We start from the raw sequence: 144,179 nt of genomic DNA on the forward strand, positions 1-144,179 counted from the left end.
TGCTGTAATCCTTTCAGAAGTTTAATAAAGAAAGTGATGGAATTTCTCGGATTTCTGAGGTGTTGAATGCGTTCTGGTGTTTGTTGAAAACTGCTGGATTCCTGTGTATCACACAATACAATAAGTCTCCGTAACTCTCTCTGTTATGTATTTTTGATCCATATATGTTTCTAATTTTGAATATTTAGCAACAAGGAAAAAGAATAACTTTCAGGATTTATTCAATGAATACCCTGAGTTCAATCTGTGTTGTTAATGAATGTTTTCTTCAGCGGTACTCTTGATAAGTGTAATTCTTAATTGCTGCACTTTCAGAATGCATCTTTCACAGTGACCTTCGCCACAGGAATTCAAGTTTGCTCCTGTGCGACGTGTTTCACTTTCACCTCACCAGCTTAATAGAAAATTCTTAATTGCTTTCTGTTGGCTGACATGCTTCACCATTCAAGTTAAATTTGTTTGTCTGAGATACACAATCGGCCCTCTAGTTTGAACACCACCAATCCTGCATTTCAAAGCATTTCTCAACTCCAGACTCCATTGCCCAATGATATATTACTCTCTAAACACTACATCTTAAGCCCTGAAAGAAATCCTTCAACCAAAACATAAACCAAAACCTGAGCATAATACCTAGCCTAAAACACCATCATAACAGAGACAAATCACAAAGAGAGAGCCCTCTCTGATTATAGTTTGGCTAGAAACTGTGATCCAAAGATTGGTTAGTGGTTACCCCGGCCGTATTCCCTTGGGAGTCATAGGGAACAACCTGGGTGTTAACATAATTGGCGACTCCACTGGGGAGTGCTTGAGTTTTTTCAATTACCATATATTTTCATAGCTACTATCAAGCCTGAAATCAGCCAAGAGGCCTTTAATCTGTTTCTGTATCACATTAACAGCTTTAGGGAGGAGCTTGTTTAGGGAATCTTCATCTTAGCTCTGAGAATATATAGCCATTCTAAAATCTTCATCCAGTCCTTTCAGATATAAAAATTTCCTGCAAAATTCCAAAAAAAAAAAAAAAAAAAAAAAAACAGTTAGAAGCTGGCTCCTAAGAAAAATCCACGGCACACTAGGGCAAATCCTGACCCTAATCCACCCATCATTGTTGATAATCCAAATACCATCCCTAGAAACATTAGGAGGCAGCAAAGGCAGGAGCAACCTGCTGATTTGACTACAGAGTCAGATCATCCCAGCCTCATCCCTACTCCATGCAAGGTCCTTTTCCGGTCTACCCCTAGTTCCCCTAGCTCACCGTCCACGTCTCAAACTCCTCCTCTCACATCCTCATCCACTGCTCATATCCCCTTGACCAACACTCTAGGTTCACCCTCACTTGTCACCCCTGTCGTACCCGCTGTTCCTATTATCCCAGCTGCCCCTGTTAATCCTCTAAATCCTGTAAATATGGCTAACAGATATGCACCCTTGCAGATACCAGCTAATGCTGCAGCTTTACCTCAAGACTACCAAAGCAAAATCTCATATTTTGACTCCAATGGCCCTCTGACAGCTGTCCAGCATGCGAAGAAGATGCAAGACCATTTTGAGACCTATGAAATAGATGATGACAGTGTCAGAATGAGGATGTTTGTTCAAAGCCTAACCGGGGATGTAAGAACTTGGTTCAGATCCCTGAATGCAAACTCCATTACAACTCCTGATGAACTGTATCAAGCCTTTACTACTAGATGGGAAAAGAAGAAAGATCCCCTACACATACTTGGTGAATATGAAACAATCAAGAGAGGTCCTCAAGAGACCGTTCTGGAGTATTGTGCTAGATTCAACAATGTGTACAATGCAATACCACAAAACCTAAGACCTCCTCCTGATTTGGCCTTGTACAAATTCCCTGATGGATTTGATCCTGACATGGCATATCAGTTGAAGGAAAGAGAACCTGAAACCCTTGAAGACGCTCAAAAGGCTGCTGTCACAGTGGAGGCAAACCTGATTGCCAAAAGAAACAGGGCAAGGTTGGAAAAGAGAAGCATATACAAAGAAGAACCTACAGCCCTTGATCAAAAACTTGATGCAATACTTAATGGTATGAAGAGATTGGGTGATAGGGTAGAATCAGTTGAGAGAAAAGCATCATGGGAAGCACCACAAAACAATCCTCCTAGGAATCCAAATTTTAGGAGAAATCCAAACCCAAACATTGGCAAGGCCAGTGCTGACCAAGACATAAGACCCCCTTTCCAAGAAAATTATGCAGAAACTTCCACGTCAACAGAGCCCAATGAAGATCCTGAGATTAATTTAATGGGTCTAGACGGTGAAAGTCAAGTTTTCTTAACACAAGAAGATCATGATGATGATGAAATCAAACTGTTCCAAACTAAATCAGGTGAATCCTTTGACTTTAAACAAGGCTATGACACTGCTGTTTATGAAGTCCATAAACAATACAAGCTGAGGAGCAGAACTGTGAATGTTAACCAACCTGAAAAGAAAAAGGATAATCGGTAGCCTGAAGGAATCACAGGCACAGAACCTAATGACAAAATAAATTCACATACACAAGAAGTGATTGTGGAGGAGATCACCGAACCACTGTCCATAAAACAGCAGCCTATGGTCACTCCCCCTTCTCATCCTTATTCAACTATTTCTCCTCAAGAGATGAGTAAAAAGGATAAGTCCCAAAATCAAGATAAAAATCAAGAAGAAGATTTAATGAATAAGGAGAGGACTGTCACCTATAACCCCAGGACCCAATCTGAAAAATCCTTTGATCTAGAAACTGAAATTGGAAAAATAAAGATAGCTATTCCTCTCTTGGAACTAGCCAAGCATGACATCTATAAGCTACAGATCAAAAAGTCCCTTCAACTCACTAGCAACAAAGATGATGTCAATGTGCTGGATGACACTCCAGAATTGTTATTTGGCCCAGAAGTGGATGGAAAAACAATAGTCACAGGGGTACTACCTTTTTATGTCAGCCTACATATTCATGACAAAATACTACACAATGCAATGTTTGATTCAGGTGCTTCTCACAACCTCATGCCAAAAGCAGTCATGGAAAGACTGAATTTGGATATAACAAGACCATACAAGGACCTGTTTTCCTTTGACTCCAGCCAAGTCAAGTGCCTAGGTCTCATAAAAGATTTATGTGTGTCTTTGGTTCAATACCCAAACAAGACAATCCTAATGGATGTGGTAGTTGCTGATATCCCACCTAAGTATGGGATGCTGTTATCAAGATCATGGGGAGCTAAACTCCAAGGTTCCCTGCAATTAGACATGTCATATGCCACCATCTCTGTTTTTGGGCAACCAAAAAGACTGTACAGAGAAACACTAATGAAATACATGGTCAGCAGTGAGGAAAAGCCTCAAAACTTTCCCATATATGCTGTCCATTCAGACATAGACTCATACATTCTCTTCAATGACACCACAACTCCCTCAAAAGGTGAGGTTGAAACCAAGATATTCATACAAGAGAAAGACTCAAAGGAAAGTATCACCACCCATGAAACAGCAGTCAATCAAACACTAGATACTGCTGCTGTTCTAAATCTCAAGCATACCCAATCAAATGATGAAACTGTCCTAGAAGACGAGCTAAAGGAAAAACCACAACTTCTACTCACATTGCCAGCCCATGAAAAGATCATTAAAACTCCTTCCCAACAGGACATTCTATGGTTCCTTGAATTTGATGGCTCAGTCAACAAATTAGGGGCGGGAGCTGGAGTTTGGGTACACAATAAGGAAAACAGTCATGCAGAAGGCAGAGCCTATAGATTAAATTTCAGATGCACCAACAACATGGCTGAATATGAGGCTCTCTTACTAGGTCTCAAGTTAGTAAAATCCCTACAAGCTATAAAAGTGTCAATCCTAGGAGATTCAGACCTAGTGATCCAACAAGTGAAGGGAAATTTTGTCACCAATGATAAAAGATTGAGGTCTTATAGGTCTGCTGTTGTTGATGTACTAAACTCCTTCTTTGAATTCCAAATCACCAAAATTTCTAGGACCCAGAACCTTCATGCCCATAGCTTGGCCACATTTGCAAGTACCTGCAAGTTACCTTTTGAGCCCCATCATTGTTTTACAGCTGAGGTAAAACACAGACCATCTGTCCCAAACAATGTCAATGATTGGCAAGTGTTTGATGATGACAAGCAAATAAACAATTTCTTGACGTTGCAGCAAGAATTTTTAGGACTAAATATTGACAATGACAGAGCAAGTCAATCACAAATACTTGACAAAGCAAGTCAATCACAAATACAGTTTCAGAAGATTACTCACCCAATATCACCCAGAACAGCAAAGCAAATACTAAATCCAACTATTTTCAACATAGACAACATTCAGCAAATTCAATCAAACAATTGTGAGAGAGTAGCCAATGCTGAAACTGAAATCATAGAGTTGAAAGACAATTTCCTACCAACAGGCCTAACTCCCCTAGAAGACATCTTTGACTCGAATGATATTCCCAGAAAACCAAAAATGCAGCCCTTGAATGCAGCCATTGAAGAATGCAACATAGGTACAATTGACAAACCCAAAATAATTAAATTGTCTGCATCTTTGCCGCCTGATCAAAAGCCCAAATACATTGACCTCTTTAAAGAGTTCCAGGATGTCTTTGCATGGAGTTATGAGGACCTAAAGTCCTATGACACCTCTGTCATCCAGCATACTATCCCTCTCAAGCCTGATCAAAAGCCCTTTAAACAAAAATTGAGGAGAATCAATCCTATGCTTCTCCCAGCAATGGAACAAGAAGTACAAAAAATGTTTAAGGCAGGCATCATAGCACCAATCAGATTCTCTGAATGGATCTCCAATTTAGTCCCTACAAGAAAGAAGACCGGTGAAATTAGGCTGTGTGTGGACTTAAGGAATCTGAACCAAGTATCCCTCAAAGACAACTATCCCTTACCTAAGATGGATCATATTCTCCAAAGAGTGGTAGGGGCCTCGAGGATCTCATTACTTGATGGATTCTCGGGTTTCAACCAAATCCTAGTACACCCTGATGATCAAGACAAAACTGCATTTACAACCCCATGGGGAACTTTCAAGTATGTTAAAATGCCTTTTGGGTTGAAGAATGCCGGGGCAACATTTCAAAGAGCAATGGATATTGCTTTCGCGAAGGAGATTCATGATTTCCTTGTCATTTATTTAGATGACCTCACACCTTTTTCCAAATCTGACCAAGAACATTTGAAACATTTGAGACAGATCTTCCTAACATGTAGGAAATATGGAATTTCCTTGAATCCCAAAAAATCCCTGTTTGGTTTAGAGGAAGGTAAACTATTGGGCCACATCATCTCTAAAGATGGCATAAGAATTGATCCAGATAGGATACAAGCTATCCTACAAATGCCCCACCCAAGAAATATAAAAGAATTGCAAGGATTCTTGGGAAAAATCAACTTTTTAAGGAGATTTATCCCAAATCTGGCCGAGTTGATCAGATTGCTAAATAATATGCTAAAGAAAGATTCAAAGGTGAAATGGATAGTTGAAGCAAATCAAGCCTTTGAAAGTATAAAGCTGGCCCTTACCCAGACCCCAATCTTGACCAATCCTCAATTTGACAGGGAATTCATTATCTTCTCTTTTGCCTCCCAGCATACTATTGCTGCTGTTTTATTACAGAAAGATGACTAAGGAAATGAGAAGCCTATTGCCTTCTTCAGCAGAGCTCTTAGAGATGCACCTCTAAAATATCAAATCATGGAGAAACAAGCCTATGCTTTGGTCAAGGCCATTAAAGACTTTAGGATTTATATCCTTTATTCCCATGTTGTGGCTTATGTACCAAGTCCTATTGTCAAAGACATTCTCACCCAAGAAAACTTAGAGGGCAGAAGAGGAAAGTGGATTGCCAACATATTGGAATTTGATATTGAGATAAAACCAACTAAACTAATAAAAGGGCAAGGTCTGGGCAAGTTAATGACAGAAGCAAATTTCCAAGCCCTAGATATCAATCAGCTGGACAGTGAAACAGAGCTGGCGACTCCAAAGATCAATGTAGCCTTTGAACAATCTCCTTGGTACTCTGATATCTGTTATGTCTTACAAAACCTGTGTGCTCCCCCAGGACTGTCCAGAACTAAGTGTAGGTTCTTAAAAATGAAAACATCAAGATTTTGTGTAATGGATGGCAATTTGTTTTGGAAAAACCATGAAGGTATATTGCTGCACTGTTTAATTGAAAATGAAACTAACAAAATCATGGAAGAATTTCATGCAGGTGACTGTGGTGGACATTTGTACTGGAAGTCCACTGTGGATAAGATACTAAGGGCCGGTTATTACTGGCCCACCATGTTCTCTGATGTCAAGAAATTCACAACCTCATGTCATAAATGCCAAGTGTTTGAGGGGAAAAGAAAGCTACTGCCTCTTCCCTTAAAACCTATTGCAACAGAGAGACCGTTTCAACAATGGGGCTTGGATTTCATTGGGGAAATTCATCCCTCATCTTCAGGACAGCACAGATGGATTTTAACCGCAACAGACTATTTCACCAAGTGGATTGAAGCTGCCCCATGTAGATAAGCAAATGATTCAATAATCATTCAGTTTTTGGAAAACAATATACTGGCTAGATTTGGCTGTCCTGATAAGATAATAACAGACAATGCTGCTACTTTCAAATCCAAGAAAATGGTAAATTTCTGCCACAAATTTCACATCACTTTGGGCCATTCTACTGCATACTATCCCCAAGGAAATGGCCTTGCTGAATCATCAAACAAAAGCCTGGTGAACATCATAAAGAAGGTGTTGGAAGAAAATAAAAAGAATTGGCATAAGAAACTAGTCAATGCCTTATGGGCAGATAGACTAACAACCAAAAGATCAATTGGGACCAGCCCTTATGAGTTGGTTTATGGACTAGAAGCCAAATTTCCCTCATCACTAGGAGTGCCTGTTATGAAACTTCTCCAAGAAAGCCAAGCTGAACCAAATGATATGCAAAGAAGGATTAATCAGATCATATGTCTGCAGCAAACCAGAGATCAAGTTTTCAGCAGAGTTCAAGTATTACAAGAAAAATTGAAGAAGGCCTTTGACAGAAGAACCAAAGCAGAAGATTTTAATGTTGGTGACAAAGTCCTCAAGTGGGATGCAAGAAGAGAAGACAAAGGAAAACATGGAAAATTTGATTCCTTATGGAGAGGACCATTTGCTGTCCAAGCAGTGCAAGGTAACAACACTTACTTCCTAAAAAGTCTTAGTGAAACTGACTTGGATGAAGGTCCTGTCAATGGCAGGATGATGAAGCACTATTTTGACTATTTCCCATGAGTGCAGCCTGAGGTTCCCTTGTATATATGCAGATGTATATATTATTTTCTGTTTAGATTGTAAAAATGCAGTTTTTTGAAGATTATTGACTATCAGCAGAAGGCACATAGAATCAGAGATAAACCAAGAAGGAAAAGCAAAATTTTGGCATTTCAAAGCAGCATACGACAAGTTTTGGATAAAACATATCAAGGGCCAAGGCAATCTGACCTGCTGTTCTTGGTCTTTCAAATGAAAAACCATCCCCATGTGGAGCCACTGTTAGCTACCTATACCAATAGGTTTCATATTTCATGATGGACAAGGGAAATTCCAAATATGCTCTGCTTTGATTATGCAAAGATCCCATATTTCCTAGAGAATACAAGGTGTGTAAATAGCTTAATGTGTCCCAATTTTGATGGATGGTCCAACAGTCTAATCTGGATCATTCCATGGTTTAAATTTCCAGTTGTAGAATAGAGAAAGAAGTCTGTCCAAACTGTTTAATCTTGGCAGACAAGTAGTTCAGGTAGAGAAGAAAAGGTTCCAACAGCTTAATCTGGGACCTTGGAAGCAATAAGGGTAGAAGTAGATAGGAAAAACAAGAGAAAAAAGCCAGAGAAAAGAAAAGGCAAGTAAGGGTCTGCAAGTCCAAGTGCACCCTCCAAGAAGAAATAAAAAATGCTAGGCAAAGTAGCTGGGTAAGTAGTTGGGGTTGCAGGAAGGTTATCTTTACCATTGCAGGTATGTTAACTTTGTTTACTAAAGCAAAGTCAAAACAATTGAGAAGGTGTTCCTCTTCATCAAGTTGCAGCGAGCAGGAAAGCATGTCTAACCTCCCTTCTTCCCCTTTCCATTTCATCACTAACACTCCCTCATCAGTTGAGATTCATGGAAGTATATTATGGTTTCATGGTGGTTCTTAATCTTTTAGAAGCCACATTTTTTGTCTAAACTCTTTTCATTTTGATCTACTCCCTAAACTAAGTAAGTTTCAAATAAACTTAGTGATTTTCCCCCCTCATTCACATCTCCCCCCATATTAACTCTAACTTTACTATGTAAATCCCCTATATTACCTTTCCCCTACTAGTATTAACACCATGGTGTATAAACCCCAAATTTTGTATAAATATCCCCTCCCCTTGGCATTATAGCCAATAAGTCCTATGTCAGGGATCAAATGACACCTGGTCATCTTGATAAACCTAAGCCAAACCCTCTTCCCCCTTTCCAAATCCGCTTTTTAACTCATTACCCCCCGTTTGCACATAAACTTTGTAAAAACCTTGTTCTACCCTTACCCGCTCCAAATTGCCAAGTAATGCATCAAAACCCATTTTTTTTCCTTTATCCAAAGTCTGAAGGCCGGGTGCATTTTTGCAAATTATTCATGAAAAACCCATAATCTAATGTTTTTTTTGCCAAAGCGCATACCCCGATATACATTAAACTCAACCCTGCCCCCTTCCATATTGACCGATCGTTTTATTGACCCCGACAGCCGTCCGATTGGAGCTTGAACATTCAACTGCTCTTATCACATCGGAGCGGCTCCGACGTCCGCTGTTTACCCGCTATATCCGCCGATCACATCACTCCCCCGACAGCCGTTGGATCGGGTCCCCCAGATCCGACGGTCATCGTTGATATCAGAGCGGGTCTCACATCCGACGGATATCTTCCGATGTCCGTAAAAGGGTTACGTCACTCGGCAGCCACGCGTCCCCACCGCAGCTCATCGGAGGTACACCTGACAGATACCTCCCCCGTACCATGAGTGGTGCGATATGAAACCGCTGGCTATTTCCGGTTTCGGTATCCCGCCTATACTACGTCACCTCCACATCATCCCACGTCACTGCCACCATGCCGTCACGTCAACCGTTGCGCCCGACCGTCTGCCGATCTGTCCTGCCACTTCACCATCCCCGTGGACCAATCAGAGCCCGCCACCTCACCTATGACGTCAGCCGGCCCTGACCCCACCTATGACATCATGCTGACGTCACCAGAAAAGCGCGCCAAAAGTCCAAAAAACCAATATTATGGTGAAATTTCGTGTTTTTTCCCATTTTCTTACAAAAGACTTTGTTGCGCCTGCATGCGATTTTCACGTCCAAAGTCCACCAACCTGCAGAACCTGACCAGGAGACTGGCGGAGCGCCATTTCCACAATCATCTGTGACCATTGCCTACTCCTCACCAGGTATTCTCCGCTATAAATCCTTCACGTACCTGCTTTGTCTGTTATTTCCCTCAAAAGAGCTTATAACAGAAAAAATTCTTGAATTCACCGGCAGAAATCCTTGCACCTGGCCCTTTGACAGTTGTGAACTCGAAGAACACTAGCCGAGCCTTGTTGGCCTGCATTTTCATTGAGAAATCAAGCTCTGTTCGCGCAAACGCGACAGAATCATTTAAACTGAGTTTAACCACTGAGAGAGGCAGAGTGATGGCCAAGCATTGGTCTTATTTTACACTCTAAACAGTATTTCAATTGCTGTTTATTAGAAATACTCTCTGTTCCTTATAAATTCACCTCCCTGGCAAAGAGACATTCCTTTATACTGTCCTGCTCAATTGAAACCACTTTGCACTCAATTCAGAATCCTCTTTTGCAATGGAGACACCTGTAGTACTAAATGTTCAGCCTCTGAATGCCCCTCAAAGGAATTTGGAATGGCAAGCCTTGGCAGATATGGATTACCAAATTATAGAAGAAATGTTTATGAGCAGCAAATTCCACATTCATTTGTTGAAAGAATTGAAAGCCAAGCATGAAAATGGGACAGATATATTGGGCATATGGGACTCTTTCCTCCCTATGTTTAAGCTCCCTCAGGTCAACCAGTTCCCTGAACTAATCCACCTGTGTGCTGCACATTATGATGCTTCTCAGAGGGCTGTTGTTGACCCATCTGGTTCAGTACTTTTCTATGTTACCCCTCAAGCTATCAGAGACATGCTTTGCTTCAACACTCAGAAGAAGTTGGTCCCTTTGTCACTAATGAACCTGATAAAACAAGGGGCTAAACTGACAGATGCTCAAATTATCAAACTTAATCAATTATACATTAACTCTGACATTGTGATGTACCCTCCAATTGGTCATGTATATCTCAATGGGCTGGGCAGAGACCTTGCAGATATGATTTGTCCCATCTTGGGATATAATTCAATTGAGCATATTGATGCAACTGTGCTGGTAATGATGCTTATGTTTACTCCTGGCAAGTCACCAATCTGCTATGACTATGCCACCTACATATCAGACAAGATTCATGAGCAATTGATGAATTTGGCGAGAGAAAGGATGTTCAGATACACCTCCTACATTTACCATTTGATCTTGTACCATCAACATGAGAAATTTTATTTTTCAATCAAAAGAGTGGATGCCCAAGGCAATCCAGATCAGTGGTCTATTGGTCCTCTGTCTTCCACACTACACCTGAGTCTCCATACACTTACTGTGAATTCATAGATCTGTTTGTCCATCCAGCTATGGCAATGCTGATGAGCTCGCCTCCTCCAAGACTCACTGATGACATGCAGAGAATTCTTCAGCTGTCCAAATCTTACAGCATTGGGGATTGGTACTTCTACCAAAACCACACCGTCATCAGGATATATGGGTGTGATTTGCCTCCATTCAGATTACCTAAGTATGTGCCTATGAGGCTATTTGCCCTAGAGTACTTTAGGCAATTTGGCCAGGTTGATGTGCTTCACTTTTCAGGAAAAGGCAAAAAAGCACAGTTGAAGGTGAAAAGCCAACTTGGCCATTTTATCTATAACGAGAGGGAGCAAGGATGGAAGGAAGCAGATAGAATGCTTGAGTCCCTTGGCCTTCAAACCAGTTTCCCATGGACACCCTATGACCCTAATCATTTTATAACAATGAGGAGGCTCAAATATAAGTTGTCTGCTTATGATCATCATAATATCCCTCACATTGAAAAATATGCTAACCAAGACAAATGGAGGAGAGGGACCTTAGAAGAGCCCATGTCACAAGAGGAGCTAAATCAGAGGGCAGTAAGGAATCTAAGGAAGATCGCTGACCTTGAACTTTGTCCACAGGGATTCGCACTTTCGAGCACACAAGTGGGAGCAGCTGCATCCTCCTCAACTGCCAAACAGCAAACTACCAAGGCCACAGAAAATATATCTAGCAAAGGCAAAGAAAAGGAAATGGAGACAGAGCAACCACATCAAGAGAAGGAGCAGTCACCTCTAGTGACTCAAGAGCAGGCAGATAAAGAAAGGCAGCAGCAGGCAGAGCAACAACAGCAACAAGAATTGCAGCAAGAAGAAGGGAAACATGACAGACAACAACCCTTACAGCAGGAAAGAGTAGTTGATAGTCCAACTTCCACTGAGCAACAGGCTCAGAACATAGTGCCTCCTAGGCCAGAAGTCACCATTGACGCCTCGGTCCTACAAACTCCACAGAAGGAGGACTTAAGCAGAAAAAGGGATAGAGAAACTCCTCTGACTTCATCTATCAACCAGGGAGAGAAAAGACAAAGATTGAATGACTTTTCTGAGGATGACATAGCAATCAGACAAGCATTGGGCATGGGCCCACCCAGCAGAGAAGCCTCAGCCAGTTCCTTCCAGCAGGAACAGGACAAAACTATGGGAGGAGAGGTTAGCTCCTCCAGCCAGCAAAGAGAAGGAGAAAAGAGCATCAAGCAGCAGTTTATAGACATCAAAAGGAGGAGTGACCCTATCAAGATACAGCTGTACAACCATTTATTGAAAATGGCTCCCACCAATCAACAAAGACTGATGTCTGCATTTGATGTACAGGAAGGCAAAATGATCATGAGCCATTTTAGGCCAACAGCACTGCAGCCCCAATCTACCTCAGATTACTCAAAACCAATCTGGAAGTCTTGGCCAAGGACATACACCCAATGGATAAAGTTGAACTGCACAAACAGACTGGTGAGATGGTGTATGCCGCCTTGGTAGACAAAACATTGGAAAATTACAAGCTAGAAAGCAGCCTCAATAATACAGCCTCTCAACTGGAGTTGGAGAGGGCATCATCCCAGGCGAAGGACAACAGAATAAGGTCCTTGGAAGACATAATCATTGAGATTGGGCATGATCCCAAAGACATCAAAGGAATACAAGAGATATTGAAGTTGAGGGATGCTGACATGGCTGCCTTAAGGAAAAAGATCAAACTCCCAACTACCATGCACCCTCAAACAGATGAAGTGGCTCAGCAGAGACATGAGCGGGATGCCACAGATCTGCTCATATCTCTCTACAAGCAGCTCCTCCAAACACAAGAAAAGCTGGGAGAATCAGAGGCTGCACAAGCAACATTGCAGACAGCACTGAAACAAAGAGAAGAGGGTCAGACCTCTCAGCCTCCTCTGATCATCAATCTTGAGGAAACTGCTCCTATCACTGCTCCTCCTCCTCAATAGACCGAGCAGACAGCAACATCTACTTCAGCAGCGCCAATAACTACAGAGCAAGCCCAAAGCCTGGATATGAAAAAGCTGAAGAATGAAATCCAAATCCTGGAAGCTCAAATGACAGAGTTAAATGAGACCAGGGAAAAGTTAGCCAAGGTAAATGACAGGCATGATAAATCAAGGAGAGAAGTGGCAGAAAAGGACAGGGAAATCAAAGCCCTTAAAGACAAGATCAAAGAGCTGGAAAATGAGCTCAAACTAGACAAAATTGTAGCTGAAATTAGAGCAATACTATGGTCCAATATTAGCCAATCAATTACCAATCAATGGCAATATATCGAGACAATCCATAAGCAACTGGAGCTCATCCCAAAGGCACAGAAGGAGGTTCACAGATCAAGAGCTTTATTGAGCAATATGCCTGAAGTGGCCACCAGAATGATCAACGTACTTAACCATAAAACAAGTTCTCAGTTAGCTACCATGGGAATTACAAACAGAACTGAGACTATCCAAATGGTTAGGAGGGTTCTTACTCTGAGAAATCTGGTGCAGACATTGGAAAGACGAACCCAGGATATGCAAACTCAGGTGAACAGGTTCATGGAAAGATTTCAGGTATTACAGAGCAGAGGACTCCCTAGCCTACTGAACAGCGGAGGGAAACTATTCACCCATGAACAGTATGTCAAAAGAGTGAACGTTTTTGCTTCAACCCAGATCAATGAGAAGGCTAGTACTTCAGATGATACAGGGCCTATTACAGGACAGATTTTCTACAGTAAGATAGAAAATCTATTTTTTATATATAATGAAATCACGCACTTGTTTGATGTGGCCCCGAATTTTTATAAATATACAGAAGCAGAGGAGACTATGGATGCAATTCTCAGGCATCAACTCCCTACACAAGACTGGTGGACAGATGCAATACAGAGAATTTTATAGACAGTGAGCAGTTCACCAAATTTTGTTTTTGAAAATTTAAATTGTTGAGCAAAGGACAGCTTAAAAAAGATCAGCATACATTCAAGATTAAAGCTGAGCCAACTCAGCAGAAATTTCGGCCAAAAAAGCAAAGTATAAAGCTACAGGTGTCCAGGCCGAGAAGCTACAGCAGCGCAGCTCCAAAAGCGCATTTATCAGCATTAAAGCAAAGCGTTTCAACCGACTCAGTGACCTCCAAAGGTCAAAATATCCTCTGACAGACTTAAAGAGCATTTATGTTGCATTCAAAGCTGTAATAACTTCTTTTCTACTTTCTGAACAAAGTAATGAAGATATTTCTCCCTCAGATGACTCAATGCCTGAGATATTTTGTGTAAGTTTTCCTATAAAGTCCCCTTCACATGAGTTTGCAAGGGTTGTTGTTGATTTCTCCTGAAGAAGTTCTTATGCTGTAATCCTTTCAGAAGTTTAATAAAGAAAGTGATGGAATTTCTCGGATTTCTGAGGTGTTGAATGCGTTCTGGTGTTTGTTGAAAACTGCTGGATTCCTGTGTATCACACAATATAATAAGTTTCCGTAACTCTCTCTGTTATGTATTTTTGATCCATATATGTTTCTAATTTTGAATATTTAGCAACAAGGAAAAAGAATAACTTTCAGGATTTATTCAATGAATACCCTGAGTTCAATCTGTGTTGTTAATGAATGTTTTCTTCAGCTGTACTCTTGATAAGTGTAATTCTTAATTGCTGCACTTTCAGAATGCATCTTTCACAGTGACCTTCGTCACAGGAATTCAAGTTTGCTCCTGTGCGACGTGTTTCACTTTCACCTCACCAGCTTAATAGAAAATTCTTAATTGCTTTCTGTTGGCTGACATGCTTCACCATTCAAGTTAAATTTGTTTGTCTGAGATACACAATCGGCCCTCCAGTTTGAACACCACCAATCCTGCATTTCAAAGCATTTCTCAACTCCAGACTCCATTGCCCAATGATATATTACTCTCTAAACACTACATCTTAAGCCCTGAAAGAAATCCTTCAACCAAAACATAAACCAAAACCTGAGCATAATACCTAGCCTAAAACACCATCATAACAGAGACAAATCACAAAGAGAGAGCCCTCTCTGATTACAGTTTGGCTAGAAACTGTGATCCAAAGATTGGTTAGTGGTTACCCCGGCCGTATTCCCTTGGGAGTCATAGGGAACAACCTGGGTGTTAACAGAGAGTACACCCTTGGAGAGTTTGTTGACTATTGTGCGGAGGCAGGCATTAGGAGGGAGTTCACTGTTCCTTACAACCCCCAGCAGAACGGGGTTGCAGAGAGGAAGAACAGATCCATCGTAGGGGCTACCAAAGCCATGTTACATGATCAGGGGTTGCCATTGTTCTTGTGGGCAGAGGCCTTCAACACAACTGTTTACTTGCAGAACAGGAGTCCGCATCGTGCCTTGGGGCACATGACTCCGGAGGAGGCTTTCTCTGGGAAGAAGCTTGATATTGGTCATCTTCATATCTTTGGATGCATTACATACTCCTATATACCCAAGGAGAAGAGGACCAAACTAGAGCCCACCGCAGAGAAGGGTATCTTTGTGGGCTACAGTGAGACCTCAAAGGCCTTTCAGATTTACATTCCTGCACAGAGGAGAGTTGTTGTCAGACGGGATGTGAAGTTCGAGGAGGACAGGGCCTTTTGGAGGTCACGAGAGTTAGAGTATCTGGATCAGCCAGACCCTCAGCAGCAGTTGAGTCAGTCGCAGGGATCCAGTGGGCAGGGATCAGGAGGATCCGGAGGTACATCTATGAGGATGTCAGGTCCGTCAGTGAGCAGTGGCTCGCCGAGCCAGAGGGGTGGTGCTCCGGGCAGCATGCAAAGCAGTTCACTAGGGAGTCCATTGATGGACAGTTCACACGGTGCCTCAGCTTCTACAGGTTCAGGGGCAGGCAGGAGGACAACAGACAGACAGTCAGGAGTTCAGGCTACTGATGGTGATGAGGAGGAGTTTCATTCTCCTATGGGAGAAGCATGCTCAGGGAAGAGAAAGCCCAAGTGGCTTCAGGACACCTTGATAGATGCCACATCTGTTGCTGAGCCGAAGAGGTCGGTCAGAGAGAGTAGACCACCTGAGAGGTTTTGTAGCTATATGGCGATGGTTACCAACATCCTTGACTCTGAGCCTTCTAGCTATGAGGAGGCAGCAAGCCAGCAGGTCTGGAGAGAGGCCATGCAGGAGGAGTATTCTTCTATCATGAAGAATGATGTTTGGGAGGTGGTGCCGAGGCCTGAGGGCAAATCTGTGGTTACTTCCAGATGGATTTACAAGGTAAAGCATGCTGCAGATGGCAGCATTGAGAAATTCAAAGCGAGGTTTGTGGCTAGAGGGTTCTCCCAGGTAGAGGGAGTTGATTATGAGGAGACCTTCGCTCCCGTGGCTCGATATACTTCGATCCACTCCATTATATCGATAGCAGCAGAGATGGGTTGGAAGATCCACCAGATGGATGTGAAGACCGCATTTCTCAATGGCTTCATACAGGAGGAGGTGTACATTGAGCAGCCACAGGGCTTTGAGGTGCATGGGAAGGAGTCCCATGTGTGCAGACTGAAGAAGGCCCTTTATGGCCTGAAGCAAGCTCCCAGAGTTTGGTACTCCAGGATAGATACATATTTGCAGGGGATGGGTTTCACAAAGAGTGAGGCAGATCCGAACCTTTACTTTATTGTGATTGGTGAGGAGCCTCTCATTCTGGTGCTGTATGTGGATGACTTGATCATTACAGGTGCAGAGAGACTCATAGAGCACTGCAAGAGAGATCTTGCGACGGAGTTTGAGATGAAGGACATCGGCTTGATGCATTACTTTTTGGGTTTGGAGGTGTGGCAGGAGGAGGGGCATTTCTTCCTGGGGCAAGGGAAGTATATTGTGGACATCCTTAGTAGATTCCACATGGAGGATTGTAGACCCATGTCGACACCAATGATCACCCACTGGAAGAAGCTTCATGCTTCGGATTCCGAGTTGGTGGATCCCACATTGTACAGGCAGCTGATTGGTTCCTTGATGTATTTGGTCAACACTAGACCAGATATCTGTTTTGCAGTCAACACGATGAATCAGTTTATGTGTGAGCCTAGGAAGGTTCACTGGGTGGCTGCAAAACACATTTTGCGATACTTGCAGGGGACAATGGATTATGGTCTGGACTACAGGCAGGGAGATGGAGTGAGATTGGCAGGATACACTGATTCTGATTGGGCAGGTTGTGCTTCTGATAAGAAGAGCACTTCAGGGTGCTGTTTTGGGTTGGGTTCAGCAGTAGTGTCATGGTTCAGCCGGAAGCAGCAGTCAGTAGCACTGAGTTCAGCGGAAGCAGAGTATATGGCAGCCAGTCTAGCTAGTTGTGAGGCTATCTGGCTTCGCAAAATGTTGTTTGGCTTATTTGGTCAGCCGTTGAGACCTTCAGTGATTTACCGTGATAATCAGAGTTGCATTAAACTCACAGAGAATCCAATATTTCATGACAGGTCAAAGCATATCGGGATCAGATATCATTTCATCAGAGACTATGTTCAGAAGGGAGTTGTGAAGCTTGAGTATATTTCCACTAATGAGCAGGTTGCAGATATTCTTACCAAAGCCTTACCACGGGGCAAGCATGTCTACTTCAAAGACAAGATGGGTGTGGTGAGGAACACCTTCCTCGGTAAGAGGGAGTGTTGAAATTTGGTACCGGAGGACAGGTGGTTCCCTTAGGCTTTGATTTTTGGCCTAGGGAAAAGTGTCCAAAAGAATTTAATTTTTCTCCTAAAGTGACTTTATAATTTTATAAAGTTAAATCTAATTTAAAAGTGACTTTAAGTGATAAAGTTACTAAGTCTAATTTTAAAGTGACTTTTATAAAGTCAATGAAAAATTAGAAAGGAAAAGTGACTTTGGAAATAAATGACTAAGTGGGTCTTTATTAAAGTGGGGTGAATTAAAAAATAAAAAGTGAGATTTAAATGAGCATTTAATCTCAGCCATTGATCTAAATCTATTTCAGCCATTGGATTTAGAGATCACTCAAAAGTCACTTGGGTCACCCAAAAGTCATTTGGAGTTATATTAAGGGAGGAAAAGGAGGAAAATATTACATTCGATTCAATTCTTTCATGAGCAGATTGGGAGAAGGATAGCAAGAGAGCAAGAGAGATTTCTGAGCAGGGAGGAGAAGGAGACAGCAGCTTGGCACACATTCCAAGGCAGCAGTTGAGCAGATTTGTACAGCTGATTCAACACACAGTGAAAGGCAGATTTTGGCATGATTTTCGAGGCGAGGTTTGCACAAAAATCGAGGAGAAGTTTGCTGGTTTTTCTGCACGCAAAACAAGGGCCATACAGCAGCATTTAATGCTGAAAGTGGGCACGAAAATCGAGGAGACCGTACAACATTTATTGCTGTCCTGTTTGCTGTAATTTCCAGTTTGCTGTGAAGCATGGGAAAAGAGACAAGTTGTAAATTTGCTTGCTGATTTTTTGCTGAAAATTTCTCACTGTAAAAGGAAATTTTCAGAAATAAAGAAGAGCTCTCAAACTGGTTTTCCCCAAGAGTTGTAGGGGGTTTTTCCAGGGTCACATTGACAAAAAATCTCAGTGTTTAAATGTGTTTTAATGGTTGTTTATTACTGCTGATTTTTATTTCTGCAATTTCCAACATTCTGTAAAATTTCCAGAATTTGTGTTTTCAGCAAATTTATTTTTTTCAGCTTGTTAAATGTATGGTTATGGGAAATGGCATTTAACTATATGGGATAAATAAGGAGAAACTGAAAACCGGGGTGGGAAAACAAAAATTTCTACACATAAAGTAATTCATAAGCCCCATGTACTTCATCTCAAACTCTCTTGCAATTCTTGATGAGATGATCATCACCTGTCAAAATAAAATCGTCGATATATAACACAATGATCAACAATTTACTTTCAACCACTATGTGGTACATGGTCGCATCTACTTCAATCTTGGTGAAGCCCAACCCGGTGAAGTAGTTATTGATCCTAGTGTACCAAGCATGGGGTTCTTGCTTCAACCCATACAATGCTCTCTTGAGTCAGCACACATGTGACTCACAGTCAAAGGTCTCAAAACCTTCAGGCTGCTCTATGTACACCTCTTTCTCAATCGTGCCATTAAGGAAGGTTATATTTACATCCATATGATGTATCTTCCAACCCACCTACGCTGATAGTGCCAATATAGATATGATATATGAGTACCTTGCAATATGAGCAAAGGTCTCATCATAGTCAATCCCCTCTACCTATGAAAAGGCATGGGCCACAATCCTGGCCTTATGCTTCTCCACACTACCATTTGCAGCTTGCTTTACCTTGTAAAGCCATCAAGATCTCACCACTGACTTGTCCTCTGGTCTCGGGACCACATCCCAAACACTGTTACGAACTATGGATTCATACTCCTCCACCATGGTATCAATCCAAGCCGACTGTTGCACAACTTCCTCAAAGGAAGATGGCTCTGTCTCAATGCATTCTCTCATAAGATCCATGTATACACTGTACCTCTCAGGTGAACCCCTCTTCTTGCACTAAGATGTGGGTGCTCCCACATTCTCTCGTGCATAATGCAATAACCTATTAGCCTCTATGGTGTGCTTTCTCCCATCTCTGGAAGACTCTTCCTAAGTGGTTACCTCCAATCCCGGATCCTCTACATGTGGCTGCAACACATCAATCTGAGGCTCCTCAACCTTAGGAGCTAAAATCTCCTCAACCACATGTATCTCAAGATCCCTCTCAAGGGAAACTCACATGGCCTTCTCCTCATCAAATATGACATCCATGCGAACCACTGTCACCTTGCTAGTCAAAAAGTACACCCGATAGTTGTGAGGTGTATCAATGTACTCCACAAATATCCTCAACTCAACTTTCAGCTCAAGATTCTTCTATGCATCTTTGGTCAGATGGAAATATACGGATGACCCAAAAATCTTGAAGTGACCAACATCTGGTCTCTTACCGGAATAAGCCTCCTCCCGTGTCTTCATCCCAAATATCCGATGCAGGCTACGATTATGCAAATAAACAACTGTGTTACATGCATCAACCCACAATTGTAGTGGTAGGCTCTGATCATGCAACATTGCCCGTGTTGTCCCTACAATGCTTCTATTCTTCCTTTCAGCCACCCCATTCTGATGTGGGTTATGGGGTCTTGTCAACTCCCGTTTAATCCCTTCTATTGCACAAAAGTTCTTAAACTCATTTGAGACATACTCACCATCGTTATGACTCCTTAGAGATTTAACCTTCTTTCTAGACTCTTTCTTGAACAATACTTAAAATTCACAAAAAATGTGAAAGTTTGATCCTTCTTCTACATGAAAAATATCCAACATTTACGAGAAAATCCGTAAAAAAATATAACATAATACTTGCATTTTCTCGTGGATGTTGTCGAGAATGGTCCACACACATCTGAATTGACTCACTCTAGAATCGATTCTACTCGAATGTCTCTATCGTGAAAGGAAGCTTTGGTGTATTTTCCAAAAATACACCCCTTACATGTATCAACTTGCTCTAGCGTACCTTTGGGAAGACCAGTAGAGATTTGTTGCATGATTTTCAAAGCTCCATGATGCAAGTGACCCAATTGCCTGTGCTACAACTCGCCAACGTCTCGACTATGCACAATCTCTTCTTTCGTGCTTAAAGTAACACAATCCTCTACCTCTAACTTATAGAGATTCTTAACTCAAATCCCTATCTTCTTTACTTGACCCGTGGTTATGTGTCAAAGGAACACCTTTCCTTTCGAGAAAATCACATCATAACCTCTATCCTCAAGCATGGCGACCGATACTAAGTTTTTATTCAATCCGAGAACATACCTAACATCTCTCAAGGTGAGAGGAGCACCTTGGAGATCCTTCTCCTCCAGGTCATTGAACAACTCCTTGTCACTAGTCATATGGAATGAAGCTCTATTGTCAAGGTACCATACACTACCCATCATTGATGACACCATGCATGAAATGAGAGTAAAGTCCAATTCAAATTGAGAGGCCAAAGCTTCACCCGCCGCTCCTCCTGAGGACTTCTTCTTGGACTTCTTGAGCGAACAATTTGTAGAAAAATGGCTCAACTCGTGACAATGAACATACTTAACTTTCTTCAGGTATTTCTTCTTACCTCCATGGCAAGAATCCGATTTGGAATGGGACACCTTCCCTTTCCCTTTCTGTGCCTTACTCGCTAAGGCACAATTTTCCTCATCATCAGTGCTTGATGAGGAACCATCTCTGGTGTTCCCTCTGATCTCCTCGTGCATCAAATCCGACCATTTTCGTTCTCAACCTGGTAGCTTCTCCCTCCCATTGACAGAGTCTTGATAGCTTTTCCAACTCTTGGGAAGGCCTAGGAGAGCTAGGATCACCATATCATCCTCAAAAATGATTATTCCAACACTTCCAAGCTCATCACGAAAGTGAGTGAACTGGGTCAAGTATTTTGGAATGGTCTCGCCTTTCTCCATCTTGATTTTTCGAATTTTGTCTTTCAATGCCGACTTCCTATGGTTGCTGTTGTTTTGGAATAGGTCTGTCAATTCTTTCCACATAGCATACAAAGTTTCCTTCCCATGGAGACTCAAGACAATGTGGTCTCAAACTTCCTCAAGGATTATCCACCTCGCCTTTGCCACATACTTTAACTGTTGATCCAGATCTTTTGCATCCGACGTTGGTGGCTTAGGAATGTCTTGATCAATGAATTCCTTCAAGACATTATCCTCCAACACGACCTCCATCATATCCTTCAATGCTATATAATTCGAGTTGCCTTTCAAAGCATACTCGAGCCTCAAACCGTAGAAAGCCATTTGTCGATCCTGAAGTATGTATTGCAAATTCGAATTTCACATGTAACCCAAAACTCAAAACTTTGAAACCTCCTCTAGTATATTGTCTTCAACTTTGATACCATGTAGATATTCCTGTACGTTCATAGCTCATGTAATGTACTAAAACACAAGAAAAGAATCTACTCTACTCTTTAAACGATGGAAACCAATAGATCGATGAAAACAATAATCGAGAAGAGGAAGATAATCAAAGACACATAAAGCAATTGTTTCTTTGGGGAAGTCCACTGCTCAAAACCCCGACTATATATTACATTAATAAAAAATGTGAGCGATAATACAGAGCTTGTTCTCACTAGAACAATTCCTACATAGGTATGATCATTTCTCTGCCTCACAAGTCCGCAATGACCAACACTTAATCAATTTTTGCTACCCGTTGAGCCCTTATTTCCTTGCGCAATTCCTGAGAGGAATAACCCATATTTAATTGGGAATTCCTTCTTCCATAACTGCGCAATCCAAATCTAGGTCCTCTTTTGATTCCATGCATGATTTGTACAACTCAGATCAGTCTACAACTGATAATACACTGTCCCTGCACTATAGTCTCAACTAGGTCTTTCTATGAATTGACATGCATGATTTTCTCACGAGGGAATATTCAGTTAGCCGAAGTAGTACTAAGGATGCACCAATGCACCAACTCACTACTAGACCTCTACTAGTTCCACAAACCGTTATAACTAGTTTAATTGACCATAACTCAGTCAACTTGAGTTATCTAATTACAACTTAAATAAAATCATCCCGGACCCCTAAAATTTAGGGAGAACATATACATGAATACATAAATACTTCCAACTCCAAATTCCTAAGCTAATTAAACTTAATTAACTATTTACAAGTTGCTATGAGAATAAAATTCGATTTTAGTTCCCACTTTAATTCAAGGACAAATTAAACTTGAATTTCTTGTTGCCATTTCTCAACATATTGTGGATTTCTACCATAGGAACCTTGCCATCCTTGTGACCAAGATGAATCTTGAGGTTGGGGTGCCTAGTTTTCTATAGTAGGGGTGTGTTCTAATTATTCTGAGGTTGTGCATACGATTGAAATTTTCTATTAGGATCTTGTGCCATACTTGGTTGATGAGGTTGCGAAGGCCTTCTAAGAGCAACATAACAAAGTTTTTATGGTGTTTGACTTGCTCCAACTTCTTGGTAAATAAATTTTAATCATTGTATTGAAGGAAAATCCTTTGTAGGATGAGTCTTTGCACAAATATCACAAATTTAAATATTTTCAAGAGGACATTCTTATAATGCATGTTTCTTTCTACATCTAGGACAAAATGTAGACAAAGCAACATTTTCATATTTTTGATTGTTTTGCATTATCAACATATTAATTTGTTCACAAAGATTACCAAGAATGTCAGTTTTAAAGTTATCAAGCAAATTACTGAGTTCTGCTTGACTTACCTTTCTTGATGCAAATTTACTTACTCTCGTCATAACTAGATCTCTAAGATTCCTACCATATTTTGTCTTCCCTCTTGAGATATGTTTGCACATTTCACAAATATCTTGAAATGATTGTTGAGACACATATCCTTTACCCATAAGGTTAATAATATCAATCCATTCATCTCTCATAGCTCTAAGTAGGAGAGTTTTTAATGTATCGAGTCTTAAATTATGCAATTTTTCTCTTTTAACATTATATGCAAATCTATCTACTAAATCGTTAAGTCTCTCATATTCTTTTTGAGTCATTTTAAAAACTTCCTCTCTAAGGTCATAATGTATAGAATAATCCTTATATTTTTCTAAGAATAATATTTTCATGTCATCCACTGTCCTTATAGAATTAGTTCCTAAACCCATAAACCCTTGGGAGCCCCATCTTTTAATGTGGCTGGAAACAATTTCAACTTTTGAGCATAAAGCAAATAATCATAACATCTACATAATACTTCAAAGTCAAAGAGAAATTTTTCCAAATCCTCTGTCCTTAGACCATATAAGTTAGGAAGAACAAATGGAGAGATTCTTTCATAGCAACAATAGTGTCAATATCTTGAATAGGAAATCTAGAGGGATCTTCTTATTCGTTGTTATCTCCATCATTTCCTCTTCCACCTCTACAACATCTACCACCTCCAGGAGGAGGCCTTATTCTTGTTTTTTCACCACTGAATGGTGGTATTTCTCCTCCTCCTCCTATGAATGCGTGTCCATCATGTATTTCTCCTTCTCCTTCTGCCACCACCGAATGGTGGTATTTCTCCTCCTCCTCCTATCAATGTGTGTCCATCATGTATTTCTCCTTATTCTTCTGCCATTACTGATTTTTTAGAGCTTATGTAAGGTTCCTCAACTATATTTTCTTCCTTTGGCCTCTCTACCAATGGTTCTTCAAGAAAAGTTTCTTCTTCTTCCTTTCCTCTCCTTCACTAGGTACTTCTAATTCTTGTCCAATAAGTTGTTCACTTGTTGAAGAAAGGAAGATGACTCCCTCAATGGAAGATGTAGGTTCTTCTACCACTGCTTTTGTAGATGAATTAGGTCATTATCTAGGTAAAGTATTTGATCTTTGTACCTCAGGAAGTATTATTCTACCTGCGAGAGATGGAACACGTGATATGGATGGTGATGTGGCTCTTACTGCACCACATGGTCTAGTGGGGGTGTTTGGTGATGATGGAATTGAAGTACGTCCTCTAACAAATCTACCCCTAGTGTCTCTTTCCATATACATGCATCTTAAATGAATTTTAATATGAGTTTTAACTATGCATCTAAAAAAGAATGCAACTAAGAATGATATGTAGATGAAACAACTCTGGTTAGGAAGAACCCCACAATTCTGATGCACATGTTATTACCTCTTGTCTTACCGCTCATCCTAATCAAAGTTGTGTGAAATAAAAATATATTCTAAATTGAAAGTAAATGCCTATGTATAATTCCCCGACAACGACATCAAAAAGTTGGGTAATTTAATTGTGAGTTAAATTACTTAGCATTAAATTATCAATTTAGGTTCGTACACTTGTGAAACACACTTGCACAATATTTGCTAGGAAATTAAATTTCAATTTTAAGAGGAAATCTAATCTATTGAAAGAAATTGCAAGAATGAAATTTAGAATAAAATCCTACTCATGAAATGATATCCAAAATGAGCACACAAACTTTCTTATGAAAATAATAAATTCATTTTATGAAATCAAAGCGCAATTTATTCTATGAATGCAATAAAAATTAATCTAAAGGAAGCAATAGATTCTAAACTAGAAATCAATGAAATTTTAGCCTACGTGAAATGAAAGCACAATTCTAATCTATGAAGAATAAATGCAATTCTATTCTATGAAACCAACTCTATGCTATGAAAGACAACTAGATTCTTATGCTATAAAAGCAATCAAACTTCTACTCTATGAAAGTATTTAAACCTCTTATTCTAAAACTATTTCACGAAAACATTTAAAATATATTCTTAAGCCTATTTTATGAAAGCTTGAATTCTATTCTAATGAATATGAAGACATCTGTTCTATGAAAGTACACATAATCTATTTTATGAGAACTTAATTGAAAACTTCGTGCTAGGAAGGTATTTAAACTCTGTTTCTAAAGAAGTATTTGATCTCCATTTTAAGGAAAATAAAGACAACTTATCCTATGAAAATGAGTAGATGCTATTCTAAAATATTGAATTGAAATAACATCTATATATGATATCAAAGTAAAATTAAATTAGTTGGTGTGTGTGTACAAAGTTTAGAAATATATCTATGTAATATCTGTAAATATGAGACTAAATTAAATGCAAAGGTAAAAGACTAATAGAAAGAAGTGATTAGGTTTCAAGGAGTTGAGGGAGCGGAGCAGGGATGACAGAACCCTAACTTCCTCCCTCTAGCTTGTACCTCCATTGATCCGTGAGGCCATGATCTTCTTCAAAGCTGGTGTCAATGTCATTGCAGATCCTGATTTCTCTGTGCGACGTGGTGTATTTCGAGGCTCATTTTTTGCCAAGGTTTGTTGGTGTTGCTGTTGGCATTGCCTTGCTTTTGCACTGTTGCTCCAGAGTCTTGGAATCTCTTTGGTTTTATGTCGCCACCGCTTGGGGCCTTATTTTGCTGTGTTCATGGGTACGAGTTTTGAGGCAGAAGAGTGCTTCGTTGGGCTTCTTTGGTCCTGTTTTTTGATGCCTATTCTTTGGGATTTATATTAAGGCCACTAGGGTTGCTTGGTGCCTCTTTTTTTTGCTGCCATGGATATGGGAGTTGAGGGGGTGGGGTCATGGTGGCTCCTCTATTGCTTTGGCCTAGTTTTGTCCCTCTTTTTATTCATTTGAGGATGCTCTCGACGTTGTTATCGTGATGCCTGGTGTTTTTCTGCAGTTTCTATAGGGTTTTTGGCCAACATTTTTTGGTAGGGCTTCTTGTTATTTCTGATCCACCCTTTGGGCTTCTTGGCAGGCTTGTGTTCCCTGCTTTCTTATTGGCCTTTTGGCCATGTTTTTATTATTATCCATGAGGCGTTTAATGTTTGAATGCATTCAACATATGCAAAATGTAACTTTGTTCCTCTTTCAGATGAATAAATTTATGGGTTTCTTTTCTCAAGAACAAAATAGAAAGAAGTGATTAACACATGTTTTTGTTGTTTTTAGAGGTTTATTCAAGTTCTTGTATCTATAGAAGAATACAAATTAAATGAGTAAAAGGCAATGCATAAATGAACGAAGAAAAACAAAGAATTAAATGAAATACTTAAAAGAAATCTTGCAAAAAATAAACATAGATGAAACTAATCTACACTCGTACTCAATAGGGGGCCCTCCTAAGGTGCATGAGAGATGGAAAACTCAGATAATTTACTGATCAAGCACCAATTCTTTTTATGAAGGCGCAATTGTAAAAGCGAACTGTATTAACAAAGCAATTTGTGTATAGTCAAAATAACTTTTTAAAATAATAACAACATTTGAGCATACTGATCATATTGAACATATCGTTCGCTTCTGAGTGAAGCATTTTATAGTGTTTTAAAATAACTACCCTGAGAAACTAATTGCTCAAAGATAGATCTATGACTCGACATCTGAGACTTTGATTTCTATGAGAACTACGGTTCGCATGATTTACTATCAAGGAAGTAAATCATGTGAACAAACACATTATCATCCTTCAAATCCTTCGTTCCTTCATGAACGCGTTCGCTTGATATGGTATCAAGCTCACTTGATACTTTCTTCTGATGCCAAACATATTTTGAATGTTCCATGTCACAGTTTGATCGAAGGTTTGAATTTGATGTCTTGGTCAACTAGGATTCTTCTGTTTGTGACCAATACGTGGAAATCCATGTAGACACCATTTGGCATCTTCCCATGTGCTTTGGATGATCTATCTTCCATGGGATTTATTTAAATCTTGGATTCCACTGCAGAATATTAGTGAGGTTGCAAAATGTGTCAAATTTTGTAACTCATGTAAATTAAACCAAGTTTACCAGGCAAAACATATAGAGTGAGAAAATACTAGACCTTTACCGTATTTCTTACTTATGTATCTCTGATGGATTTTTATTTCAAAATAGTAGTGTAGTGGTTTGAGGATAAGTATAAAAAATGTGTGAAAGAGTAGGGTAACAAACTGCAAAAATGATGCAATTCTTGTGGCCCAACAATACCCTAAGACGAGTGAATTAGAAAAGAGGACGAGTCCTAGGTTGTGGAAAGGGGTAGTACACTATCGTGGAAAGAGGTTGTGCTTTGGGTTGTACCAAGTAGAAGGGAAGGACCGACTTTGGGGCTGTTGATTGGCTATGATATCTCTGGTGCTACTGTTGTAATATTTTCATGAAACCTAGTAAAATCCCTCTTTGTTGGTTTTTCCCCACATTAGGGCTTTCCAAGGTAAATAGATTTATGAAATTGAGTGTTTGAATTTATGTTTATGGAATGCATTAATTGTTAAAACCTTAGCTTTATTAACAATGCGTAGATTTCAAATTTAAATTTTCTGAGTTTTTACTGAAAATAAAAATCAGGGTATACAAAAGTTACTGGTACATTAATTTGATTATTTGGCTTTGAGAATTTAACAATATCATCGTCTATTTATTTGGCCAAGATGTAGTCGTCAACCATGGTTTCCATGCTTATCATCCAAATTTGGTTTGCACTAACATTCAAAACTTGGTAATGAATTTGAATTTTGGTCTTACCATAGTGGTAGATTGGAGAGAGTTTACTACAAATTAACAAGCTTAGGTTTGGTTCTCACTAAACCTATGAATCAACATTTGTTTTGAGTTCTAGAAAGCATGAAACAAATGCCCATATTTCTCTTTAACAACATTGACGACTGCATATGGATGAATGCCATGGAGGTGAATGAAAAAGATCCTTTGGATTTAATGTACACTGTGCTTGTTGAGAATATTGTTGTTGTTGATCTCAAAGTAATGGGAGACTACAAATGTCTAAAATAAATATTGCAAGATGATTGTTTTTTGGAAAACCAATAATTTTGATGCCCAATTTGGATACCCTATATTTGAAGGCATTTTTACTCTAAATATCTAGCTCAATTGAGAGCATATGTTATATGGTTTAAAATATTATTCTGAGACCTTTCGAACGATATATGGTACTCCCTATAACTCCACAAGATGAAGATATATGAAGGATTATGTCAAGTTAGCTAAGCCAAAAAGTATAGGTCAACCAACTAGTTTTACAAATTGGCCCCATAAGTGAACACAAAAGCACTATAAATAAATGATAGATTAGTACATTTGAATATCATCCAAGGAAAAAAGAGATCTAAGGTGCACAAGAGAACCTGGGAGTATTCTTGGGGTTTTAAAGGTGGGGAAATGTGATTTGTGGAGTGAACGAGTCATCCTGGCATATTTTCTATAACTTTTCTGGGTTGTTTCAGATTGTTAAATTTTGAGAGATAGAGGTAAGATACTCGTGTACATCATGTAAAAATTTAAGGCATTGGTTCCCCATACTTTTGGAGATATGATCCGAGGAAGTTAGGGTTTCTGAATGTTGCTTCAAAAGGGAAGTTTGACATTTTTGATATAACTTATTTTCTGAGATGTTTTAGATTGTGAAATATTGAGGAGATAGAGGCGAGACTTCTAGTTACTCTTGCTGAAACTTTCAAACTTTGATTTCCTATAATTTCAGAGATATTCTTTGTGGAAATTAGGGTTTATAAATAGTTATGAAATTAACTTCAAACATGTCAGTTTGACATTTTCACTATAACTTATTTTCTAAGATGTTTCATAGTGTGAAATATTGAGAAGGCAACGTCAAAATCTCTAAATGTTGGTAGTAAAAAAAAAAAGACATTGGTTTTCTATAATTCCAAATATATGCCCTATGGAATTTAGCATTTGTGCATAATCCTAAAATCCACTTCAAACAAGTAACTTTGGAATTTTTGCTATATCTTATTTTTAATGATGTTTTAGACTATGAAATTTTAAGAGACCTATGTAGACATATAACAATACCCTAGGTAAAAATTTTAGACTTTTTGTTTGCTATAATTTCAGAGACATGCCTTATGATCCTAAAATTAGTTTCAAACAAGTCAGCTTGGAATTTTTGTTGTAACTTTGTTTATGAGACTTTTTAGACTATAAAATTTTCAGATATTCAAGGAGACTTAAAGAAGTGTCTAAGGTAAAAGTTCCATAATAATATTTTCAAAATTAGTTATGTGGCATGCTTTACAATTTCATTGTTGCAAATAAGCCAAAAAAAACAAGCTTTAGGAGAAGTAGACCTGGTGAAGGTAGAAGGAACAAGTAGACATAGTGAAGGCAGAAGTAGCAATTAAACTTGGTGAAGAACACTGGTGCCTATGAGTATTTGCAACATTATGAATTGTTGTCTCTAGTAGGTTAGTGCCGATGAATATTTGGAGCAGTGAGGATTGGTGTCTCTAGTAGGTTGGTGCCTACAAATATTTGTAGCAGTTGGTATTGGTGTCTCTAGTAGGTTGGGGCCTACAAATATTTTAACAGTAGGTTGGTGCTTACAAAGAATTATAAAGGGATTTTTTGTGGTTTTCTCCCGAAATGGTTTCCATGTAAATATTGTGTTCCATGTTTTGCATTTGATAGATATCATATGTGATTGTTTTCTTATAGTTCATGAATATTTAAATAAGTAGAAAATGTCTTACATTGATTCACCCTCCTCTCTTAGTATAAAAGTGTGCTCAACAATTGGAATAAGAGTAGGTTCCTTAAAAAAAATCTAATCATTCGAAGATAGATTTTGTGAGCACACATGGCCAGTCAAGAATGTTTCTCCACAAATAGATCCCCATTGTTTGATGAAACAAACTATTCATTATGGAGTATAAGGATGTAAAATTATCTAATGGCTCTTGGGTTTGATATTCGGGAATTAGTTGTGAAAGGCTATACAACCCCAAAAACTCCTCCAATAGATATGACTGGGAAGAAGGCTAGTGAACATAATGCAAAATCCATGAATGTTGTTTTGTGTGGTCTATCCGATCATAGTTTGTCAAGGTGATGCATTGTGAATTGGAAAAATAAAAATGGGAAAAACTTCAAAAAATATATGAAGACAATGACAAGGTGAAGAGGGTAAAGCTTCAATATCATAAAAGACAATTTGGGAGTTTGAAAATGAAAGATAAAGAAAATGTTGTAGCTTATTTCCTTTGTGTGGATGTAATTATCAACATCATAAAATAACTTGGTGAACAAGTTTAGAAACCAATGACTGTGCACAAGTTTTTAAGGTCACCCCCCTTAAGATTTGATGCCAACGTCTTTGCCATTGAAGAAATGTTCTAGAGAAATCAACTGTGGATGAGTTTCATGGGATTCTCACTGCATATGAAATGAGGACAAAAAATGAAAATCTAGCATAAAGGGAAACAACTTTCAAATCATAAAAAGAAGAAAAAAGGACACAAATATTGTGATTTTTTCTATCCATGAATTAGATACCTAAGAAGCACAATTTATGAGAAAACTAAAAAGAGTATCTAGAAAATATAAAGCTAAACTACCCTTCAATTTTTTGTTGTTGTGTTAGAGTAAGACATTTTGTTGCTAAATGTCCATATGAAAAAAGGGAAGACAATGATGATGAAGAAGGAAATAATAATAAAAGAAAACTTTATAGACACAAAAGAGGAAAATATACTAAGAAAAATAGTTTTTACTCTAAAGAGGACAATAGCTTGTCCAAAGAAATTGATGAATATATTTGTGATATTGACAAAGAATAATTCCTCTTCATAGCCATGGATACAAATTCTACTGATAAATAAAATGAAGACAATCAGAAAGGAAAATCAGATCCAAAAGAATAAGACAGTGATGGGGAAGTGAATCTTGAAGCTAAACTCATTAGTGCTTTAGATGAAATAGACATGTTATGGAAAATAATAAAAATAAGGATAAATTGTAGGAATATGAAAATAAGGATCTTGATCTTGATGAAATAGAAAAATGGTTATCATCATGAAGACAACTAGAAGAGGCAAAAAGGATAGAAGAAATAGCGAGAGCCAACTAAAAGAAAAGGAAGAAAATTGTGAGAAGCTAAAAGCTGAAATTGTTTCCTTAAGAAAGGAACTAGTGAAAACATGATCAATTGAAAAGAAGATTGAATTTTAAAAAGAGGGTTGAAATATTAGATAATGTTCTCAGTTTCCAAAGGTCATCATCCTCAAGACAGTTATTGGCTATGACGAAAAAAAAGACCCCCGAGGGGGATTAAGGTTACAAAGTCATTAGAAAAGGAAATGAAGAAAAGCCTAAAAGCTATGCTAATATTCTCAAAGATTCCATCAACAATGAAAGTAGTAGCAAGAAAAGAAATGAGGACCAACAAAAAAATTACTCTTCTCACAAGAACAACAAGAATGAGTTCAGAAGAGCTGTTCCACAAATAAGGCCTTTCACAACTCGATACCAAAATCTCTTCCTTGGATTTTTTATTTCTTGCAGTAATCATAAAGCAATAGATTGTAAAGCTTATGAAAGAAGTGATCATGTGAGAGATAGAAATAAAGGATCTTATAAGACCTCAAAGAATGATCATGTGAGTAACAAGACAAGAAGTTTTGATGGTTTTTTAAATAGAAAATACAATTCATTTTCTCCCCTACTTGATTACAATATTGAATGTTGTAAGTGAAATAACTATGAGTACATAACATGTGACTATAGAAGTAGCTTAATAAAGTTTCCTAAACAAAACAAGAATATGTTCTTACTAGGCATAGAGAAGAATACACAAAGGTATGGAAAAAGATGCAAGAAGAACAAAAGAAGGGAGAATGTCGACTTGCATTATATGCTCAAAACAAAGGAAACAAATGGTACATTGATAGTGGATGTTTAAAACACATGACAGGGGATTAGAAAAAATTTCTCACCTTAAAGGAAGAAAACATAGACATCATTACCTTTGGGGATAATGCTTTTGCAAAGATAGTTGGAAAACTACATTTAGTCGAATGCGTGATAAAGTTTATGACCTAAAATTTCATTCTAAAGGATGTGAGATAAGGAAAGCAAGTTCATGAAGATTAATGGAAAATGCAATCAAAGCCTCAAATTCAAAGGAGAAAAATATTGTGTGAGACAAGTAAACCAAACTCAATTATAGATATATATATATATCTAAAAATTATGGATTAATAATTGGTCCAAGAATCTCTTCCCTTTGTTTCCTATTCAATGCTTATTTCATTTCTTCCAACAAATAACCCTTATTAGTGCTTTACTTCTCACCGCTGAGTTCATCTCCTTCGAGCTTTTCTAAAGTGTGTTTATCCCCATTTCGTCCTATTACAATTCTCCTACCAACTAGCATATCACTCACATTACAATCCATGTACATTGAAAAATGCCTTACTCATCTTGGATTACATTAGCTCAAATGTATCCACCTACCTCTAAATCAATAAGGAACAACATTAATATTGGGAGGGAATCTTCTAAGGCTAAGCCTCAACATCTCTTAAGATAGGAACACCATTCTTTCAATAATGGTCATGCTTCAGAGTGCCTTCAATGACACGGTCTCACTATGGGGTTTCATGGCCAAAGGTTTCTTGGAGTGGTTGGATTCAATCTCATAACTTTGCTTGCCAGCTTACTTTCTTCCCAGACAAACTGACAAACACAGAAGCCATTGAATTGCATAAGTAACATTTTCTCTGCGAAACGGTGGCCGTCAATATATCTTTCGAACTCATGGGCAGTCAAAACATATTGTTTTGTAACAACTATCCACTCCTTGGTTTGTATGTTGAGTAAGTGGCAAGCATGATATACTTTTCAATTATTAACATGTTTTACTTGTAAATATATTGCTTTTTAAGTTCAAGTTTCGTTTGTCATGGATGCAATTATTAACATGTTTTGACATGGATGCTTTATTAAACTATTTTAATTTAAATTGATTACATTTTAAGTTAATTTTTTGTAAAACAAATATATAATTTTGACAGGCATACAAGAAAATTTGCGAATGAGATATTATTAAGTCTAGAGGTTTATTTTACAACCAAGTATGATGTGTAACATTGTCCGTTCATCATTAAAGTTGAAAATTTGTTCATGTATGCTAAAATAAAAATTAATTAATTAATTATTATTATTATTTTTTTTTTTTAAATAACTATGCAAAATATTTAAATAATATCTGCTGATAAGAAAATTTACATGTGAAGAAATTAGATCCCTCTCGACTCATGTTAAATCTGTATTTAAAATGAATCTATACTGGAATATCCATTACCCCTCTTACTTTCAAACAATTAGTTTTCATATTCCAAATAAAACTTTAGATATTCACACAGGATGAGCTCCTCTCCGAGCTCTTCTCTGACGAGTGACCAAAAGCAAATTGAAGTAAGGGTAAACTAGAATAATTGATCATTTCATTATGATGAAGATGCAATATCGCTCACTATTAGTTATGAAATCTAAAAGCAAGCCGAGGACTTATTTAGAAGCATGATGAAGTAAAATTCCATACGGAGAAATTGTTAAGTCCACAGTAAGCAAGATTCAATATCAACATGTCTTTATAAAGATTTGAAAACTTAGCTTTTTGATATTCTATACTAATGTTATTGTCTCACCATAATCAATAACCATAAAAATTGTCCTTATTTTGTTTTGACATATCTATTTGCATTGGTTAGGCTAACATGTTCAATGAGTCAGAGAATAACTGTTTTGCAACTATCTCCTCTATTTATGGTATGGTTAATGCATGTGATAAATAATTTAGAAATTCTTTTTTAAATTATATTTGGAAATTGTTATAAATATATTTACTAAAAGTCTTTTTATATTTTAATTTTAAATACATTAAATGTGATGTATTGTATTAGTTAAATAATAGAAGAATGATTTCTCTGAAATGATGATAATAAATTCTAGGAATATGATGTCATGAATAATTTCTCTTCTACAACATTAGTAGTAATTATTTTGGACTACTAAGTCCACTTTGCAGCTACTCTATAGGTCTTAGAGTGAAAGTTTTTGCTTTTTGTAAACGGTCTTATAAATATTTTTGCAAACACTTGTCTTTAGAAGGAATATATGTAATTGGGTACAAAATATAGTTTTGGTAGGATGAGTAAACAAGAAGATTTAGTTGTCAACAACTATAGTTGTGGTGAATTTTAGTTTAGCTATGGGTAGATGGTAGTTTTTTGAAAATATTTTTTGAGAATACTGAAACAAAATCTTGAAACAATTAAAGATTTACCAAGTCATTTGGAAATGTTATGAATATTTGTTTTCGCAAAGCTTGCCATGTTAAATGTTATTGTGATAATTAATAAACATCAATAGAAAAATTTACAAAAAAAAACAACAAATTTTAGAGATATTCCTAAATTAATATACATTGATAAATGTGAACCAATATAAATAAAGTCACTATGAGTAAATTCTTATTTTTTAATTTTCATCCATATAACTAAATTCAAATGGTTTATTCTTTAAAATCTAAAAATGAAACTTTGAATGTTTATAAATTTTAAAATTATATTATTGAAAAAATAAAAAAATACTTAATAAAAGTCTTCTCATTTTTCAATTTTAAACACAGTTAAATAAAAAATTACTTAAAAATCTTTCAATTTTAAATGAATTTAAATAAAAAAATACTTAATAAAAGATTTGTTTTTCAATTTTAAACACATTTAAATAAAAAATACTAAAAAATCTTTCAATTTTAAATGAATTTAAATAAAAAATACCTAATAAAAGATTTCTCATCATTCAATTTTAAACACCTTAAATGTTACGCATTGAAGAATGATTTCTCTGAAATCAAGATAATAAATTCTAGGGATTTTTTAAAATTAGTATACATTCATGAATGTGAACCAATGTAGATAAAGTCAATATGAGTAAGTTTTTATTTTTTAATTAATAAAATATTTAAATGGGATGAAATGATATTTTTACGACATTTATTTTTAGTTAATTTTAATTACAAATTCATCAGAGATTTTTAAAAATTTGAGTTTAAGTTGTTTAATTTGTACATTTATTTTTGGTTAATTTTAATCAAAATTCATCAGAGATTTTTAAAAACTTAAGTTGTTTAATTTGTAGAATTCAAGTGATCTAGGGGTTTTTCAGGGTGCTGAATCCATTTATGTATTCAAAAATGCATTTTAAACAACAAAAAATCACATCCTTTCTTTAAATTGTTTTTCCGAATTCCAGTGAAAAGTCTGTTTCGTCTACAAGTTAGACTATGCCTGTAAAAAAATATAACAAAATAGTTATATTGGAGTGTGAAAAAAAGTATCAAGAAATATTAAAAAGAAAATCAAGTTTCAAAATAAAAATATTATTCCATATTCTCATTAACAAAATGGAATGGATGAGAAGGAGAGTGAAATTATAGTAGAGCATAATCGAAATATATTGAAAATTAAAAATTTTCCTCAATAATTTATGGGATTAAGTTGAAATTATCATTTTTTGCTTATAAAATAGGACTTAAATTAATATTTTAATATACAGAGCACATTTTATAACTTTTATTGGGATGGAAAGAGTGAGAGGGGTGATCTTTAGCCTCGATGAAAAAATTAAGATTTAATACTTCTGAGGGTTGGGCATTGCCACCAACAATCAAGCTAAATTTTTGGCTCTATAGAAATGATTGGAATTAGAGATTGAAAACAAATTTCAAATCTCATGATTTTTGGTGATTCACTAATTGTAATTAGGCAAGTATGGAAAACAAAAGGATCCCAAAATAGCAATCTCCCTCCTCTATTGCATAGGATCGTCATTTGACATTAAAAATTTGAAAATATTAAATTCTTCCACGTTCTTTGACATCTAAACTCTTCAACGAATTCATTGGCAAATAAAGGCACAAGTATGGATTAGGGTCATTGGATATGAATAATCGAATTTACAGAAACATTTCATTTCCATGACCCCTTGTATTAGAAAATATAGAATAACTAAGGGCCTTATTAGTCTTTCAAGCATAAGGACATATGGGGAAACTAGAATTTGGGAGCACTCATGGTTGTTTAAATATTCAGGTTGTTGTTCGTCAGATGCAAATGAAAATGGACTGCTTCCAAAATGAAATTCAAATTGAGATTGAAGTAATGAATTGTTAAATGGTTTAATTGGATGAATATTATGCGATAAGAGTTCACATAGCGACAACAAAGGCCGAAGCTAGCGGAAGCTTCATGCGAAAAAAGGAAAGCATGCCCATGACCTGAGCACATCCTTTGATTGATGGAATGTTTGAGAAAGAATATGGAGCAACAAATTAATCATAGGTCAGCTGAATCCTTTGTTTGGTTTTATTTGATGCTATGTAAATTTTGTTTGTTTCAAGGAGTCTTCTATAGAGAATATAATAGACATCTCTTTAGTATCGCAGGTAAAAAATGTCACAAGAATAGACTCCTTTTGTTTTGGACTTTTGAAGGTAGAGTTATTATGGATCTGGATGATGTATGTAAGGGTTCTATCCCAGAAACCAATTTATATTTTTAATATAAAATTTATCACTGTTTCTTTGAAAAAATAAATTTTACTAGATATAATAATACTATTAACCATTTAATAAATTTTATGTATAAGATTTTTTCATTCATTCCAAAAAATTGACAGAAAGATACTGATGTAGAGTTAACAAAATGTGTTTTCATTGGACCTTGAATGAAGGGATTATAATATGTATAGCCTTACTATTCATGAAATTTTCACATGCCTAGATGTTATATTTCATGAATGAATAGGTGGGAATCATGTTGAAAATATTCGATTTACTTGGAAATTGTTCAATGAATGTGTTAAAGAAGATGAAATAAATAAAATGTTTTAAGATAGAAACAATATGAGGTCTGATCTCTAGGTAATTGTGAATTACACGAAGAAAATAATAAGGTAAATAAGGATACCAATTAAGTACACATATTATTGTTGGCTTGGTTTCGGTTGACCCAAGTTCAATCTATATTGCGCACCAACAAAATCCTCAATCACTGGCCCTTTCAATGACGACTTGCAAGCAGATTGTAGTCTCACCCGAAGTGGCTATGTGATGAGCCTCTAAATTGACATAAATTAAGGCTCATGCCTCTAAATTAAACAATAATTTAAGGCCTATGACCATCCTTTAGCACATTAAACTTTTCTTTTTGCATTAGATAATTTATTTTTAACTTTAATATATTCATTAGGAAGGTTTATGAATAATTGAATATTTGTGCCTAATATTATTTATTTTTGTGGAATATTATGAGAATATTGGGCAAATTATGGAGATTTGGAGGAGGATATAATTTAGGGACTTGTTCCCTACTACAGGAGGATCAATAATAAATAATAAATCAACAAGATATCATGGAATTATGACACAAATTGTGGAACTCCAATGATTGAAAAAATCTAGGAATGTGTTCCTTGCCATTTAATGCAGATTCCTAGTATTGGGGACAAGATCCACTAATCAAGGAATTTTGGTGGGAAAAGCTTTCTCCATTCATGGGGAATTATTTCTAATAATTTTTTTATAAGTACCAAGTCGAATTTGCCTCGAGGGAATGATTAAGAAAATCTAGGAATGTGTTCCTTGCCATTTAATGTAGATTCTTAGTATTGGGGACCAGATCCATTGATCAAGGAATTTTGGTGGGGAAAGCTTCCTCCATTCATGGGGAATGATTCTTATTCATTTTGTATAAGTACCAAGTCGAATTTGCCTCTAGGGAGAGATTTTCATTAGTGTTCTTGTGGAGAGAACTCATATTTTTGCAGCTCCATTGTATTTTCTTGCAGGGACGTAATTCTATTAATGAAAATAATGAAGATTTGTGTCATGTTAAACTTCTAAATCTTGTTCTCCTCCATAGGTCTCCGAGTTTCCTTGGGCTTGGCCATCCCAAGAGCCTCAGAGCCCTTTTGTATCATTTTTTTCCTTCTTTTCACTGCTTATTCACATGCATCTCTAGTTTTTATTTCTTTTTACTTCTGCATTTAGTATTAATGATTTCTTATTGTAGGATTGAGTTAAATGGTTAATGAAAGTTCTTTTGCAGGATATCAAGCATTATTTAATCCTTGGAAAAGATTTGGAAGTTCATAGTAATCATTGAGCTGCTTGGATTAGTCTTCTTATTCCCAAATCTAGATTGTTGGACCTCTTTTTTAGTAAAGAATAGTAAATTTCTTCTATTTTTAGAGTATGCTAACGAGCTTCAATCGAGCTGGTTCCACTTGCATTAGATCACAAAAACATTATAGTTCATAACAAAAATTACCCCATTGCATTTTCACTTGATTTGGTTAGGCATTTTTTAGATTTACTAGCTCACTAGTTCTCGAATTTCTAGATTTTCGACTAGTAATGTTTTTCTATTTTTTAGCATGGGTCAACAGAGGTATTTTTGAGTGATTCCACTTGGAATGAGGACCTAAGACATCCTAGTTAATAAAAAAAAATTCCCCATCCAATTTGTATTTGATTTTCTTGGTTATTCGATGAATTACAGTAAATCTGTACATCCTGTAGTAAATCACTGTAACATGCTGTAGGAAAGCCTGTTTTGAGCCGAAATTGAGAAAAATCATCATTGAAGCTGGGATTAGGCCTCTACTTGATGCAGGAGCATCTAACCCCCCCAATCAAACAAAGGAATCCAAAGTGGACGTGGACCATCGAGCTAAACAAGGGGACTTTCTATTAAAACTAGAGCTTAAAGGATTGAATGGATAAGTCTCTAGAAGACTTAATTAAATGAAATCTTCCATGTGTATATGTATAGCGAGTTTAAGGGTTTGTTGAGAAAATCAAGGAGAGGATTGATCAGATCCTTCATAGTGATCCGATCCAATATTCCTGTAACGATGAACCTGCGTGTTCTATAAATATATGTGATGAGACAGATAGAGATGGACAGAGTGATAGAGATAGAATTTGTGAAAACAGAGTGTTGAAATGTAGTCAAGGGAGAACTCGTTCTAAGGTTGCGATGCCTTAGTTCTGTAATCTTATACATATAATGAATAAGTTGTGTATTTGTGGATTCCGTGTGTCTATGTTGTGCCTTTGGGTTATCTGTATATTTACTCGTTGAATGACTTAAATTCCGTTGGTAGGAAATGTTAATCGACCATCGATCACTTAAGGATCGATGGCAATCCATTTGTAAACGAGTTAACTGTGTGTCGTGTGTCTAAAGTGGAGTATGGTAGAAACTGTGGCTTTAACGCAGAAATCCATCAATCGAAAGATATTAAGTCCAAGAGGAGGCTGGAGAAACGATACACAGGATCCGTTAGATCTGTGAGATCAACGGTCCTGATCATATCGCATCGGTGGAGGCCTTAGGGTGTTATCGGACCTGACCATCATCGCAGAGCGATCAACGATAAAGCGATGGATCTTGGACCATCGGGTCAAAAGCCTAGATCGACGGCTCAGATACGATCGACGATCGCATATCGGTGAGGCAAAGGACGAACGATAATGGAATAGCAAGGGCCAATACGCTGATAGCGATCATGCACTGATCGACGATCAGAGGTGTCGGTAGTCGGAGGTCGGCATCGAATCAGTGCTAAGGAAAGCGAAAGAGCAGAACCGATAATCCTTATAGATGCGGGTGTATGTTTTTGAAGTCTGACATATATGTTCGGAGCGGGATTTACTTGGTTTTCCTCTGTATTTCATAATATGTGTTGCCGAAGGGTTAAGGCTTGGACCCAATATGTTATGCTTTCGATAGTAATAAAAGCCCCGATAAAGTTATATGGTTCCGGTCCAATGTAAGTCCACGGTTTAAAGGCTCAAGGCCTAAAGAAACGCTTCCGATAGGCTTAGTGGGCCATAACCCACAGGCCTCAAGATCGATTTTTGTAAAGCAAAGGGATTTTGGTTAACCCCCAATATCTCTCTGCATCACTACTTGACCTCCATGCCATCAAGACCATTTTAACCCTCTTGCTCCTCACTTAGGTCATCATTTTGCTAGTTTTCGAGGGTAGGATTTGATTTCCATTTCTTCTATTTTCAGTCTTACATTAGATCTCATCAATGTTTTATATCATTCTACAAAGTTTTCCTCATGCATGAAGTAGACAACTAGCTCATGAAATTCTGTTTCCTTTAGATAATTGAAATTCTTCTTGTTTGCATGATTTTTGAGTAAATGTGAATGTTTGATGTAGTGCAGGTGTTTCAGGAGTACAAAGAGATTTCATAGTCAGAAACCTCATCCCAACTTCATCCCCTGATGGTCTTCACTTTATTTCACTAAATCCTCACCAATTTCATCATTTCACAAGGAAACTTATCCAAGCTTTTTGAGCAAATCCAACCATCTCCCAAATTTGGTTATGAGTTCTGAAGTGGTCCTAGGCACTCCTTTGCCTCATTCCATCCACCAACAACCTTCCCTAAGCTTTCCATCACCTTCAACATCCATCCTTTTGCTCTCGGCTGTATCCTATAGGTTTTCCTATAGTGGCCTGTTTTGAGGCTGAATTGAGGAAAAAACCTCTAGGAAGCTAGCAAAGGGTCCCTACTTGTCTCCCAAGCCTTCTGACCATTCACCATCATCTCCAAGCCACTTGCCACATCACCAAAAGAGATTAGCTTTCACACTCTCACAGGAAAAAAGACAAAAAGAAAAACAGATTTATTTTATTCAATTACATGCACAACAGTAGAAGGTTTGATGGTTTGAATCTGCATGCTTAAGACAGTAGTATTGCATATATGTTAACTTAGCATTCTTTTGAAGCAAAGCCTCTTATTAGTTAGTTAGAAAATGGTGTGTTTTAGCATTTGATTTAAGTCTCTTTTCTTGTACTTTCTTTCTTGCAATAGGTTAAGGTTCCATTTCGAACATTTCATTTTCTGCAATTAGTTTAGGATTTGGCTTCAGTACATGCACTCCATTACATCATGACAGCAAAGGAAGGACACATTGTATGCCGCACATATAGTGTCGAAACCTCTTAAGTTTGTATGAACCCCAGGTTGATAATTAAAGTCGGTAGTCTTGGGAGTTGCAACATTCTTGTTGCAATACCGAGGCTCATCCCTTTTTGGCACAGGTGACGGGGAGGTGTCAAAGTATGCATTGTTTTATTTCCTAGTTGATTCATTTCTTTTTACTTTTTGAAAAAACAAAAAATAATAATTCCATTAGGCATATTTCATTTCAAAAATAGAAAAATGCATTGCATTAGTGTTTTCATTCAATCATAAAAACAAAAAATCTCCAACACCAACCCACCCCCCATTTGATCATGTGGTGTAGTTAGAGCCACATCGCCATTCACTCTTGTAGGTAGAAGAAGAAGATGGCAAAGAATGTAGAAGAAATTGATAGAGATGATGACAATGAGGAAGATCCTCTCGGGTTTCCCATTAAAGATATTGATGGTAGTGTGCATATGAAGAACATACCTCCATCTTTTCTTCCAAAATTTCATGGTCTAAGGTTAGAGGATCCGAAAACCTTTCTCTTTGAATTTGAAATTCTTTGTAGATCTTATGGTTACTTATTAAAAACTCAAAAACTGAGATTCTTTCCAGCAACATTGAAGGATAGAGCTCTTAAATGGTTCATGGGTTTAGGGACTAATTCAATAAGGTCATGGAATGATATGCAAAAGATATTTCTAGAAAAATATAAAGATCATGATTTTAAAGAAGAAATATTTAGAATGAATCAAAGAGAATACGAGAGTCTAGAGGATCTAATAGAGAGGTTCATGTATAATGTTAATAGGGGAAACTACATCATCTAGGATCCGACACACTAAAAACCCTCTTACTTAGAAGAATTAGGGATGAGTGGATTGATATTCTTGATCTTATGAGTAGAGGTGATGTATATCAATTATAAATTGAGGAAATTTGTGAAACATGCAAACACATGTCAAGAGGAAAAGCAAGAGTAGGTAAATCAGCATCAAGATCGGTAAGTCAAGCTAAACTTGGAAATTTGTTTAATGATTTTAAAACAAAAATTCCTAGCAATCTAACAAAACAAGTAGAAGTGTTAAGAATGCAAGATGAAGGAAAATAAAACGCTGATATTTGTGTTGCAGAATCACATGATATTAAACATTGTCCATCATTACCAAGGTTGAAGGAAGTTTACCAAGAGGACAATGGAGCAAGTCAATTTCCAATGCATTTATGTTATGTAGCTCTAAGAGGACCATGGCAGCTTATTCAGCCTGATATGATGTAAGAGCCTAATTCGCAATTTCAAGCTTATGCACATCCACTTCAAAGTAATTGGAACACACTCTCTCCTTGACAACATTGGCCATCTCAACCCCAAAACCAATCTGGCAACAAGGTTGGCAAGGAACTTATGGGAGCCATCTGCACCATCCTTAGTATCTTCCTCAATATCCTCCATACCAAATTCCATGTTATCCTTACCATTCATTTCCACCACAACCACAACCCCATCCACATCCATCTCAAATTTACACTCCCACTAAACTACCTGTACCACCATTTCCAAACCCACACGTTGAAGTAGCTCAACCCACTTACAATGCTGAAGTACAACACTTCCAAACATCTCCTCTTGAGCTCAATGGTATTCACCATGGCTCAGGAAGAGTATTGCAAAAAATATATTCTCTTAATATCATTGAAGGACTACATCCAAAAGAAGAAGATTTGAAAGAGAAGATCAAAGAACCATGGGCTGTGTTGTAGCATCTATTGTTATTTAAAATTCATTCTTTAATTTTATAAAAAATGATAAAAATAAAAATAAAATATTTTATTCTAAAAATTAAATAAAAGTGAAAAAGTCCAAAGCAGTGATTTATTGATGATGACATTCAAAGCCGAGATAAGGTGGGCCCCGACCCATATTAAAGAATGAGCGGTATCATAAAATATAAGTGAGCATGGGATCAGGAGGCAGATAAAGTGCTCTGCGGGGGAGCAACAAGCATGAGTTTTAACTCAGGCTCAACCCCTGCAGTTGACCATGACATCAAGCTGGTTGACCGAGATCTATGACCCAAGATTACTGCGAGGGTTTAAGCCCGATGAATATCCTGTACACTCCCTACCCCCGCAGCGGCCCACCCTCATCGCTTCACTCCGTCTTATCCCCTCCACATCGTCCGCCACCCTCATTCATTATCAATCGCTTCATCCATTGTTCCCCGTCACTTCACCTGTCATTCCATTAATTAAGTTCATTAATTATAGTTTTTGTTTCCCCTATTCCATTATTTTATATATAAGAGATTAGCAAAACCCTGTTGTTTAAGACTTGTTTTAATATTAAGCAGTCTTGCAGTCAGTTCATCGAATCCAAGTCAGCAACCGGGCCAGTAACTGTCATCAGTATCTATCACCTACAGTCACCATGGCCCAACAAGTAAGTTCCTCATTAGTTATTCATAGCCCCTTAATGGATGTTGAAAGAGATATTTCCGATACCCTCAATACAATTAAACATCTTTCATTATATTAAGAGGTCATTTTGAATCATAAGAAGTCTCCTATATTCATGGAAATGGTTAGGTCAGGTGTTCTAGCCGCTTTTGTTCCCAGAACTCATTTATTTCCTGAATTTATTCAATGGCTAGCCTCACCAATGTACGCCAAGAAATGTTTTGTAATGAATCATTCTGGAGAAAATGTTTTTCAAGTGACTTCATAGTTAATACATCAAGCTTTGAACTATCCTGTGTTAGGAACTTACACCACCTTTACTGAGGAATCCCTGATTTTTTATTATGATAGCATGTATCCTCAAGAGCTTTCTGATGTCACTTATTTCTTAGCTCCTAAATCTAGCCAATTCTCCTTAGATGGAAATCTTTTCTCTTTAGAAATGTTTGTAGTGGATATAAGACCTGTGTTGTAAGTAATTGCTAAGATTCTAGGGAAAGAAGACTCCAAGCAGGTAGATAAAGTTGTTCTGGGATTTTTCTCCTTAATGATGAAGCCTGAGGTAGTACTAGACATCCCAACATTCTGGGTAGATGCTATCAATACTCAATTTATGACTTTGCCTCTCACTCGTTCTTTCAAATTTCCTTTAGTCATTACTTATTAATTTTTGTACTAGAATGCTGAACATTTCTTTGGTTTGGGGTTAAATGTTGTTGATATCAATAAAAAGAAGCAATCAGTGGTTTTATGGATAGACCTAATAAGGATGATCTAGGAGATAGTGGTTTATTTGAGTTTACATCCTTATTTCTCCCAGTGGTTTATAAAATTCTAAATGGAAGCCTGCCCCTAACTTTCTTTCCTAAAGATCAAGAGTGTCTTCAATTGAGTAAGGATGTGAGACGTGGGGGCTGGTTCATATTTGAAGAGAACGCAGAGATTAGGCTTTATGGAGCTTCTGTCAAGCCTTATAGATTACATAAGTTTGTGCCAATGAGGCTATTTTCCCTGGAATTTATAAGGAAAAGCTTAAATGTTGATCAAGTTCATTTTGTCCCTATGAAGAAAGGCTTCTTCTTCAAGCTACCTAAATCAGTGGGACCCTTCATTGTAAATACCAGACAGGCTGCCCAGGAAGTTGAAAGATTATTGAATGATATGTGTCTTTTACAGGAGGTTGAGTGGGCTTATGACCCTCACCAAATTATTTCAAAGAGAAGAGTGGAGAATGGCTATTCAACCTTTGTGCATGAAAGTAGACCTGAAGCAGAAAAATTGGCAAATGGAGGCTTGCAAAGCACTCAGGAAACAGAGATTGAAACCCCTAGCATTACTGAAAAAGGGGTCAAGAGGGTTAGAGAGGAAATTATTGATCTAGATGAGGAAGAATTTGAAGCAACAAAAAGAATCAAGCTTTAGGATGCAATGTCTTTGGCCCAACCTGGTTTGATTATTCAGTTAGGAGAGATAGAGGGTGCCCCTGCTTCACCATCCTCTAGAGAACTTGTTCATGATCAGGTTCCTTTAATTCAAAGTATGTTTGCTCAAATAGTTGAGAAAAATCAGAAGATGAAGTTAAATATGGAAGCTTAGGCCGAGTCTTAGGTAACCCATGAACAAACAAGATTACTATCTGCCATGGATTTGGAGAAGAGTCAACTCAAAATTTCTTTTTCTCATCCTACAGAAATATCAGTGGGATCTTCTAGCAATTTCAAGACTATAAATTTGACTGTTGACACTCACAAGATTCCAATGCTTGACAAGGTCAATATACATATGCAAACTGGGCAGTTGATTATAAATGATCGATATAAGACAAATGTAGTAGCTGCCAAGGCCAAGAAAATGCTAAACAAAGTGATTCAATAACTGAAGTTGGAGAAAGCTAAGTCCAGAGCTTTGAATGCTCAAGTTGACGAGCTAAAGAAGATTATCATTAAAATAGGGGTCAATCCTGATGACCAACTTGCTGTTCAAAAGTTGTTGCAATCTGCTAAATCAGAGATTGAAGCTTTGAAAAAGAAGTTGAATCTACTTACATATGAGCATCCCTTAGCTGCAGGGGTAGCTAAAGTAGAAAATGAAAAAGAAAAGCTCCTACAAGAAGTGTTGCAAAATACTGAAGAAGTTTCTTTACTTAAAGAAACTTTGGACAAGCTACAAAGACAGGTAGACACTCATGTTTGTACAATGGTAATGCCAGCCAACACAGATGATCCAACAGCACAAGTTCTACAATTGGGAACAGAGATTAAGATGGCTGAGCATGATGTGAAGAAAGCTTAAAGAGAGTTAGAAACAACTTGTAAATTATTGAATTTAAGTGAACAAGAAATAATAAGAGAGAGAAAATGCCAAGAAATACAGGGAAGATCTCCTGAGGGCTGAAGATGAAATCAAAAGGCTAAAGGAGAAAATGAAGGGCAACATGTCCTTAATTCAAGCGAGAGAAATCTTATGGGATGAAGTTATTGAGGTAGTCACAGGTATTTGGGAGTTTTTGGAGATTATATCTGAAGAAAAAACACTAGTTAGGGATATGGAGGGGGTGGTTATTAAAAATAAGAAATAAGATCTAGATAGATCAAAGTTTGCAAAGAGGATGATAAACTTCATTAAATCTAAGTCTACTGCAGAGTTGAAGAAGCATGACATTCCAAATAGAATAACATGTGCAATTGATTTCCATAAAATGATTGTTAGAAACATCTACAGGATTACTGCTGAGAAGAAGATAAAGGAGATAAAGGAAGCAATTTCAAAGTTTAACATCTTGTTTGACAAAAGGGTTAGGGATGGACTTCCTTCTTGCTGGGATCTTCAGGGAAACTTGCTGCCATGGAAAACATATGAGACTTTGCTGGTTGAGGCAAAAAGAAAAGTTGATAACACTCATGAAAGGACAACAGTATTAAAAGGAGCCACCATTGTGAATTTCCTGAACAAAGATTTCAAACTTCTCTGGATGGTGAAGACTCTATTTTCTGACAAACCTACTTATGGTAGGATTACAGCTTGCAGAATAACACTCGACAAGTTAGAGGAAGCACCAAAGTCAAATGTACCACTATGGAGGAAGTGTAAGGAATGGATGGTACAATAGAACAAAGATGCAATAGCAGGACCACATACTCAGGCCACAGATCCGAACAGCGAGTAACAATCATGAATCATACTCCGATTTTTGTCACTTCTTATTTTCTTGTTTTCTTAAGAAGAATGAGCTGTCTTTTACCCTCCATGTAATATTTTGTAATGACCCTTTACTTTAAGATAGTTAGGAAGATAGTTAAATAGTTTGGCAGTTTTGATGGTCACCCACTGTTTCATGATGTATAAAGAGGCAAAATTATAGAAAAAGGGTTCGAATTTTGAAGGACCTGGCATATACTATTGTATTTTTGATATGAATTGATGATTAATGAAAGAATCAGGGGTTTTCCACACATTGTTGGGTATGATTTTGTAATTTCTCTTTTATGTGTCATCACGTATCTTCCTTTATTTAAATATGGTAATGAAGCTGCAGGTCTTTATTTACTTATGTGAATGAAGTTAAAATCCCTTAAAAGAGCACTTCTATATTTAAAGTTCTTACTTCTACATTTCCTCTAAGTTACATATAATAGTTTCTGTGAAAAGCAACATATTGTCTCTAACTTAAATCATTTTTCATTTAGCGTTTATATTCGATAATCAAATGGAATTCTAAGACTTTCATGTCACCTAAGTATTGAGGATTAAAAATCAGGTGTTTCAGGTTCTTCATTTGAAAGTATAACATACAATTAAGTGACCACTAAGTGACATAAACAATAAACATTAATGTCTTAAGCACAATTTCTACACAACCAGGAAATTGGTTTCTTAAGGGACAACATTAATTGGTGCCATTGCCGGGGAGAGAAGACAAGAACACTTTTCCCTGGGTTTTCAATATTTTCCTCTGGTTGTTCAGTGAGGAGGAAATTTTTGGCTGCAGTGAAAACAAAATTAATAATTCTAGCTCCAAAAAGGCCTCATACAAGGTCAGACACCTCACAACAGAAACTCCAAGCCCTTTTAGACCCTGAGAGGCTAGTTTCCAAGAGGGTTGGAAGGCCAAAAACTCTACTTACACCAAGTCCTACACTGTCTGCACCTGGAAGCAGTTCGACCCATTTTCCATTCAAACACTCATATTCTATTGACTAGGAGTCATCTTTTACAGTCAACTTATGTCAAGAACAGTCTCTAGAGTCAGTTTATTTTTTAGTACTTGCTATAATTATTCAACCTGAACCTATAACTACATTGCCACCTTCTCATACTCCATTTACCCCTCAGTCAGTTTCCACATCTGCTGGAAATCAGGGTTCAGTAAGTTCAGGAGAAAATATGGTAGCACCTGCATTCTTGATGAATAGGTATGCACCTATTCAATTTCCACCACAGTTGAATCAAATGCCACAAGAATATTTGAAGATTCTTCCTCGTTTCACAGGAGAGGATGAACAAACAACAGAGAATCATATAGCAGTTTTTTGTAATTTTGCAGAAAACCTAAATGTTGAACATTTGGATGTTGTTCTAAGACTTTTTGTGCAATCCTTGGATGGCGAAGCAAGAAAATGGTTTAAAGGACTTCCTAATAACTCTATTCCTACATGGGAAGAGATGGAGCGCTTGTTCATTCAGAGATGGGGGGAGAAAAGAGACCATGGGTATTCACTCACAGAGTTCAATGCAATTAAGAAGAAGCCTGATGAAAGTGTTGTAGAATTCATCAGAAGGTTTAATAAATTGTACAATAGTCTTCCAGTAGAAATTAAACCCCCTCCTGCTGGTGCAAAAATAACTTTTGCAGGGGCTTTTGAGTCAGATTTTGGATTTACATTGAGGGAGAGAAGATCCCCAACCCTTGATCAGATCCAAACTGATGCCTTAGAGATAGAAGAAAATCTGGTGGCTGTTGGTAAGACACCAGAGACACAACCTATCCAAGATAAGGGAAAGTCTAAAGTGGAATCCTCTCAAAGCCAAACATTAGAAGGGATGAGTAATGTGATTAAAACTTTGTCAAATAAATTGATTAAATTAGAGTTGGAAAGTAAGAATTCTCAGAGGCAAGCTCAACAGAATAGGAACTTTAATCCTCAGTATAGAAGACAACCTCTGCAAATCCTGCAGAAGGAGAGAAAAGATCAAGATCAGATTCAAGCACCACTCTATATAGAGGTATATCCTGATGAAGTACCAGAGCATTCCAGGGACCATGATGATCAGATTTCCATGTTGTATGCAGTAGATGAAGATGAAATAGGTGTTGAGGGAGAAGAATATGAATATGCTGAAACAAATGTAATTTATGATGAAAATGAAATTGATGAGTATTGGAAACCGTTTACTGATTTTATGCACATAGAATTACATAAGAAATATGAATTCAGATCAAGGAAAAGATATAGAAGTCAAGAAGAGGAAGGTGAGCAACAAGTCCCAACTCCCTTACCAAAGGCGACTCCACAAGAAACCCAGCCTGCAAAACAAATAAATAAAGGAAAGCAACATCAGAATACAAATAGAAAGACTCAAATACTTCAAGGTGAGTCTTCTCAAGACAAAAGTGAAAAAATTCCTTTAGAAAAAAGTGTTTCCATTCCACAAGAGATTTCAGTCATAAAGAGAGGTGAAGATAAAAATTGAAATAATACTAAGCAGGGTCATGTGTTTAGTCTTACCAAAGAATTGGAAAAAATCAAAATTCAAGTTCCCCTCACAGAGTTGGTCAAAACACCAGTCTATCAAAGAGAGATTGCTGAGTTTGTTAATCTAAAAGAAAATGTGAATGTAAATGACACTGTGAATCTGTAGGATGATAAACCAATAGTGGTTTTTGGTCCACACGTGGAGGAGGTAGATCCTTCAACACCTCCTTTCTATATTTCCTTATTGATCCATGATTTCCTCTTTTATAATTGTATGTTTGATTTAGGAGCTTCACATAACCTCATGCCATTGTCAGTAATGAAACAACTAAACCTAAAAGTTACTAAACCCTATAGAGACCTGTAATCTTTTGATTCAAATAAATTTAAGTGTCTAGGGGTCATTAAAGATATGGCAGTGTCACTAGCCCATATCCCATATAGGAGCTTGGTAATGGATGTAGTGGTAGCATATATCCCTGCCAGGTTTGGAATCTTATTATCTAGGTCATGGGGGGCTAAATTAGGTGGTGTTTTGAAGCTAGATTTTACATATGCTATCATACCAACTTTTGGTGGGGAAGAAAGGAGGTCGTACAGAGAGACTAGGTTTGTAAAAACAATTACAAAAAATGGAGCAAGCAATTCACCTGTATATAGCTAGGAGAAAGATGACCTTGCTTGCTTCATGCTGCATGATAATGCAGAATTGGCTCACGATAATTAGAAGCAGCTTACTTCAGCTAGTGTAAATATAGAGCTGCAAGAAGAAGGGATGTGGAAGTGCTTCTTTGATGGAGCTATTCCAAGGAATGAATAGGTGCTGGTTTCCTTCTAATTGCACCTGGAGGTAATATGTTCCCTTTTTATTTTAAATTGGAGTTCGAATCAATAAAAAATGTGGCAGAATATGAATCCTTGATCATTGCTCTGCAAAAAACTAAACAAATGGGAGTCAAGTCAATTTCTATTTTTGGAGATTCAGAGCTGATTATAAAACAAATTAAAAGCCATTGCCAGACAAAAAACCCTAGGCTTAGGGCATACAGGAATGAAGTGTGGGATTTGGTTGAGAACTTCTTTGAAGCTTTCAACATTCAGTTCCTTCCAAGGGATGGAAACATATTAGCAGACTCAATAGCTGTGGTTGCTAGCACTTTTAGGCCTCCTATTAATCCAAAGCTAAGATATGAAGTTGAAATGAGGCATAGGCCTTCTGTCCCTGATAATATAAAGCATTGGAAGATATTTGAAGATGATCAACAGATTAAGGAATTTTTGGCTATGATTGAAGATTTTCAGGATACCGAGATTGATCAAGATGAAGATGAAGCAACAGAAGGTGCAGAAGTAAGTGGTTTGAAAAATTCTATTGTTAATAAATTTTTTTTTCAATTTAAAAATAATATTATGCCAAGGGGATTTGTCCCTCTTGAAAGACTTTTTAACTCTAATGATGTAGCTGTCAGTTCAGAAAAAATTCCACAGGATGAGCACATTCAAGATTATAATATTGGAACTCAGGAGGAGCCTAGGTTAATCAAATTATTTGACGGAGTTCCACTTAATTATAAGGAAAGATATCTTAAGCTTTTTAAGGACTATATTGATGTTTTTGCTTGGTCCTATGAGGATCTCAAAACATATGATACAAGTATTATTCAACACAAGATTCCCTTGAAAGAGGGGATAAAACCATTTAAGCAGAAATTAGACAGATAAAACCACTGCTTTTACCATCAATTGCGAAAGATGTCAAAAAGTTGCTTGATGCCAGAATAATAGTTCCACTCAGGTACTCTGACTGGGTGGCCAATTTAGTGCCTGTAAGGAAGAAAAATGGAGAGATAAGGCTATGTGTGGACTTTAGAAATCTCAATAGGGCTTCCTTAAAAGATAACTACCCGTTACCTAAAATGGATCATGTATTGCAGAAGGTAACAAGATCATTCAGGATGTCAATGCTGGATGGGTTCTCTGGGTATAATCAGGTTGCTGTGGATAAAGAAGATCAGAAAAAAAAAACTGCATTCACAACTCCTTAGGGAACTTTTATGTACGCTCAAATGCCTTTTGGGCTGATGAATGTAGGTGCTACATTTCAGAGGGCTATGGACATTGCTTTTGTGGGTGACAAGTTTGTAGTGATATATTTGGATGACATTACTGTTTTCTCCAAGTCTGATGAGGAGCACCTAAACCATCTTAAGAATACTTTTGAGAAATGTAGAAAGTTTGGGCTTTCCTTGAATCCTAAGAAGTCTATTTTTGCTCTTGAAGAGGGCAAATTGCTGGGGCACATTGTTTCTAGGGATGGAGTGAAGATAGATCCAACAAGAGTGCAAGCTGTGCAGAAAATACCCCTGCCCAGGAGTAAGAAAGACATTCAAAGATTTCTGGGAAAAATATTTTTTTTAAGGAGGTTCGTGTCCAACTATGCAGAAATTGTAAAGGAAATTACAAATATGCTGAAGAAGGAGAATGAAGTACATTGGACTAAGGGAGCCAGAGAGTCATTCTCCAGGATTAAAGAAGCATTACAAGCAACTCCAGTCCTAATCAGCCCTGATTATCAAAAGCCTTTCCAAGTTTTTTCATTCGCATCACCTAATTCAATAGCTACTGTCTTGTTGCAGAAAAATGATGAAGAGAAGGAGCAGCCAATTGCTTTCTTTAGAAATATTCTCAGGGATGCTGAACTAAAGTATAATATTCTTGAAAAATAGGTATATGCTTTGGTAAAAGCCCTAAAGGCCTTCAGAACTTCCATGCTGCAGTCACAGATCATTGCTTATGTGCCAAATATTGTAGTAAAGGATGTATTAGTACAAAGTGAGGTAGAGGGAAAACGAGGAAAATGGATAGCCAAGATCCAAGAGTATGACTTGGACATAAAGCCCACAAAGTTGGTGAGAGGACAAGGATTGGAAAAGATGTTGACATAGTTAAACTTTCAGGCATTGGGAATCAACTTGCTAACACCTGTGAATGAAGGAACAATTGAAGAAGGTGAAGAAAAACCAGATCCAGGTATGAAGATCAGGTATAAATTTTTATGTTCAAAATGGTACAAGCATATAGTTCATTATTTGTGTTTTCTTTCTTGTCCTCAATCCTTGGATAAAACAAAGTATAGGGCATTAAAGATCAAAGCACATCCATATGCGATTGTTGAGGGCATATTGTATTGGAAGGATCCTGTAGGAATTTTGTTGTTACGTTTAACAGAGGATGAATTCATAGGAACCATCAAAGATTATTATGAGAAGTTATGTGGAGGACATTATAGTTGGAAGGCTACTGCACATAAAATCCTCTAGGCAGGGTTTTATTGGCCCACTCTATTTGGTGATACATATAAGTTTGTCAAAAGCTGTTAGAAGTGTCAACTTTTTGTTGAGAAGAAGAGGCTAGCTCCCTTGCCTTTGATCCCAATTTTCATAAAAGAACCATTTAGACAATGGGGATTAGATTTTGTTGGAGAGATTAACCCACCTTCAAGTGGGCAACACAAGTGGGTTCTTACAACCACTGATTATTTTACCAAGTGGGCAGAAGCTATACCTAGTAAAAGGGCAAATGACCAGGTGGTGATGAAGTTCTTAGAGGATAATATTTTTCAGCAGATTTGGATGCCCTATCAAAATTATAACAGACAATGCTCAAGTCTTCAGTTCAAGTAAGTTTAGTGCTTTTTTTCAAAAGTATAATGTTATTATATTCCATTCAACAGCCTATCATCCACAGGGAAATGAATTGGCTGAATCCACGAACAGAATATTGATGAAGATCCTTAAGAAAACTATTAAAGAGAAGTAGAAAGACTGAGATTCCAAGTTAAAGTTTTCTCTATGGGCTGATAGAGTAACTACAAGAAGGTCTATAGGTAAATCACCATTTGAGTTAGTGTATGGGACCCAAGCTCTGTTCCCAAGTCAGCGAGTGAAGCCTATCATTGTAATGATTCAGGAGGCAAAAGAAGAACCCAATGTCCTGATGAGAAGAATGAATAAGGCAGTAGAGTTAAGTGAAAATAGGGATAAGGTAAGAGACAACTTGATTATGTATCAATCAAAGATGAAGAGTATTTTTGACAGAAAAGCTAGGGAGATTGATTTTAAAGTTGGAGACCTGGTATTAAGATGGGATGCTAGAAGAGAAGATAAAGGTAAAAATGGTAAGTTTGATCCTCTATGGTATGGCCCATTCAAAATTATAGAAGCCAGGGCAAATAATACATTCTTCCTGGAGAATCTTGATGGTGAATCTTTACCGCTGCCTGTTAATGGGCAGTACCTCAAACATTATTTTCAGTTTTGAAGCACAAACATCCTATCATTGTAGATACCAGAGTGATTTCATTGTACAAATTCCATAGAATTTTAATTGGATAACAAATATGTGACTCCATGCCCGAGGTGAAGGCACTGATCTGCAGTTCTTAGTGCTTCTATGGCAAAAGCACTATCTCTAGGTGGAGCTAGATGTTGTAGCATCTATTGTTATTTAAAATTCATTCTTTAATTTTATAAAAAATGAACAAAAATAAAAATCAAATATTATATTCTAAAAATTAAATAAAAGTGAAAAAGTCCAAAGAAGTTATTTATTGATGACGACATTCAAAGCCGATGTAAGGTGGGCCCCGACCCATATTAAAGTACGAGCAGTATCATAAAATCTAAGTGAGCATGGGATCGGGAGGCAGATAAAGTGCTCTGCGAGGGAGCAACAAGCATGAGTTTTAACTCAGGCTCAACCCCCGCAGTTGACCATGACATCAAGCTGGTTGACCAAGATCTACGACCTAAGATTACTGTGGGGGTTCAAGCCTAATGAATATCCCTTACACTCCCTACCCCCACAGCGGGCCACCCTCATCGCTTCACTCCATCTCATCCCCTCCATGTCATCTGCCACCCTCATTCATTATCAACCACTTCATCCACTATTCCCCGTCACTTCACCTGTCATTCCATTAATTAAGTTCATTAATTACAGTTTTTGTTTTCCCCGTTCGATTATTTTATATATAAGAGATCAACAAAACCCTGTTGTTTTAGCCTTGTTTTAATATTAAGCAGTCTTGCAGCTAGTTCAACGAATCCAAGTTAGCAACCATGCCAGTAATTGTCATCAGTATCTATAACCTACAGTCACCATGGCCCAACAAGTAAGTTCCTCATCAATTATTCATACCTCCTTAATGGATGTTGAAAGAGATATTTCCGATACCCTCCATACAATTAAACATCATTCATTATATCAGGAGGTCATTCTAAATCATAAGAAATCTCCTATATTCATGGCAATGGTTAGGTCAGGTGTTCTAGTCACTTTTGTTCCTAGAACTCATTTATTTCCTGAATTTATTCAATGAATAGCCTCACCAATGTACCCCAAGAAATGTTTCGTAATGAATCAGTCTAGAGAAAATGTTTTTCAAGTGACTTCACAATTAATACATCAAGCTTTGAACTATCCTGTGTCAGGAACTTACACCACCTTTATTGAGGAATCCCTGATTTCTTATTATGATAGCATGTCTCCTCAGGAGCTTTCTCATTTCACTTCTTTCTTAGCTCCTAAATCTATCCAATTATCCTTAGATGGCAATATTTTCTCTTTAGAAATGTTTGCAGTGGATATAAGACCTGTGTTGCAAGTAATTGCTAAGATTCTAGGGAAAGAAGACTCCAAGCAGGTAGATAAATTTGTTCTGGGATTTTTCTCCTTAATGATGAAGCCTGAGGTTGTACTAGACATCCCAACATTCTGGGTAGATGCCATCAATACTCAATTTATGACTTTTCCTCTCACTGGTTATTTCAAGTTTCCTTCAGTCATTACTTATTTATTTTTGTACCAAAATGCTAAACATTTCTCTGGTTTGGGGTTAAATGTTGTTGATATCAATAAAAAGAAGCAATCAATGGTTTTCTGGACAGACCTAATAAGGAATGATCTAGGAGATAATGGTTTATTTGAGTTTACATCCTTATTTCTCCCAGTGGCTTATAAAATTCTAAATGGAAGGCTACCCCCAACTTTCTTTCCTAAAGCTCAAGAGCGTCTTCAATTGAGTAAGATGTGAGACGTGGGGGTTGGTTCATCTTTGAAGAGAATGTAGAGATTAGGCTTTATGGAGCTTCTGTCGAGCCTTATAGATTACCTAAGTTTGTGCCAATGAGGCTATTTTCCCTGGAATTTATAAGGCAAAGCTTAAATGTTGATCAAGTTCATTTTGTCCCTATGAAGAAAGGCTTCTTCTTCAAGCTGCCTAAAGCAGTGGGACCCTTCATTGTAAATACCAGACAGGCTGCCCAGGAAGTTGAAAGATTATTGAATGATATGTGTCTTTTACAGGAGGTTGAGTGGGCTTATGACCCTCACCAAATTATTTCAAAGAGAAGAGTGGAGAATGACTATTCATCCTTTGTGCATGAAAGTAGACTTGAAGCGAAAAAATTGGCAAATGGAGGCTTGCAAAGCACTCAGGAAACAAATATTGAAACCCTTAGCATTATTGAAAAAGGGGTCAAGAGGGTTAGAGAGGAAATTATTGATCTAGATGAGGAAGAATCTGAAGCAGCAAAAAGAATCAAGCTTCAGGATGCAATGTCTTTGGCCCAACCTGGTTTGATTATTCAGTTAGGAGAGACAGAGGGTGCCCCTACTTCACCATCCTCTAGAGAACCTGTTCATGATCAGGTTCCTTTAATTCAAAGTATGTTTGCTCAAATAATTGAGAAAAATCAGAAGATGAAGTTAAATATGGAAGCTCGGGCTGAGTCTCAGGTAACCCCTGAACAAATAAGATTACTATCTGCCTTGGATTTGGAGAAGATTCAACTCAAAATTGCTTTTTCTCATCCTATAGAAATATCAGTGGATCTTCCAACAATTTCAAGACTGTAAATTTGACTGTTGACACTCACAAGCTTCCAATGCTTGATAAGGTCAATCTACATATGCAAACTGGGCAGTTGATTGTAAATGATCTATATAAGACAAATGTAGTAGCTGCCAAGGCCGAGAAAATGCTAAACTAAGTGATTCAGCAATTGAAGTTGGAGAAAGATAACTCTAGAGCTTTGAATGCTCAAGTTGACGAGCTAAAGAAGATTATCATTAAAATAGGGGTCAATCCTGATGACCAACCTGCTGTTCAAAATTTGTTGCAATCTGCTAAATCAGAGATTGGAGCTTTGAAAAAGAAGTTGAATCTACCTACAGGTGAGCATCCCTTAGCTGCAGGGATAACTGAAGTAGAAAATGAAAAAGAAAAGCTCCTACAAGATGTGTTGCAGAAGATTGAAGAAGTTTCTTTACTTAAAGAAACTTTGGACAAGCTACAAAGACAGGTAGACACTCATGTTTGTACAGTGGTAATGCTAGCCAACACAGATGATCCAACAACACAGGTTCTACAATTGGGAACAGAGCTTAAAATGGCTGAGCATGATGTGAAGAAAGCTCAAAGAGAGTTAGAAACAACTTGTAAATTATTGAAGTTAAGTGAACAAGAAACAATAAGAGAAAGAGACAATGCCAAGAAATACAGGGAAGATCTCCTGAGGGCTGAAGATGAAATCAAAAGGCTAAAAGAGAAAATGAAGGGCAACATGTCCTTAATTCAAGCCAGAGAAATCCTATGGGATGAATTTATTGAGGATGTCAGAGGTATTTGGGAGTTTTTGGTGATTATATCAGAAGAAAAAACACTAGTTAGGGATATGGAGGAGGAGATTATTAAAAATAAGAAAAAAGATCTAGACAGATCAATGTTTGCAAAGAGGATGATAGACTTCATTAACTCTAAGTCTACTGCAGAGTTGAAGGAGCATGACATGCCAGATAGAATAACATGTGCAATTGATTTCAATAAAATGATTGTCAGAAACATCTACAGGATTACTGCTGAGAAAAGATAAAGGAGATAAAGGAAGCAATTTCAAAGTTTAACATCTTGTTTGAAAAAAGGGTTAGGGCTGGACTTCCTTCTTGCTGGGATCTTCAGGGAAACTTGCTGCCATGGAAAACATATGAGACTTTGCTGGTTGAGGCAAAAAGCAAAGTTGATAACACTCATGAAAGGACAATAGTATTAAAAGGAGCCACCATTGTGAATTTCCTGAACAAAGATTTTAAACTTCTCTGGATGGTGAAGACTCTATTTTCTGACAAACCTACTTATGGTAGGATTACAACTTGCAGAATAGCACTCGACAAGTTAGAGGAAGCACTAAATTCAAATGTACCACTATGGAGGAAGTGTAAGGAATGGATGATAGAGAAGAACAAAGATGCAATAGCTAGACCACATACTAAGGCCACAAATCCGAATGAGAAACAATCACCAATCATACTCTGATTTATGTCACTTCTTATTTTCTTGTTTTCTTAAGAAGAATGAGGTGTCTTTTACCCTCCATGTAATATTTTGTAATGACCGTTTACCTTAAGACAGTTAGGAAGATAGTTAAACAATTTGGCACTTTTGATGGTTACCAACTGTTTCATGATGTATAAAAAGAGGCAAAATTATGGAAAAGGGTTCGAATTTTGAAGGAACTGGGATATATTATTGTATTTTTGATATGAATTAATGGTTAATGAAAGAATCAGGAGTTTTCCACACATTGTTGGGTATGATTTTGTAATTTCTCTATTATGTGCCATCATGTGTATTCCTTTCTTTAAATATGGTAATGAAGTTGCATGTCTTTATTTACTTATGTGAATGAAGTTAAAATCCCTTAAAAGAGTGCTCCTATATTTAAAGTTCTTACTTCTACATTTCCTCTAAGTTACAGATAATAGTTTATGTGAAAAGAAGCATATTGTCTCTAAATTCTCAAAGCATTCTTCATTCAACATTTATATTCAGCAATCAAATGGCATTCTGAGACTTTCATGTCACCTAAGTATTGAGGATTAAAAATCAGGTGTTTCAGGTTCTTCATTTGAAAGTATAACATACAATTAAGTGACCACTAAGTGACAAGCTTGTAGTGATATATTTGGATGAGATTACCGTTTTCTACAAGTCTGATGAGGAGAACCTAAACCATCTTAAGAAGACTTTTGAGAAATGTAGAAAGTTTGGGCTTTCCTTGAATCCTAAGAAGTCTATTTTTTCACTTGAAGAGGACAAATTGCTGGGGCACATTGTTTCTAGGGATGGAGTGAAGAAAGATCCAACAAGAGTGCAAGCTATGCAGAAAACACCCCTGCCCAGGAGTAAGAAAGACATTCAAATATTTCTGGGAAAAATATTTTTTTTAAGGAGGTTTGTGTCCAACTATGCAGAAATTGTAAAGGAAATACAAATATGCCGAAGAAGGAAAATGAACTACATTGGACAAAGGGAGCCAGAGAGTCATTCTCCAGGATTAAAGAAGCATTACAAGCAGCTCCAGTCCTAATGAGCCCTGATTATCAAAAGTCTTTCCAAGTTTTTTCATTCGCATCACCTAATTCAATAGCTGCTGTCTTGTTGCAGAAAAATGATGAAGAGAAGGAGCGACCAGTTGCTTTATTTAGAAAGAGTCTCAGGGATGCTGAACTAAAGTATAATATTCTTGAAAAATAGTTATATGCTTTGGTAAAATCCCTAAAGGCCTTCAGAAATTCTGTGCTGTAGTCACAGATCATTGCTTATGTGCCAAATGTTGCAGTAAAGGATGTATTAGTACAAAGTGATGTAGAGGGAAAAAGAGGAAAATGGATAGCCAAGATCCAAGAGTATGACTTGGACATAAAGCCAAAAAAGTTGGTGAAAGGACAAGGATTGGAAAATATGTTGACAGAGTTTAACTTTCAGGCATTGGGAATCAACTTGCTGACACCCGTGAATGAAGGAAAAATTGAAGAAGGTGAAGAAAAACCAGATCCAGGTATGAAGATTAGGTATAAATTTTTATGTTAAGAATGGTACAAGCTTATAGTTCATTATTTGTGTTTTATTTCTTGTCCTCAATACTTGGATAAAACAAAGTATAGAGCATTAAAGATCAAAGCACAACCATATGTGATTGTTGAGGGCAGATTGTATTGGAAGGATCCTGTAAGAATTTTGTTGTTATGTTTAACAGAGGATGAATTCACAGAAACCATCAAATATTATCATGAGAAGTTATGTGGAGGACATTATAGTTGGAAGGCTACTGCACATAAAATCTTCCAAGCAGGGTTTTATTGGCCCACTCTATTTGGTGATACATATAAGTTTGTCAGAAGCTGTTAGAAGTGTCAACTTTTTGTTGAGAAGAAGAGGCTAGCTCCCTTGCCTTTGATCCCAGTCTTCATAGAAGAACCATTTAGACAATGGGGATTAGATTTTGTTGGAGATATTAACCCACCTTCAAGTGGGCAGCACAAGTGGGTTCTTACAGCTACTGATTATTTCACCAAGTGGGTAGAAGTTATACCTACTAAAAGGGCAAATGACCAGGTGGTGATGAAGTTCTTAGACGAGAATATTTTCAGCAGATTTGGATGCCCTGTCAAAATTATAACAAACAATGTTCAAGTCTTTAGTTCAAGTAAGTTTAGTGATTTTTGTCAAAAGTATAATGTTATTATATCCCACTCAACAACCTATCATCCACGGGGAAATGGATTGGCTGAATCCACAAACAAAACATTGATGAATATCCTTAAGAAAACTATTAAAGAGAACTAGAAAGACTGGTATTCCAAGTTAAAGTTTGCTCTATGGCTTGTTAGAGTAACTACAAGAAGGTCTACAGGTAAATCACCATTTGAGTTAGTGTATGGGACCCAAGCTCTGTTCCCAAGTCAGCTAATGAAGCCTGTGATTACAATGATTCAGGAGGCAAAAGAAGAACCCAATGCCCTGATGAGAAGAATGAATAAGGTAGTAGAGTTTAGTGAAAACAGGGATAAGGTAAGAGACAACTTGATTATGTATCAATCAAAGATGAAGAGTATTTTTGACAGAAAAGCTAGGGAGATTGATTTTAAAGTTTGAGACCTGGTATTAAGATGGGATGCTAGAAGAGAAGATAAAGTTAAACATGGTAAGTTTGATCCTCTCTGGTATGGCCCATTTAGGGGATGATGCATATGGAGGATGGTAACATGCTCAAGTAATTTTAGCAAATTCCAGTGTACAATTTTCGAGAAATCAACCTCCATCACCTATATCAATTTTTGCATTTTCTCAGTATCCGTGCATCCATTTAAAAAGATGTTTCATGGGGAGATGCATATGAATGATGGTAACATTCCCAAACAATTTCAGAAAATTCCAGTGCACGATTTCCAAGAAATCAACCTCCATCACCTTCAGCCATTTTTAGTTTTCTCGAGATCCATGCATCCATTGACCAAATTTTGTTTATGGGGAGGTGCATAGTGATGATGGAAACATGATCAGAAAGTTTCAGGTCAATCCATTCTACCATTTGGGAGATATGGAAAAAACAAGTCACTGTCCTGAAAACCTACAGGATTCCCTAAGATTCTACAGGATTCCCTGAGATCCTACATGATACAGAACAACACCTACAGGATTCCCTAAGATCCTACAGGATACATAACAACACCTACAGGATTCCCTGAGATCCTATAGGATATAGAACAACACCTACAGGATTTGTACTGAGCAGTTTTAAAAGGGAAAAATAGAGGTTGGCTTCATCAAGCAGTGTTAAGGAGGTAGGCTCTAAATTTCCCCACATTTTACCAAGTGAAAGAAGCATAAAAAACCCTTCTAGTTTGTTGAAAGTGATTGCAACATAAGGGAATTGTATACACAAAATTTTGAAATTTGTTATCAGACATATACAAACCTCCATCCAGCAGAGAAAAATGATAGGGGGAACCCATCAACACAGTTAGGATTCATCAACACCCTCCTGTACTAAAGATATTCACAAGGCACAATTGGATGGGTTTCTTTGAAAAATTGAGGGGATATGATGATGAAGTAGCCAAAGATTTGCAGTCAGCTTCAGCATGGAGATCCAGAGGTCAAAGAAGCTCCTCCAGAGCTTAGCAGCAACATTAGGATCATCAACATCACCATCCAGCACCTGCACATTAACATCAACTCAAAAACATCATGCATGTCTCTCCTACAACCATCAGGTAGGTACAGGTATGCAATATTCTTGACCTCTTCTCTTGAGCATATTATAGTTAGAAATTTGTTGTCAATACATGAGAGATGAGGTTTTATAAGCTAAGGATGGGTTAGCAGTCTCAACCACCTTCAACTAGTTAATTGCAACTCACTCCTTTGCCCATGCAATGTTGAAAAGTAAAATTATGAAGGTTGATGATTTCAAGGAATGAGGACAATAGTTAAAAGAAGATTTTTTTGCAAAGGCCAAGTCACCACAACACTCCAAGCCTTCCATCTACTTCATATTCACTATCTATTCATCATTCATCCATCCCATTTCATTCTTGAAAAAAAAACAAAAAGAATCCTCTCCATTTTCACAAACCTACACTACTCTCTTTGAGCCCTAGCATCATCATCCAATCCCTCTTCATCATTTCTCATCACTCCCATATAGTTGGAAGGCCCTGAAATAGGAGAAATGACTACTTCAGGAAGGCAGAATGTTGTTACAAGAAGGAAGAAATGAATAGATTATGCTAGCCCCAAGATGGCAGAGCTTAAGAGATACCTAATCAAAACAGAGAACTCCAAGGCCATTAGGCAGTCATCTAGGCCACAAGGGAGAAGAAGAAGGCAACAAAAGGAAATGAGGCATTCACCATAAAAAAAAAAACTCAAACTGCAGTCATGAAAAGATGTTTTCCAAGAGGTCTCCAATCTCTTTCTAGATTTTTTCCATGGCCTAAAAATGGGGAAAAGGCATGGGAGTCAAGTTGAGGGCCTGTCCTAACCCCAGACTATCATTTATGCTCAAAATTGGTATCCTGTAGTTTTAACAGGGTTTCTTGTAGTTTTGACAGGAATTACTATAGGATGTCCTAGTTCTCATCTAAAGGAAGTTTGGATATTTAGAGGTGTCCAAATGGTAGAACAAGGTAGCAGAAGGTTGATAAGGATGTGGAAGACCTTGCCAAATTGAAAGATATTCAAGAACCCATCTTGAATAAGGAGAAGAAATCAAGCTAATGGTCTCAAGAAACAATGATTTTTCTTTGCACAAATATGTTTTTGGGCTTATCTTTTTAGAACTTAAAACCAAGATTCTTAATGCATAGGAGAGAGGCCACCAAGGCCATGAATGAGGCACAATGAGGTCGCTAAGTTGCTCAGAGGATGAGTAACACTTTTAGCAGGGGGGTATGATGGGCCTCTAAATTGACATAAATTAAGGTCCATGCCTCTAAATTAAACAATAATTTAAGGCCTATGACCATCCTTCAGCACATTAAACCTCTCTTTCTGCATTAGATAATTTATTTTTAACTTTAATATATTCATTAGGAAGGTTTATGAATAATTGGATATTTGTGCCTAATATTATTTATTTTTGTGGAATATTATGAGAATATTGGGTAGATTATGGAGATTTGGAGGAGGAGATAATTTAGGGACTTTTTCCCTACTACAGGAGGATCAATAATAAATAATAAATCAACAAGATATCATGGAATTATGCATAGATTGTGGAACTCCAATGATTGATAAAATCTAGGAATGTGTTCTTTGCCATTTAATGCAGATTCCTAGTATTAGGGACCAGATCCACTAATCAAGGGATTTTGGTGGGGAAATATTCCTCCATTCATGGGGAATGATTCCTAATCATTTTGTATAAGTGCCAAGTCGAATTTTCCTCTAGGGAATGATTGAGAAAATCTAGGAATGTGTTCCTTGCCATTTAATGCAGATTCCTAGTATTGGGGACCAGATCTACTAATTGTAGAATTCCTGCAGAAACTCTGATAGATCTAGAATTCTAGTTAAATTAAACATAAGTAATTTGCTGATATCCAAGAGAGGAGAGAAAGAATTTGCTCCATAAAATCAATGTATTAAATTAATGAACCATAGTAATACATGAGCAACCAAACCTCTAATCCCAAAGGGAGATGGTTATATAGAAATTGCCGAATCTAGAATACTAGGAAAGAACTAGTAAAAAACTAGAAAAGGCTAAGAAAAGCTAAAGGGAGGCATAAAATAGTAAGAAAACCTATGCCAACTATCAGCCACGAGGAAAGCATGAGGAGGGGCGCATTTCCCAAGGAAGGCAACTTTAAAACATGCTAAAATGGTCTCGGGGACCAAATCCCTTGATTTAAGGGGGAATCTTCATGTGGGGCGCCAATCCTTAAATAACTCAAGTGGATGAGGTGTGGTTAGGTGTGAACATTCACTTATATGTCTAAATGGTTTAGGAAAGTGGTTGGACCAATATTTCCATAATATTAAGCCTTTAAAGGAAAAAAACAAGGGAAAGTTGGTCCACCGAGCCAGTTTACCAAAAACCAAGTGTGAACATGATTTTTAGTGCATGTGGCTAAGTCAAGGATACTTAGGATAAAAAATAAATGTAGATGTTAGGATTATATTCCAACGCCCCCCCTTCATCCTAACTCACTTATCTAAACTAAGTCTCGACCAAGATTCCATGTTAGGTACTCAGGTACAATAAATAAAAGATCCTCATAAAATGAAGAAAGAGGGAAAACCTCGTGGGAACCCCCCGCCCCCCCCAAAAAAAAGAAGAAAAAAGGGCTAAGTTGCTAGAAGGGCCTACTTATCTTACTCCACCACTCCAAGCATAGCTCTCAGTTTTGAAAATTTCTTTTCAGTGAAAGACTTGGTGAAGATGTCTGTAACCCGCTGCTTAGTGGGGCAGTACTGCAGCGATATGACTTGGTCATGGATCAGCTCGCGGATGTAATGCATGTGAATCTCGATGTTCTTGGTCCTCTGCCTCTGAATTGGATCAATCGATATATGAATTGACCCCTAATTGTCACAAAATATGACAGTCGGAAGTGGATACTGAATACCAAACTCGGAGAGAAGCCCCTGCAACCAAACAACCTACGTAGTTGCATTCATTGCACCTCTGCCTCGGCTGTAGATAAAGAAATCGTGGATTTCTTCTTGCTAGACCAGCAAAAATGTCCTGAACCAAAGCTGAAAACATAACTAGAGGTGGACTTGCGGTCTGTACCATCACCAACCCAATCAGAATATGTGTACCCAATCAGTGAAAGTGGGAAATCTGTAGCATAAAAAATACCAAAACTGGAAGCACCTTTCACATATCTAAGGATTCTCTTTGCAGCTTTCCAATGAAGCTCATGGGGCTCCTGCATATATCTGGAAAAAACTCCTATTGAAAAATATATATCAGGTCGGGTGTGAGTAAGATACAAAAAACTCCCAACCAACTGTCGATACAATGTACTGTCCACCAAAGGTGTAGTACCCGCATCCTCAAATCTAATGCCTGAAAGAAAGGGAGATGCTGCTGGCTTGAATTCTATCATCTGAAAGCGGACAAGTAGATCTGATGCATACTTAGACTGTGCCATATTGATCCCTGAAGTAGACTGAGAAACTTCAAGACCAAGAAAGTAGTGCAACAGTCCCAAATCTGTCATGGAAAATCGATCGTGCAATGCTGATTTTGCCAAATCAATAGCCGAGGTAAGGTTCCCTGTCATCAGTAAATCATCTACATAAAGTACTATCAAAAAAAGGGAATCATCATGTTGCAGAAAATAAACATTCAGATCAGATTTGCATCGAATGAATCCAATGGAAAGCAGAAAATAATCCTTCTTTGCATACCAGGCTCTGGGAGCCTGTTTTAGGCCATACAAAGATTTCTTTAATCTGCAAATGAGGGAAGAGTTCTGAATGTATCCCTATCTCTACTCCATATATATCTCCTCCTTGAGATCTCCATGAAGAAATGCACTCTTCACATCCATGTGATTAACTTCCCATCTGCGAGAAGCAGCAATGGCTAAGACTAGTCGAATGGAGTCCATTTTTGCAACAGGTGAAAATGTCTCTTTGTAGTCTATGCCATGTACCTATGAGTATCCTTTTGCAACAAGTCAAGATTTGTACTTTTTGATTTCACCATCTGCATCAATCTTTTTTCGATATATCCATCGGCATCGAACACGCTTTATTCCTTTCGGAAGTGGAACCAAGTCCCATGTGTTGTTTTCAATGAGAGCATAAGGACTCTTCATCCATGGCAGTCTCCCAAAGTGGGTTTCCAGCAGCCTCAGAGTGTGACTATGGATTTGAACCAAGTTTCATATAGAAATTTATGGGAGGTAATGGTTCGGTGGTAGCTAGGGCTTGAGGAGCCCCAAATAACTGTGATCTAGTCATTCTCGCATCCGCAGGACCACCGACTAGTTCACCCGCATATTGCAGGGTTTTCTTTGCCCAAGTTGGCAGCTGAGTTGAAGAAGACATGAACTGCTCCTCATCCTCTGAATCAGACCCAAGAGGCTTCTCTGATGGCTGCTCTGAAGTGCTCGAAGAAGTTTCAGACTCCTCCTCATCAGTGGCAACAAGCGATTCCTCGACACGGTCTACTGAAAAATCATCCAGTGATTCTTCTTCAAACTTCACACTTCAAGCTACAAGGAACTTTTCAGTGTGAGAGTCCAGCAATCTATATCCTTTGACACTATCAAGATATCCAACAAAGATACATTCAACACTTTGAGGCTCCAAATCCTTCCTCTTATTTGTCGGAATGTGAGCCCATGCTCGTGAACCAAAAATGCGAAAGTGCGACACTTTCGGTTTCTTACCGATCCAACATTCAAATGGAGTGGTGCCTTTGAGTGCTTTGTAAGGAATGTGGTTTTGAATGTATGCTGTAAAATTAATAGCTTCAGCCCATATCTTAGGAGCTAATGATTTGGATTGTAGCATACAATTCGCCATCTCTTTTAACGACCAATTTTTCCTCTCCGTAGCACCATTTTGCTATGGTGTATATGACACTGTGTGTTGTAGTTGTATACCTGAATCAATACAAAGTTGTTGCACATATTTGTTGACATACTCCCCCCCATTATCAGTATGGAGTAACTTAATATTATACCCATACTCAGTCTCAGCAAGTGCCTTAAATTCTATAAGGCATTCAAATACTTCCGATTTTAATTTTTGAAAAAATACCCTAGTAAAGCGAGAGAAATCATCTATGAAGGTGAGTACATATCGAGCCTTACTAATTGAAGGCTATGGGAATGGGCCCATGATGTCACTATGAATCAACCCAAGAGGTGAAGAAGCTCTCTGTTCCTTCCCTTTGTCAAACTTTTGCTCCGGATGCTTGCAAAGAATGCATCCTTGACATAAACTGCTTGTGAATTTAATAGCGGGCAATCCTTCCACCATGTTTTCCTTGCTGAGTTGATGCAAGTACTTATAGTTTAGATGGAAAAATCTTTCATGCCATAACATGATGATATCATTAGATTGTGACAGAAATACAGTGCTGATAGATTTAGGAACAAAGTGGGAGAATAAATACAAACGAGAACCATGATTTGCAATTCCATGTGCAAGCTGTGAGCCCGTGGAAATGTCGGTAATCACTACGGAGTTCAGAGTGAACTCCACCTTCCTTCCAGAGCCGGAATGAGTGATCTGATATATCGAGAGAATATTTGTGGACAGTGAGGGAACATGAAGCACATTTTTGAAGCAACCCCCTTCAAGGTCTACAATTCCTTCTCTGCACACCTTTGCGGGTGTGGCATCTCCCAAGTAAATTTGGGATCTAGTGCTTTCTTCGATGGAGGAAAACTCATCTTTTGATGCAGCCATATGGTTCGATGCACCTGAATCAAGGATCCAAGCTGATGGAGTGGAAGTGAGAGCCATTAAAGCATGACCATATTGTTCTCTCCCTCTCCCATCTCCCGTTCTGTTATCATCCTTCTTCTTTGCATTCTCAGGCACGGTGAGATTGTGCTGCTGCAATTGCTTAGCCATGTCATCGATTGTTTTCCTCATGCAATTTTCTTCAAGATGAAAACCTTTGGAATAGTAGCTAAAAAATTTTATTTCCTTCTTCTTCTTACCCTTAGGAGAAAAAGAGCTTTTTGAAGATTGTACGGGTCTCTCCTTCTTCGATTCATTAAATTTACCCTTCCCTTTTTGCTTGTCTCTTCCACTGCTCTTTCGAGCATCAATAGCTTCAAGTGCTTGGTTCTTTGAACACTTGATGACACCCATTTGGAGTAACTTAGCTTGCTCTTGAGTCAATGCTGCAATGAAGTCATTCAATGGAGGCATTTTCCAGTTTTCCTGAGTCAATTTAGATGCTTGAAAAGACAACACAAATACAGAATATTCAGGGTCTAATTTCGAGTGAATCGAAAGGATGAGTTGATCTTCCTCTTTCTTGAATCCACATGCATCAAGTTCAACGAGGAGGGATTTAAACTTGGTGAAGTATTCTTGCAGGTTTCTGAAATGAGTTGGACTGAGGGATATGAGTTCATTCTCCAGTTGATGCACTCTCATTTCATCCTGCTTGCCGAATAGTCCTTCCAATGTGGTCCAAACTGCATCGGGAGTAGTGGCTCCGCTGACATGAAAGAGGAGTTCTCTAGAAATTGATAGGCATATCAACCCAATTGCTTCATATAATTTATTGAAATACTTGATCTTCTCTACTGCAGAAGTCGGTTCAGTCTCCGTTCCCATTGTTACCCTGTAAAGCCCTTTGCTTCGGAGGAGCAGAGTGATCTCTGTCTTCCATTCAAAGTAATTGAAAGGATTTAGAAAGAGTTTTGTAGGCTGAGAGAGATGATCCATTTCTATTTTTTGTTCCTCCTGATGATCTATACTTGCAAATAAAATCGTTTACAATCCACTAGATTCGAACTAGCTCTGATACCATGTAGAATTCCTGCAGAAACTCCGATAGATCTAGAATTCTAGTTAAATTAAACACAAGTAATTTGCTGATATTCAAGAGAGGAGAGAAAGAATTTGCTCCATAAAATCAATGTATTAAATTAATGAACCATAGTAATACATTAGCAACCAAACCTCTAATCCCAAAGGGAGGTGGTTATATAGAAATTGCCGAATCTAGAAAACTAGGAAAAAACTAGTAAAAAACTAGAAAAGGCTAAGAAAAGCTAAAGGGAGGCCTAAAATAGCAACAATGACTCAAGACAACCTATGCCAACTATCAGCCATGAGGAAATCATGAGGAGGGGTGCATTTCCCAAGGAAGGCAACTTTAAAACATGCTAAAATGGTCCGGGGGACCAAATCCCTTGATTTAAGGGGGAATCTTCATGTGGGGCGCCAATCCTCAAATAACTCAAGTGGATGAGGTGTGGTTAGGTGTGAATATGCACTTAGATGTATAAATGGTTTAGGAAAGTGGTTGGACCAATATTTCCATAATATTAAGCCTTTAAAGGCAAAAAACAAGGGAAAGTTGGTCCACCGAGCTAGTTTACCAAAAACCAAATGTGAACATGATTTTTAGTGCATGTGGCTAAGTCAATGATACTTAGGCTAAAAAATAAATGTAGATGTTAGGATTATATTCCAACAATAATCAAGGGATTTTGGTGGGGAAAGATTCCTCCATTCATGGGAAATGATTCCTAATCATTTTGTATAAGTACCAAGTTGAATTTGCCTCTAGGGAGAGATTTTCATTAGTGTTCTTGTGGAGAGAACTTGTATTTTTGCTGCTCCATTGTATTTTCTTGCAGGGATGTAATTCTATTGATGAAAATAATGAATATTGGTGTCATGTTCATATTCTAAATCTTGTTCTCCTCCATAGGTCTCTGAGTTTCCTTGGGCTTGGCCATCCCAGGAGTCTTAGAGCCCTTTTGTATCATTTTCTTTCCTTCTTTTCACTGCTTATTCACATGCATCTCTAGTTTTTATTTCTTTCTACTTCTGCATTTAGTATTAATGATTTCTTGTTGTAGGATTGAGTTAAATGGTTAATGAAAGTTATTTTGCAGGATCACAAGCATTATTTCATCCTTGGAAAATATTTGGAAGTTCATAGTAATCATTGAGCTTCTTGGATTAGTCTTCTTATTCCCAAATCTAGATTGTTGGACCTCCTTTTTAGCAAAGAAAAATAAATTTATAATATTTTTTAGAGCATGCTAACGAGCTTCAATCGAGTTGGTTCCACTTGCTTTAGATCACAAAAACATTCTAGTTGATAACAAAAATTACCCCATTGTATTTTCACTTGATTTGGTTAGGATTTTTTTTAGATTTACTAGCTCACTAGTTCTCGAATTTCTAGATTTTCGACTAGTAATGTTTTTCTATTTTTTTAGCATGGGTTAATAGAGGTCTTTTTGAGTGATTCCACTTGGAATGAGGACCTAAGAAATCCTAGTTAATAACAAAAACCGTCCCATCCAATTTGGATTTGATTTTCTTGGTCATTCGATGAATTATAGTAAATATGTACATCCTGTAGTAAATCACTGTAGCATCTTGTAGGAAAGCCTGTTTTGAGCTCGAATTGAGAAAAATCATCATTGAAGCTGGGATTAGGCCTCTACTTGACCTCCATGCCATCAAGACCATTTTAACCCTCTTTCTCCTCACTTAGGTCAACATTTTGCTAGTTTTCAAGGGTAGGATTTGATTTCCATTTCTTCTATCTTCAGTCTTACATTAGATCTCATCAATGTTTTATATCATTCTACAAAGTTTTCCTCATGCATGAAGTAGACAACTAGCTCATGAAATTATGTTTCCTTTAGATAATTGAAATTCTTCTTGTTTGCATGATTTTTGGGTAAATGTCAATGTTTGATGCAGTGCAGGTGTTTCAGGAGTACAGAGAGATTTCATAGTCAACAACCTCATCCCAACTTCATCCACCCATGGTCCTCACTTTCTTTCACTAAACCCTCACCATTTTCATCATTTCACAAGGAAAATTCTCCAAGCTTTTTCAAAAAATCCAACCATCTCCCAACTTTGGTTTTGAGTTCTAAGTGGTCCTAGGCAGTCACTTGCCTCATTCCATCCACCAACAACTTTCCCTAATCTTTCCATCACCTTCAACATGCATACTTTTTCTCTCGACTGTATCCTATAGGTTTTCCTGTAGTGGCTTGTTTTGAGGTCGAATTGAGGAAAAAGCCTCTAGGAAGCTAGCAAAGGGTCCCTACTTGTCTCCCAAGCCTTCTGACCATTCACCATCATCTCCGAGCCACCTACCATATCACCAAAAGAGATTAGCTTTCACCCACTCACAAGGAAAAAGACAAAAAGAAAAACATATTTATTTTATTCATTTACATGCACAACAGTAGAAGGTTTTATGGTTTGAATCTGCATGCTTAGGATAGTAGGATTGCATACATGTTAACTTAGCATTCTTTTGAAGAAAAGCCTCTTAGATGTTAGTTAGAAAATGGTGTGTTTTAGCATTTGATTTCAGTCTCTTTCCTTGTGCTTTCTTTCTTGCAATAGGTTAAGGTTCCATTTCGAACATTTCATTTTCTGCAATTAGTTTAGGATTTGGCTTCGGTAGATGCACTCCATTACCTTCATGACAACAAAGGAAGGACACATTGTATGCCGCACATATCGTGACAATACCTCTTAAGTTTGTACAAATCACGAGTTGATAATTAAAGTCGGTAGCCTTGGGAGTTGCAATATTCTTGTTGCAATACTGAGGCTCATTACTATGGGAGGATGAAAAACAAGGTTTCTACAGCCTTTGAAGGATTAGGAGATGTGGTATTATTATTATTTCTTATTCTTAACACTTATAAATCACTTCACTACATTAGATTAATTACGTAAACATGCCATATAAAAACTATAAAGCATCACGGTGTTGAAGTAACATGCAACTGTAACAACGACTACTCTACAATAGATAATAAGAAAATATACACATCAAGACACCAAATTACCATGGTTCACCCCACTATGGGGCTATGTCCACAAGAATTTTTGCTAATATAATGAATCTATGAACAACAAACAGTTCTTGGCCTATGCACTAAGCTTCAGGTTGTTTGCACACTCAGTTGTAGACTCAGGCCTCTGTGCACTTAGTTACAGAGCCTCTCCTTCACTACCAATTTACAAATCAAAATAATCCACCCATAAAACTGATATGGTTCCAAAAGATAGATTCTCTTCTTATTATTTTACCATATATATACTATTACATCGAAGGGTTACATCATCAAAATGCCATTGTCCAAAAACCATGGAATCCCTTACACAAGAAACTATGGATCAAAAAGCCCATTGATCCTTTACAAAATCACTTGCTTTTACAAAAAGAAGGGGCTTCGACCCACCCCAAAGCCCTTACATCGTGCAGTATATTAAATTCCCCAAACTGCACTCCACTTCTTCTCTGCGCTTTCGCTTCGCACTCCGCTAAATGCTCTGTCTCACAAAATGCGAATCTTTTGCCAAAATCTAGGCCAAGTTGGGCTACGCCCAATAAGCCCCCAACACTCACATGTGGTTGTTCAAAGTCACTCAGATGATTTGCCTTTGATCTTTGCTGCAATGATGTTGTAGGCACTGATGAACTGCTGCAGAATGTCTATGACCTGCTTCTCTTCGCAACGCACTTCCTCCTGTAGTGATTTTGTCACAGGTTCTGTAGCCTTCTACACCATTTCTATCTCTCTTTATCAAAGCTCTTGAAGCTTATCATCCACTGCTTGGGACAGTTGGAGAGCCTCATCCTGCCATGGTTGAGTTCTCTCTGTCAGAATCTACTCTTCCTTCCTTAGCTCGTATATCTTCTTCTAGAGGGAATTTCCCTCATTGATCTTTGCGAGATTCTGCGAGATTGGAAAAGTTCTCATAGTTGCCCTAATCTCCTCTAGCTGCTGTTTCTTTTACTGAATATCCTCTTGTAGTTTCTGCACATTTGGACCTTCCTATAACATAGTCCAAATCAGTAAGCTCTCATCCAAAAGCTTGCCACAATCTACCACTGCTGTGGAGATGCCAACCATTGCAGCCTTCAGGTCGGCCTCCCTCTTCTCTTGCTCTGCCTGTGGTGTGGTTGGTTGTAACTTCATTTGTAGCTCGCTGATCTTCATCTCATATGAAAATTTCACTTATGCAATTTTATCCTTGTATCTTTTTACTGCAAGGCTGAGCTTCGTGACCTTTTCCTCCACTGGTTCCTCTTCTCAGACCTCAATGTCTGGAATCTTGTGGCATGTTTCTTCGACCCCCTCCTCCAGCTTCTGCTGCTGATGTACTGCTTGATCCCTCTCCTGGATCGCCTAGTCGATCTTCTGCTACAATGAAGCTCACTCTCTCTCTATCTAAATGTTTAAGTTTGACGTGAGTTGTTCGCGTTGCTTCAACTCATCTATGATCTCTTGATGCAGCTTGTGTAATCTTTGAAGTGTTACTACTGTGATGTTCATGTTCACATATCTCCACTCTTTGGCCTACTGTTGTACCTCAGCAGAGTCAACCTGCAAGTCTTCAACAGGTATCAATGCTATCCGAACTATAAGTGTAGGCTCTATTGATCTTTCCTTTGTAAGATTTTCCTTTGCCGACACTAGCTATTTGACTATCTGTGCCAATATATTTAATTCTACAATGCACTCCTAAACACCTATTAGAAGTGCGCCATAGTGATACTCTAACATGTTCCATGATTGTACCATTGCTTCTTGAATTTTATCCCCAATCTGATCCAAGTCCCCATCAGTGAGGACCACTGGTGTTATGTCCTTTGTCTTATCTGCCTTCTGCTTCTTTTTTCCTCTTGTGATAGCTTTGGCGCCTGCCTTCCTCTTCTCCATGACAACTTGGTATATCTATGTCTTTTCAGACTCTTTGTTTTGCTCATCACCTTTACGAGGGTATTGGTGACCCCCATCGTATTGCTCCTCTTCTTCTAACTCGTGCTCATCCTTATCCTTCCCACTAGCTTTCCTGTGTTGCGTCATGTCCTCCTCTGTCAAACTATCCTTTGTCTCTGTTTCCAACGCAGTCATCTACTCCGTGGGCCATTGCTGTATCTCTACTAGGAGATCGCCTTCTGTCACTAAATACAGAGATACAACAATGGCCTGCGAACTGGCCCTCCTGTGCTTGTGCCGACTTAGTGGTATCCCACATCGAGGCATACTGCACGGCTTCACAAACATCTGAGGGTGCCGGAGGGAACTGCAAATCTTCCAACTCTCTCCATGCAAGCATCACAATTATTTGAAATTAACCATGCATAATGAAACATAGTTCCTTTCTCCTAAGGCTCGCAACAATCATCCAAAAATTCTTGGCAAAGATATGCGGTCCAGTTGTATTGAACCCCATTAGCGCACAACGCAACTAATGAAACCACTGGTGCAGGGACTTCATTAGACCGACACTTCCTCATAATTTTCCCAGTCAATATATGTGCTACGAAGCAAACTCCTTGGTCATTGATCGAGTTGATATCATAACCTCACTTCCCTTTTGTTAGTCCAAACATTTTTTTCATGTTTTCTGCTATGGCTCTGTCTTGAACTTTTCCAACAAACTCCTCTATGGGGTTCCGCCCTTGGTAACAAAATCCTGTGATTCTCCATATAAGCATTGGGTCAATAGGGATCGTCTTCCCATCCATTGGCATCCATCGTGCACTAGCACGAGAAATTGTCTCACACAAGCCATGCTCCCTGGACTTTTGCCGAAGTGCGACACATTAAACATATTCATCAAGCCCAACTGCGCCAATCCAGCCACCCACTGCTGTGGTTCTAACATTGTCACACCACTCTCAGGGTAGTGCACTTGTTTTAAATATCTGTTTGGTGTGAATTGTGGATATTTCTTCTTATCATTGAAATCACAGTCCATGAATTTCAACTGCAGAATCTTCCCAAGGGTTTCTCCAATAAATCACACTGACTCCGGCAATAAAGGTGTGAAGGTGCCATACTTCGCATCCTTCAACTCTTTCATTGGTTTGGAATTTGGTTTTCTTGGTGGAATATACGGTGGGGGAGGCGATGGAAATGTTGCACCATCCGTTTCCATTTTCACTTTCTCTGCTTCTGCTTCACTATCTCTCACATGTTCAGGCTGCTTAATAGGTCTCTTGGCCGGCTTGTTCTTCTTTCTCTGCTCTTTGGTCTTTTTCTTTCGCGGGGATCTCCATTGCGTGCGTGATGATGATGTTGTGGGCATATCAGCTGATGCTGATTCATATGCTGCTTCCATGACTCTGACTAAGTCCTCACTAAATATACGAATAAATTCTTCAGTCGTCAGGATATTCATGCGAAAATTTCTGCAAATTCTTTGCAATGGAAATATTTAATTTCTCAATTCAACAAAGTGCCAAATCTGGGTGGGATGCTGATTTTCATAACAAACCTGAATTTATAACCCCATCATTAACTCAGATTGCATTCATTAATTTCATATCTATCCCTAGATTTGGTCAATATGTCCTCATAAATGCATCTCTCCGTGTGTTTTAATGTTAACTTTCCCTTTTAACAGTCATATTTTTCCAGTGAACTTCGACACATCCCATATTGTAGCGAACAATCCTTCTTACGTCGAGACTCCTACGAACTTCGCCATAATCCAAACTATAGCGAAGTAATTTTCTACATCGAAGTTCTTTCTGCAGTGTAGTTTATAGTACAATGCCTACTTTCAAATGCATGTGGCACTAAGAATTTTCTCTTTTCTTCAGAGCGAAGTTGTAAGGGCAGGGTTGTCCCTGTATAGCTTCAACCTGTTTCCATTTACTCTTCCTTGAACCAATTCTCCATTTAACTTTTCTAATTGAACTGTGCCTCCATTAGTAATATGCTTGATAATGTATGGGCCCAACCAATGCATCTTGAATTTTCTTGGAAATTTTACAAACTTACTGTCATAAAGGAGAACAAGGTATCCTACCTGGAACTTCTTCTGCTTACTAAGTCTGTTATTTCAGGCCTTTTATCTTGCTTTCTATATCTGCTGATGAAATCCTGCTTTAAATCTATCTTCCTCCAAAGCAAGCAACTGCGACATTCTTTCCTCCATTATATTAGGATTTGTCGTATCTATAAAAGTTGCAATCCTCAAGCTAGGCATGATGTACTCCATGGGCATCACAACTTTTTTCCCATAAACTAACCTACATGGTGTCTGACCTGTCATCTTTTTACATGTGGTCCTATAAGCCCATAAACTGCTGGAATTCTAAGGTCCCAGTCATCTCTATTCACATTGCATACCTTAGTAAGTGCATTCTCCAAAATCTTATTAAATGCTTCTATTGTTCCATTGCCCTGAGGGTGATAAGGGGTACTCTTCTGATGATAAAATTGGAACTCCTCAGTCAATGTTTCAATATTCTTATTTAGGAAATGTGAAACTTGGTCACTCATCAAAATCTTCAGACATCCAAATATAGACAATATGTACTAAAAAATAAACTTCGCAACAGTCTCTGTGCTGCAGTCCCTTACTAGTTGTGATTTGGCCCATCTTGTAAAGTAATTAGTTGCTGTAATTATGTATCTTGCACCAGTCCTCTTTCCAGGTGGGTTGATGGGTCTAACAAAATCAATGGCCCCTTATCAAAGGCATTCAATGTAACTTGTGGTACCAATGACATCTCATCTCTTCTGGAAGGCTTCCCTATTCTTTGACACACATCACATCCTCAATAGTACTCCTTCACATCTTTATGTAGTGTAGGCCACCATAATCCTTCTCTCAAAACCTTATGCATAGTAGATTTTACTGCATAGTGTCCACCAGCTTCACCCCCATGAGCCTCTACTAGAACCATTTGTGTTTCATGTTTAGGAATATATCTGCATAATATTTCATCTGGTCCCATCTTATATAACCGTCTTGCTATTAACGAAAAGTCAGTTGCCTTAACCACTAATTCTTTCTTTTGTTGTGTAGTATACTCTGAAGGAGCCATTCTTGTGGTCAAAAACTGAATGATATCTATGAAATGGTCATTTGAAACTCTGATTGCAAATAACTGCACATCAGGGAGATTATCCTCTATGCTGGTTGGTTCTTCCCCTGTTTCTAGTCTTGAAATATGGTCAGGTCCTGCATTCAGTCTCCCTGGTTTAACAATGATCTCAAAATCATATTCCTGGAATAACAATAACCATATACAAATATTTCCTCCTAAGATAGGCTTATTAACCAAATACTTTAGTGCAGAATGATCTGTAAACATTTTAAAGTGCGACCCAGTAAATAGTGTCTAAACTTCTACAAAGCATATACCATGGCCAATCCTTTCCTTTCTGTAGTGGTGTAATTCTTTTTGCTTTAGATAACTTTCTACTTGCAAAATCTATAGGATGATCAATCTCTCCTGCACCAGGTTGTGCTAGTACCACTCCCAAAGCTATACAAGAGGCATCCACATGGACATGGAATTCCTTATTCCAATCAGGGAACACTATTATAGGTGCATCTACCATTTTTTCTTTCAATATGTTGAGGCTCTTCTGACATTCTTCATTCCATTGAAAAGTTACATCCTTCTTCAACAATTTCTCCATAGGCCCATTGATCTGATCATACCCCTTGATGAACTTCCTGTAATACCTAGTATGTACCAACGTAGTGCGAAGATGTCTTAGTGTCTTAGGTAGAGGCAAGTTCACAATGATAGAAATATTAGTAGGGTCCACCATTAGTCCTTGCTTATAGACAATATGTCCCAACAATATGCTGAAAGGTACATAAAATATGCACTTATTTAGGTTCAAAGAGATCTGACATGTGTCGAGCATAAGTCTTAAACTTCAAACACGTTTTCTTAACAATCCAAATACTGTACAATCATCAAAATATACGTCTGAAAACTCATGGATGTATTCCTTAAAAGTTGCAACCACCACCCTAGAAAATATAGCAAGATCATTTTTTAATCCAAAAGGCATTATTGTGTATTGATATAAGACCCATTTTGTAGTAAATGTGGTCTTATGCTGATCTTCAGGTGCAATCCCAATATGATGATAACCTAGGAATCCATCTATAAATGAGTAAGCTTCCTGACCTCCTACATTGTCTAGCACTTCATTTGTGAAAGGGGTGTGGAAGGGATCATGTAGACATGCATCATTCAACTTTCTCAGATCAACACAAATCCTAATTTCTCCTTGAGTCTTATTCTCTTGCACTACCATAGGACTCACCCATTCTAATGCTTCTATTGGTTCAATAATTCCCGCTTATATCATCTTATCAATGCCCTACTTTCACTTTCTACTTATACTTTGGGTTCAACCTGTAAGGTCTTTTTTTGACTGGCTTCGCATCAGGCTTAAGGGGAATCTTCATGACTCCTAGATCTCCTATTGTACCCTTCATTTGTAAAAACTTGGTGGGAAACAATTCTTGATATTCATGAAGCAACTTTGTAACTTTACTAACTGTCTCTTCATCCCAGTAGTCCCCTATTGTTGCAAATTTGGGTTCCTTCTCTGATCCTATTTTCACCTTCTTGGTCTTCATTGGCGTCATTATATCTGGTATCTCTAGCTCAAGTCCAGTTACTTTGCAACATCCTTCTGACTCTGCAATCTCGATGTTGCGAGGATCTTCTTCTTTGTCCGCAGTGAAGTTATAAAATTCCAGTGCATTTTTTATTTGCACAACCCAATCAGGTTGTTGCCATGTCAATGGGGTTACATTCTTAAAGATCCTCTTCTTGACTGTCTGATGGGCCTAATGTATGTATGGGTAATTATACTCAAACATGAATGTTAATATAAAGCCATCAACCATGTCTGCCCAGTTCATGGTACCATGTCGAAGCTCTATTTTTAGGTACCAGTTCTTAGGGATTGTCTCTAATGTATGAATGAATCCATGTACCCATTCTTGCTATGGAATCTCCTTCCATGTTGTAGTACATACCTGTCTATGCTTACCAAGATTAGTTTCACCATAATATTTTATCTCCATCTCTGTATCTATCTGTCCAAACCTTATCTCCATCAATCTTTGACATTATTGCCAACCTCCCATATTCTTCATGTGTGCATTCCACCATTTAGTAGGGGTAGCTTTCAGGCTATATCTAAGGCTGACAACGTTTGATTTTATGGAATTTGTTCTTCATAATCATTAAGAAAAGTATTTACATCTCCTAAGCTATCATAAGAAGGTAGGTTACATACCTTAGATATCATACATCGAATTGATTTAGTAATTCTTGCAAACACCTTGTGGATACTTCATGCATCCTAATCTGCTAATTTTCCAGTTCTTATTTTGCGTTTGAGGTACAAGAACTATCACGATCCCAACTCAACTTTCCCTCTATAGTAGGGTTAACACACTCCTATTCATTCGCTGTCATTTTATAGATATTGTCTATGTCAGCTGTGCAATATTCTTCTTTGACTGGTCCTGTTAATCTTACTCCTTCTGATGGATCCAAGGGAATAATTAATCTCATATTATTTCCTTCAAATATCATCTGCCTCTTATTCAGGTTAATTATGGCCATATTGTCAAATTACCAGTCAATTCCAAGAAATGCAGGATAAGGGTTACTGTCATCGATGATCTCTATTACTTCAAAATCAACAGTAGTGCAAACTCCTTCAATATCCATTGTGACACCTGGTAGTCTTCCCAGAGGGAAGATATTTTGTTGATTTTCCATCCTTAACTGAATAGGTGACCATTGTAGCTTCAACTTACCCATTAATTCCCATGTCTTCTTCGTCAAGACATTAGCATCAGATCCCAAATCTAGAATAATTTGATCCATCTCATATTCTCCTATCTGCACACTAAGCCTCATCTCTCTTTCGGTTCTCTTCTATCGATGAAAATTATTGACTACACACATCTCACTTCACGATGTTTGTTTGGATGCACATGAATCTATCAACTCTTGAAGCCCTTCAACAACCTTTTGCTCTCTTAACAATTTCATAAAACTCTACAGAAAAGACTTTAAAATACCTAATTGTTTTGATGAATCCTTGTCTTGTGGCAGAGCTCAATCCTGTGTCAGAGCTCAGTTCTGTATCAAAGCTCATGATGCATCAGGCTTTGGTTGTGCATTAGAGGTCGAAGCTCCAACATCCATAAAAATTCACTTTGCTTCCATAAATACTTATTTTTCTCTCTAAATATCAAAAATATGAACTTTCTCAGTAGTCTTTCTAAACCATGCACTTTCAGATTCTTTCTTTTCATCTGCTTTATCACTACCGGTCGCAACTCCACTTCTAATGACAATACTAATTCGAGGTTCATCAATCCTCCTTTCAACAGTCATTATTTGAATATTTTGTGTCGACTGTTGATTCCTTTTTTCTTTGATCTTCGGCATACGCACATGACATTCTTCAATTACATGGTCAAAGGATTTACAATACTTACATGTTGTTGTAGGATTCTGGTAGTCTCTCGCAAAATGACCTGGCTGGTCGCAGTTATAGCAAATGATCTGTCCATGTCCTTGACCAGATCCACCACCTCGACCTCTTCCTTTGTAACCTGCTCGACCACCACAGTATCCATTTTCTTATTTCCATGCTCTTCCTCTTGCATTCTATAAGTTCTAGCACCACGCTCCATCATTAGTTCATAATATTGACAATTATTCTCATTGTGTCCTATTAATTTACAAAAATTTCAATATAGATTCCTCAGAGTTTGTACATATTTCTATAACAAGTAATGTTCTTATTAATGATGCTGACCTCTAGTCTTACATATTTTTCACCATAGGCTGGATCCTTCATTCAAGGGATTCGGTGCCCCACTAGCCATGTAATTCCTGAAGATAGGGCACCGTTCTTTAGAATGTCCCTTCGATCTAGACTTCGTACACCATACTTCTTCTCTAACTTATTTTCTTTTCTCGATGTCTTGTATATGTAGGGTTAGGTTCTCCAGATGAATCTGAATCTATTGCATGCTTGCATTATTATCACATACAGGCAAAGATTCCAATTTCATTACAATCTATAGAGCTTTGGCTTGACTTTCTATCTTTTGTTGCGTCAATGGAAATCTGATATGCGGTTGCAGTGCAGCTATAAAACATTCCTGATGTTGCTACGGGGTTATGTCGAAGATTATTTGATCCAGTAATGCCTTAAATCTCTGATCAAACTCCCAAAAAAACTCAGTAGGTTTTTGTTTGATCTCTTTCAACTCGATGATGCACTGCGACTCAGAATTTGGTTTCTTAAACTCTCTTATTAGTGTGGTTTTAATATTTGCAAATGTTTTGTTCTGATTATTTGAATAATTCATATACCATGTCAATGCTCTATCTCAAAAAGTCGTAATGAATTGCACTTTCTTTATATTCTCATCGTTAATCTACTTTTCGGTCCCTACAACTTCACATAAAAACCAAAACTGTTATGGATCCTCCAATCCAGTTCCTTTGAAAATAGGTAGCTTAATATCATCAACCATACTTCTTCTTGGAGGGGGAGGGGGGAGGGATGAGGCTTGGGAGGGATAGGGGGAGTAGGGGGAGGGGGAAGGGGATGAGGGGTGGGAGGGGTAGGGTGAGTAGGGGGAGGGGGAGGGGGAGGGAGAGGTGGATGAGGGGTGGGAGGGGTAGGGGGAGTAGGGGGAGGGGGAGGAGGATGAGGGGTGAGAGGGGTAGGGGGAGTATGGGGGGAAGCCAAAAAATCCTGGATATTACTGGATTCTGGCTTCTGTGAACTCTCAGGCTAGAAGTGTGAATACTGCAAAGCTACCTGGGGGTTATCAAGGTGGATCTCTTCTCTTTCACATTTAGATTCACTTAAAAGAGGACTATAACCAATTTCTATAAAGGTATTTGAGTTTTGTCCATGAGATCTATTTCTGGTATCTACTCTATATCTCTTTCCAATTTGCGTTACTCCGATCTCTTGCTCAGATTTATTCTCTCTTCTTCCAAACATAAGTAAACTAGCACCTTGGCTACATCTGTAAAACTCCCTTTTCACATAGAAGCATCCTAATACAAAGTTTTAGAGATTTTAAATACTTACCTCATGGTCCCTTGAAGAATCATCATTCTGCTTCGCTGTAGGAACGATGGAGTCAACAATGAACTCAATAATGAATCCTCCCAAGATGCTGTCAATCCAGAAATCGATAGCCCTTGAAATCCTATTGTTTGTGCTCTTGAGTTGATGTATTAGTTCAAGAGTCCATACAATAGGTTCTTCGCCTTTCAAATAGTTCTTCCTTTCTATCAACCTTGATATCCACTTATATAGCTTAACAAGAAAAGAAGCGAAGAAAATCTCGTATTGATGTGTAAAAATATACTTCTGTAACCAAGATTTAGATGCCAGATGAGGTTTTCTATTTTCTTGATCCGAAAATTCTCACTCTTTTAGTTCTATCCAGTCTTGAATCTCTTTCTTCGATGGGTGCCACATCCACATATCCTTTAAACAGGTCTTTGTCCCAAAAATGAAACCATTTTTTGGCTTGGTTTGGGCCGACCTAGGTTCAATCTATACTGCGCACCAACAAAACCCTTAATCACTGGCCCTTTTGGCAACGACCTGCAAGCTGATTGCAGTCTCACTCGCAGTGACTATGGGAGGATGCACAACTAGGTTTCTGCATCCTTGAAGGATTATGATATGTGGTATTATTATGCTTTCTTATTCTTAACACTTATAAATCACTTTTCTGCATTAGATTAATTACGTAAACATGCCATATAAAAACCATAAAACATCACAGTGCTGAAGTAACGTGAAAATGTAATAACTGCTACTCTAAAATAGATAATAAGAAAATATACACATCAAGACACCAAATTACCTTGGTTCACCCCATTGTGGGGCTATGTCCACAAGAACTATTGCTAATATAATGAATCTTTGAGCAACAAACAATTCTTGGCATGTGCACTAAGCTGCAGGTTCTCTGCGCACTCAGCTACAAACTTAGGCCTCTACACCCTCAACTGCAAAGCCTCTCCTTTTCTACCAATTTATAGATCACAATAATCCACCCATAACACTGATATAGATCCAAAAGATAGATTCTCTTCTTATTATTTTATCCTATATATACTATTACATTGAGGGGTTACATCATCAAAATACCATGGACTCCCTAAAACAAGCAACTATGGCCCAAAAATCCCATTGATCCTTTACAAAATCACATGCTTTTACAAAAAGGAGGGGCTTCGACCCACCCCAAAGCCCTTACACTGTGCGGTATATTAAATTCCTCAAACTGCGCTCCACTGCGCGGTCCACTTCGCACTCTGCTGCATGCCTACACTGCGCGGTCCACTTCGCACTCTGCTACATGCCTACACTATGCGGTCCACTTCACACTTTGCTGCATGCCTACACTGCGTGCTTTGCCCCACAAAACATAGAGTTTTTGCCAAAATCTAGGCCAAGTTGGGTTGCGCCCAACAATTATGTTTATCTCTCAAATTTTAAGTGATGTTGAACTTAATTTTTTTAAAAGTAAGGATAATGAAGAATGAATGGATGCAATAAAAAAGGAATATGATTCTATCATTAAAAAATTTACACTAAAAAGTTTGCATAATTTCTTTAGAGTAGAATTCCTATAGGTTGTAACCAGATTTATTGAATTAAGTTCAATTTGAGGAAATCATTAAGCCGAGAGGTACTCTCCAGCCCAATATGGAAGAGATGTTGTAAGGTAATGTTATGTTATGTAAATTTTTTGACTCGGTCAAATTACATAACCATAAAATAAAAATAAATTACAATTAAAAAATAAATAAAATATAAAAATAAATTTATTAATTATAATTATTAATTAAAACGTTTTGACTAGGTCAAATTACATAAAATAACGTGAAAACCTCTTTTAGATTGAAAAGATATTTGATTTCTCTCGGCGCTTGGTAGATCCAAATTTAAGATTGATCTAGGCTGAATCTCTTTGTCATCTTTTGGAGCCTAGTACAAAAGCTCACGACCTCTGTTTTCAAAACCGTTAGAAACATAAGGATCAAGAATACATCATCTTCATCATGGTACCCTCCATTCCATTTCAACCCCAAATTCATTTTTGGGCCATCCGCATGCTCAAAGTCCCACTTTAAGTGTGCCTTCTCTTGTTTTTCGATTAATAATGTTCAACCAATTTTAGCTTATATATGTTTTCATCAAGATGTTTTCATTTGGGGTATTGGTTATTGAAGTTGCAGGTACATTGACAACTTCCTACCAGAATCAACGCCCCAATGGCCGTTGACAGGGTAGGTATCATTCGTCACTCAACATGATAGGCTTCCTACAAAGCTTTGCATATCATGACATCATTTCTCTGAAATACACCATAGGGTCCATCATCTCGTTCACATTTACCACCACCTCTCCTTTCACGTGGTAAACATCCATGTCGGTTGATAGAAACTTCCCACTCATGGATTACCTCATATTATAGACTGCCACATATTATTGGAGTCCATGACCATTTACTCTATCCCAAGTTCCATTTCAATTACATGCCTTGAAGATTATCCTCATTCTCCTCTTCTTCACTTATTGCTAACAAACCCTCCTCCCGATCCACCTCATTAATTTGCGATAGATCAAAATGAATGCACCCCTGCATTCTACATTTGGCCTGTCATTCCTCCATACATCATAAGCTTATTTGTGCCACTTCATCCGGCTCATCAACCCCACACTAAGACCAACCAATGGGGCCCCCGCCCTCGACAAAAAAAACCTTACCTCCATCATCATGCAAGTCACCATTTTCATGGGGCACCTGTCTCTGTGTATGTAAATCCCAAGCCACCTTTACATTATTTTTGCAAGTGTACAAATATTTTTTAGGAAAAGGGTTCCCACCCATATTTTCATGTCTTATACCTGAAGGCAGTTTCTAGTCACCCTTGGTCGGAGCTCGCACATCATCCACATTCATTTACCCTCTTGACGACAGTTAGAACTTACATTTACCCTAGAAGTACTACCCACTCCAGGGCCACTCCTGTCAGAAGAATTGTTTTGACTGTCTCCCCTCGCATTACAACTCCGACCTTAAACTAGTTGTCTATATCCATTCATATCATCATCTTCTATTATCATGCCTTGCTGAAACACCTTATTACAGTTTTTCTCATCCTACATATTGATTCCCAAATCATCATTTCAAGCGGTTGATGCTTCTTTCCAGTCAAATTGAATGCCCATATTCCAGGATTGAGACACTACCTTGGATACTCCTCCCCTTAAGGGACATCCTCATTTGACACAATGAGAATCACTATTTCTCATTGATGTCATCGGATTCCCTGACATTCGACACCAACATAAGCTTTCATGTTAGGGTGGTATCATACTTCATAACCATTGCAGTTCTATGATTTAGTCGAAGACCCATGCATGGCTTAACACCTCATTTAATAATTACATTATTATGCGTGCAAGGTACCCAAAGTCGAAAACCCATGCATCCACAAGAACCTCACTGACACCAACAATTACTAACCAACTCTCATTCAATTCATTCAAAACATAAAAAAATTTGAAGTTTTGACTTTCAACCAAGATCATTATCATTCTTTTGACATCAATCATTCGAGTGTTACCATGTTTGGAGGTGATGCACTATACCTTTAACAAAAATAATTCTCTACCATTACAGATAAAACCATTCCAATTTGACTAACCATACACAAATTGCAGGGAGAAAAATAATAATTGCTGTAATGGATACCTTCAACGTTTCTAGCCAAGAACATGAACATGAGTAAAATTCGTTAGTTGAGCTAAGGCTCCTTTTCTTACACGTTGATCCGAACCTCTGCAATGCCGAATTGTTAGCTTCCTCTTTGCTATGACCTCTCCAGGTTTGATTTTCCTTTGATAGAACTTAACGGTGTGTAAATTTTCAATCATATTCTCTTTGGTTTGCTATATGGTCGTCTCTGCGCCCTGTTCACACAATCCAAGAAGAACCAACTTCAAACATTCCTACGACATCTCTTGTAGCAAGAACTAGAATCTTTGCATAGAAGACCACTCTTGGACACACAACCTCCAGGAAACCTTGCATCATTGACGATGTCCAGTCCTCTTAGGAAACGGTTCACAACGAACTCTCTTTCCCCTGTACAGAAGAATTAAAAACAAAACAATATGCCAATGTGCATATACAGTTTTCTAATAGACCAGAAACAAAGAATTCATTATTCCACACATGCCCTCCCTGCTATTGCAGGTCACCATTATATTATTTGTGGCCACAATTTACAACGAAATTTTGTTTTAGATCCAAAATAAAATATCTGATTCTAAAATAGAAATTAAATCCTAACAACTATTAGCTTCCAATATACAAATAATTAGAATCTACATTTGGCTTAATAAGCCTTTTATTATTAAAAAAAACACCTCATCAATCACTTAACTATCCTAAGCTTTTAGAAATAGGATAAAAATTACATAGAGTAAAAATATTTACGATGCTCCTACATCATACACCCAACCTTCAAATTGTTCATAGATTCCTATTTATGAGGCTTCCTTCTACTGCTTTTATGTAACAATGCAATAGATACCCAATATTTCTTCTTTGGGTGGTTCCCCCATTTAAACAGTTCCCTCAACCATTCCTTCCTGCAGAAGTTCACTGATTGCAATTGAATTTTCCACCTTCGACATGGAAGATGAAATTGTTTCTCCTGGATTGGGCATATCTTTCTTTTCATTATCCAAGCAATTAAAAACCATAAAATTGCAAGGATCAATTGAGACCATGCATGCTGGCTTTGCTGTTCCACATTGTATTTCTGTTCAAGAATCCTTCCTCCCTTGTCATTTGTAGAATTATTTTCAAGCTTTTCCTGTCCACATTTCTCTAGTACTGTGAATTGTTGTTTATTAAGTTGAATCTGCCCTGTCATAACTATTTATGCCATGTAAAGTACTGCTGATTTTTCATATTCTGGTTTATGAAACATTTCATCTTTGAAATTAAATGAATTATGATTTGTTGAAGGTATATTGGTCACCTCTACTTCCGCTAATTGCTCCTTATTTCTATTTTTTGCACTACTGGTAACCAATTGTTTCTTTCTCATTAATAATATGTTTGGATTTGCTTCCTCTCTGGTACCTTTAATTTTTATAGGTAGTAACACATAATTTTTTCCATCCTTTCCAAAACTACAAGTGTTCATACTACAATCATAATTCACTCTTTTGTCGTACTTTCAGGGTCTTCCAAGCAAGACATGGAAAGTATCCATTTGCACATATCACAGAGAACTCGTTCTTTGTATTGGCCAATTTGGAACTACACCTAACACTGTTCATTCATCAGCATTTGTTGTGCCTTTTGTATCCATGAAACTTTGTATGGTGTCGAATGTGGCATTTTATCCAGCTACAAATTATCCACCATCTCTGTAGAAACCAAATTATCAATACTTCCATGATCAATAATTAATTTGCACATTTACCTTTGGCCTTGCATGTCATCTTGAATAAGCTTCTTCTTTGCAAAATTTCATCTGCATCCAACACGTGTTTCAACAACAAAGATTCTCCTTCTTTTGGTGGGTTGACACATTCTTCCACTGCCTTTGGAGGTTCAAGTTCTGGCTCACTTTGTGCTAATTGTAGCCCTTTTTGTTTTCCAAGTTTTTCTGGACATTCAAATGAATAATGTCCCAACTGTTCACAAGTGAAACATATCACCTGATCTCTGCTTCTGCCTCTCCCCCTCAAAGGAGTTCTCCTTCCTCTAGCATCACTAGTTTTCTCGAGTTGTGACTGCTAGTTTGAGCTGCTCGCTTCTCCCTTTTGCTGCTGCTCTTTTGTCTCGACACTTCTTGTTCTCGTTTTTTGACCTTGTATTCTCATTGACTTTTCCTCAGCATTCAATGCAACTTGGTATGTTTCCTCCATAGATCTCAAATACATTAAACTTAATTCACATTGAATATCAAACCTTAATCAATTGTTATACCTGACAACTCTCTCAGGTGTATCTATGTATCCTAATATAATATTTACTTTATAAAATTCCTCTGTATACTCCCTAATAGTTATCTTTTTTTGCTTAAGATTTTGCATCTTTCTAAACAAAATTAATTGATAATGTTTAGGAAGGAACTTAATTTTCAGTTTAGCAATCATCCTACTCCAGTTCTTGATCTTGGCTTTGTTTTTCAAGGCCCTTTCCTCTTGCACTCCCTCCCACCATAAAGCAGCATGTCCTCTCAACTTCGTAACAACAAATCTGACTTTCTTGTCTTCTAGCACTTCTGCATACTCAAAATTCTTATTCATAGCATTAATCCAATCTATTAATTCTTTTGGATCTAAACTACCATTGTATGTAGGTACTTCTGCCTTTGACCCGAAACCTGGACCAAAAACAGACTTTAGAAATCTGATTTCTAGGGGTTCTTCAACTCTCTCTTCTTCTTCTGGAAGTTATTCTTCCTCACTGGTATCCCCTACATGATCATGATGCCTGGTAGCCTCCATGGATTCTATACTTCTTCGAAGAGTTCTTACTTCATCTCTCAATTCCACAATTGTAGCTGGTCAACCTCTTCCTTGAACTCTACCTCTTCCAATTCTGAATGCCATTTCTCAATAAAAAAATCAGTTTTAAAATTCAATAAATCAATTTCCTTTTTCCCCTTTCCAGAGAGCAGCGTACTGCTCTGATACCAAAATTATGTCGACAATTACTAACCAACGCTCATTCAATTCATTCAAAACATAAAAAAAATTGAAGTTTTGATTTTCAACGAAGATCATTATCATTCTTTTGACATCAATTGTTGGAGTGTTACCATGTTTGGAGGTGCCACACTATACCTTTAGAAAAAGCAATGCTCTACCATTAGAGATAAAACCATTCCAATCCGACTAACCATGCACAAATTGCAGTAAAAATAATAATTGTTGTAATGGATACCTTCAACATTTCTAGCTAGGAATAGGAGCCTAAGTAAAAATCGTTAGCTGAGCTAAGGATCCTTTTCTTACGTGTTGATCCAAGCCTCTGCAATGCCAGATTGTGAGCTCCCACTTTGCTATGGACACTCTAGGTTTGGTTTTCCTTTGATCGAACTTAATGGTGTGTAAATTTTCAACCTTATTTGCTCTTGTTTGCTAGAAGGCTTTCTCTGCGCCTAGTTCACACAGTCCAAGAAGAACCAACTTCAAGCATTCCTACGACATCTCTTGTAGCGAGAACTAGAATCTCTACACGAAAGACCACTCCTAGACACACAAACTCCAGGCAACCTTGCATCGTTGATGATGTCGAGTCCTCTCAGGAAATGGTTCACAACAAACTCCCTTTCCCATGTACACAAGAATTAAAAAAAAAAAAAATATGCCACTGTGCATATATAATTTCCTAATAGACCATAAAGAAAGAATTCATTATTCCACAAACACCCTTCCTACTATCGTAGGTCACCATTATATTATTTGTGGCCACAATTTACAACAAAATTCTGTTTTAGATCCATAATAGTAGGATATAATTCTAAAATAGAAATTAAATCCTAACAACTACTAGCTTCCAATCCCCAGATAATTAGAAGCTTCATTTGGCTTAATAAGCCTTTTATTATTTAAAAAAACACCTCATCACTCACTTAACTAACCTAAGCTTCTAGAAATAGGATAAAAATTATAGTAAAAATATTTACGATGTTCCTGCATCACTCACTCAAGCAATGCTTCACCTTTTAATGCATGGGGGAACCTAATCTAGTCTATCTATCAAGAATCACCCATGCGGGTGTCAGAAGTTATCATCATAAGCCACCAGCACATTAACCACCACAACATTGACTGGACAGACCTATTTCCTGTTTGATTGTAATAATTCGTCACTAGTCATCATAACGAGCATGTGACATGCCTACCTCGTATAAACACTTTTTATTTTTCAGGTTTTCTTCAGAGCATGGTTATATTTGATCCTCAATCAAGGGTTTTCCCTACTCCTCTCTACAATAGGTTATCCTCCCTTAAGAAGTTGATCAAACTCTTAGTCAGAACAAGAAAACATGATGTATTTTAGTTATGCGTTTTCTCCTAACCTCATACATTAGGGGGAAACTGTTAATAATGAAAAATGATACACGCATTTGTACAATCCAAAATATGCCCAAAGTCATCCAACAAAACGTAGAGGTGAATATTTTCTAGTTGACTACATTATCAAAGTTCAAAAATTTAAATTCTCCTAAGGTCTTATGTGTAAAATTGGACAATGCGGCTTATCCAAACTATTAAATTACAATTGCGTGACTTTTCCTTCGAAAGCCGTGTGGCCAAAGAAAAGTTCGACTCAACAAATTTAGGAACACTTTCCACAATTGGAAGATGATTCCTGAACATGTTCCAGTCAAGGATAACCAAATTTGAGTCGCTCTAAAGATATGCAACCCTCAAAGGAATCCTCTTGTCCTACTCATAATTCATTTTCATTTATGAACCAAGAGGGGGAAGAGGGATTCAAAAAATTCTATATAAACTGGCCAATGGAGAACCAAAAACAAGACAATGTTATGCTAAAATTTTTTCTTTCAAAGCAATCCTACGTTTCATTGTTGAAGCAGAAGAAGTAGAGAATTAGTGTGTTGGCCAAATTTCTTCTTAGCAATCCATCATTCTAGTGAAAGAAGAGTCCACCATTGAGAAAGTCTTCATACTCCTGTTGGCTTAAGGGGGCCTAACCCATGTTCAGAGTTGTTCATGCCAACCAACAAAACCCTAACCGCTGGCCATTTCGGCAACAACCTGCAGAGTGCAGGCTGCAGTCTCACCCAAAGCAATATTGGGGGATGCTAGAATTAGGTTTCTGCATCCAGAGACCATGTGATAAGTGATTTGTAGCTCTTGCTTCTCAGATGTGCCTTCATGTATATCGGTATCCTTCTATGGACAGGTACTACAATTCTAGGAAATCAACCTCTAGACCTTCATGAAGGTCTACGGTCAGACTTTATAGACCCTAAATAGGCAAACTATCCACTTTCGCACACTGATTAATAGCCGTAGAATTGCCTTTGCGCAGATCTATCCAATTCATCAAAAATCATAACAGAATTAACCCTTATCTTCACAAAAACAGGTAGATACTTAGTTTATGCATAAACATTATAGATTCAATAGATTCACACAAAATTTGCACATTATTCCATAGAAAACATATTATTGAGTGACATAACATAGCATAAACATAATTAACTATAATACTCATGGAAAGATATTTATCCAAAATTAGACTTTATTCAGTTCTAGCATTCAGTTTACAGACTTCTCCACCCTGCGCACTCAGCTACAGGGGTCCGTGCACTCAGTTGCAGACTTACCAAGGCCTCTTTTGCACTCAATTGTAGGAGCCTTCCCCTTTTGCCTAAGTACATGAAGCAGAGATTTCCTACCTTAACACTTTCCCAAACAATCTCTATCTTGACTTAGTTACTTTTTCTTAGTTACTCTTCTAGACTTGTTATGACTGAAATATATAGCATTTCCAATATAATACCATGGCCCGTGGCCCATGGTGAGTCTCAAAACCGACCTATGACTTACCCAAACAAGGGGCTAAAACCCCTTTGACTCCTATGTAGCTGCGCCCCGCATCTACATTTCGCAGAGACTTTACATTCTTTACAAAACTTTTACAAAATTGGGTTAAACTAACCCCAAAAATGACCTTGGGGACCCTATCCCAACATGCCCCCAACACAATATGGTGACTCGCCCTTGAGTCAGTTGGCGCCTCAATATTGCTACAAAGGTCACTGAACTCGGCTTGCAATGCTGCTACAGCAGCAAAACTCTGTACCGCGGCCTGTTGCACTTCTTCTACTAGTTTTTCTGTCATTGGGCTTTATACTGTTAGGCGCATCATTCTTTGCGTTTGCTGTAGTGTCCTTAGCTTTTCCTGGAGCACAGAGTGAGCTGGAAAGCTTCCTCTATCCATGGCTATTTATCTTTTTTCTCTTTCTGCCGTACCTCTGGGTTCTTACTCGGTGAATGTCTCACCAACATCTGTTTCTTCTGCTTCTCTTTTGTAGCTAATTGCTTGCATCTTTGGCGGCAGATCTTCAAATATTTTCACCATAAATGGCACCTATCCACTCCTCTTAACTGAAATTTGGCCATCAAATCATGAATAGGAACTCCAACGACTATTTTTGGACCCATCTGCGCGGCACATTCCTCCATGGCGCAAATAATCCAATGCTGCTTCATCTGTCGCACTCCTGTCTTCCTTTGCGCAACCTTCCTACTATGATTTCCTCCTCTTCAGGCAGCGATAGTCCCGAAATACCTCGCAACTGCTTGGATTACTAAGGTTGTCAGACTATGATGTAGTCATTGTGCAGGGGCCGAATAACCTATGTACAAGTTCAGCCTACTTCCATTCACTTTCCCAGGGAATGGTTCCCCATTTAGTTTCACGAGTTGAACTGCACCACCATCTGTGATCTCCTTAACAATTTATGGCCCCAACCAGTGCATTTGAAACTTTCTTGGAAATTTTGTGAACTCGCTATTGTAGAGCAACACTAAATCATCTATCTTAAAAGTGCACAACTTAATATGCCTATCATGCCATGCTTTCTCGCGTTCCTTTTTCACTTGCTTGTGAAATCTTGTAAGAAAGCAGTCCTCTTCTAACTCCATGATCTGCGCGAGCCGTTCCTCCAAGGTCTCGTGATCCGCCATCTCTGTTAAAGCTGCAATAGATAGACTTGGCACAATATAATACATGGGCATTACTGCTTCAAATCCATAGAACAACCTAAACGATGTTTGGCCTATCAACTTCTTGCAGGTCATCCTATAAGCCGATAACACTGCTGGGACGTGCATATCCCAGTTATTCCTCTGTACGTTGCAGATCTTTGTTAGTGCATTCTCCAAAATTTTGTTAAATTCTTCCACCGTTCCATTCGCTTGTAGGTGATAGGGCATGCTCTTTTGATGATACACTAGAATTCTTCAAGCATCGCACTGATCGTTTCATTCAAGAAGTGTGTACCCCTATCACTCATCAGTATCTTAAGGCATCCAAACCGCATTAAGAGATATTCAAACAAAAACTTCGTGGCTGTAGTAGCTGTATAATCCTTCACTAGTGCACTTCCACCCATATGGACAAATACTCTATTGTAGTAATGATATACCGCGTGCCTGTCTTCCTTCCTGGTGTTTGTATTGGACCTATGAAGTCAATGACCCATTTATCAAATACCTGCAACGAAACTTGAGGAGTTAAAGGAAATTCATCCTTTCACGAAGGCTTCCCTGTCCTTTGGAAAGCATCGCATGCCTTGCAGTATGCCTTAGAATCCTTGTGTAACGTCGACCACCATAACTCGACGTGCAAAATTCTCTTCATGGTTGTTTTTCCTGTGTAGTGGCCTCTTGCCACTCCTCCATGTGCTTCAATGAGGATACTAGCGCGTTAAAATTCAGGAACATACCTTCGCAGTATCTCATCCATTCCCATCTTATACAAATGACTCGAAATCACTGAAAAATCTGACGCGCGAACTACTAACTCCTTCTTTTGCTGGGTAGAATAGCCTTCCAGAGTTGTTCCCATTATTAAAAACTGAATAATATCAGCAAAATGATCATCCGCGATGCACACCGCAAAGAGCTATGCATCCAACAATCCTTCCTCCAAATTATTCGGTTCTTCGCCTGACCATTTGTCTGCTTAAGGGGGTCTGGGCAGTATTGGGGCATGCTAGAACTAAGTTTCTACATCCATAGACCATGTGATAAGTGGTTTGTAGCTCTTTTTACTCAAATCTACCTTCACCCAGATCAGTATCCTTCTATGACCCGCTATTGCAATTCTAGGAAAAAAGCCTCTAGAACTTCATGAAGGTCTATGGTCAGACTTTATAGACCCTAAATAGGAAAACTATCCACTTTCGCGAACTAATTAATAGCCCTAGATCTGCCTTCACGCAGATCTATCCAATTCATCAGAAATCATAACAGAATTAACCCTAACTTCATGAAAACAGATAATTACTTAGTTCATGCATAAACATTATAGATTCAATAGATTTGTGCAACATTTACACATTATTCCATAGAAAACATATTATTGAGTGATGAAAAATAACATAAATAGAATTAGCTATAATACTCAGGGCAAGATATTTCTCCAAAGTCAGACTTTATTCAGTTCTAGTGTTCAATTTACAGACTTCTTGGCCCTACGCACTCAACTGCAGGGGTCCGCACACTCAGCCCGTGGACTTACCAAGGCCTCCTACGCACTTAGCTACAAGAGCCTTCCCCTTTCGCCTAAGTGCATGAAGCAGAGCCTTCTTGCCTTAACACTTGCCCAAACAATCTATATCTTGACTTAGTTACTTTTTCTTAGTTCCTCTTCTAGACTCGCTATGAATCAAATATATAGCATTTCCAATACAATACCATGGCCCACGACCCATGGGCGAGTCTCAAAATCAACCTATGACTTACCCAAAAAAGGGGCTAAAGCCCCTTTGACTCCTATCTAGCTGCATGCTCCACATCTACATTTTGCGGAGAGTTACATTCTTTACAAAATTTTTATAAAATTGGGTTAAACTAACCCCAAAACTGACCCTGGGGACCCTATCCCAACAACTTCTTTGAGAGAGAGGAGAATCTTGAAAAGAGATTGAGGAAATGAACCTCCTTGCTGAGGATTTTTTGAGCACCATAACTCAAAGAATTCTCTTCAAGTGTTTAGTATTCATCTATTGTATTCATCTTCTACCACCAATAGTCAATAAAGGGATCATTTTTCCATTACTTCGTTGAGTTGTTTGATTCATCAAGCATTATTTTTGTGTTTATCTCTTTGTTTTAGTTTATGTTTGTATATGTATTATTTTCACCAGTTGCAATGCTTTGTTTATCTATGTTTGTTCACTAACAATAACCAATCTATCTATATTTCTTTGCAGGGAACAACCAATTGCTAAGGAAGTGTCTTTTGGTACACCATTTCTACAAAAAAGCTACTACAACTGGAAATACAAAGGTCATCCCAATTTAGGTTAGGCTTTTAGGTATTCCTTTGGTTCTTTGGACAATGAATGTTTTTAAGGAAATCAACAATAAATTGGTATTCTTTGAAATAGACGAGTCCTTCCAAACTACAGGCCACATGGGCATGACTTGGATATTGGTTGGCTTGAATATGACTATGGGCTTGGTAGACATCATAACCATAAGATTTAGAGATAAAACAATGAAGTGACTATTCGACTATGAAGTTGTGCCCTTAAGATGTGATCATTGTCACTCTTATAACCATCTGGGGTCTCATTTCCCAATGGCTCACAAGAATCATAAATGGGTTAGAAAGTCATCTTCATCTGCCATTATCTCTTCTAAATTCTAGTTTGAAGATGAGGTCGAGGTGGAAGATAGAGTCAAGTCCATTGATATGCCTATGGATGTAGTGGATGGAGGCATTGTTTTGGATAGGTCCCAGGTCAAGCATTGTATCCCATGGTATGCCTTACTATCCCCGCCATTTTCCTCATTTTCCTATTTTTGTAAATCCTCTTAGCGAATAGGGTGTTGTTGATTTGGTAGTGACCTCACCTTCTGTACCTAGTTTCCCATCTCCCACCTGCTTTCCTCATAATGGCTCCTTCTCTCCCTCTTCCCCCTTGGTGGGTCATAAGAACTCGCCCCTTTTTTCCACTCACCATATCTACCCCCTATTCCCTAGTAAGGAAATGGATACAATCTTAAGTCACATTATAAACCTGCCTCAATATTAGACTCTTGTGAGGTCCTAAGGGTGTTGGTTTTTTTATTTGGGGGTTTGGGTGCTCTTGCTCCTCCATGGGGTACAAAAGTAGGCTGAGGTCATAAGTATTTCTTATATTATGCTCAAAAAGCTTCACAAGTTGAAATTAGGGTGGGAAGAAAGCTATCTAGATGGGGATCTTAGAGCATTTTTCCCTAGAGTGGGTGTCTCATGAAGGTTTTATCATATAATACTCAGGGTTTAGCCAACCCTGAAAAGAAAATGACTTTGAGGCAACTCATTAAAAAACATTTGTCACATTTTTTGTTACTTCAGAAAACCATGATGGAGGTGTCCCAAACATATTTCCTTTTCTGTATTGTTTTCCCGAGCTAGGATTTTTTGGACGTAGATGCAAATGGGAGGTATGGAAGGCTTGTTTCTAGCTGGAAGAAATAAGAGTTTAAACTTCAATTGGCCTGGCCATCCCAAAATTCTTTAACTATTTATTTGTTTTCTCTTACTGGACTTCTAATTATCAATTTTAAACATATATGGGCCCTATCAAGACATGTAGCCCTTTTGGGAAAATAATTTTTCTCTTCCCAACCTCCTCTCCAACTCGTTGATCCTTGGGAGGATCTAAATTTCTCCCTTAGGAAAAGGGAAGTTTGGGGCCCTGCTGCTAGGGCCGATCCCTTGACTGAATATTTTTGTGGAAAATCGAATTGGTTGGGATCCTAGACATTCATCCAAAAAATCTTCTTCTGACATGGTGTAATATTGGGGTCGCAGATGAAAGGATTTCCATGAGGCTTGATTGGTTTCTCATTTTGGAAGGATGGGTATATGGGAGTTTTAGATTACGACAAGGGATTGATTCAGGGGGAATCCTGAATCACTGTCCTATTCTCTTCGATATTTCTTAGGCTCATCTAAATCCTGCCAGTATGTTAAAATTAAATCCTCATTGGCATGAGGAACCCTCTTTCCTACAAGCCATATTAAATGTATAGATCCATCTCTCTGAAAATGATATATAATCCCCCCCTCTCCAATTTCAATGAAATATAAAAAGGGAAAAGGAAACAACCATCACTTGGGAAAAAAAACATGAACCACACACCAAGTCTCTAGAGGATGTAGAAGCTGATGTTAGGGATTTTTAGAAGGAGAGGGATTTGGAATGCTCAATGAAGACCAACTTATGTAAGTAAAATTGTTGGAAACCCAAAAACAAAAAATATCTAGAATAAGGAGAAAGAGTAGAGGATGGAAAGAAAATCCCTCTCGCTTCAAGCAGGGGATGAGAGCACTAAATTCTTCCACCTCTTAAAAAATCATAGGAAATCCATCAATACAATCTGGTTTATAGATAAGGAGGATGTTTGCCAAAGCTCCCACCTTCCAAGAGATCACTTAGGAAGGTACCAATTATTTTGGGAATCTCTATAGAGGGGTACATGAGAAAAACCTATATCATCTTCTAAGAGCGACAACAAATTTTCCTTGTTTTGTGTATAATCAAGGTAATGAGTTTCTAATGGAGGAATTTTCCACTGAGGAGCTTGAATCCACCCTCTATAGCTTCCAAAAAGGAAATATTCATGGGTCGGAAGGGCTTCCTCTAGAATTCTATATTGGCTACTTCAAATTTATTCGAGAGGATCTCTTGTGAGTGGTGGAATACTCTAGATCCATATGGTATATTTTAGCTCCTTTCAGTACTTCTTTAATTTCCCTTTTCTGAAAGGAAGATAATCCCTCCTCCTTTAATCACTTCAGGCCTATATATCTTTGCAGATTCATATACAAGATCATAGCTAATATCATAACCCAACACTTAAAGAAAATTATTTCAAACAATATCTCCCTTGAACAATTTGGGTTCGTCAGGGCTTGTTAGATACATGATGTAATCGATCTGGCTCAAGAGGGACTCCACACTTTTCATAGGGACCATCTTCGGGTAGTTCTTTACAAAGTGGATTTGGGCTTTCACCACTTGTTCGTAGCTTGGATCCTAGGTTGTATCTCCTCAACCTATTTTTCACGCCATATCAATAGTGCAACTTACCATTTTTTCAATGCAAGTCAAGTGCTAAGACAAGGTTGTCCTCTTTCCCCTCTATTCTTCATGCTAGTGGTAGAATGTCTTAGTCAAATTCCAAAGAGTGATATTTCTCGTCTCCTCTTCAAATCCATCTATGGGAAATCATTGCACCCTTTCACATCTACTTTTTGTGGATGATATTATCATCTCTTACGAAGAATCATTCAGAGTTATGGAGGCCTTAAACTCATCTTTGGCTACTTTAAGTGAGGCTACAAGTATGGTAATTAATAGATCAAGATCCTTCATTCTCTTTTGGGGTATGGAAGAGCATGACAAGATTTGATGCACAACATTTTTGAATGCCCCAGCTAGCGATATCAAAAATGGTCTAAAATACTTGAAAATTTGTCTAAATACAAATAACTATTTAAAATAGGACTGGGTTTGGTTTATATAAAAAATTGAAAAATAAATTTCTTCTTGGTGCTTCCGGTGGCTCTCCCGACCTAGAAATCTCACTCTCATAAAATTAATTATTGAAGCAATTCTAGTTTTTTGGTCATTATGGCATGCATTCCCAAAGAATTCTAAATAAAATCAAGTAGCCCACACTCTAGTTCCTTTGGTATGGAAAGGAAGAAAAACACCTATTTTCACTGACATCTTGGAAATCTATTACACTGTCGAGAGCCTTGGGTAGTTGGGAAGTGAAAAATCTAAATTGGTTCACCTATGCTTTGGAAACTAAGAGTGGTTGGTGGCTCATATAGGGCCAATGATTGTGGAAAAAATACAATTTCTTAGAAATATATTCATCCCACTTCCATTTTTGCCTGGATAAGATCTACTACAAATCCTCTTCCTCAAGTTCTATCATATGGAAAGCCATTGTAAATGTCTTCCCTATCCTTGGAAATGGTTTATTTTGTCTTATTGGGGATGGGGCCAATTATCAAATCAGGTGATATCCTTGGGTGGGTAGCTCACAAACCACATTCTCTTGGAGAACCTCATCCTTGTGTTAAACCGAACCGGAATTTTCAATATTGCACAAGCATCTCAATAGAGAGAGGGTTTCAAATGGTGGATAACTAGTGAACAACTATGTCTAGAAGGAATCTTAGCTACTATATGGAATAAGTATATCAATGTCCTTAGGCTTTCCCACATTCTATATTGAATGTTTTGGATAAACTCATTTGGTCTGGTTCAAACTTATGCTTCTACTCTCTAAAAGTAGGATACCTATCCATTCTTGCAAGAGAGCATCCTCTTCCCTCACTCTGGAGGGGGAAAATGTTATGGAAAATAATTTTTCTAGCCAAATAAAAGTTGCATATGCGGTTATTACTCAAGAACAAAGCTCCCACTTAGAATTTATTACAAAAATGGATGTTCCATGGGTCAAGTAGATGCTCTCTCTGCAAACAAATATCGAATCCATACAACATCTCTTTATCACTTGCCCCTTCTCAATATAATTTTAGAATGAAATCATCCAACTAAAAGGACAATCCTTCAAATGGCATGGATCCTTAGTAGAAGACTACTTAAAAATTGGTATCCCTCCCATATTCCTAATATCTATGTTGGACTATCTCTCTCCATTTCCTAGGGCATCTCGTTGGAATGTAATCATGCTATTTTTGAAGACAAGCCATCAATTGCTCTCTGTGTAGCTATGTAGAGTCTCACCATTTTTTATTTTTATTTTGGGGCCCTTTCTCGACAATCAACACCTCTGCATCACTGTGTTGAGATCAAAATTCTCACATATGTGCCCTAGGCATTATTTGATGGGGTGACCAAATCCTCCCCTCTGGGAGGGTGTTTAGGGTCTCATTTTCCTCTTAAAATCCCATTCAATATCTTTTTGGGCTGCGCTAGGACTAGTCACCAACTATTAGGTAGAATTAATGGCCATGAAGCTTCTTCTCCATATTTTAGAGGAATCTCTCTCTCTCTCTCTCTCTCTCTCTCTCTCTCTCTCTCTCTCTATATATATATATAGACTAGATTTGAAAGTAAATATTAATTATTAATTTTGAATGAAATATTAATAATTGAAGCAATTATAAGTATAGAATTATAATAGGGTATTATTTAGTTCATGTATGGATAAAGGCTCTAATAAAAAGCACATAATTGTATTGAAGATAATGTAAGTGATGACCACAAGGGATACTGGTTTTGTTACAGAGATTATCCTAAATTGAAACTATTTTTATCCTAAAATGAAACTATTTTTTAGTCTTGCAGGTAAACCTAAAAATTGTTTTCAATTCGCTAAGAGCACATTTTCCTGGAATATGCAAAAAAAAAAGGTTAAGACCAAGGGAAATAAAGAAACTTTACCCATTTACTAACAACTATCAAATTATTTGAAGTGGTGTATTTTTATTCGAAAGGCAATGATAGGTGAATGTACACTAAGAGCCAATAATAACTATCCTCACTATAAATTGATAGCTAAATAATTTTTTTACCATCTTTAAAACAGATCCACAAATCATTTTTACGAAAATAACATCCATAATTAAAAAAAAAAAAAAAAAATAAAAAAAAAACAAGATGTAACCAATATATTAAAAGATAAAATAAACAAACATAATCTAAACATAATACCATTTTTTTTTTTTTAAATTATTTTTAATAAAATTTAACTAAAAAATAAAAAATTATAATTATAAATATCAATTATTAAAATTATATAATTTAAATGTAATATAGATTTTTATGAACATTATATCCAATTTTACATTTAAAAATACAACTTCGCTAATAAAAAATTACCATGTAACAAAAAATTATATAATTAAATTAAAAAAAATTCAATTTCTATAACATTTTAATTTCTTTCTATATATTAAAATTCTCACCATATAAACACATTTCAAAATAATCCATTTAAAATATAACTAAAAATGGAAAAAAATGAATTAACCATATAAATACATTTCAAATTAATTCATTTTAAAAATATAATTACAAAGATAGGGAATAACGGTTAAACTTGAGAAATTAAAACTTTGCTCTTCCCCACTTTACATGTAGAATGTGTTCAATGTCTCTTTATCTTTGCAAATGCAACCTAACTTTTTTATTTATAAATTTTTAAAATTAAAGAATTCAAATATTTTATAATAAATTGTGATAAAATTTTTAATTAAAAAAAAATATTTATTTATTTATTTATAATTTTTGAAATTAAGAAAATAAGTATTTTAATAATAAAATTATAAAAAACTAAAATATATATGTATGCTTATAAAAAAAATAGAAAGGCTCTACATATTATGAATTTTTAAAACTATTATCTTCAATTTCTTGAAGATTTATATATATTACATTTTAGTTAATAATTTTTACTAAATTTATATATATTTCATTTGTTAATTATATCAGCCTAGATTTATCTTAACTCTAGATCTATCAAGCTTCAAGAGGGATCAAATCTCTCGAGGTGAAACCTTTTTTTGTGTGTAAAACTTTAGGAAATGTTTGCACCTCGAGAGATTTGATCCCTCTCGGAGATTGATAGATCCTGAGTTAAGATGGATCCACCCTAGTTTTAGTAGTGTGCGACCAAAGAAAATCTAACGAACATATGATTAATTTTATCAATAATATGTAAATTCATCTAATATTAATATAATCATTTTAAATATGCTAAATATGTTTGGTCATTTTAACTTTAAGTTTTCTTAGATACCTCAGTTTGTTGAGATGATAAATATTGTTAATAACTTTAATGATGAAAAATGATGAAATCCAAAGTTTTGAATGTAAGGTGGTAACATAATAGTGTTGAATGATAGAAAATATGAATAATAAGAATATAGTCAATTATAAATAGCCTTCAACATGATTAATCTCAAACTATTTTCTTCTACTATTCTTATTGTCACCTTGTTACTTTTGTCACCTTTTCATATCTATTGTAATCTTTCATATTGATTATATGAAAAGGACAGGTTAAATCATAAACCATTTAAATCTTTAGCTCGAGCTATTGTAGTAAACATCATACCTTGTCTCTCTTTCTCTCCAATATTAATAGGTTGAATTACTATAACACAAAAATCAATGTACATTGTCAATAATTTTTTGTGCTTACACTGAAATCAATGCACAATGTTAATCCAATCACTTTAAAATTAATGTATCATCATACATCCAATTACATCAAATTAGAAATCAACATCTACACTGAAATCAATGCATCTAATGCAAGCAATCAAATAAGATTAGAAAACAACATTTACACTCAAATCAATGCATCTAGTGCAAGTAAGCAAATAAGATTATAAACCAACATCTACACTGAAATCAATGCATCTAGTGCAAGCAATCAAATAGGATTAGAAATCACCATCTACACTGAAATCAATGCATCTAGTGCAAGCAATAAAATAGGATTAGAAATAACCATCTACATTGAAATCAATGCATCTAGTGCAAGCAATCAAATAGGATTAGAAATCATCGTCTACACTGAAATCAATGCATCTAGTGAAAGCAATCAAATAGGATTAGAAATCACCATCTACACTGAAATCAATGCATCTAGTGCAAGCAATCAAATAGGATTATAAGTCATCTACATTTAAATTAATGCATCGAGTGCCAACAACAAAATATTATTAGAAATCAACATCTACATTGAAATAAATGCATCTAGTGAAAGCAATCAAATAGGATTAGAAATCACCATCTACACTGAAATCAATTTTGCATTTAGTGCAAGAAATTAAATAGGATTAAAAATAATCTACATTGAAATCAATGCATCTAGTGAAACCAATCAAATATCATTAGAAACCAACATCTACATAAAATCAATGCATCTAGTGCAATCAAGAAAATAGGATTAGAAATCACCATCTATAATGAAATCAATGCATCTAATGCAAGAAATATTGTTCCCTCCCCCCACCTTCATATATATATCTATATCTCCCTCCATATCTCATTCTTTGTCTCTCTATCTCAACCCACAAAACACACACACTTCTCACTCCATATATATCAATCTCTCTATCCCTTCCTCCCTCTCTCCATCTCTCTTCTTCTCTCTTTGAAATTTCCATTTATATCTCTATCTCCATTTGTCTCTCTATATCACCCCCCAAAACATACACTGTATTTCTCCAATATATCTATCTATCCATCCCTCATCCTCTCCTCCCCCCCATCTCTCTCTCTCTTCCCCTTCTCTCCCTCTCCCCTACTTCTATCTCTCTTCCCTCTTGTTGTCTTCTATCCCTCTCTCTATCTTCCTTATCACTACCTCTCTCTCTCTATTTCTTTCTTCTTACCTCCATCTCTTTGACCCTCCAACTCCCTCTCTCTTTCCCTCCCTCTCTCCATTCTCTCACATTCTCTCTCTCTCTCTCCCTCTCTCTCTCTCTCTCTCTCTTCACCCTCCAACTCTATTATTATATTCCTCCCTCCCTCCTCTCTCTTTCTCTCCCTCATTCTCTCCATCTATCCTCCTTTGTCTCTTTATCTCACCCCAAACATACACACTCTCTCTCTATCTCTCCCTTGTCACTCCCTCTTTCTCTTCACTTCTCACTTTCTATGTAATTATTCTTCCCTCCCTCTCTCCACTCTCTCACATCCTCTTTGTCTTCCTTCCTCTCTCTCTCTCTCTCTCTCTCCAACTCTATTATTATATCCCTCCCTCCCTCCTCTCTCTTTCTCTCCCCCATTCTCTCCATCTCTCCTCCTTTGTCTCTTTATCTCACCCACAAACACACACACTCTCTCTTTGTCTCTCCCTTGTCACTCCCTCTCTCTCTTCACTTCTCACTCTCTATGTATTTCTTCTTCCCTCCCTCTCTCCCCCTCCAACTCCATCTCCCTATCCCTCCCTCTCTCCTCCTCTCTCCCTCCCTCTCTCCTCGTCTCTCTCAAGTCTGCTCTCTCATACTTTCTCTCTCTCCCTTTCTATCCTACCTCCCTCTCTCTTCCCCCATCTCTCTCTCTCTCTCTCTCTTTCTCTCTCTTTTCCTTCCAATCCTCTCTCTTCTCCCATCATTCTCATCCTCTCTCTCAAGTCTTGTCTCTTGTTATTCTTCTCTCTCCCTTTCTCTCCTACCTCCCTCTCTCTTCCCCCATCACTCTCTCTCTCTCTCTCTTCCCTCCAATCCTCTCTCTTCCCCATCACTCACTCTCTCTCTCTCTCTCTCCAACTATGTTACTATATCCCTCCCCCTCTCCTTCTCTCCCCCCTTCTCTCTATCTCTTCTTCTTTGTCTGTTTATCTCACCCCTAAACATACTCACTCTCTCTCCAGCTCTCCCTTTTCACTCCCCCTCTCTCTAATTTTCACTCTCTATGTCTTTCTTCTTCCCTCCCTCTTTCCCCCTCCAACTCCATCTCTCTATCCCTCCCTCTCTCACAATTCCTCTCTCTCATCCTTCCTCTCTCTCCCTTTCTCTCCTACCTTCCTCTCTCTTCTCCATCTATCTTTCTCTCTCTCTCTTCCCTCCAATCCTCTCACTATCTCACTCCCTCTCTCCTTCTCTCTCTCCCACCTCCATATTTGTGTTTCCCTCTCCTTCTCTTACCCTTCTCTACCTCTCTCACTCATATCCCCCTCTCCCCTGTCATTCAGTTTATCTCCATTTCTCCCTTGTCACCCCCCCTATGTCTCCACCTCTATCACTCTATGTCTTTGTTCTTCCCTCCCATATATTTCTCGAGTTAATATATATCATGATATATTAATATATATTATAATATAAAAAATTTAATATTGTATTAATCCAAAGTTATTAAATTTAATAATATTAATATTATAATATATTAATATGAATATTAGATTTAATAATAATAATAATCTTTTAATATTAATATTAGGGTTAATAATATTTTTTTTGCATTATAATAATAATTTTTCACATGGTATTTGGCCCAAAGGCATCACCTAAATAAAACTTTTTTTTGAGTGTTAGTAAGTATAAAGAGGTTTATGGAGTAAATATAAAAAGAGGTTTTATTTATTTACCATACCTATGGTTTATTTATATTTTTATTTATTTCTCATATCTCTTTTATTTACCTTGGTATTTGGGCCATAGGCTTGGTATATAATCAGATGTTGATTTCTAATCCTGTTTGATATATTTTTATTTATTTACCATACCTCTTTTAAAAATTTGGTATTTGGTCCATGATATTTGGCTCATGGTATTAATACTTATTTGTCCCATGGTATTTGACCCATAGGGTTCACCTAAATAAAACCTCTTTTTTGAGTTTTCTTAAATATAAAGAGGTTTATGGAGTAAATATAAAAATAAGTTTTATTTATTTACCAAATTTATGAAATAAATATAATTTTTATTTATTTATTTACCATACCTTTGGTTTATTTATATTTTTATTTATTTACCATACCTCTTTCTTGAGTGTTCATAAACTTCTTTATATTTTAAATTTATATTGTGTTTATATATAATAATAATTAGATTGATTTTTAAATAGAGCCCACATTAGATTAAAAATGTTAAATGTTAAACATTATGTTTACATGTTTATGTTTATGTTTTATGTAAGATCTACCCCATACTGGACTATAGAGCACCTCTGCGTAATGAATTAAATATTGAATATATTTCTGATTTAAACATACAATGGAAAATCAATCATTTGCATATTCCGTAATGACTTAAATATTGAATATGTTTATGATTTAAACATACAATGGAAAATCAATCATTTGCATATTCTTTTTTATCATCTTAGTAAATTTCATAAACTTGTTTATAAGGTTAAATATCATTACAAGTCATTCAAACATTGTTTTTTAATGATTTTGAATGTCATTTTGGTTCAATTAACCATTACAGATATCTTAATTTGAGATTAATACTGTTAAAAGATTTGGTTTTTTAAGACTAGTTTAGTAGAGAATTAATAAAAAATGGAATATGGAAGATCAATATTTATGGAGATAAAGAAGCATCTACCTTCTTAAATTTATGGCCAAAATTTATTAAAAATTTAAATATAGGCGAAAAAAATCCAAAACCAAACTCCCATTAATTAAATGACCACTTCCACCCATCACAATGGGACACTCACCAAAGAAAAAATTAAATAAGGTTAATAGTTACAACATAACATAACTCTGCCTCTATGAATTAGGTTGTGTCTCTTTGTGCAGGACTCACATTTTGTCATTATTTGAGAATGCCCACATTTCCATAATCTATCGTTATTCCCGCCTCCGTACCTTTGTGCCACACTCAACACAATGAACTTACTCCAAAGACTCTGCACTATGCATTTTTCATACTACAGTGAACACAATGAACTTGCTCTGAAAACTCTGCATTCCACATTCCACATTTTGCAGGGCTGTATTGTGAGAGCTTAAAACTATTGAATTTAATTATTATCTAATAGTATATAAGTGATAACGCTTGAATATTAACACAAATTTAGTGTAGTGTTGTAGTATAGGTTAAAATCAATAAAAATATTAACATTGTTCCGTGCATTTTGTCATTATTTGAGAATTATCACATTTCCGCAATCTGTTGTTATTCCCACCTCTACACCTTCGTACCACACTTAACACAATGAACTTGCTCCGAAGACTCTGCATTCTGCACAACTATATCATGGGAGCGTAAAACTATTGAATTTAATTCTTATCTAATAGTATGTAAGCAATATTGCTTGAATCTTACCAAATATTTAGTGTAATGCGGCAATACGAGTTAAAATCAGTTAAAATAGTAACATTGTTCACCACAAATTTTCAGAAATATTTGATACCATGGAAAACAACAAAGAAATTTCAGTCATTTTGGATACTTGCATCATGTTTGAAAGACATTCATGGAATACTATTCCAAAGATTGTGGTATTTAAATTGACATTATGCCATAGTTATTGAGTAGATTGAAACAACAATTATTTGCTCAACTGAATTATGTATCCCCTTGCTAAACAAGGGATTTTTCAAAACAATGTGAGGGACGGCTAGCTAGCCTAGACGCGTTGCATTTTTCATCCTAGCTTTTCTTGTTCACAGTAAGAAGCAACACCTAGATGATAATTGCAAGACGTCTATGGTTGATTGCAATGCATAGATGTGAATTGAAACACCTCTAAGCTAGCTTGCCATATTTAAAGTTGTTTCCGAAATTCCTTGTTCCGCTAGGTGTATACACTTCGGATACATGCAGTTGTTGAAAGTTAATTTACTAAGTTGCAGTTGTGAGTGATAAATAAAACGAGGGCTAACCTCACTTTCTTGTTTGGCTTGTAGTTACCCATATACTATGTCAATGAAAGAATAGTCTTGGTGTTATTTGGATACTTCTGGACATGAAAAGGATTTTTCGTAAAAATGACTCCAAAATTTAGTTGCACAATATTTTCAACCAAAACATATGCATGGAACGGATCATGCCCAAGATGTTCTTGTCAAATTTTCACAGAGGGTTGTGAGTTCCCCATGTAGTTATTTCAGCAATTATAGGCAAAAATGGAACAAACATCCAATGATTTTGAAACTCCCCCAGGGATTTCTTCCTTTAAAATATTGAATCAATCTAGAAAACTTGATATACAAGGTGAATCACAAAAATTTGTACATGGTGTTTCTTGGGCCATCAAACATATTACATGCTCTATTGTTTTCAAAGATGAGGGATACTATTCTAACTTATTCATCTACTGTTTCTGCAAATCTCTTGAACAACCACTTTGAGCTATGGACATGTTGATGGTGTTGTATACCACCAACATATAGGGGGTCTCCCTGATGTGAAGTCCCAATTAGACCTCACACCATTTGGAGTAGAAGCCCTGTCCAGAGTATCGAACTGACCATTGTAACTGTAAGGTTCATCTTAGTTTCAATGGATAAAATAAGAGATTATATACATAAACCTTGAATGAACAAGTAAGTTGATATTATGAAACACCGATTGCAAAAAGGAAGTAATAATACCAACCTAAGAGAGACGCACAACAGCATAAAAATATTCACTAGCGAAATAGTTCACATAATAATTATTAAATGAATACAACACGCATTCAACAAGATGAGTACCAAAGCCATCGAAATAGTTCAATTTCTTCAGTACATATGAACACAACATATACCATAAACATCCCAAGCATAGTCCTAAAACATTTGCGATACATGAAGGAAAATGTGTTGGCTCATAGAGCTTCAATATTAGGTGAAAGATCCAAGTACACAGTTACCATAGTGAGGCACTAGTTCCAATAGTGGAACATTAAGTAAATTTTTTTCTTCTCCAAAGAATAATTTTCTCTCCTATGCCAAGTAGAGAAGCCAAGACTAGCTCTCCAAAGCTTAAGCCTCCAAAATCTCTTTGCTTGAGTTATCAGGTTGTTTTTATAGCAAGGGGGGTGACCTTTCATATCCCCATGACTCTTGAATTACCCTCATGAATCTTGGAATTCTAACGTTTCCTTTCAACTTCTAAGCAACTCGTTAAATTCTAATGACTTTTGGACTTCTAAAGACATTTTATCCATATATGACTAAGTGACTTTTCATATTCCACATATGACTCTTGGACTTCCACGTATTACATTTTGTCCTTTTCTTGAGAATACATCATTAAATTCCACATGATGATGTGGCATGACATGTGGACACATATTTACCATTATGATGACACTTGTACAAATTACAACTTGACAATGATGACATGGATTTCATGATGAGGTAGGAATGCCAAGTTGTCTTCCTTGCTGATTCATCTTCTATTCTTGATGATAGATCTTATCTATGCTTCATATTCATGAAGGATATTATTTGTTCTTCATTTTCACCCTCCAAATGGCCTTCGATCGATATCAAAATCTCCTGAGTCATCATGAAATGTCTTCTTTCTATATCGGCCCATGATCTTCTTCATGTCTCCATGATAACTTTATTTTGTTCTTATTCCATGTAGGTGTTTGTTTATGATTTCTCCTTGTTATCGGCTCTTAAGCATCACATTTTCATGCTAGGAAGGTACTCTTGCCAATGAAAATCATTCATGACAATGAAAAATCAATCTAAAAACATCTATTCTATCACTACCTAGCTCATGGAATGATATGCTCATGATGGCCTATGAGAGGGTTAAAAGAATAAGGCTTGATTAGGAGGGCACAATCAAACTCATCAAGGTTCATAAGAGGCCTTCAAGGTGCATTCATGTGCTCAAAGAGACTAATAAGGTACAAGGGTGCACTATGAAGAAACGAAGGAGTGAGGCTTCAGGCCTTTAGGCCTTCAATGTGCGCTCATGCGCTCAAAGAGACTAATATGGGACAATGGTGCACTCCGAAGAGACGAAGGAGTGAGGATTTAGGCCTTCAAGGTGTGCTCATGAGGAAAAGGAAGGCATAAGGGAGCATGCCAAAGAGATGAAGGAGAAATAATCAAGCCTTCAAGATGTGCTCATGCGCTCAAAGAGGGTGCAGTTCTTCATGCCGAAGGAGTGTGCTAAAGCTTCAGGTTTCATGACTGCGCCATGTGCTCAAAGGGAAGGATGAAGCTTTGTGCTTTGTGAGTGTGCCATGTGCTCATGGAGGGTGCAATTCTTCGAGCCGAAGGAGTGAGATCATAGTCCCGAAGTGCACTCGTTGCTCTGAAGTGCGCTCAGGCTTTCAGAGTGCACTTTTTGAAGGAAAGAAGGTTCTTGTTTTTCCAGAGTGCACTTTTTAGAGGAGAGAAGCTCCTTTTTCTTCTGAAGTGTGTTTTCTTCACTAAGAATTTGAAGTGCGCTTCGCTATTTTGATGTACACTCAAGCTTGGGAGGAAGAAATTCTCTCCAATAATGGCTACTTGTTCATTTGGAATGCACTTTTTACTGAGGGAGGTAACACATGGCTAGGTGGCTTATCCTTAGGAAGTGCTAATGCATTGTGAGAGGGAGAATAAATTAGAAAATACTTAGTGCACAAAGGATGGGAGGAAATATATGCCAATGAGTCTCATGAATAAGTTGCGCTCATCACCTAGCAAGAGGGCTAATGCCTTTAGAACTTGCATTGGCCTGAAGGACCAAGAAGAGCTCTTACAATGGTTAACTGTGGGACCAGATGAGTAGGATAAATAAATTCATCCTAACATGACTCAAACATAGGTAACACACATAAATTTCATCAGTACAAGCCAACGGAATACACAGGACCCATGAACAATAGTCACACCTTAAAACAACAACAAAACGACACCTATTTCTAAGTGCGAAAGTTAAAATGACACATTACAACAATTAGAACACAAGCTACAATAGAAGTCACGATTGTGGCCAAAAGGTGCACTAATTTTCAGGAATGTGTTTAGCACATATTTCAATGATATGTAAGACCATCTAATGTAAAAGAGTGTGCTAGAAATAAATTCGATGATACACAAAGGTGTGACACATGCACAAGTGAAAACGAAAAAGAAACACTTGCGGCAGGAGGAAAACATGGAGACAACACTTGCGAATTGCGAATGAAATTAAAAGTGACACATGTTAGAGAAGATAACAAGAAAATGACACTTATTAAAGTGAAGGCTGTTGATAAATGTAAATAGGTTTGGTCTTCATAATGACATACGTAATCATTATTTTATGTAAAGAGAAAAATAAATTTATTATTGTTGTTCTTGAGTCAAGGGTTTCATGCTCAAGGGAAATTTATTTTATAGGTCAAGCTCCCATTAAGAGCTTCTAGGGTTTTTCATTGAGTCTACAAGTCAAGAAACTTGTCATTGTCATGTATGAGAGACCCTTCTTGGGCATGTTACATATTGTAAAGAAAATTATTTGAGTCAAATGTAGAGTTAAAAGACCCTCAAAGACCTCGTCATAATGCAAAGGAAAAGTTGACCTATCAAGAAGACATGTCAGCCTAGAAGCAATGTAAATTCGACCTAGTAGAAGGCTCAATGAATCTTATGTATAGGTCACTTAGCCTCATTCAAGAAAACACACCTCACTCATCAATAAACTCGATCAAGGGAAAAGAAGAAGCTTCATATCAAGAAAGGAAGGAATAAGGATTGAAGTAATTTTGGGTTTGTTTTGGGCTATTCTTGTTCACACGTGAGAGGAGACTAGGGCACAATTTATTGTAGTAGACCAGAAGTATAATCACCTCAAGAAGGCCGAAACAAGGTAAGAAAAAGATCCCTCTTGCAATCTAAAGTTACAAGGAGATTAAATCAAGAAAAGCAAAGGATAATAAGGGAAATTATTTTCACTAATCCCATCACACGTGCAAAGGTTGCAAAAAGTTGCAGGAGGTCAAGAATTGCAGGAAGAGAGGCTGAAAAAATTGAAATCTAGTGTTGCAGGGCCAACGTTAAGGACGAAGAAGAAGTTGCAGCAGTATCAAGGTAAGGTTGATTCTTGGCAAGGTAAAAGAAAGGGTTGAATTGGTCTTGTAGGAGCCTTGGTCAAGGGTATAGGTCTTGGAATTCATTAATTGAAGGCCTATAAGAAGAGAAGAATTCTTATGGGTTTTCCTCTCACTTGGATAGGTTTTGGCCCTGGTTGATCACCTATATCTTGTGTCCTTTGTATCATTGTTATTTATGATTTGGTAGTTGTTTGATGAAGGGAACACTAATAATAAACAAGTAAAAGAAGAAGCTAATCAAGTTAAGTATCATCAAGTTAAGTCCAAGTCATAGTGGTGTCTTGTCATTTGTATCATCCAAGAATTGTTCATTTGTATAATGTAAACCAGGTTTCCTCCTCGAAGAAGCTACGTTTTAAGTCAGTGATCTATGTCTTCCTTCTATTTTGTGAGCTGAATGCATAACAATTGGTATCAGAGCTTTGAATTCTAGGGTTTCTCTACTACAAACTGGTCATCGTGGAATTTTCGCTATAATTTTTTTTTCTACGAAGCTTCAGAAGCTGAAATTAAAACCCATTTGAGAATAAATCGTTATGAACCTTGTGACCAAATTTCCAATCTTGTCTCGCAATATTTCCGGATATATGAACTGAGGAAGTTAGGGTTTTTATAGGCTCCCGAATTGGATCTCAAACAGGTCACCTTGGGAAAATTGTCATAATTGTCTCTCTGAGCATCTGATTCAAATTTCATAAGAAGTGATATAACGCATACAAACTTTAGTTTGTTGGGTATCGTTTTTAGAGCCTAAGGTCGAAACAGTGACACATGGCACATCGTACAAGTTCGCTCTACTGAACCAGTCTATAATTAGGTCATTATGGGAAATGGGGCATAACTATTTCTTCGGGAATCCAAATGTGATCATACTTTTGGGGTTGGAAAGAAGACTCAGAGGATATCACAGGCCTAAATTTAAGAACTTGGAGATCCTAAATTACAAAGTTATAGGCATTTCAATATTGAGCTCATACAAAGCGGAAAAAAAAAACGAAAGGTGTGTAGTTTTTTTTTAAAATTGCATAAGCCTTGTTTGAGAAAGTAGTGAAGTGATTCAAAGGGCATTGGGAAGAATAATTATCATTCATTTATGACCCGAAGAAAGAAAATGGAAACACCTAGTAAGCAACCTGAAATCTCTACTATGACACATGAAGAAGAGGAAGAAATGCAACATGATATATCAAAATTACGAGACCAAGTGCAACAAATTTCGCTCTCACAAAAAGTAACTGAAGCTAAGATGGATGGTTTAAAGAATGGAATGGAAGGTAAGATGGATGTCATGGAAGCCGAGACAGTGTTTCCTCCTTCACCGAGTCATAGTACCCATCATATTCCGAGATGCTATACTTCGCTGTACTCACCGAGACTTATCGAGGAGTTCAATAATCTTGTCTTCCTATGGTGACCCTTAGTTGTATATATATATATATATATATAGATATCTATATATATATATATATATATATATATATATATATATATATATATATATATATATATATATATATATATATATATATCTATATATATATATATATATATATATATATATATATATATATATAGATATATATATATATATATATATATATATATGATCATGTCTTCCATATCAAGCTGACATTACAGTAGATCGTCATGACACTTTGTTTGAGCCAACTTGAAATTACTTTTATTTTATTTGCAGGTCGACATGACAGTGTTTTGCTTTGTTTTTCTTATTGCCTTCTTCAAGAGGATTGTGCTGGTCTTGGAGGGCTAATCTAGACACTAGGTAGCTTTACATACATTACAAATATGCTCAAGAAGAGATATTTAACATGATTTTGACTATTTGACTTTCCTAGACCTATGGAATGAGAAAGAAACTCATTCATATAATTTAAAAAATAATATTTCTTTTCTTTACAGGTATGGAGATCAAAATTACATGTATAAATACTGAACCTAGTTACATTTTCTTCAACAGTCCCTAGTTAAGAGGGAGCTTGGGTACATTCCTTGTATAGAATGGGTTGGTCATCCCTAGTTAAGAGGGAGTGACATGTATGGTTCTCTACTTCATGTGTCATGCACTAGACCAGGACTAATAGCCATAAGTCTTAGTGAAGGCCATGAGGAGAGATGGACATATCATTCTTGGATTCATTTTGGAAGAAAGAATGGAGGATTGGGTAAGCTTATGGAATTTGATACTCTTTGAGGATCTGGTAAGGAATCCAATATAAGAGTAGTCATATAGGACCGATATTCTTTAAGGAATGGGAATCCAAGATAAGAATATTCTTGGTGGAACATACTTTGAGAGAACCTGGGTGGGGTATGTTTTAGGAAAGACAATGATGTCTATAAATCATTAATCTTGCCAACATTGTGTTTTGATCTTATGGAGAGATAGAGTTTTTAGTTAAGGCCTTGCTATGTGACAATGCTAGATGATATGATTATATACAGATCGGTTACCAATTCGACTCTTCTTATGATAATTCTTCATATTGAGAATGTTTGATGGGCCTCCAAACTAGACATAAATTAAGGCCCATATAACCATCCTTCATCACATTAAACCTATTTTTTTTCATTATATGACACATTTTTAGCTTTAATATGTTCATTAGGAAGGTTTAGAGATAATTGCATATTTGTGCCTAATATAATTTATTTTTGTAGAATATTGTGAGAATATTGGGTAGATTATGAAGATTTGGAGGAGGAGATAATCTAGGGAAATGATCCCTACTACATGATGGATCAATATTGGATAATAAATGAACAAAATATCATGAAATTGTTGACAAATTTTGGAGCTCCAGTGATTGAGAAAATCTAGGAAGGTGTTCCTTGTCATTTAATGCAGATATCTAGTGTTGGGAACCATATCCACTATTTGAGGGCTTTTGGAGGGGAAAGCTTCCTCCTTTCAAGGAAAATGATTCCCCATCAATTTGTATAAATACAAATTCAAATTTTCCTCTAGAGGCATGTATTTATTAGTCTTTTTGTGGAGAAAACTTGTATTTTTGTAGCTCCACTTTCATTTGTAATAGGGATGTACTTGGATTGATTCAAATAATGAAGTTTCGTGCCATTTTTATCATATAAAGCTTTGTCTCCTTCATAGGAATCTGATTATACTTGGTCTGGACATCCTAGGAGCCTCAAAGCCCTTGTGTATAATTTATTTTTATTTTTATTTTCACGTCTTATTCACATGCATCTCTTATTCTTGTTTTCCCCATTTCTGCATTTAGTATTGACGTCTCTTTCATTGTAGGATTGGGTTAAATGATTGAAGTAAGTTATTTTTTAGGTTATTTAAAGAGTCAAAAGAATTATTCATCCTTAGAAAAACTTTGAAAGGTCATCTTCATCATTGAGCTACTTGGATTGGTTTACTAGTTCACAAATCTAGAATTTTTGGAAGTCCCTTGTAGAAAAATAGTATAATTTTCTGCTATTTTTTAAAATGTGTTAATGAGCTTCATTTGCATTTATTACACTTGGATTAGGTCATAAAAACATTAAATTTAATAAAAAAAATTACCCCATCGCATTTCACTTGATTATGATAGGCATTTGATAGGTTAACTAGCTCACTAGTTCTTGAATTTCTAGTTTTTAGAGTAGTAATTTTCTGATATTTTTTAGCATGTGTTAACAAGGGTATTTTGGAGTGATTCCACTTGGAATGGAGACCTAAGACATCCTACTTAATAATTTTTTTTCCCATCCCATTTTAATTTTATTTACTTGGTAATTTGGTGAATTATCTCCTCCTGTAGCAATTTTGTTTCGCCTATAGCAACCTCCTATAGCACTTTTGTAGCACATGTAAACTTGACCATATTCACTCCAAAAGCTTGGTTTTTGTCTCTTAGGGTTGAATCATGACTCCTAGGCTCTAAATACATGATTGAGGATGAATAAAAACCAATTAGGTTATGTCTTTTTACAAAGTAGATTAGGCCTATTTATTTGAATTCATTCTCTTAAGGATTTCAATTACAAATTATTGTTCTCGCCTAGGATTAATTTCTTTTCAAAGTAACATTTTCATTTATGCAATTAGTTTAGGATTTGATTTGATGACATTCACTCCATTACATCATATCAACGAAAGAAGGACACATTGTATGCTGCATACATAGTGCCAAAACCTCTTAAGTTTGTACGAACCTTGGGTTGATAATTTAAGTTGGTAGCCTTGGGAGTTGTAACATTCTTGTTGCAATACTGGGGCTCATCACTTTTTGGTGCCGTTGTTGGGGAGGCGTAAAAGTATGAATTTTTTTTCTTCCCTAGTTGATTCATTTCTTTTACTTTATGCAAAAACACAAAAAAATTGCATTAGACATATTTCATTTCAAGAACATAAATTTGAATTGCATTAGCATTCTTACTCATTTTTTTTAATACTTCTCTAACACAAACCCCCCCATTTGATCACGTGGTGTAGTAAGAACCACATCACCATCTACTTTTGAAGGTAGAATAAGAAGGAGTGGAAGATAAGATAAAAGAAATGGATGGAGATGATAACAATGAAGAAGATCATCTTGGATTTCCCATTCAAGATACTGATGTCAATGTTCATATGAAGAACATCCCTCCATCTTTCCTTCCCAACTTCCATGGTATGAGGTCAAATGATCCAAAAACATTTCTATTTGAATTTGAAATCCTTTGTAGATATTATGGTTACTTACTAAACACTGAAAAGTTTAGATTGTTTCTGGCAACATTGAAGGATAGAGCTCTTAAATGGTTCATGAGTTTAGGGACTAATTCAATAAGATCACAGAATGATATGCAAAAGATATTTCTAGAAAAATATAAAGATCGTGATCTTAAGGAAGAAATATTTAGAATGAATCAAACAGAAGATGACAGCCTTGAGGATCAAACTAAACTTGGAAATTTGTTTGACGAGTTTAAAACATAAATTATTAGCAATCTAAGAGAACAAGTAGAAATGTTAAGAGTGCAAGATGAGGAAAAAGAAGATGCTGATATTTTTGTTTTCCATGCAAAATCACATGCTATTAAATATTTCCCATAATTACCAAGGTTGAAGGAAGTTTATGAAGAGAACAATGGAACAAGTCAATCACAAAAGCAACTATGTTATGTAGCTCCAAGAAGACTATGGCAACCTAATCAAACTAGTATGATGCAAGAGCCTAATTCACAATTTCAAGGTTATGCACATCCATCTCAAAGTAATTAGAGCACACCCTTTCCTTGGAAACCTTGGCCATCTCAACCCCAAAACCTTGGAAACATGGTTGGAAAGAACCTTATGGGAGAAATCCATAATATCCTCAACATTTTCCTCAATATCCTCCATAACCAACTCCATGTTATCCCTAAAATTCACCTCCACCACAACCAAAACCCCAACCACATCCATCTCAAAGATCCACTCCCACTCAAATACTTGTACCACCATTTCCAAACCCACATAAGGAAGTAGATCATCCCACTTACAATGCTGAGGTACAACATTTCCTAGCATCTCCTCTTGATCTCAATGGTATTCATCGTAGCTTAGGAAGAGTATTGAAAAAAATATATTCTCTTGATGTCATTGAATGAAAACATTCAGAAAAAGAAGATTCAAATGATAATACCAAAGAATCATGGGCCACACTTGATGAAGAGCAGACATCAAAATCAAATATTGAGAAAATTCCTTGATGTTTACCATCATATCCTCCATGTGTTCAAGAGAATAATCAACAAAAAGAGGAATATTTAAATGTCATGGTAGAAGAATACATGGAGAATGATCTAGATAAGAAAGCAAACCAAGGGCATCAAAGCTATATTGAGGTTTGGTTCTAAAAAATCAACAAGATTGAGCATCACTCTCTTCTTCAATAGTGCTTGATATCATCAAAGTCAAAGAATTTGATCTCTAAAATTCATGTACATGTCAAAGAATATATTTTGAGCCTACACATGAGTTTATCTGTCATCTTGATGTGCACATGGTTCCATTGGAATTATTCCTATATTTGAAAGAGATTTTATTTTTTCAAGTAGAGTACGATAGAAAAATAAATAAAAGATGAAAAAATAAAAAAAATAAAATAAAATCTCAGGTGAAAACCTCCTTTGAGGCATCTGAGATTGGCTCATTGATTTAAAACCTCCATGAGGCGGTCAATGGGTTGGAAAAGGAGAAAAAAAAGAGAAAAATAAAAGATCTTAGGTGAAAACCTCCTTTGAGACACCTAGCCAAACCTACTAGTTGAAAACCTCATTGAGACAACTAGTAGGCCTAAAAGAAAAAAAATGAAATAAATAAATAAATTATTTTCTCCATGTATCTCTCTCTGATGAATTCATGTTATCTCCAACCTTTGTAAGCAAACAAAAACAAGTTAGCACCAAAAGAAAGAAGTTGGTCAAAAATATAGTCAAAAGAAGTCAAACTTGAACTTTCGCCTCCTTTTCTTAGATGGTCCAAAATGACCAAGGCCATGTCAATCCATAACCCTCATCCATTTCCAACATCCACCCATCATTTCCAAGCCTTTCACATTCATTTTCCTTTCTATCCTAAAATGTTATAGGAGGGTTCTGTTTTGCTACAAGAGGCCAAAATACACAGAGAAAACAATTGTTTTTATCATATCTTGAAAACCGTGCATCCATTGGACAAGATGTTTCATAGGGATATGCATATGGATTATGGTAACATGCTCAAGCAATTTAAGCAAATTTCAGCACACACTTTTTGAGAAATTGGCCTCCATCACCTACAACCATTGTTAATTTTTCTCGATATTCGTGCATCCATTGGCCAAAATGTTTTATGGGGAGGTGCATAAGGATGATGGAAAAATGCTAAAAAAATTTCAGCTCAATCCAATCTATTGTTTGAGAGATATGGATACAACAATTTTGCTACAGGAGACTGTCCTGAAATGATATAGGAGGAGCTTGAAAGGATACAGGAGGAAGATATGATTGGAGGAAGGGGTCAAAAGGTCATGTCTTATTTAGGGAAGGTTGACAGGGGTTCCCCAACACCACTTTCACCACCCATCCACTCCATCTAGCCAAATTCATCTTCAAATTCCACTTTGCCATACATAAAAACACAAAAAAACTTTGCTTTCAATTTTTCCACCACCTACACCACCTCCTGATGATTTTGTCCTTGTACCTTTTCTGAATTTCCCTCAGTTCCACATGCAATATAAGGTCTCAAAGAATAATTAAGTGACTGCTACAAGAGGGAAATTTCTCCTGTAGTAGCTTGTACAGTCACATCAAAATCCCAGAATCATTTTTTTCCACCCACAGAGTAAAATATACAACCACCTCAAGCATCATGAAGCCATTTCTAAAGTGAGAAGGGGCACACCATCAGATAATCCATCCACTCCAACAATAGCAGATTGAACGTTGGGAAAAATCATGCACACAAAAAAAATTTATTAGTCAAAGAATCATCATGCTATGAAGACTTGTACATAAGAAAACAAAGGAAATCAACACCTTCAACCCATCATGATATGAAGCCCAACAACAGCATGCATGCATCTCCAACAACCATCAGGTAGGTACAGGTATGCAATATTCTTCAACTCTTCTCTTGAGTGTATTATAGCTAGAAATTTGTTGTCAACGCATGAGATATGCAGTTTTATAAGCCAAGGATGGGTCAATAGTCTCGAACACCCTCAACCAGTTAAGTGCAGCTAACTCTCTCACTAATTCAACATGGAAAAGAAAAATTAAGAAGAGTTATGCTTACGAGGAGTGGGGACAATGGCGAAAAGATGAAATTTGTGCAAAGGCCAAGTCACCAAAGCACTTTGAGCCACTACCACAAAATGGAATAAAAGTACGAGGCTCAAATTCACTTGCACACTTACTCATTCCCAAGAAACAGTTGGAGAAACCCATCAAGATACAAAAGGATGAGCTAGATGCTATCAGAGGTTGCCTAGGGTGCCACCAAGCCGCTTCAAACAATGTTTGCAAGTGCTACAGGAAGCCCAAAAGGAAGCTACATGAGAGAATTGAAGGGAGAAAGGGAGCCAAAAACTACCCAAAATTTTCCTCAAACCCTCTTGTACATGACAGAGTTATATTGAAAGGAGTAAGTGGATTTCTCCCTCTTTAATTTCCATATATCTGCATGGAGATTTTTTCTTGAATTAAGTACCTTGTAGCAAACAATTGTGCAGTAGTTCCCTTTGGAATTTTTTTATATGTGAAGCCAAGATAGGGACAAATGAAAGTTTATTCTGATAAAAATTATTAACTTACTTATCCCTCTCAGATAAAATGGAAAATTTGACACTGTTTCTACAGCCGAGACTGCTCTAAGGAAAATGTTAAAAACCCGAGAAGGAGTAGTAGGAGAAATGGGGGGAGGTTTCAACCAAAGGGGAAGCAAATTTTGACACCCATGAGAAGGCTAACCACTAGAGTATCTGCATATAAGCAGCCCAAGGCATAAAATGCCCTGCTACAGGAGAAAACAAAGCTGCTACAAGAGAAACAGGGCTACTACAAGAGACAATCTGCCTACTTTAGGATTGTCCCAAGAGGAACCCTATATTGAGAATTTTGAAGGAGATTGCAAGGAAGGGCTAGGTACTTGATCTCTCACCTCTTAAAAACAAAAATCTTGTGAATTTTTGCAAAACTTCCTCTAGTAAACACCCTGTTGCAGAACCCTGACAACAATTTTTTTTTTTTTGTGAGGATAAGCATTATGATGGGAGATTTAAAGCACTCCTCCTCTTGCCATAAGTTGAAACCTTAAGTGCTATGGAATTGATAATTGGCAGCATGGTTCCCTTGCACAAACCTTGATAACGCATGGGAAAATTTTGTTGACATGGATAGAGAAGCTTTTCTGGACTTGAAGAGACAACCAGGGATGGCTCTGCAGAAGAAGAAGAGTTTGGAAAAGAAAAAGAAAAGGTTGAAACAAAAGAAAAAGTGTCTGAAAAAAATCAGAAAAAGAGATAAAAGGAGAGTAAGAAGCAAAATGAAGAAATAACCTCCCTTCAATCCAAAAGAAAGGAGCCCCAAGCCTTTCATAAGAAGCCAAACACCAGGGGAGCCATGACCAAATAACTAAAAGAATAATATGCCTTGCTACAGGAAGGCATAAAGCTGCTATAGGAAGGAAAAAAGTTGCTTCAGGAAAGCAGAAAGTTCCTATAGAAAAGTGTTGGACAGCTTTAGGATAGATCAGGGAGGCCACTAGGGCCATGAATGAGCCACAATTAGGTCACTAAGTTTCTCAGAGGATGAGAAACACTTTCAACAGGGGGGTATGATGGGCCTCCAAATTAGATATAAATTAAGGCCCATCTAACCATCCTTCAGCACATTAAACCTCTCTTTTTTGCATTAGATGACATATTTTTAGCTTTAATATGTTCATTAGGAAGGTTTAGAGATAATTTCATATTTGTGCCTAATATGATTTATTTTTGTCGAAGATTGTGAGAATATTGGGAAAATTATGAAGATTTGGAGGCGGAGATAATCTAGGGACTTGTTACCTACTACAAGATGGATCAATATTGGATAATAAATGAACAAAATATCATGAAATTATTGATAAATTATGGAGCTCCAGTGATTGAGAAAATCTAGGACTGTGTTCCCTATCATTTAATGCAGATACCTAGTGTTGGGAACTAGATCTGCTATTTGAGGGATTTTGGAGGGGAAAGATTCCTCCTTTCAAGGAGAATACTTCCCCATCAATTTGTATAAGTACAAATTCAAATTTTCCTCTAGAGGCATGTATTTCTTAGTCTTCTTATGGAGAAAACTTGTATTTTTGCAGCTCCACTTTTATTTATAACAGGGATGTACTTGGATTGATTCAAACAATGAAGTTTGGTGCCATTTTTAGCATATAAATCTTGGTCTCCTTCATACGACTCTGAGTATCCTTGGGCTTGGCCATCCCATGAGCCTGAGAGCCCTTTTTTATAATTTTTTCTTTTCTTCTTTTCACTTCTTATTCACATGCATCTCTTATTCTTGTTTTCCCTATTTCTGCATTTAGTATTGATGCTTCTTTTTATGTAGGATTGGGCTAAGTGATTGAAGTAAGTTATTTTGCAGGTTTATTTATTGAGTCACAAGCATCATGCATCCTTAGAACAACTTTGAAAAGTCATCTTCATTATTGAGCTACTTGGATTGGTTTACTGGTTCAAAAATATAGAATTTCTAGAAGTCCCTTGTAGAAAAATAGTAGTAATTTTCTGCTATTTTTTAGAACATGTTAATGAATTTAATTTTAGTTGATTCCAATTGGATTAGGTCATAAACACAGTCAAGTTAATAACAAACAATGGAAATGCTATGGGCTAATATTTGCAAGTGGGCTAATTTTTGATGCTTTTTCCAAAAAAATTATTTGTTAATTTCCATTTTTTTCTAAAAATGTTTCGCCCAAATTTTATAGTATGAAATTATTTTACCTTAAAAATGGCTAAATTTTTATATAGAGACTATATAAAATTAATATAAATTTGAATATTTTTACAGAAATATCACCAAACATTTTATAGATGGCATATCATGGACTTGTGATATTCACTAAGGTTTCTAAATGTTAAGATAAATTTCCATCCTTAAAATTTTCCCTGATAACAAAATTTACCCCACTGCATTTTAACTTGATTAGGACAGGAATTTGATAGGTTAACTAGATCATTAGTTCTTGAATTTCCAGGTTTTAGAGTAGTAATTTTCTGTTATTTTTTAGCATGTGTTAACAAAGTTATTTTGGAGTAATTTCACTTGGAATGGAGACCTAATACATCTTACTTAATAAATTTTGTTGTTCCATCCCATTTTCATTTGATTTACTAGGTCATTCGTCGAATTATCTCCTCCTGTAGCAATTCTTTTTTGCCCGTAGCAACCTCTTGTAGCGCGTGTAAACTTGACCATATTTGCTCCAAAATCTTGTTTTTTTATGTTAGGCTTGAATCATGAATCCTAGGATCTAAATACATGACTGAGGAAGAATAAACACCAATTAGGACATGCCTTTTTACAAAGTATATTAGGCCTATTTATTTGAATTCATGCTCTTAGGATTTCAATTACAAATTGTTGCTCTTGCCTAGGATTGATTTATTTTCAAAGCAACATTCCCATTTATACAATTAGTTTAGGCTTTGATTTCATGAAATTCACTCCATTACATCATATCAACGAAATAATGACACATTGTATGTTACACATATAGTGCCAACACCTCTTAAATTTTTACGAACCCCAGGTTGATAATTTAAGTTGGTAGAATTGGGTGTTGCAGCATTCTTGTTGCAATATCGGGGCTTATCAATGTCCAAATACCATGTATGGATTATGAATACATCCCTAGTTAAGAGGGAGTGTTGAGATATGTAACTAGTTTTGGTCTTCGTAATGAAATGTGTAATCATGATTTTATGTATTTAATGTAAAGAGAAAATTAATTTTTTATTGTTGTTCTTGAGTCATGGGTTTCATGCTCAAGGGAATTTTATTTTATAGGTAAAGCTCCCATTGAGAGCTTCTAGGGTTTGTCACTGAGTCTACAAGTCACGAAATTATTTGTCATGTATGAAAAACCCTTCTTGGGCATGTTACATATTGTAAAGAAAAATATTTGAGTCAAAGTTAGAGTCAAAAGACCCTCCAAGACTTCGTTATAATGCAAAGGACAATTCGACCGATCAAGAACACATGTCAACCTAGAAGAAATGTCAAGTTAGCCTCGTAGAAGGCTCAAGGAAGCCTATATATTGGGCACTTAGCCTCATTCAAGAAGACACACCTCACTCATCAAGAAGCTCGATCATGGGAAAAGAAGAAGCCTCATATCAAGCAAAGAAAAGGAAGTTAAGAAGGAAGAAGGACCAAAGTAATTTTGGGCCTTTTTTGAGCTATTCTTGCTCACACATGTGAGGAGACTAGGGCATAATTTACTGTAGTAGATAAGAAGTACAATCACCTCAAGAAGGCCAAAACAAGGTAAGAAAAATATCCCTTTTGTAAGACGAAGTTATAAGGAGATCAACTCAAGGCAAGCGAAGGAGAATAAGAGAAAAAGAATCCCTAGTCCCATCACAGATGAGAAAGTTGTAGGGGGCTGAGAATTATAGGAAGAGAGGCTGAAAAAATTGTTGTCTAGTGTTGTAGGGCCAACATTAAGGACGAAGAAGAAGTTACAACAATATTAAGGCAAGGTTGATTCTTGGCAAGGTAAAGGAAAGGGTTGACTTGGTCTTGGTGGAGTCTTTGTTAAGGGTCTAGGTCTTGGAATTCATCAATTGAAGGTCAATAAGAAGAGAAGAATTCTTGTGGGTTTTTATCTCAGTTGGAGAGTTTTTGGCCCTGGATGATAGCCTATATCTTGTGTCCTTTGTCTCATTTTTCTTTATGGTTTGGTTGCTATTTGATGAAGAAAACACTAATAATAAACAAGTAAAAGAAGAAGTTAATCAAGTTAAGTAAAAATATAACACAAGTATTTATCATCCAATGTTGTTTCCCCTAGATTTCTCAACAAAGGTGAGAAAAAGCGACAACCATGAATGTGAAAATGACACTTGTAAAAGTGACAACATGAAAAAGCGATAGTTGAGAAAACTCACCAAAATATAAGTACAATTGCAACCAAAGTGAGGGGGACTGTCAAAGAAAGGTGTGCACTGACTGTTGAAAGTTGAGCATTGCACAAGAACTGTCTTGACGGATGGTGCCATGCCTGTTCAAGCTTGCATAAAATAAGTGTGCTCATGAACTCATCGAAAACTATGCATGTGAGTGAAAGTGACTTGAAGAATTAAATGCTTTTCAAAACATCAAATGGGCATGGAATAACCATAGAGCGACTGATCATAAGATCCTCAGTAGGCTCCAAAATTCAAGTGTCAACAAAATTTTGGAGGGTGTTGATCACAGCAACAACACTTGGCGACACACTGGTAGAACTCCAACTTTTCTATTTAGGTTTGATTCTCTAAGTGAAAGGTCTCAGTATTTTAGGAAGTATTGTGTCTCCAAATAGATACCCTGGATTTTCCACTTATCCCAATTAAAGATATAGTCCCCTCTATTCTTTTCTCAGCGAAAATCAAATCAATATATGACTATACATGCCTCAATTTATTTCGGTAGGGGAGAAGGATAGTAAGTATATAGAGCTTTTAAGCACATTACCCGGTGTTGGTTTTCTGCCATTGAGCCTAAACAATACCATGGTGGAGTCAACTCAAGAGAACAAAAGTATCACTTCACTACCAGCAAGCTTGGACAGTACCCTGGTGAAGTTTCTTGCTTCACCTCTCTATGCAAGAAGCCTTTCTCTTCTTTCACCCTTTATTTATTTTATTGGGAGAGTTATGCTTAGGAACTTATTTATTTACTAGGGTAGATGAGGTATCTCAACTTATTGAGAGCAGGAGAGGTTGTTCCTTGTTTTAAGGGATTTGGAAGATAATCAAAGTTTTATGCTTGTTTTAAAGTTTTTTTCCTTTCCCTTCTTTACTTGGTCGAGTCGATAGGTAAAAACACCATTCAATACAAGGTTGAATCCAAAATGAAGGTCTTAATAAAAATACGGGATTTGTTGTTTGACCAAAGGCTTTCTGTCTGGAACGAATCGTATTTTCCGTTTATACATCATTGAATTTAAAGATGTATAAACCCAAGATAGAGAAGAGGAAACAGGCAAGCCGAGCATTGTTCATCATCACAATTTCCCTTTTCAAGTTTTTTCCACATTGTCTTTTGAGCCAAACAAGAGTATCTTTCATGCAAAGTCTTATTAAGAAAACATGAAAGAGAATACATACAAAAACAAAAGGTATAAACAAGAGGCAAAGCAAATGGAGACTAAATCGAAAAGCATCATGTAAGACAAAAATACGAAAACAAAATAGATGCAAAGATTGGATGGAGAGCAGGAAAGAAGGTGGATGCAATGTAAAGGAAACTAAATGCAACTAAGCCTACTCCTAACCTAACCAATTAGAAGGTCAAGGCTAAGTGTAATGATATTTCCAATGAAGCCAACAAAATTTCTCCTGACCTGCAATCACAAAGATACAAGCAATGAAAACCAATATATGATAATGTGCATTAGAAAAGATAAAAGATTTACTATCTTGTAAAACAAATGGAAGGTCTTTATTAAAGAAAGAAATATGTGTCATATTACTTGTATTTATCCAACCTCTCCCCTTACCTTCTCTATAAGAACTGAAATCATACAAACCTTGATGGCTCCTTGTGAATGTACCTGCACCTGTATTGTCTTGCTTAGCAAACATTGAAGAAAAATCAAAACTTGCTTTTGGAAAATGGGCCTACTAAGTAATATTCTTCTAAATGATGATAGATTAGATCACGAAATACAAAAATATCCTCTTGAAAAACACAAAATCCTTGAAAAGACAATTTCTCAATTAATGGCATGGAATCAGGATGAGAATCTTGTGAGGAAAAATAAATATGATCATATTCAAAAAGCTTGTTAAGATAGTGAGGGCCTGATGTAACCATCAACTGAATTTGAAGTGCCTCAATTTCTTGAAAAGTATAAAAAACTTGAGTGGATAAACCATAAATATCAACTGATGTAAGACAAACATCATTAGGTACACTAGTGGGAAATGATCAATTGAATGACGATTGTTAGAAAAGGAATCATGATCAGATTGCTTGATTAAAGCATGATATTCTTGATTCAAAAAATAACACAAGCATTCATTAACACTCAAGATATTCACAAGAAAGACAGATAATTGATATTTACATGAAGATAATTCAACTGAAACAAAATATTCAATCCGATCGAAAACCAAATCTTGAAAGTTGAAAGAGCTATATGCAAAATACTACACAACTCTCAAGAAGGAAATTACATCCAGTGAAACCATGCGAAGGAAAGAATTGTGCTAGAAAATCCATATTTGACTTAGTTTGGGGACCTTACCAGGGTTGCAAGAACCTAAAATAACCATCAATGGAATTTGAAGTTCCTTGACTCCTTGACAATTCGTAGAACTTTCAAGAATTGTAGAATCGCATATCGAAGATTTAATCAGATCATGCATGACATGTGGATAACTACCACTAATAATTTTTACTAGATCATTACTATCTAGGTGGAATCCATCTACATTACTAATGTGATCGGATGTGTAAAATTCAACAAATAGATTACCCAAGTTATAAGGTTCTTCCAATTGAAAATTTAAGGATGAATTGATTGGAAAAATCCCATGAGAGACTTGGGTAAAATAAATTTCTCCATGCAAAATTGAAAATGATAAGGGATGGAATGGTAATATAATGATTAGTTAATTACTTACTTCTTCATTATGGATGACCTCACTTCCTTGTGACAATTCAGATCTTTTCTTATTGGATGGGAGATCCGAGGAGCAAGACATATAAGAAATAAGACACAAGGAATGAGGGGTTGAAGAAGAAGTTTCCATGAGAGAACCTTCTTTAATCGAATTCAATTTTGAATCTAAATATTTTGAAATAAATTAGTCTTAAGAAATCGAAAGATTAGTTGATGCACTTGGGAAATCATAATCAAATTCGTCAATAGAATTATAATCATCAAAATTATGGTTGTCCGCGAATTCAAATTGGTTAAGAAAATCAACTTCATTTGATTCGTTACCGAGATTACTAGATTCAAAATCAACCAAGGACAGAAGAATATTATCTTGACATACAGGATTTTGAAAAAGGGAAGAAAAATCAAAAGGGGCCTCACATTTCTTCTCCTCCAGTTGTGACAAGTGACTACCTTGCACTTGATCACTATTTGGATTTGGAAGAGGTTAATAAAACAAATCAAAAGGAAAGGGATCATGAGAAAGAGATGATGGAGGATGATAGGACTTCAAATCATATACAAGATTGGCGTTATGAGTGTAAATATCATCACGAGGAATGGAAGGATTAATCTTCACCATAGGCTTCAGAAACCATTATTGTAGGTTTTAACCCTGTACATAAATGACCTGCATACGAATTAAAAAAAATAAAAATATAAAATAAATAATGGTGAGAGCATAAAACATAAAATAAATATACACAAAGATTTTCCCTTGGATCCCAAAAGCGAGACTACTAGATTGATTTTTCATTATATTCCTTTCAATGTTACAATACATATATATACATGCCGAAGTATCCATAAACTCTGGATTAGAATATAACTGTAGTTCCCTTGATCGGATCTACAAAATACCATGGAAAGAAAACCATTAGGCCCAAAACCATGTGTGAAATCCATGCATAAAACCATAGATAGGTCCGCCCACCTAATATAGGATCCAATTTTTTTTTTTTTTCCTGGGGAGCTACCCTGGACCTCGTGCAGGGGGGCTACCAACCCCTTACAAACCCCCCGACAGGGGGAGCTTCCACCCCCTTTGTGACCCCCCCTGTGCGTGGGGTAGTTGTGGAAAGAATACTACCAAAATGTTGATGGTGCTGGATACTACCAACATGCAGGGGGTCTCCTTGGTGTAAAGTCCCAATTAGACCTCACACCATTTGGAGTAGGAGTTCCATCCGAAGTATTGTCCCGACCGCCATAACTATAAGGTTTATCTTGGTTTCAACGGATAAAATAAGAGATTATATACATAAAACTTCAATGAGAAAGTAAGTTGACATTGTGAAACACTAATTGCAAAGTGTAAAAGGATACTTTCATGAGGGGGAGATAAAAGGTGAGCCTATAGAAGGAAGTAATAGTACTAACATAAGAGAGACACGTGAGAGCATAAAAATATTCATTAGCGAAATAGTTCACATAATTATTATTAAGAAAATACAACACACATTCAACAATATGAGTACCAAAGCCACTGAAATAGTTCAATTTCTTCAATACATATGAACACAACATATACTGTAAACATCCCAAGAATAGTCCTAAAACATTTGTGATACATGCATGAAAATGTGTTGGCTTATAGAGCTTCAATATTAGGTGAAATATCCAAGTACACAGTTACAATAATGAGGCACTAGTTCCAATAGTGGAACATTAACTTACTTCTTTCTTCTCCAAAGAATAGTTTTCTCTCCTATGCCAAGTAGAGAAGCCAAGACTAGCTCTCCAAAGCTTAAGCCTCCAAAATCTCTTTGCTTGAGTTATGAGGTTGATTTGATAACAAGGGGGATGACCTTTCATGTCCCAATAACTCTTGAATACCCTCATGACTCTTGGAGTTCTAATGTGTCCTTACAACTTCTAAACAACTCTTTAACTTCTAAATACTTTTGGACTTCTCCTAAAGACATTTTGTCCATATATGACTAAGTGACTTTTCATATTCCACATATAACTCTTGGACTTCCACACATTACATTTTGTCCTTTTCTTGAGAATACATGATTACATTCAACATGATGATGTGGCATGACATGTGGACACATATTGACCATTGTGATGACACTTGTACAAATTACAACTTGACAATGATGACATGGACTTCATGATGAGGTGGAAATTCCAAGTTGTCTTCCTTGCTACTTCATCTTGTAGTCTTGATGATAGATATGATCTATGCTTCATCTTCTGAAGGATATTATTTTTTCTTAATTTTCACCCTCCAAACCATCTTTGATCAATATCAGAATCTCCTGAGTCGTCATGCAATGTCTTCTTTCTGTCTCAGTCCATGATCTACTTCATCTCTCCATGATAAATTTCTTTTGTTATTCTTCTCCGTAGGTGTTTCTTTATGCTTTCTCCTTGTTATCGGCTCTTGATCATCACCTTGTCATGCTAGGAAGGTACTCCTAAAAATGAAAATCATTCATGATGAGGAAAAATTAGTCTAAAAACATCTATTCTATCACTACATAGCTCATGGAATGATTTTCTCATGATGGTCTGTGAGAGGGTTAAAAGAAGAAGGCTTGATTAGGAGGGTGAAATCAAACTCATCAAGGCTCACAAGAGGCCTTCAAGGTGCACCAATGCACTCAAAGAGACTAAGAAGGCGTAAGGGTGCACTCTGAAGAGACGAAGAAGTGAGGCTTCAGGCCTTTAGGCTGTCAAGATGCACTCATGTGATCAAAGATACGAAGAAGGCGCAAGGGCACACTCCGGGGAGACCAAGGAGTGAGGCTTCATGCCTTCATGCCTTCAAGGTGTGCTCATGAGGAAAACGAGGGAACATGGGTGCATGATGAAGAGATGAAGGAGAAACACTCAAGCCTTTAAGGTGTGCTCATGCACTCAAAGAGGGTGTAGTTCTTCGTGCTGAAGGAGTGCACTCAAGCTTCAGGCTTTGTGACTGTGCCATGCACACAATGGGAAGGATGAAGCTTTATGCTTTGTGAGTGCATCATGCACTCATAAAGGGTGTAGTTCTTCAAGTCAAAGGAGTGCACTCATAGTCTCGAAGTGCACTCATTGTTCTGAAGTGCGCTCAGGCTCTCAAAGTGCACTTTTTGAAGGAAATACGGTTCTTGTTTGTCCAGAGTGCACTTTTTAGAGGAGAGAATGTCCTTGTTATTCTAAAGTGCATTTTTTTCACTAATCAGTTGAATTATTCTTCATTGTTTTAAAGTGTGCTCAAGCTTAGGAGGGCACAATTCTTTCCAACAACAGCTACTTGTTCATCTGGAATGCACTTTTCACTAAGGGAGGCACCACAAGGCTAAGTGACTTATCCTTAGGAAGTACTAGTGCACTGTGAGAGGGAGGATAACTTAGAAAATACTTATTGCACAAGTATGGGAGGAAAGATACGTCAATGAGGCTCATGAATAAGTTGCGCTCATCACCTATCAAGAGGGTTAATGCCTTTAGAACTTGCGTTGGGGTGAAGGACTAAGAAGAGCTATCACAATGGATAAGTGTAGGACCAATTGAGTAGGAGAAAGTAATGCATCCTAACATGACTCAATCATAGGTCACACACATAAATGTCATCAATACAAGCCAATGGAATGCACAGGAACCATGAAGAATAGTCACACCTTAAGAAAATAGCAAAGAGACACTTATTTCTAAGTGTGACAATTGAAACGACACTTTACAACACTTAGAACACAAGCTATGATAGATATGGCGATTGTGGAAAAAAGGTGCAGTAAGATGCAGGAATGTGTTTAACACATATTCATTGACATGTGAGACCATCTAATGCATAAGCGTGTGCTACAACTAACTTCAGTGATACGCAAAGCTGTGACAAATGCAGGAGTGAAAATGAAAAAATGACACCTGCGAGAGGAGGAAAATATGAAGACAACACTTGGAAAATGCGAATGAAATTAAAAGAGACAAATGCTAAATTTAATATAACATTAACACAACACTTATTAAAGTGAAGGTGAGAAAAAACGATAGCCATGAACGTGAAAATGACACCTGCGAAAGAGATAGTTGAGAAAACTCACCGAAATATAAGTACAATTGCAACCAAAGTGAGGGGCGAATGTCAACAAAATGTGTGCACCAATTGTCGACATAAGTTAAAAATTGCATAGGCAATATCTTCATGGATTGTGCCATGCCTATTCAAGCTTGCATAAAATAATTATGATCATGAACTCATCAGAAATTGTGCATGTGAGTGCAAGTGACTTGAAGATTTAAACACTTTTCAAAACATCAAAGAACCATGGAGTAGCCATAGAGTGACATATTGTAAGATCCTTAATAGGCTCCAAAATTCAAGTGTGAGAAAATGTTTGGAGGATGTTGATTGTAGCAACAACAAGAGAATATTTGTTTTGAAATATTTCAGGAAAAACATCTTCGAAGGTACCCAAACTGTATATTTTCTTTAAATCTAAAGTGACATATGAGGAGTCAATTTCTGTGAAGTACATATGCTATCTCAAGAAATTTAGATCTATATATAATTTGAATAGCCAGTGTGCCCAATTTTAGAATAATGCTTCTATTTCAGAAATGGTCTTACATTCATACTGGGACTTTCGACATATGGAAATAAGCTTCTTTCATGCCTTCAATTCCTCTGCTCATAGGATGAGGAAACAACTCAAATGGTTCAATTAATTAATCTTGAATTTCAATTTGGTATGTGTGCACAAATATCTTTTTCTCTTATTGTTAAGGTCAATTATAAACCAATTTTTTTTAGAGTTGGTGGAATTGTACTTCAATATCATACAATTTACATGTCAAAAAGACATTCAACATATCTCAAGGTTGTACTTTGACATTTAGAGAGATTAATTTATTCAACTATTGATATTGATAGATATGACCTAACTCTATAGTATTACTATTTGTTGAGAAATGGCAACAAGAAATTTCAGTTTAATTTGTCCTTGAATTAAACTGAGAATTAAAATCGAATTTTATTCTCATAGCAACTTGTAAATAGTTAATTAAGTTTAATTAACTTAATTAGCTTAGGAATTTCAAGTTTGAAGTCTTTTGGAAGTCATGTATATGTTTTTCCTAAGTATTAGGGGTCTAGGATGAGTTTAATTATGAGTTGTAATTAGATAACTCAATTTATTAAGTTATGTTTAGTTAAATTAGTTCCAAACTGTTTGTGGAACTAATAGAGAGTTAACAGTCAGTTGGTGCACTAGTGCATCCACAAGTGTCACTCCATTTAACTGAAGATTCCCTCATCAAAAACTCATGCATGTCGATTCTGAGAAAGACCCATTTGAGACTAGAGTGCAGGGACAATGTAATATGAGTTGTGTAATTTACAAAGTTGTAAATATCATGCACGCAATTAGAGAAGGACCTATGTTTGGATTGCACAGTTTTGGAAGTATGATTTCCCTTTAAATATAGGCTATTCATCCTAGGAATTACGCAAGAGATTAGGGGTTTGGAGAGCTACAAAATTGGGTAAGTGTTGGCCAAGAGCTTGCTTGTGAGCTGAGAGAGTTGAGCATACTTGTGTGGAATTGTTCTAGTGAGAACAATATTTGTATCTACACTCATATTTCTAATATATGCAATACAGATAGAGGGGTTTTGAGCAGTGGCTTTCTCCAGATACATCTTGTGTTATGTGCCGTTGATTTATCTTCTTCTTGTTCATATTTTTTCATCAATATATTGGTTTCCGTTGGGTGAAAGTAGAAGTAGATTCTTGTCCCGTGCTTTAGTAAATTGCATGATCTTTTGAATCTACAAGAATTCTACATGATATCGGAGCAAGATGTTTTTTTGGGCCGTGATTTTGTAGAGAAGATCTAAAAGTTTTTGTACAATATTTTAAAAAAATAGCAGATCTAGATTCCTTGCAAAAAAAATCGGCCGAATCAGAGTTCGGATGAAGGAGATATCGCTGATTTAATATATATATATATATTTTCCAGAAAATTTCGTGACGATGGGACATATGAAATAAATTAGTGTGCTAGCTAAGAACCTACATTCTCTTGAGGTACAAGATGCATGCAAAGCCTTGAGGAGCAAGGCAAAGGTTAGATACTTAGTGGTTGAGAGGGAGAGTAAATTACCTCTCATCATGCAACCTCATAAGAAGCAGTCTCAGAAGCAGTCTTAGACACTTGTGGAACAACCACAATTGGAGAAGCCCATAGGAGACCGAGTGGAGGCATCCACTCATGTAGATACCTCTAGTAGGGGGAAATTTCAATCCAAGTAGGCAGAGGGATCACATGTCGCCATACCTCCAGGTGTGAGGTGAGGCGATGTGAAGTGATAGTCCCAAGAGGGCTGAAATTGGGCAGGGTCCATTGAGAGGTTTTATCTCATGGATCGTAACTTACTATAGGAGCCAAAGTACATAGTAGTGGGAGGAATCAATGGTGATTGATGTAGTTAGAAATCAACGTAATAGAGGCTAGAGCAGTCAGGTATTGAAGAGCGCAGAGAAGGGTTGGCAATAGTGCAGAAAAATAGAGTCAACAGAAGCGCAAAGTTTTCAATTGACATAGGCAATAACAGTCAGAGAATTTGATGGCATATGCATCATACTGATTTAGGTTGGATGTTTTTCAGTTTTAGGAGTTGCTGTATTGACAACACTGTAGTGGCCAATCTAGGGTACTAGATTAGACTAGATTTATTATCAACCAGGGTCAGTAAACTTTGAGGCATGCGTCTATAGTCTATAGACATAAAGGATTCCTAACTAAGTGTTTATTGTGATAGGTTGCAGTACTTCTTTACAGAAGGTTAAAATATGTTTCCTCTCATTTTAACACTCAGATCACCTAACTTATCTAACTGTCCTAAGGATACAACGTATCACTAGACTGAGATTTTGATCCCCTTACAAGGATGCTATGCACAAAAGCTCTGTCTAGTTAACACTTGAGCATTCATGGGAAATCAAAAGCAATCAAAATCACACTAAAATTTAAATGCATGAAAAACAGAGTCTATAGAGATGCTTCAAAATATAATGATAGATCAAATCTCTTACAAGATATGGTTCAATGATCTTAACGATGAAATCTTCAAGCTATCACCATAAATACCATTTATGAGAATTTCAAATCAAATCGACAAAATCATAAGCATGGAAATAACATTAAACACTATGCGTTCTATTTGAATTCGAAAACTGCTAAGGAAATGAAATTGACAGTATACCAATCCACGCAGGGCCCGTCCATGTTTCAATGGTACACTGAAGTAAACTCAAGCAACGAGACATTTAACGCATAAACATTGCTGGAGTAAAACCGTGACTGTATTCAAGTACTGTAGATTGCAATTACATACAAAAGTTCTGTTCTCAAACGATGTACAGAGATAATAATTATAACTGTCCCGTTAACAAAAATAATACACAGTCTTTATTTGCCTGTCCCTATCGGGATCGAATGTACATTCATTAAGCAGTTGTTTCTGCTTTTACAAAGGAATGATTTTTGGTCGTTTCTAATCTAAACCGATCTCCAAAAAGAAAACAAAACGAAACCGGTTTGGGAAACTATGGCTTTTACTACCTTTGTAACCAAAATGCTGAGGTTTGACCAGCGTGGACCGCATAACCAGGAGCTTTTGATTTGCTGTAGAATCGATTTTTCACCATGCTTGTACATTCCAGTTTTCGTTCCTATCCATTGCTTTGGCTTCCCTGTCATGCCACGTGTCAAATGATAAACCATTTACAGGATGTTGTGACTCCCTGTAACCTTTTTATTGAAAATTCCTAATTTCTAACATAAAAACTCATAAATTAACTTTAATGCAAACTAACAACTATAATGCTATTAATTAATCAATTTCAAGGAATATAAGGGATCTATGGAGGAAAAGGTAGACAAATGATGGTGTTTTTAGAAGAAAAAGATGGCAATGAATGGTACCAACATCTCCCCCAAGCTTAATGAATTAGCATGTCCTCTTGCTAATCCTGATGTGCTGCCTCTAAACTCTGTCCCTGCCTGTACCTCTGCTGCTTTCAACAATGCATCTATGTTCTTCTTAGCTTGGGCATCTTTCTGAATGTGGAGCTCATGTTTCAAACTCTTGTATTTCTCCTTGAGGGCTTTCTTTTGGGTATACCATTTGGTTGCCCACTTGCAAATGTCAGTTTGTTCAGCCTCGAGTTCCTTGATTTGCTCCCTCAACTTCTCATTTTTCTGTTGAGTCTCTTTACTCTGTGCTCTTAGCATTTCATTCTCTTTCTTGATGACTTTCTCCAGCATGTTGGCCTCCATCAGTTCTTCTTTTAACTTTTCAATTTGCTTTTCCATCCTCCTTTGTTTCTTAATTGCAGGTGGTGACTCTTTTCCTTGCCTATTGTTGCTCTCAACCTCCATTTCGGCTTCTGGTCCAGGCTGTGAGTGAGCACTGCTCTCAATGTCCATCGGTGCATGTGCATTTGATTCTGGTTGGTCTTCTTGTGGTTGGGTCTTTTGTGCTCTCCTGGATCTTCTTGTATATGTAGTAAAATTTTTATCTTGCTCCGTTTTCTGGGCATCCTCTTGTCTCATTTTTCTCGTCCTCACACTACTAATGGGTGGAGGTATATTACTTGATTTGCGCACAAGAATCTCTTCATCAATGTCATGCATAAATCCTGAGTGCTCTTGCTGTTCTTGCTCATCCTCTTCATCTTTGATTTGGTTGGCAGCTAAGAATTCCTTCCACGTTTTTCCCCTTCTCTGTAATTCAAATTCAATGAGGATTTTAATTAACCCAAAATGACATAAGCTTTTGTCTTCATTACCCTTCCTCTTTTGGATAGTTTTTGACATCTTGGTCAAGCTCTGCAAGAGGAAATATGGTAAACTAATGGTGCATTGCCCTTTTAGATGTAACAGGAGTTTGATGTGGTATAAAAAGACTATGCTGTAGCAACCCTCACACGTAACAAATTTTTGGATGATATACACCATTTCGTCCCATGGATGCATCAGCTAGCTCCTAGGGACACCCTTCTTCCAGTTAACAGATGAAACCCTCGACCTGGACATGAATTGGGTCCATGATTTTTCTTTGAATTGTTTTGTTTTGGAGTATTTTTCTCCTTCCGGGCTGATCCCCAAGGATTGTGCTATGGTGTCTTCTGAGATCCTGAATGAGAAATTGCCTATCAATGCTTTCTCCCCATTAAATGTAAAGGCAAACTGTTTGGTTTAGGGAAAATTTTAAGAAGCCCCCCTAAATTTACATGTATAATAAATGGACGAATCTCCATGGTATATAGGAAAAATGGAAGGCGATTTTATCAATAATATGATATGTATATATAATTTTTTGGCGAATCTCTCACCAGGCATGGCGAATATTTTACTCAATTATAAAATCTTGTGTTTATTGAATACACAAATGAAATCATTGCATTTCTTTAAAATATCTTTTGAAATCAAAATTACCGATATTTGATACCTTTCAGGGGTTAGTAGATCCAGAGTAAAGATGGATCTATGCTGGTTTAATTCCCCCATTTAAATAGGCTACATTCCAGGTATTGCTCCCATTAAACTTCTCCAAGAAGGGTAGCCATTGTTTTTCTTTTAAAATTGCAATGCAGTCATTGTGGTACTGAGCACTGTCAAATGTGCTTGGCTCTACCCTATTAGTCATTTTGACAAAGAAACCCCTGCTCTAACCCTCTTCGTTTATGCTTACTAATTTAACAAGGGTATTTTGGTTTGTTACCTCTGCTTTTCGCTCCACACAACTGACCTGATAGCGCCCTCTGTTCTTTGAGACCAGGTCCTTCAATGGCTTAAGCAGTGACCGGGTGATTTTCCTTGAATTATGGTGGAGGTGGAAACTTGTGAGCCCAGTTACTGTGCTTTCCTTTCGTAGCACTTGATATTCTCGACCTTTGTTTTTAAAATCACAGTACTTGAATTTCTTAGTGTGGAACGCCCTTTTTTTTACAACTGAAAATGAAATAGAATTTTAACAACCGACTTGACCCATTTCGCTATAATGATAACAAAGCGTACTCATATTTCTATGACAGAGGAGTGACTGTACTGGGTTGTATGAATATTATCATGAGAACGCCGCAAGCATGCATGGAGTACTGGAGTATAACAATGGATAGTTGTTTGTATGAGTCGACTTGGTCGAACAATCATGTTATAACTTAGCTAATTCAAAAAACGATGAATGAAACCGTGTAACATTTGGCTTTGTAATAGCTCACCACCTGTCCCTTGCTCATTGGTATTTGGCCGAATAAGGAGATGTTGGACCGATAGTAAAGTTTGATGGCCGATAAGGAGTTAATAACAAGGCTGGGAGGGTGGTATAATAGAGGATTTAAAAATCATAGGAGGAGGAGTATGAGGATAGGCTAGAGTGTTGGGAAATGATAGGAATTAGGAATATGACGAGGGTGATGGATATGTGGGTGGTTCTGAAATTGATCATAAGCAGTCATAGTCATCACATTTAACACTAAAGTAATCTAAGAATTTAAATGTTAAAAATAAAAATTACAATAATACATTACACTTTTATTGGTTGATCAAGAGTTGAGTTGGCATGCATAGATAGGACTAGTCTTTCTTGTTCAGATATGACTAATCTTTGCTGTCCATAACAGGTCCCTCTGAGATAAATTTGGATGCAACAGGTCCCTTTGAGGTCTGGAGAATATGTGTGCAGCTTCTTTGAAATCTGGAAAAGAACTATATATGTGCAGGTTCCTTGATCTTTGGTGTTTGATGGAGCCTCGGTGACAAGCAACCTTTGAATCTCTGTTGAAACTTTGTTGAAGCTTTGCTGAAGTAGCTTGAGATATCAGTCTCTAACAGGTCCCTTTTATGTTTGCTGAACAGGTCCCTCTAATGTTGATGCTGGTAACATGGTCTTTCAAACAGAACAGGTACCACTGCATAGTGCTTTTAAACAGGTCCCTCTGATTAGAACAAAGACGTATTGAAATCTGAAGTGTTGAAACAAACAATTTAAGAATTTACAATGAGGAGATGAGATAAGAACAAAAATGCTGATGCTTCTCCCCCACTAAAGCTTTGACTTGTCCTCAAGTCATTATTCAATCGATGAATCAAACAGGAAACAAAAAGAAAAGGAATTCTTACCAGCCAAAGAATTGGTTTTCAAGTAAGAATTCTGGGTTAGAGTGTGCCAGAGTCTGGTTTTCACATCTAAACCATTATTTATTTTTATTTTTTATTATTATTTTTTTTAAATTTCTTTTGAATTTCTAAATTGAAATGAAATGAACTAAGGCAGAGATACTACAACTGAAGGCTGCAATATCTCAACCTCTCTTTGTTTAGATATAGTTTGAAGAAAATTTTGCTTGCTGATGGGCCTATTGTAAAGTTTCAAGCGATGGCCATTGAAAGTAAAGGGGTGGCCTTCTCCATCAATGGTAATGAGCTTGACTGATCCATTTTCATAAACTTGAACGATTTCGTATGGGCTCATCCAATGTGTGGTAAATTTGGCTTTATGATCTCTAAATTTAGAATCAAAGAGTAAAGCCCAGTCTCCTTCTTTGAACTGCTTCTTTTTGACATGTGCATCATGCCACTACTTCCTTTGTTTTTGCATGAGGAGTTTTGTCTCCTCTGCTTGCTGCCTCATTTCATCCAGCTGGTTCAACTGCTGAATTCTTTCTTGTTGTGCTTCATTAAGATCAATTCCCAAATCTGCAGCCATCTTAAAAGTATGTATTTGAAACTCAATAGGAAGCATTACCTCTTTGCCATACACCAATTGATATGGTGTAAATCCTGTAGTATTCTTCCACATGATTCTATAAGCCCAGAGTGCATCTTTGAGCTTCTCTTCCCAATTCTTTCTGTTCATTGCCACAGTCTTAGTGATAATTCCTTCCAAAGTTTTATTTGTAGATTCCACCTGGCCATTGGCCTGTGGATGGTAAGGTGTACTTCTTCTATGCTTGATTTGATATTTTTCTAGGATGTCCTTAACTAACTTTGAAGTAAACTGAGTACCTTGATCAGTCACTATCTCTCTTGGTACTCCATACCTTACAAAAATCTCTTCAAAAAGGAAATTTACCATCGTTTGTTCAGTTGCTCGGACTAGTGCTTTAGCTTCAGCCAATTTTGTTACGTAATCAGTACATACTAAGATGTACTTCTTACCATTGGAAGTTGGATTAATGGGTCCTATGAAATCTAGAGCCCATTTTTCAAATGGCTCTAGGTGTACTTGAGGCTGAAGTGGCATCTCATCTGTAGCTGTTGGCCTACCCATTCTTTGACAGCTATCACAACTCTTCACGTACTTCTTGGAATCCTTAAAAATAGATGGCCAGTAGTATCCAAGACTAAGAATCTTGAATGCTGTTCGTTTAGATGCAAAATGCCCACCACACGGTTCATCATGGCAAGATTTTAAAATATCAATTATCTCATCATTTCTTACACATCGTCTAATAATCATATCATAACCAGTGTAAAATAGATCGCCATTAATCCATGAGTATCGAGCACTTTGTTTGACTAGCCTCTTCTTTTCCTTTGGAGTAAAGTATGGAGGTGTTCTTCCTGTGGAAAAATAATTGGCCAAGTTAGCATACCAAGGATTCACTATTGAAATTGCAAATAGATTTTCATCTGGAAAAGAATCTTCAACCGGAACAACCTCACCTTGATTTTGCAGTCTAGAAAGAAAATTTGCCACCTGATTCTCCTTACCTGGTCTATCTAACGCTGTGATGTTAAATTCCTGTAACAATAATAACCATCTGGTAACTCTACCACTAGTTATTGGTTTATTCATTAAATGCTTAATGGCAGAATGGTTAGTATGTACAAAAACCTCATAACCAGTTATATAATGTCAGAATTTATTCACAGCATGTATGATGGCAAGCATTTCTTTTTCTGTGACTGTGTAGTTTAATTTTGCAGGTGTTAGATTTTTGCTAATGAAATAGATGGCATAATGACAAGACTCCTCTTTTTGGCCTAATGAGGCACCTACAGTAGTATCGGATGCATCTGTAAAGATGTGAAATGGTAGGTTCCAGTTAGGTCCTTTTAAGACTGGTGTGGTTGACAACTTTTCTTTGAGTGTTTCAAATGCTTGCTGACAATTCTCATTCCAGTTGAAAGGTGTATCTTTTGCTAGAAGTTTAAACAGAGGTGAAGCTATTTTACTAAAATGTTCAATAAACCTTCTGTAATAGCTTGCGTACCCAAGGAAAATTCTTACCTCTTTTTGAGTCTTCGGAATTGGCAAATTGACAATGATCTGGATTTTCGATGGATCAACTTTAATGCCCTGAAAAGAAATATAGTGGCCTAATACTATCCCCTCATTTAACATCATAAAACACTTTTCATTGCTCAGGGAAAGATTAGCTTCAATACATCTCTTCAAAACTTTTTCAAGATTCTCTAATGTATGCTCAAATGAATCACCATACACTGAAAAATCATCCATGTAAACTTCAACACAATCATGAACTAAATCAACAAAAATAGCTAATATAGCTCTCTGAAATGTAGCTGGAGCATTGCAAAGTCCAAATGGCAAAACATTATGAGCATAAGTGCCCTAGGGACAATAAAAGTGGTTTTGTCCTGGTCCTCTAAGGCTATCCTGATCTGGTTGTAGCCACTGAAACCATCAAGAAAAGAGAATGATGATTTCATAGCTAATGTGTCTAGCACTTGATTGATAAATGGTAGTGGGAAATAATCTTTGAGCGTTGCTTTGTTCAATTGTCGGTAATCAACACAAATCCGCCACTTACCATTTTTCTTGGGCACTACTACCAATGGGGATACCCACTGACTGTCAGAGATAGGATAGATAAAATTGACTTTCAACAGTTTTTGTAACTCCTCTCTAACAATATCCTGAAGCATGGGGTTCATTCATCTCTGCGGTTGCCTCACTGGTTTGATATTACTATCGGTATAAATATGGTGAGTGCATGTTTCAGGGTGAATACCGCGCATATCGGTGTAGTCCCAAGAAAATGCTTTCTGGTATTTTCTCAATAATTGAATCAATTTTTCCTCCTGAGATGAGTCTAGGTGAGTGCCAATATTCAAAGTTTTTCCTGGACTAATCTCTATGGTCTTGCTCTATGTGTTTGTGATAGATTGAATGGGAAAAATGTCTTGAAATGTTGTTTGCAAAGATTGAATGGTGCATGTTTCCTAAAAATTTTGTGCCAAAAGTTCATCTGCAGCATGGTATTGGTCATTTCTCAAATTTTCGGAAACATCAGGCTGAGAAAGGAACAACTCTACCAAATCATCATTATTATGTTCTTGAGATTTGGTTGATGCTAAAAACAAATTGAACTTCTTCTTTGTCATTGTATTTATTGTCAAGCCATAAATTGTGTGCTACTGCTGGTGATTGTGCTGATGGGTAAAGAGTGAGTTGCTTTCTTTCAGTTCCTCGTGAAATAATCATATTACCTGATTGACATCCTATGAATGCATCAACAGTTGCTAACCATGGTCTACCAAGAATGATAGGGTGTCCTCCTAAATTGGATTTTGGTTGAAGAACTAAAAATTTCACTGGATACTCCCAAGAGTCCAGTGAAACAATTATGTCCTCCAAAATCCCTTCAGGAATCACTTTAGACCTATCAGCGAGTTCTAGAACAATTGTTGTGTGTTGCAAATTTGTGAGCTGGAGTGTTTTCATGGTTTCAAGAGCCATGACATTTATTGCGGCCCCAAGATCAATTAAGGTGTTTGGAATATGTATGTTGTTAATGATTGTAGTGACTCTGGGAATACCAGGATCAACATATTTTTCCATTGAGATGGTGTTTGTCATAAGGCCAGCTAAATGTCCAATAACATGAATGGTTTGTGGATCAACTCTTTTCCTAGTAGGCTTTTTAAGGCACAGTTCTTTGATGGCTTTAGTATATATGGGAATGTCTTTTATGGCTTGTAGTAGTGGAATTTTTATATAGACATTCTTTAGCTCATCTAAAACATCAAATTGTGGTATAGACATTGGAAGTTTTGTTTGGACCAATCGGTCTGGAAAAGGTGGTGGATGCAATGGTTGCATTTGTTTATTTTTGATATCATCATTTTATTTCTTTTGAATTGAAGTTTCATTTTCATTTTCTTCGTTTTCTTCTTGTTTATCAGCTATTGGAGATTCTTTGTGAAGTACCTTACCAGACCTCAAATTGATATTTTGCAAGGGTAATGTGGGATATGAGGTTCCCTCATCTACATTATAGGCTGGTCTCTCTGCTCTGTTATTTGGATTTGGTACAGGTTGGGCAGGGATTTGAGTAGGTCTGGGAGGTTGTGAGTTAGATGGAAGTTGTAATTGTGGTGGATTTATTGGTGGAGGAGTAAGCAATGCTTGTTGAGTGTGTTGAGGTTGATGTGGGTAAACAACTTGCTGCTGAAGATATTGCTGATATGGTTGAGGATATGGCGAGTATCGCTGATGATATTGTTGATATGGTTGCGAATATGGTTGGTATGGTTGAGGATATGAATGATATTGTTGAGAGTAGTGCTGAGATGGTCTCCATTATTGTTGTGGGTAATTTTGTTGCTGCCATGGCATGGGTACATTCCACGAGTTCTGAGCATACATCTGATCATGTACAGGAAATTGCAAATTCTGGTTTGGGAACATACCTTGAGGTGCTGGTTTTGGCTACCATGGTCTCTTTGCGCCCATGTAATACACATTTTCCATATCTACGTTAGCTGCCACATTACAATTCTGCAAAACCTTGACTTTAGAGCAATGAAATATATCATGATTTTCAGTACAAAAGGCACAAACTTGAATGTTTTCTAATGGGCAGTCTTTTAAGGCATGTTTCTTCTGGCATTTTGGGCAAAAGATAGCCATCATTTGATCTTCCTCTTCTTGTCTCTTCTTAGCTTTTAGAGTGTCAATTTGGGTTCCTAAGGTACTTAATAGATCTGTTTTGAATTCCTCTAACAGGTTTCCTATTTCAGCCCTTGTGACACTTGCTGAAGCAGATTTTGTGGCTTTGGATGATATGGTTCTTTTTCCAATTTTGGCTTTGCTCCTAGAATACTTTTCACATAACTCAGCAATTTCTTCAAAAGGTAAAGTGGAAATATCACCTTTGCCCATCAAATTAAGATCATCTAAGTATTCCTCTCGAATGCCTTTCAAAAATATTGTGCGAATCAGATCAAGAGGCATGGTTCTGTGTTTTTATTTTTGTAAATTGTAAACAAACCGCTCTAAGTACTCTAAATTTTCATCCTCTTGTTGGTTCATCCTAAAGATATCATCTTTGGAATCTTTCGATCTACAATAAGGTTGGTATTTCTTTAGGGATATTCTTCTCATGCCATCCCAATCAGTTATCGCATGTTCACCAAGCCCCATGAACCATCTTAATGCTGATGCTTTTAATGTTGCTGGGAAGAGTCTAAGCCTATGGGCATCATCTGTGTAACCATATGTTCGACATACAATGTCAAACTCAAACAAGAATGAATCTGGGTCTTCTGAAGCCATGCCATAAAAGTTTGGTAGCACGGATGGGGGTATGTTTTTCATTTTTATTTCATCATCCTCCTCTGGTTCTTGGATAGGAAATTTAAAAGTTGACTCTTCCTCTTGACCTTGATTTGGTGGTCCTCTTTCTGATCCATGTCCTTCTTCAGCCATTTTGATAGGTTCCTCTGTTGATTTAATTTCTTGTTCAGTGTCACTTGTTTCAAAGAGAAGTTCAAGGAAAGATTGTTGAGTTACTGTGCTACTTTCTCCTTTTATAGAGGATTCAGGGAAATGTTTCTTCTGTGATTTGTGTGCTAATAGAATTTGCCTCTCGATTAGTGTGAGTCTTTGCCCTGATTTTTGTTTATCCTCTAACTTTTGTATGGTGACTTCCTCAGCTAATGTTGTGTTTTCAACGTTTCCTAAAGGGTCTGCTCCTAATGGTAGGTTAGTTTTTGGATGGGGGGTTTTTATGAATCTACCTTTATTATCTCTAGATCCAGGCATAAGTAAACATGACTTCTAAATCTATGTTTTTGCTTGTTTTTGTTTATTTAATTTAATTTAATTTTTTAATTTTATTTATTTTTTAAATTGTTTTTCGAAACCCTCTAACTACGCCTCCCCGGCAACGGCGCCAAAATGTAGTGGCCAATCTAGGGTACTAGATTAGACTAGATTTATTATCAACCAGGGTCAGTAAACTTTGAGGCATGCGTCTACATTCTATAGACATAAAGGATTCCTAACTAAGTGTTTATTGTGATAGGTTGTAGTACTTCTTTACAGAAGGTTAAAATATGTTTCCTCTCACTTTAACACTCAGATCACCTAACTTATCTAACTGTCCTAAGGATACAGCGTATCACTAGACTGAGATTTTGATCCCCTTACAAGGATGCTATGCACAAAAGCTCTGTCTAGTTAACACTTGAGCATTCATGGAAAATCAAAAGCAATCAAAAGCACACTAAAATTTAAATGCATGAAAAACAGAGTCTATGGAGATGCTTCAAAATATAACGATAGGTCAAATCTCTTACAAGATGTGGTTCAATGATCTTAACGATGAAATCTTCAAGCTATCACCATAAATACCATTTATGAGAATTTCAAATCAAATCGACAAAATCATAAGCATGGAAATAACATTAAACACTATGCGTTCTATTCGAATTCGAAAACTGCTAAGGAAATGAAATTGATAGTATACCAATCCACGCAGGGCCCGTCCACGTTTCAATGGTACACTGAAGTAAACTCAAGCAACGAGAGATTTAACGCATAAACATTGCTGGAGTAAAACCGTGACTGTATTCAAGTACTGTAGATTGCAATTACATACAAAAGTTCTTTTCTCAAACGATGTACAAAGATAATAATTGTAACTGTCCCGTTAACAAAAATAATACACAGTCTTTATCTGCCTGTCCCTATCGGGATCGAATGTACATTCATTAAGCAGTTGTTTCCGATTTTACAAAGGAATGATTTTTGGTTGTTTCTAATCTAAACCAATTTCCAAAAAGAAAACAAAACGAAACTGGTTTGGGAAACTATGGCTTTTATTGCCTTTGTAACCAAAACACTGAGGTTTGACCAGCGTGGACCGCATAACCAGAAGCTTTTGATTTGCTGTAGAATTGATTTTTCACCATGCTTTTACATTCCAGTTTTCGTTCCTATTCATTGCTTTGGCTTGCCTATCATGCCATGTGTTAGATGATAAACCATTTACAGGATGTTGTGACTTCCTGTAACCTTTTTATTGAAAATTCCTAATTTCTAACATACAAACTCATAAATTA

Source organism: Pinus tabuliformis, chromosome X, assembly GCF_031772625.1.
Source record: "Pinus tabuliformis cultivar Carrire ecotype Pingquan chromosome X, CPIR1, whole genome shotgun sequence".
In the NCBI taxonomy this organism is placed as follows: domain Eukaryota; kingdom Viridiplantae; phylum Streptophyta; class Pinopsida; order Pinales; family Pinaceae; genus Pinus; species Pinus tabuliformis.